This window comes from Festucalex cinctus, chromosome 17, assembly GCF_051991245.1.
Source record: "Festucalex cinctus isolate MCC-2025b chromosome 17, RoL_Fcin_1.0, whole genome shotgun sequence".
NCBI classification, from domain to species: domain Eukaryota; kingdom Metazoa; phylum Chordata; class Actinopteri; order Syngnathiformes; family Syngnathidae; genus Festucalex; species Festucalex cinctus.
The window spans coordinates 20,726,703-20,865,422 of record NC_135427.1 but is presented as its reverse complement, the minus strand read 5'-3'; the positions used below and the strand labels follow the sequence as shown (position 1 = coordinate 20,865,422).

The window sequence follows — 138,720 nt, the reverse complement described above, 5'->3', positions numbered from 1 at the left end:
AGGACAATAGGTGCAAGAAAACCAAGAGGATCATATATGGAACTGATGACAGAGAGGATACCTCTTCTTGTGAGTGGACGTTCTTTCAAGGTGATCTTGAATTTGAATGTGTCCGACTGCATGCACCACTGCACACCCAAAGCTCGCTCCACAGGTAAAACATCACTGTCCAAATCCAAGTCTTTCACTTCTTTGGCTCTTTCCTCCAAGGAAATTGCAGCAAGGACAGAACGGCTGTTACTGATCCACTTCATGAGTTTAAACCCACCTTTGGCACAAAATTCACTTAGTTCCTTGTAAAGGGATAAAGCTTCCTCTTCAGATGTAGTTGATACCAAACAGTCATCAACATAAAAGTGTTTTAAGAGAGTGTTAATTGCCATGGGAGTGAAATGATTCCGATTGTCCTCAGCACACTGACGAAGGGCAAAACAGGCACAGCTTGGAGACGATGTGGCACCAAACAGATGTGCCACCATCCTGTACTCAACCAGCTCCTGCTCACAATCTCCATCAGGCCACCATAAGAAACTCAGCAGGTCGCGGTCTTCAGCTGGTACTCGAACCTGATGAAACATAGCCTCTATGTCAGCCACAAGCACCACTGGTTCTTTGCGAAATCTTGTAAGAACACCAATCAGTTGGCTTGTAAGATCTGGGCCTTGGAGGAGTTGAGAGTTCAAAGACGTCCCCTGGAACGTAGCACCGCAGTCAAAAACCACGCGCAGCTTTCCTTTTCTAGGGTGATACACACCGTGATGGGGTATATACCATACTTTTCCATCACAACGCGTCAACTGTTCTGGTAGTACTCTTTCTGCATATCCATTGTTTAACATTTCAGACATAAATGTCACATATTCCCAGCGAAAAGACGGATCTTTATGAAAGCGTTTTTTGAGACTCAATGCACGCTGTTCTGCAACTGTCTTATTGTTTGGCATTTCAACGTAACCTTGTTTTACCGGCAAACCAATACTATAATGTCCATCAACAAGCTTAATTGAGTTCGTGACTGACTTTATGAATTGCTCATCCTCTTTTGACAATCCATCATTCTCGTCAAATGAGTTTTCAGGGAAATCAATCTTTAATTGTTTTTGCCAAAGCTCGTCCAATCTTGCCACTGAGATGTGATTTACTGTAATGTCAGGCTGTAAGCATTGATTCTTTATTTTGAAGTCTCCTCTGAGTGGTCCATTCACCGTCCAGCCAAGGATGGTCTTGATGGCATATGGGCCACCGTCTACTGCACGAACAACCTCCCAGGGCTCCAGTGCTTGAGGTGTGTTGGTGCCAATAAGGAGGTCCACTTCTGCGTCAACCTCTGGTATCTGTATATGCCTCAAATGTGGCCAACGTTGAAGATCTTCTGTTCTTGGAATGTTTCCTTGATGAACAGGCATGTCCCTTTGTGTGAAAATCTCCGGTAAATCAACAAAATTGTTGGAGTCCATACCAGCCACTTCCAAATCGGATAGCAGACAGCTGTTTACAACTTTCTCTTGTCCCATTGTTCTAAGAAGAATTCCAAGCTCTCGTCCTGTGAGATTAAGTCGATTCATGAGACGCTCAGTACAAAATGAAGCAGTGCTTCCCGGATCCAAAAATGCATGAGTTATCAAAGTTCGGTTCCCCTTTTTGGATTTCACCTGCACCGGTAATATTGACAAGGCACAATCCTGATTACCGGCCCCAGTCAAGCCACTGGACTGGATTGACACCACAGCACCTTCCTTGCCATCTTCTAATCCACCATTGACCTGTTGAACTTGTTCGCTTTGTTTTGTGAATATGCAACAATGTAGGGTGCTTTAGATTGCATAGTCTGCACGTCAAACGTTTTTTGCAATCTTTACTTCTGTGCCCAATTCCAAAACAACCAAAGCACATCCTGTTTTCCTTCAAAAAAGACATTTTTTCTTCTTGTGTCTTTTTGTCCAATAGAAGGCAATTATCCAAAGAATGTCCATCTCCACAAAACAAACACGGCTTTACAATAAAGTTCTCTTTTTTATTTACAGGGTCCAATTTACTTTGTACAGGTGCTATTGTAGTGGCAAAACTACTTCCTCGAGGTTTTGTAGTCGTCCGAAATGTTGCAGTTTTAAACTCTCTTCTTCCAGTTCCTGGTGAATCTTGTATGTCTCCAAAAAGTGGGTCACTTGCAATTCTAACTTGCTTCTCAATGAATTCCTCAATGTCATGAAAGGTCGCTCTGCGATGATGCGTTTCTTGCAAAGTGCAAACTGTACTTCTCCACTTATCTCTCAACTTATAGGGCAATTTTTTCACAATAGTTTGCATATTAGTAGGTACATTTAAATCACTCACAGAATCTCCCATTGAGTTACAGCATTCACGTAGCAATAAACTGTAAGCCTGCAATTCCTTGAGATTTTCCCCTTTTATCAAAGGCCATGACAGCACCTTTTCCATGTATGCAGAAGATACTTTAAATGGGTCTCCAAAATGTTCTTGTAGCAAAGCTTTTGCTTTAATGTATCCACGAGCAGGTGGTAGATGTTGGCAACTTCGAACCAAATCCTGAGACTGGCCTTTTGTATATTGCTCAAGGTAATACAAACAATCCTTGTGGCTGGGTGTCCTTTCCTCGATGTTGTGTTCAAATCCTCTAATAAAAGTTTGATATTGTAATGGATCTCCATCAAAAACTTGCAAATCTTCTTTAGGTAGAAGAAAAAGTGATTGCTGTTTGACTAGTAAAGATGTTATTTCATTCTGCTTCTCTAGTACTGTAATCAAACGTTGATCAGGAGTTTTCTCTGCTGTGGGTGCAACTATGTCACGCTGAATGGTGGAAATAGGCTCATGTTGTGGTGGTAATACTGACAAACTAGCCCCAGGTGTAACAGAGAGAAGCTTCGTTTGATGGCGTACTTTAGGTTTCACATCAGCACATTCAGTAGAAACAACATTCTTTGTCATCTTTATCCATGTTGGCTGAGTACTAGTAGTAACTTCAGGCAAAAAAGTTTCAGCATCCACATTTAGCTGCGCATTTCTATTACTTTTTAAATAAGAGTTCATTCCATCAGATTTATCCGAAAGCTGAGAACCTTCCGAAGCCTTTAACACATTCACTCTTGCCATAGACGCTGCCAATTCCATGTCCAAATCCAACGCCTCCATTTTTCTCCTTAAATTGTTGCTCTTGTTCTTGTATGACATGCTTTTGCCGCAGTAATTTTTGACGAGCGATAAGAGCAGCAGTCTCGGCTTCTGCTCTTAATCGGGCTGAAGATGTACTGGACACAACAGACTTGGTCAAAACTGTACTACGTTTTTTGTGTGTTTTATTAGATACATTACAGACACTGTCATTTGGTGCTATATCCACAGCAGAACTTTTCTGGTTCATCAGAGTTCTTAACATACATGTCATATCATCAGTCTTGTTTTTCATATGGATGGATGGATGTTGGTCCAACAGCGCCCTCTGATGGTATATCACAAAACTTCGGCAACTCCAAAAGCCATTTATTTGCCTCTTCCATAAAAGCAGATTTATGCTCTTCAACACTGCTAAACCACATATTTTGTTTTTCTTGTTCATCATGGGGAACCATAGGAATAATGTCATCATGAAGCCTACTTGCCTCATTAAACAAACTAGACATACTTTCAAGACATGATTGAACCTTTTCAGCATTCTCAACCTTTTTCATCAGTTCAGTCATTTGTCTTACTATGCTTTTAATCATCTTTACTTTGGCTTTTCTTTCATCTTGAAGTCTTTCCAGCTTATATTCATATGCTTTAACTGTAAGCTTAGGCTGTCTCTTCCCATCCACTTCATTAACATTTGAGCTGCCTTCATCCATTGTATTATCCACAAAATGTTCAAAGCTCACCAAAATGTCCACTTGTCTTCAACTTCTGACACAAAATCAGCCTTTTTTTTTTTTTTAACTTTTTTTTTCTTTTTCTTTTTTCAATAAGTCTTTTCACCATTCCCGACATAAACCAAACTTGACTCCAAGTCCCAAACAAGCTGACAGTGTTGACAAGTCCACACACAAGAGATCCAATTGGTGACCAAGATAACTTTCATTCGGACGAAACGTTGTAACCATACTCAGCGTTGCAGCAGATTCATGAATGAATGCGGACCAGCTTTCCAAATGCGTTCGCATCACTCCTCGTTTAGCGATCTCAAAACATCCTGGATTATCCGTAAATCAGCGCTTCAAACAAGAGAAGTTTTTTGTTGACAAATATTGCGGCGTCTGGTTGTTAATGACGCCACGGCAGGCTGAGACATGGGGAGTTTAAAACCTTGCTGACGCGCTATATCTTCTTATAGCTCAATACAATCACCAACATGCACTTATCTCGCCAAACAAGGTACCTTCAATTCGGGGCGTCTCCGCTTCACTGGCTCGAAGCAACGTCCTCCCAATTGTAACCCACGGTTCCAAGTTGACTCTTGAGCTTATTCCAATGTCGATTATTTGATGCGTTCTGATGCGGTCAACAAAAAGTTTCTTCCCCAGCTCACCCCACCAAGTGATCAATGACCGCCACCCACACCACAGGTGAGTCCACTTAATACCAAGACAGACCACTCCCACTGGTGAGTTGTGACACCGTCAATCATCGTGATAGTAAAACGTGTGGAACACAAACACACAAACACCCACACCCACACAGGAATAAATCACCAAAAGGTACTATATGGCTCCTACAAATGTAATGCGTTTTATTCTTCCACAAGAAATTGAAAACCATCTGGTCTATATCTTTAATAGTCTTATTATCTACATACACTGAAAGGGCAGCATAAGTAAGTCTGGAAATACCTTCTGCTTTGCTTAATAGGGTTCTACCTCTTAAAGACAAGTCTCCAAGAAGCCACATATTAAATCTTTTTTTAGTTTTTTTTCAATAACTGGTGTAAAATTCAGGGGACTTCTTTTTTGATGATACATATTCCCAAATATGTAACTGTGTCTTTGACAGGAATGTTCAAAATTGAGCCAACAACAGAATCTTTCACTGCCATAAGCTCACATTTATTTATATTCAGGTATAGTCCAGAAGCCCTAGAGAACACCTTTATGATATCTAGAGCAGACGCAATCTGGTCAGAATCCTCAAGAAAAAGAGTAGTATCATCGGCTAATTGACTAATAACTATTTCTCGTTCTGCAATTTTAATACCTCTCAAAGTGCTTGACTTAATATGGTTGGCTAAAAGTTGCGTAACAAGGAGGAAGAGGTAAGGAGAAATCGAACATCCTTGTCGAATTCCCCGTTTAATGTCAAAACGGGGAGTGGTACCAGTACTCAATTTAATAGAGCTATTATTATTAGCATACAGGGTGCGAATAGCTTTATGGAAAAAATAACCAAAACCAAATTTTTCTGAAGATTTAAATATAAACTCGTGTTCGACCGAATCAAATGTTTTATAAAAATCCAGAAACAAAATATAGCTAGCCTATTATCATTAATAAATTCAGAATAATCTAAAATGTCTAATACCAGCCTAATATTATTAGCATATATGCCTATTATCCATAAACCCGGACTGAGACTCATCTATAATATCATTCAAAACTAATTTAAGTCGTTTGGCAAGAGGAATCGCTAATATTTTATAATCGTTATTCAAAAGACAAATTGGACGTCAGTTATCAAGAAAAAGCACATCTTTTTTTGGCTTCGGAATAAGCGTAATCAGACCTTGGGTTAATGTAGGAGGGAGTGATCCATCATTTATACTTTCTGTGAACACTTTTAACAAAAAGGGGCTCAACTGTTCAGCAAATTTTTGATAAAATTCTGAAATTATTCCATCGACCCCAGGAGATTTATTTAGTTTAAGACTTTTGATGGAATCCGTAATTTCAAGAAGAGTCAAAGGAGCTTCACACATCTATCAGTAATATCAATTCTATTCACCTCAAGTCTAAAAAGTCAGACGCACTCCTCTTACAATACTGAGCGGTATACAACTTACTATAAAAATTAGAACAGTATGTAGCAATCCGTCTAGGATCATCACAAAGATCATTGTCAATTTGAAGTCGTCGGATAGTGTTATTTTGAGAGTGTAACTTTTCTAATTTAAAAAAGTATGTCGAATTCCTCTCCCCCTCTTCCATCCACCTTTGCCTCGATCTAATAAAAGCTCCTTTTGCTCTAAGCATATATAAGTTGTCAAGCTTGCTTTGGTTTTCTCTAAGTGTTTCTTTTTCAATAATAGACAGACATTCAGGTGACTTCTGAGTAAGCGATGTTATTATAGAAATAATCTCCTCTTCCTCTGCTCTTCTCCGTTTAATTAAGGCAGAGCTGTATTTTCTTACAAATTTAGCAACCTCAAATTTGATCGCATTCAGATTTTCGGTTGAGAGGGGCAGGGAGGAAAAAAAGCAACGCGGAAGTAGAGGGCGACGCCGCGCTCAGCTTCCCCGTTGCCATGGTGACTCGACGAATCAGGGTTCCATTGAGGCGGTCTTTTAAGACGGGTAGTCAGTCCAGCTGTAGCGACTCTGCGTTGATATAACACACTGGAAATGGCTGTGCTGGAACCCAAAACGCAGTTTGCTATCTGAGGGTATGTGAACTCGTTGTTCCGGATTAATCTCACAGTTTGTTGAACCTGCTTTGTGAAATACACCCCTGGTCAACAACTCACCGCAAGATTATCCAATCGGAAGGCCAAGTAGTCAGGTCAGGTGCTTGGTTGTCCTGCAGGTTGGAGAGGTTTCCCTCCGCCAACACAGCTGATTCTAATGTTATCAGACTTATGCCGAGTTTACTGATGATGAGCTGCTCATGTGAATCAGGTGTTGGAGAAGGGAAACCTGCAGGACTCCGACCCTCCAGGACCCAGTTTGCCCAACCCCTGGTTTATCAGGAAAGGGATACTTGACTTATTGAGCCATTATCAATCGTAAAAAGTTAACATTTTGTGTATAATTTATGTGATAATGTCATAATATTTTAATCATGTACAATTAATACCTTTAAAAAGTTTTTTTTCCACTTGCTGTCGACTGAAGATGACATCACCTGTGCTGAGGAAGTGGTAACGACCAATCATGGCTCAGTTTGATAACCAAAACCAGAACATAGGTGAGTCGCGACTGGTCGTTACCTACTTCCTCAGCACAGGTGATATCATCTTCAGCCGCCAAGTGGAAAAAAAATGTTTAAAAAATAAATAAATAAATAAATAAAAAAGGGGGGGGGGGGGCAGTAATTTTTTTTTTCTCTCAACATAAGCCATCGTCCGAGATATTAACGTTCTCGCCTGGGTGGGTGTGTAATTGTAAATCCCATTCAAAGATGGAAATATGGCAGAGAATTGCCAATAAGTGCAACCCAACAATATGTGCACGTTTTCGATCCTTTTCATATTACACAAGCGTTGTTTGTGCTGCATGTCATTCCCCAAATGAGTAAAGTGGCTCACTCACCTTTGTTGAGCATCCTGGAGGCGTCCGCCGTCCATCCGCAAGGGAATTAAGTCCATCGTGACAACACCAGCTTCGCTTACTCGTAGCCGCTTGTAACGTTTGTTGTCAGCGTTGACTATTTGCCAACTCCTCGTGTACTTAAAAAAACAAACTGTCAACGCTCTGAAAACAACTACAACTGTTATTTGGGTACTGGGCTCTAGGTGGAGGAGTGGAACCGTTACTTGCCTTCGGTGCCGGTTGGCGTGGGTTCGCTTCCCCACCTGGGAGACCATGTTTGTTTGTGTGCGTGTTTGTGTGAGTGAGTGAGTGAGTGAAAAAAAACAAAAACAAAAAAACTGTTATTTGGGTACTTTTGAGATCGACGTTGTAGACGTAGAGGCCATGACCTTCTTCTTCTTCTTCTTCTACTTCTAAATTGCAGCTTCGGGTTGGAGTCGCTGGTGTGCCATCCCGTGGTTAACATTTGCATTACAGCTTTCAATTGCTCAGCACCAGCAAACATTTTGATTTTCAAAAACACTAACCTTTATCAAGAATTGCTAATTGAGTAATGCTATCGACTTGATTAAGCTGTTGCTTAATGCAAGACTGTCAAGTTTTATTAGCATGGGGATGAGCAATACCAATGCTAAAATGTAACTGTTAATACTATTATCTACATTTATTAGCATGTGGGCTAGCAGAATTGATATTGCTGTCTGATTATTATTTTGCAGATTAGCACAGCAGCTACTAGAATGCTATCTGCTCACGTGTGATTTAGTGCAACCACTGCTATGGTAAGATGAATCTATTATATATGTTTAATAGTGGATTATTGACAATTCCGAGTTTACACAAATCAAATGAAAATGGCGGTCAACTTGGTGAAAGGAAGCTGTTGGCTCATTTTGATTTCAAAATGTGATGAGTCATCTGCCTGCTTTGTATGCTAGTCACAGGCAAAAGCAATACAATCCGCTATTTGTTTTCCCTGTGGAAAGGAAGCATTTGCACTGTGGAAAAATCAGACACCCAAATGTTCTCAATTGTCACTTGGGGTTGTTTACCATGTGGACTAGCATGGCTAATCTTAGCATGTGGATTGGCATATATAATGTTATCGCCTTCAAATTAGTCTGCGGATAAGGGTGGCCAACAATGTTTTTTTGTTAGCATTGCTTATGCTACATTAAAAAAAAATAAAAAAATCTGATCATGTGGTTTAGCATGTAAAATGTACGCAAGAAGAAACCTTACGAATGGCACATGCTAGCATGTGGCTAATGTGAAACTTGTATTTGTTGACAGTGAGGATAAACGGTTCAGTGAACAGATGAAAGATCTTCCAGGCTAGCCAGACTAACGTGAGCATGTGGACGAGCTACGCTAACGATGGAATGGGTGCGCTCTGTGTATGTTTACGAACTAAAAGAAAAAAGTGATGCCGTAAAGAGTTAACATTTTTCTTCACATGACAACATCAGTTAAAAACAAAATACATATAAAGACAATTAGTCCTTGAAAAAGGTTACCATGGAAACAACATTTTCACTTCCAGATGCGTTGGAAAGCAAACACTTGTGAAAAGTTGAGAGACGTTTTTGTAGTGTTAAAAGCAAGACGCCCACGTGCTAACAGTCCACGAGTGAGCGCAGGCAGAGCTTCAGTTCCGGGCGCCCCCTTGAGGTCAGTTAGCGTCGTTGACCACCACCACCACCATGTGCTCTTCGTCCAGACGCGTGGCCGCCCTCTTGGCCGCCTGCAGGTACTGCAGCGAGAAGTCACCCGGCGGGAAGGCGTACAGCATGGCGCCCGGGCCGCCCTCCTTGGCGCCGGGCAAGCTGACCACGCCCGCTGCCTCCTTGTTGCGCAGGTAGGCCACCAGGTGGCGCAGCAGCCGCACCTGCAGCCCCGGCTGTCCGCCGGCCCCCTGCCGCTCGGCAGGCCCCTGGAGGGCCAGCAGGACAGCGAAGGCGTCGGGGCGCCCCGCCTTGACGCGGCGCGCTACCTCGTCCAGGCGGCTCTGGTCCATGCGCAGGCGCTGCGCGATCTTGAGCGGCTCGCCGTTGCGCCGCATGATGGCGCCGAAGAAGGGGGCGGCGCCCTCCAGCAGGTACAGCTGCGCTGGGAAGCTGCTGTTCTTCAGCGCAAACACGCCGCGCCAACTCTTGGCCAGCGACGACGACGCAAACTCCGACAGCGAGCCAGCACCCGGCGGTGGCGGACCGGCGGCGGGCGGCGACGGCGCCGCCTGCTTGCGGTGGCGCGTGGCCGGAGACTCAGCTCCCTTGGCCTCGGGGGTGTGGTCGCGCGGCTCGGTGGTGGAGTCTGGGGCCCGGATGCGGGCGCGGTCAGGGCTGGCGTCGGGTGAAGCCCGGCCACGGCCTCCCCGCCCCTTCTCCCGCTCAGCCGGCGAGGGGCTGCGGCTCCGCCTCCGGCCCCGCCTCTCCTCGCGCTCCTTCTGCCAGCGCTCCCTGCTGCGGCTCCGAGCCCTGCTCCTGCCCAAGACGTCGGCCGCCGGGCCTGCCCTCCGTGGGGGCGGGCTGGTAGCAAAGTCGCGCGAGACCGGCGGCGACGCCCCCCGCCGCCGGCCATAGACGTCACCCGGCGCGTCGTAGTGGGGCAGCAGCTGCACGGGCGCGAAAGGGCGGGCGACGATGGCGGCAGCGGGCGTCTCCTCCACCTTGGCGAAGTCCACGCGCAGGCGGCGCTCGGCCCCGCCCAGGGGAAAGCCCCGCATCTGCGTGCACGCCGCCTGCGCGGCGTCCAAACTTTCGTACTGGACGTAGGCGAAGGTGTCGCCCTTGACGTAGTCAATGTTGCGGATGCTCCCGAAGCGGTCGAACTCGCGCGCCAGGGCGGCCAGCGAGTTGGCGGGCCCCAGGCCGCCCACCCACAGCCGCGTGGTGGGGTTGGCCTTGCCGTAGCCAATCTTGATGGGGTGGCCGCCCAGCAGGCGGCCCTGCATAGCCACCTTGGCGCGGTGCGCCATGTCTAAGTTGTGGAACTTGACGAAGGCGTAGGCGCCGCCCTGGCCCCGCGATGGTCGCTTGATCACCACGTCCTCGATGGCGCCGTACTTGTCGAAGCCACGCCGCAGCTCTGCCTCCGTCACGCCGCCGTCCAGGTTGCCGATGAACAGGTTGCTGGTGGCGCGCTGGTCGTCCTCGGGCTTCAGGTCGTCGGGCGGGGCCGGCAGCGGAAGCGGCTGCGGGGCGGGCGCCAGGCCGTACGGGCGCCCCCTGTCGGTGGAGATGGAACGATCATCACAATAACATGTTATCACAATATCAAGGTCAAGGTGCGATAATTATCACGATATTTTGGGGGGAGGTTGGCGATACAAAAAAATAAAAAATAAAATTAGCTCATAGTAGGGCTACTTGGTTCTGGAAAAGATCATTATTCGGGCAATAATTGAAATCACAATTATTCAAACGATTATTTTTTGATACAAAACAAGAACATGTTTAAATATATTAGGACCAGTGTTGCCGGTAACGCGTTACTTAGTAACGCGTTACTCAAAAAAGTTGCTTTCTAAAGTAACTAATAGTCTAACGCGTTACTTTATTCTACAAAGTAGTCTGATTAAAGTTACTGTCCAGAGAATCAATGCGTTACTCCACATTTTCATGAAAAAGGCAAACTATCTCACTGTTGTAACAGTCACAAACAACTACGAAGATGAGGCAGAAGTCATTGATCACCACACTGAATTCAGCCATGGTCTGGTCATGAATTGTTTGCACATTCAAAACAAAAGTGATGATACTTTTACTACTAGTTTTATTAACCAACAGGCACACAACACAACAAAAAAAGTGTGCATTATGGACCATAAAAGTGGTAAAAAAAAATAATTTATTTCCATCCTTAACTGGTCCGTGAAGCATTATGGGATGAGGTCGTCTCCGCCCTCTCGCCAGGGGGAGTGACGTCAGACAATTAAGTTACGTTTTCAGTAGGGGTGGAACAAAAAAACGATTCGACCGAACCATCGTTCGTCAAGGGGAGCTAAACGACCGTATCGGTTGCGAGTGAGGCTTTATGGTTTTCATAACAATAGCAAGAGTTCTGCGCCGTGCTCTACTTGTTTTGTTTACATTTCAGTAGCATCACCATTCAAGCTACTTCCGTGTTTCCGTGCTCGCGACACGGCGCGCGCGCGCGCGCAACGAGTGACAACATACAAATGGAGACAGTTAGCAGAAGCCGGTGCCGTACATCTCGGTATTTTCCCATGGCTATCGAGTCCTCTCGGTGCACTTGTGGTGTTGGTACTGCGCGTGAGCCAAAAAGAATAACTCCCGTGACGATCCAATGCATGGATTCAAACGACACAGGTATGTCCCACAGCCAACACACCAGCTAAGCTAAAAGCACACTGCAAGTATCTAATTTCTCAGTTTGTGGCTCCCTGTCAATGTCTACAACTAGCATGAGCAGCAGATAGGAGAACTGAGACGTGCCCGCGATTACGACAGCCCAAAAAACTAAATATAAACAGTAGTGATTCTGTGGTCATCATCGTGTCTCAGATTAAAAAAAACAAAAAAAGATGAACCAAAAATGAAAGTGATGACAAAAGAAAAAAAAATTGTTAAATACAAAAATTGTTGATTAAAAAGGGAAATGAACTTTTGGAAATATTTTTGCATATATTAAGTGGTTAAAATGTGTTTGATAGATTTATTGTTCCATAAGGTGGCTTCATATTTCTTTTGGCTGGACGGTAGGTTTATTTCATGTCTTAAATTTAGGTTTCTGAAATACTTCACAATGTGCAAATATTCTGTTTAATTGTGTTGGTGTCTGTCTAAAGGTTAAATATTTATATTTAACATTAAATTATCAACCTTTTGTTTTCCTGATCCTTATTTTGAAGAGAAAAAACAAACAAACCAAAAAACAATTATAACTGTCAATAACTACTAATAAATATTTAAACTGATACATGTGTACACACTGGAATAGCGGAACAAACAAACAATAGAGGAATTTAGGGAATTTTCATTTTCAACCTGGATAGATTTTTATTTTTTGTTTTATAAAAAGTATTTACGTTACAAGAAGTCAAGAGAGACTGCCTATTTTGTTTTTCATAAAAAAAACTTTATTTCCATGTTAAAAATGCACTTTCAATAAAGTATTTGGAACTCCGTTTCTACTGCATTATTTTTATGTTGAGATGGTGTTATCGGCAGCTGCTGAAAGTAACTAAAAAAGTAACTTTTAATCTAACTAAGTTACTTTTAAAATCAAGTAATCAGTAACGCAATTTAGTTACTTTTAAAACCAAGTAATCAGTAAAGTAACTAAGTTACTTTTTCAAGGTAACTGTGGCAACACTGATTAGGACCAATTAAAAAATAGAAACAAATAGAATTTAGCACAATATATATTTAATTTGTTTATGCTAGCAAAAACTTGAAGTTGGAGTGCAGCATGTGCACTGTGCAGTAGGACGATCTTTAATTTTTTTGGTTTAAAAAAAATAAAATAAAATAAAAAAATAAAATAAAAAAATAAAAAAAATGACAAAATTCTTTGAAACACTAATTATGCAAGTTCTTTTTGGATGGAACAAAACTTATTAAATTAGTTATTTAAAAAAAAAAAAAAAAAAAAGGTCAAAATTTATCAATTTAAACAACACATTAATTAGTATTAATACCGTATTTTTTTTTCATTACAATTATGCTAATTTTGTAATTGTGGAGTGGAATAATTGAATTTCGATTAATTGTACAGCCCTAGCTCATAGTAAAGAAAAAAAAACACAAAATATTGTGCTTTTGTACATTGCAACAATGAAAATATTATAAAAATTATTAATATTATATCTATCTATCCATCCATCCATCCATCCATCTTCTACCACTTATCCGAGGTTGGGTCGCAGGGGCAGCAGCTTTAGGAGGGAAACCCAGATTTCCCTTTCCCCAGCCACTTCAACCAGCTCCACCTGCGAGATCCCAAGGCGTTCCCAGGCCAGCCGAGAGACATAAGCTGTTTTTCCCCCGACAAGCCCGTAAACGGAGTTCTTGGTTGTAAAAGTTCAGCAGGGAATTTAGAATTGTGATTCCACAGCTTCACAGCAGTCTCGGTAATTAATTCAAATAAGTTTGATTGAGCCCAGATGACGTAAAAACAACGCCCCCCAATTTGACCAATCAGCCGTGGCCATTACAGCCCGCCCCCTCAAAGTTCCTGCCTGGCAAAGCAAGACCCTGCTGCTAAGACAGTACTTGGATGTCCCCTAGGGAATTTAATTACCCGGGTAATTGTTGTTGGTGGAAAAACGCGCAAACTGAATTTTATCTAGGTAAACTGAAAAGTTCTCCAAAAAGTTCCGGCTGTGGAAAAACGCCTTATAGTCTCTTCAGTGTGTCCTGGGTCGTCCCCGGGGCCTTCCACCGGAGGACATGCCCGGAACACCTCTCCATGGAGGCGTCCAGGAGGCATCCAAACCTGATGCCCGAGCCACCTCAGCTGGCTCCTCTCAAAGCGGAGGAGCAGCGGCTCGACTTTGAGTCTCTCCCGGCCAGGTGCAGGGCCAGCGGCGGGGGGGGGGGGGGGGGGGGGGGGGGGGGGGCGAGCTCCTCGCGGCGGCCGCCCTCTCAGTCCGGCTGCCGGAGGCGCTTGGCGGTCGCCCTGGAGGACGACGACGGAGGCGAAATCTCCCTGGCGGCCTGCCGCTTCATGTCGGCGGAAAGGACGATGACGACGACGAACGGGGCGGGAATCTGGGAAGGAGCTCCTCTGGCGACAATAATGGCGACAATAATCCTCGATAAGTTTCGGCTAAAGCGCCACTTCCGCCCCTTGAAGAAGAAGCCCAGAGCGGCTGGAAACGCAAAACATGTCCGCCAGTCAGCGACGGAAGAGCTGCGGCGACGACGACGACGCAATCTTGGACAATAGGAATGTTGTGCGCCTTTCTTGATCTTGGTCTTTCGGTTACGACCCACAGATCGTGATCATAGAGGGTGGGAACGTCGATCGACTGGTAAATCGAGAGCTTCGCCTTTTGGCTCAGCTCTTTCTTCACCACAACGGCAATGCTGAGACCACCAAACCAGACCCCCTCAACACCTCGGCTGCACCTAGAAATTCTGTCCATAAAAGTTATGAACAGAATCGGTGACAAAGGGCAGCCTTGGCGGAGTCCAACCCTCACTGGAAACGAATCCGACTTACAATGCGGACCAAACTCTGACACCGGTCGTACAGGGACCGAACAGCCCGCATCAGGGGGCTCGGTACCCCGTACTCCAGAAGCACCCCCCACAGAACTCCCGGAGGGACACGGTCGAACGTCTTCTCCAAATCCACAAAACACATGTGGACTGGTTGAGCGAACTCCTACGCACTCTCGAGGATCCTGTCGAGGGTGTGGAGCTGGTCCACTGTTCCATGGCCAGGACGAAAACCACACTGCTCCTCCTGAATCTGAGATTCAACTTCCCGACGGACCCTCCTTTCCAGCACCCCTGAATAGACCTTACCAGGGAGGCTGAGGAGTATGATCCCTCTGTAATTGGAACACACCCTCCGGTCTCCCTTCCCGGTCTGCCAATCCAGAGGCACTGTCCCCGATGTCCACACGATGTTGTAGAGGCGTGTCAACCATGACAGCCCCACAACATCCAGAGTCTTTAGGAACTCCGGGCGGATCTCATCCACTGCCACCGAGGAGTTAATATTATATATAAACTATATAAATATATATTGAGGCCCTTACTTGCTCATGCACGCAGACATTGAGTTCCTCCACATATTGATTCGGTTTACAAATGTATTACTTACTATTCATCTAACCATTATAGCGTGGGTTTTAAACATCGAAGGGTCAAAACATGCACTAAAAAACTAGCCACCAGAGGGTGCTTTAACTACACAAAAGAAAATCAACGTGATGTTCTGCTTTTAATATCGTGACATGACGACGACGATATATTGTGGCACTTTTAATATCACAATATCATGATATTGCCGTTATCGTTATATCCCTACCTGTCGTCCAGCATCCCGTAATAGTCCAGCAGCCGATCGCGGCTCAGGCTGGTCTCCAGGGCGTAGTGACGCGCGCGCAGCTCGCGCAGGCTGAGCGAGGGTCCGGGCGGCGACAGCGACCTCTGGCGGTAGGGCGGGTAGGAGGTGTGGGTGTGCGCGTGCACGGCGGCCAGGTAGGCCACATCTGGCGGCGTCACGCTCCTCCTGCGCACGTACACCGGCTCGATCTTGAGGGGCCGCTCGGCCAGCAGCAGCCGCGACGTTTTGGCGTGGCGCGCTTCTTTGGCGTCCTCCGCGTGCCGGAAGTTGACGTAGGCGATGCGGCCCAGTTCCGGCGTGTGCGACAATTTGACGCTGACGTCGCCGAACCGTTTAAATTCGTGGAAGAGAGCGTCCTCCAGGTCGTCATCGGGCACCTGCGGGCTCACGTTGCTGATGAGGAGCGTCTTGTAGTCCCGGGCAGGGGGCCGCAGCCCGGCCGCAGCCACCGCCATCGCCATCGCCTTGTCACGCTCCCGGCTGCGGCTCCTCCGGCGGTGTCCGCCTCCGCCGCCACGGCTGTCGGCCAGCAGCAGGGCCAGCGGCGGGGGGGCGAGCTCCTCGCGGCGGCCGCCCTCTCGGTCCCGCTCCCGGAGGCGCTTGGCGGTCGCCCTGGAGGACGACGACGGCGGAGGCGAAATCTCCCTGGCGGCCTGCCGCTTCATGTCGGCGGGAAGGACGACAACGACGACGACGACGAACGGGGCGGGAATCGGGGAAGGAGCTCCTCTAGCGACAATAATCCTCGATCGGTTTCGGCTAAAGTGCCACTTCCGCCCCTTGACGAAGAAGCCCAGAGCGGCTAGAAACGCAAAACATGTCCGCCAGTCAGCGACGGAAGAGCTGCGGCGACGACGACGACGAAGACGCCATCTTGGACAATAGGAATGTTGTGCGCCTTTCTTCGACGTTTGGGGCGGGGGAGGATGGCCGTCGTGGCGTGACGTCATCACGCAGGGACAGATTTATTTATTTTTTTATTTTTTTAATTGAGCAATTATACACATACAAGTAAAGGCACATTTTATAATCATCTGACAAGTTACTTGACAGACTGAGCATAAACATTCTTGAACATTGAAAATAAAGAAAAAAATAAAATAACATTCAACATAAATTGCATTTGTAAGAGGACTATAATAAATCAAATCTTTCCAATAGAGAAACTAAATGAGGGGCTTTACTAACTATAACCAATTTCAAAGATTTACAAAATATTAAAAAGTCATTTTTGCAGTGGAGAAGACATGGTTTTGTTTTAAAATATCTGCATTTGTGAATAAAGAATTTCCCTAAAAGCAACAAAACATTTAAAACAAATTCCAAATTCTTGTCTTCCTGAAATACACCAAACAAAATAGACTCTTCTGTCAGGGTGAAATCAATATTTTTTTATTGTAACCAACTCCTTAAATGAGTCCAGAAGGAATGAACGACATTGCAATGAAAGAAAACATGGTTCAAATTTTCTACATCCACATCACAGAACACACAATTATTGACATCAAAATCAAACCTCAGTCTTCGAAACTCATTTGTTGGGTAAATTTCGTTCAAAATGTTGAATTGGACCTCTTTTGCTTTGGGAGGTACCGGAAATTATATATAATTTTTTCTTATGTTTTTAGTCTTGTCAATCTCAAATGATTTCAAAATATATGACCTCCTAACTGGATTAGGATAATATTCATCTAACGGCACTTTCCTGATAACCTTATTATATTTATGACCACAAAAATCCACTCCCCCAATGCACAATTGCCTCAAACTTTGGAAAACTCCCGATTTTCGAACATCTTCTTTCACCATCATTCTTAAAGAGATCGGAATTGCATTTGTTATCTTTGTGTTTTCCCTTAAATTACATTGTATCTGATATTTTTTACAAAAATCTTCATGTAATAACAGCTTCCCATTTTTGTCTAAAAGATGCGCCACAGCCCATATTCCTTTTGAATTCCACTCTGCCCTAAAAATTTATTTCCTGTTAAGCAATATGTATCAATTGTTCCAGATTGGGGTGTTGTGTGGGGTAAAATTATGACAGTAAGTACAATAATTTCCAATAGAGAAGGACTTATTGATGAAAATCAGACAGTTTAACTGGCAGTGATCTACACTCAAACTCACATCGCAACAGAAATTCTATACCGCCCCCTTTTTTTAAAATTACATTAGAAACAATAAGCCAAAATCCTGATTCATAACAAAAGATTGAAGCCATTTTAACTTCAAGACTCCATTCATAAAATCAAAATCAATGGTGTTTATACCGCCTTCTTCATACCCTTTAACCATGTATTTTTTTCTTATGTATTGTCATCTGTTTCTCCATATGAATCTAAAATTGATAGTGTTTATCATCTTAATCATTTTAGGCGAAACTGGTAAAGAATATGCAGGGTAGATGACTCTTGACAGGCTCTCCATCTTTAATAAAACCCTTCCAAAAATGGAAACATCTCTTTGTAGCCATCTATTTAAAGCAGACTTACATTTGTCCACATTTTCACATATATTCATTTCTTCTGTCGTCATTTTGTCCTTAGAGATAACAATCCCCAACTATTTGACTTTCTTTTTTTACCTCTATATCACCCACAGATTGTAATTGGCAATCATGTAATAGCAAAATCTCACATTTTTTTTCAAGTTTAGTAAACTGGAATCCTTTGAGAAAACATCAATCCTTTGTAGAGCTAGTGGAACTTCCTCCTCATTCTCCAAAAATAAAGTTGCATCATCTGCTTAATTGATTTATCACAATTTTCTGCTCCATTATTTTCAGCCCTCTAATCTTACTGGTTTTTATTAAAATGGACAACATTTCAGCAACCATTATAAAAAGTAATGGTGAGCTCCCACAACGCTGTCGGATTCCTCTCTTAATGTCAAACCTGGGGGAAGTGATATGACCTAATGCTCCTGAACTATTGATCCTTTTTTAAAGCATTCCAATAATGTGTATAAATTTCTTCCCAAAACCAAAATAACCTAAGAAGTTTTGATAATAAAGGGGTGTTCTACTGAGTCAAAAGCTTTATAAAAATCTAAAAACAAAATAAATCCTCTTTCATGAACTATTTGACTATAATCAAGCAAATCCCATTCAAGTCTAATGTTATTGTGAATTGACCTATACCTTTAAAAAAAAAAAAAAAAAAACGTTTCAGTAATTATTTCCTACAAACCTATTTTAATTCGAGCTGCAAAAAAATTGATAATCTGTATTAGTCGTGTAATTGGTCTAAGATTATCTAAAATCCTTTTATCTTTACTAGGCTTGGGAATCAGGTTAATCAAACCTTGTTTCATAGTAGAGATCAATTCTTTTTTTTTTCTACACATTCCTGAATGGCTTCATAAGATTCTAACATCCTCCCAAAAATGTCACTAAAAATTTGTCGTAAGCCCATCTGGCCCTGGAGATTTGTTTATAGCCATCTTGAGAACAGCAGAATCTAATTCTTCAATTTTGAAATCAGACTCACGTGTTAGGATTTGGGTTTTTGGTATGGTTTTCCTTGTGTCTCTTGTTCTGTATGTCTTTTGTCCACTTGTGCTCGTTTTCCTGTTCCCTTGTGTTATCCAATCAGCTCCCCAAGCCACTTGTGTCCTGTCCAGGTGTCTCTTGTTCTCTCATTAGTATGTGGATTTAGTTACCTGCTTTTGTTCAGTCCTTGTTGAGTCTTTGTTGTTGTCCTGTCGCCGTCGCAGCTTGTTTCCCTGAGCCTCTGAGTCCTGCCTGATTACTTTACAAACTAGTAAGTTTAGCTCCCAGCCTTGGTTTGTGTTTTGTTGTACTTTGTTTATTAGTTAAATTAAAGAATGCTTCCGAGCACACCAGCCTCGCCTTGCCTCCCTCCACTTTGGTCCTCAAACCCCCACAAACCCTAACATCATGTCAGTCTTTGAAGCATTCTTCAATATGCAGGATAGAATCTTTAATCTTATAAAAAAAAAAACATATCAGTGTCCGTTGAAGAATAGTGTGAGGAATAAATCAGAATAAAAAGATTACAATCTTTGTTTTCAATTAATTCCATCAATAAACAGAATCGAAACAGAATTCCTTATTTGTCTACATTTTTCCAAATGACTAAATTAGGAAGAATTCTTTTCCCCTGCCTCGATTCATTTTCCCCGAGACCTGACACCATGAGAATTGAGCTCTATCAATATATAGATCATCCAATTTATTTTGCAACTCTATTATTTTTTTCTTTTCTTCAGGATTTAGGACTGCTTTATCACAAGACAGACTTATATCCCTAAGCAACTTACTCTCACAGTCCTTTTTCTTCTTAAGTTCTTTGCTGTATTGAATGGAGAATTGCCTAATTTTGAATTTAGAAAATTCCCATTTGCTGCCTATATTATTTTCAAGTGCACCATTACTGCTAATTTCCTTTATTAATTCTCTAACCTTAGTACAGTGCTCTTCATTTTGCAGCAATCTAGCATTAAATTTCCAGTATCCCTTATTTCTAATTTCCGTTCTTGTGGATTCTAATACTAAATCAATATAACTAATCAGATACGGGAGCTTTAGAGATCTTAGATTGTGAAGTATTGTTTAAAATATTATCACCCCCTAACCAATAGTCAATTCTGGACTTGCAATCTCCATTTGGTTTAACTTTGGGGCTTATCTCAAGGAGCTATAAACACTGTTTGTTGCTCAATCCGCCATATTGCCGGAAAGTGGGATAGAGAAAATTGGTGTCGTTTGAAGTCGATTTGCCATTTTTTTCAGCTTTCAAAATTGTCAAGCTTTGGTGAATACTCATTCACAAGTTTAGTCACAGAAAGTAATGACATTTTTTTCCAATTTCTTTCTAACAGCAATTTATGGTATTAGCTATGCTACTACCAAATATGTAATCGCTAAAGTGATTTGTTTTTAATTGTACAAAATGGAAACAATAAAATGAAGTGTAAAGACTGTCATGTTTTGGTTCTGTGGGGTGGGATTTTGTTTTCTTTTGGTGTTTTTGGGTGTTTGTCATGTGTTCCTTGTTTCTTCCCTTGTCTCGCTATGTCTAACCACGTCCACCTGAGCGTGACTTCCTTTCCCAGTGTGTTGACAATCAGCTCCCCAAGCCTCTTGTGTCTTGCCCAGGTGTCTGTTATCTCGTTACCATGTGTATTTAGTTACCCTGCTTTCTTTCACTTCTTAAGTCATTGTTGCTGTCGAGTCATCCCATGTTGTCGTCCATGCCATGTCTTGTTTCCCTTGTAGCGAGTAGTGACGGGATTCGGAGGCGGAGTGTTGAAGCCCGAAGCCAAAGACTGGCGTTTTATTGACATCAGCTTCTCAGTGTTTAACAGCAACCCTTCACTCTGCTCGAGGCTCACAGGCTAACTAATATTTTTTCCTTTCATCCTTTCATCCTTTCATCCTAACCAACTCCTCCCACCCGGAACTCCCCCTTCGTCCCAACGTTCCATGGGTGAATTATGTTCCCATCACTACACAGGCCCCCCCAGAATTCACTCATAATCAAACTCCGGATGACGGGGCGGCAAAACGGTCCGACCCCTGCGGGTAAGGTACCCAGGGAGCGCGGGCGGGAGGGGCACAGCAGAAACATCAGAACAGTCCCGCGCACCAACTGGCGGGGATGCAGGAACAACTGGAAGGGACCCCGCACGGTCCACCAGGCGCAGCCAAGGGCAGCGGCCGCGGTGGGGGGCGCGGGGCAAGTCCAAGGGTCCAGCCAGGTCAACATGAGCCGGCTTAAGCCTGTCAACAGAAACAGTTTCGGAACGGCCCCCAACATCCACGACCATAGTCTTGGCACCATGCTGCAGGACCCTAAATGGCCCGTCGTGGGGGGGGGCGCAAGGGACCACGGTGTGCATCGGGTCGGATGAAAACAAACTTGGCCGACTGCAGGTTGGAGGGTACCCGGGCCACAGGGGTGCCATGCTGCGATGTGCGAACGGGCTGGAACGCACCAGCAGCATCCACTGGCGGCCCAGGCCTGGGTGCGGGCCAAGGCGTCGAGGCGTCCGGAATGAAATCTCCTGGCACTCTTAACACCTGTCCATAGACCAACTCAGCCGAAAAACACTGCAGGTCCTCCTTAGGTGCAGTACGAAGGCCCAGCATGATCCAGGGTAGCTTGTCGACCCAATTACCGTCAAAAAGTCCAGAGCGCAAAGCGGCTTCATCGAACGATGGAACCGTTCGCACAGCCCGTTAGCCCGAGGGTGATAAGCGGAGGTGCGGTGTAGCTTGACCTGAGGCTTTCAGCAACAGAGTTCCAAACCTCTGACGTGAACTGCGCGCCCCTGTCAGACGAGAGGTCCGCCGGTGGTCCAAACCGAGCGACCCAGGTCCCGATAAACGCCCGGGCCAGGTCACTGGTCGATATGGAGGTGAGGGGAACGGCCTCCGGCCAGCGGATCATCCTGTCCACCATCGTCAGGTGGTAGGTGAAGCCCTGGGAAGGGGGAAGCGGACCTACGATGTCGACGTTGACATGGTCAAACTTCCTCGCAGGGACAATAGTCTCCAAAGGCGCCTTAGTGGGACGGTGGACTTTGGCTCGCTGACAAGCCACGCATGAATCGACCCAGGCCCGTACATCTTTCTTCAACCCAGACAAGACGAACTTCTGAGCCACTAACCTCACCGATGCCTTCCTGCCGGAATGTGAGAGACCGTGCATCATGTCGATGGCGGCCCTCTGCCAACCCGTGGGCACCAGCGGTCTAGGCCAGCCCATGGAGACGTTGCACCACAGCTCGACTCCGGAGTCGTCGACCGCCACCCTTTCAACTTGCAACCCGGTGTCAGAGCTTCGAAGCAACTGGGTGCCACGGTCGGAAGCCTGGTCGGCCGCCATCCGGGAAAAGTCGAGGCCCAGCTGTACCGTGTTGACGGCTGCCCTGGACAGACAATCCGCGACCACGTTGTCCTTACCACCAATATGTTGGATGTCCGTGGTGTATTCAGATATGAACGATAGCTGGCGCTGTTGCAGCGCGGACCACGGCTCGGACAACTTCGACATGGAGAAGGTCGAACGTGCTGTACTTGCGCTCCCGAGGGACTAACCGGCGGCTGAAAAAGGCGAGCGGCTGCCATGAACCTTCAACGTGCTACTCCAAAACGGCCCCGACGGCAAAATCGGATGCGTCAGTAGTGAGAGCCACACCCTTAAGTGCGTCGTAAAGCGGGTGCATCACATGGGCAGCGTGGCGGATGAACCTGTGGTAAAAAGTCACCATCCCGAGGAACTCGCGGAGACCCTGGGCCGTCTGGGGTCGAGGAAAAGCGGCAACAGCTTCCACTTTTGCCGGGAGCGGGGTGGTGCCGTCCTCGTTGATGAGGTGGCCAAGGAATTGGATGGAGGGCACACCAAAGACACATTTAGCTCGGTAAATAATCAGTCCAGACTGGCTGAGCTTGGAAAAAAAGCTGCCGGAGGTGTGAAAGGTGTTCTCTGATGGAGGAGCTGGCCACTAGGATGTCATCCAAGTAGACGAAGATGAACGGCATGTCCCGGAGAACAGAGTCCATGAGACGCTGAAAAGACTGGGCCGCGTTTTTAAGGCCGAATGGCATCCTGAGAAACTCGAACAGTCCGAAAGGTGTTATCACAGCAGTCTTAGGCACATCGGCGGGGTGTACCAGAACTTGGTGATAGCCCCTACCAAGTCCACCTTGGAAAACAGCTTCGCACCTGCCAGGTGGGCAGAGAAGTCTTGTATGTGCGGGACTGGATAGCGATCGTGCGTCGTGGCATCATTGAGGCGGCGATAGTCTCCACACGGTCGCCAGCCACCGTCCGACTTCAGAACCATGTGGAGAGGCGAGGCCCACGGGCTGTCCGAACGACGAATTATGCCAAGGCATTCCATGTTGGCGAATTCGGACTTAGCTGTGGCCAATCTATCAGGGTTGAGGCGTCAGGCCTTAGCGTGAACCGGCGGGCCCACGGTCTCGATGTGGTGCTCGACCCCATGCTTGGTAGAAGTGGCTGCAAATGTAGGCGTGGTCAGGCTGGGGAATTCTCCAAGAATCCGCATGAACACGTCATCTGAGAGCGGACAGGCGAGGCGCTCAAACGTCTCCACATCACATCCACAAGCAACAGTGGAAAACGTCAAAGCGTCCAACAGACGGCCATTTTTAACATCCACCAGTAGACTGTGGGCACACAAAAAGTCCGCGCCAAGAAGGGGAAAAGAAATGTCCGCAGTGACAAAGTCCCAAGTGAATCGGCGCTCCCCAAAACATACATCCACTGTCTTAGTGCCGTAGGTCCGGATAGGGGCATCATTGGCCGCTGACAGGTGCCCCCGGCAGCATCTTCAGCCGAGGCAGGCAACACGCTTCTGCGGGCGCCGGAGTCACAAAGGAATTTGAGTCTGGAGAGGGTGTCCATGATAAACAGCAGCCGGCACTTTGCGCCCACACTCAAAGCTGCAACTGAGTGGAGGCGTTGCCGTTTTCCGACGCAACAAAGGAGCAAGGGGCGCGGCACCTCTTCGCGTTGGTTCCAAAACGTGCGTGAAAATAGCATAAGCCAGGGGCTGATCGACCATCCACGGCAGCGCGTGCCTTATGAGGTGCAGTTGCGGCCGCCGGGACTGGGAAGGCGCGCGCAGAGGCCAAGACCTCGTGGTTGTAACGCTGGGTGGCCAGAAAAAAATGGTCAGCTTCCTCCGCCAGAGCACGTGGCTCGGAGATGGTAGTGTTCACTAGCGCTGTCTGGACATGAGGAGGCATGTGGCGCAGAAACAGTTCAATAAACAAAAAGTTTGGCTCCTCCGCGCCAAGCAGGTTCAGCATTTTTTCCATTAGTTCGGACTGCTTACTGTCCCCCAGGCCCTGAATGGTGAAAAGGCGGCGAGCCCGTTCCGGCCGTGACAGCTCAAAGGTCTTAAGGAGGTACGCTTTGAGCCCCGCGTACATATCCCGTGCCGGGGGAAAGGTGATAAAACTCACAGCTCTGGCCGCCGTGGAGCTCCCAAGCGCCGACACGACGTGGTGGTAGTGTGTGGAATCGTCCGTAATTCCCCGGATGGCAAACTGAGCTTCAGCTTGTACAAACCACGTCGCTGCGGCCGACTCCCAAAACTCCGGTAACTTGAGACCAGCGGAGTTCGCCATGTCGCTCAATTCGATCAAATTATCAGCCTCAGAAACATCGAGGCGGATGTTGGGGTCACCAATGTAGTGAGTAGTGACAGGAGTCAGAGGTGGAGTGTTGAAGCCCGAAGCCAAAGACTGGCGTTTTATTGACGTTAGCTTCTCAGTGTTTAACAGCAACCCTTCACTCTGCTTGAGGCTCACAGGCTAACTAATATTTTTTCCTTTCATCCGTTCATCCTAACCAACTCTTCCCACCCGGAACTCCTCTTTCGTCACAACGTTCCGTGGGCGAATTATGTTCCCATCACTACACCCTCCTGTTTTTGCTTTAGTTTTTTTTTTTTTTTTTTTTTTTTTTTTTTTAACTCTTAATTTCATTATTTTCACAGAGTACCTTGTTTGCCTTTTTAATTAAATCCCTTTTTTACCTGCATCCCTGCCTTGCATTGTTTTTGTTGCCCCCTGCATTTGGGTCCTGCCTCCGACAACCCCCAAACGTGACAAAAAGGGAGTATGTGAGTGAGCAAACGATTTCCTCCATTTTGCGTGACAAAAAAAAAAATCTCGTCACGCCACCAAACAAAAATAAAAGACAAATAAGGTGGGCCTCGTTCGTTGTACAGGTCTTTTTGTACTGCTTGCCGTTACACGTGACTGGCAATGACAGACGAACAAAGACACAGTTGGAGTTGTTCAAGTTCGCGTCTGTCATGGAATTCTGCAATGCTTGAGTTGAAGTTACTGTCCGCGTTTTAAGCTTGTTAAAAGGTGAAAAATGTTTTACAAGGCTCAAAAACAACTGACCAGGAACGCACACACCTTTTTGTATAGTATTTAAAACTTCACCAATTGATAGGCAGATGGAATTTTCAAATCCGAGCTGCTGAATTCTTGAGTGTTGGAACTACCTTTTTTTTGTATGTATTGAAGATGGAGTCCGGTTGGAAGAATTTGTCTTTATTTCACATATGAACAGACATTAGTGATGCAAGTTTCCCAGGGAGTTGATCATGTTCATGTGTGAAACAAACATCATCAAAATATTGAGAAATGTCAACAACTTCCACATCAAGTCATAGAAATTCAAATTTTACAGAAAAAAAAAAAAAGGTCAGAATGTTAACAAATCCGGATTTGTTTTTTTTCATTCCCAAGAAAAGAAGCGTTGCAACGGTATGATGATAGAAATATTTTTTTTCTCCTTTTAAGGTCAAAGGTCAAACATTTTCATGGAAATATATTCTCAAAAACAAACTCCAATAAATACATGCCGTAGAAAAGAAAGCGTTTGAGACGGTGACGTCAACCAACACACAGCGATCGATTAGGGAAGGGCAGACGTACGTTTTGACACGCGACAATCAAGTCAAGTTTTTAATTGACTCGACGCTGACAGAGGGACGAGTCGTCGCTTGCACCTGTGGGGGAAAAAAAAATAAAAATAAAATTTGCAGAGCCCCGTTTGAGAAGCAGCGCCCACCCTGCAGCGTTTGTGAAAGGTGCTATTATAATACAAACAGGAAGTGATGCGGCCCGGACAGTGGGCGGAGCCAAACATCCGCCTGCCGGCATCCTGAGTGAGTCGAATGAGAAGAAGAAAAAACGCCGCCCGATCGCGCCGCTCAGAGGTCAGTCCGTGCGCTGGCGGCGGCGGGGGCGTACTTGGGCATCAGCTCGGTGATCTTCCGGATGAAGTCCGACTTTTCGGCACAGCCTTTGCACGACTCGCCCCATTCCTCTAGAATCTTTTTCAGATCCTTCACCTTCAGCTTCTTCAGGTCCACCGAGCTCAAGTCCACTTGCTTGTCTAAACAATCACACACAAACATTCATTTCATTCATTCATTCATTCATTCCCGTCTTGCGGTAGTGGACGGCGGCCATCAAGGTTAAGCATAGTTTGGGAATTTTTCATTTTGATTTCGTTTTGAGTTTTGTTTTTTTAAATTTAGTTAGTTGTAATTAGTTTTCAGGGTGGTTCAGTTTTCATTAGTTTCAGTTATTTAATAAATGCTTACTTTGTTAGTTTCAGTTAAAAAAAAAAAAAAGTTTTACGTGTGCAATATTTACAACAACAAAAAACACCATGGGAGCAACTTTCATCTGAAGGTGTTTTTCTATTGGCTGTTGCTAGATGATGTCACTTCTGTGTGACACTTTCAAACGTCCTTTTTCAATAATCAATTTAATATTTATTCATTTGTCATTGTGCAAATAACATGGTTATAAACAAAGAGATATCGTTATGAGCAACACATTTACGGTTAATCTCAAAATAAATCAACTTAAAGTCAAGTCGAGTCACCTTTATTTATATAGCGCTTTCAAACAGCCTTAGCTGTCACAAAGCGCTTTACAGAAATCACATTTAAAAACATCCCCAAAGCCTCATGCATTAAATTAATTACCAAAGACAAAAACAAAAGGACATTTTTGCTGTTGTCATTGTTAGTTTTGTTTGTGTAACATTGCAAATGTAAATAAATAAATAAATTTAAATATTAAATAAATACTCATAAGAAAATGTGTGCTCCAAAAGTCGAAACCTAAAATATATTTAAAAATGTTAAAATTGAAGAAATAATCCACATTTTTCATAGAAACGTATGCATAAGTGAGTAAGTTGCTGGACAGATAAACAAGTAAGCTGATGAGTCTTCTTCACCTAAAGACTTTCGTCCAATTCCCCACCACTCTTATGAGGCGCTTCCCCCTAGTGGCCCGCCAAGTCATTGCTCAATAAGTCATGAACAATGGAGTAGTGCAGGGGTGTCCAAACTTTTTCATTTTGAGGGCCACATACAGAAAATCAGAAGGACGCAAGGGCCACTTTATGTTATGAAGACAAATTGTGTTTAGTCCTAAAAAATGTACAAATAATGTATTTGCGCTTTTTCATATTTGGAAAAATGCTACAGTATATAAACCAATTTATTTGTAATATGGCAGTATAGGATTATTATAGTTTTGGAATTTTTCATTTTAGTTCGTTTTTATTAGTTTTCAGGATGGTTCTGTTTTTCTTAGTTTTAGTTCTTTAATAAATGCTTAGTCTTAGTTAGTTTCAGTACTATTATTTTTATTTTTTAATGTGTATTACTTGTGGGCAATATTTAAAAAAAACACCATGGGAACGACGTCATCTGAAGGTGCTTTTCTATTGGCTGTTGCTAGATGACGTCATTTCTATGTGAGATACTTTCAAACATCATTGTTCCGGTTGATATCAAAATAAATCTACTAAAAATCACACCAAAGACAAACGGACATTTTTGCTATATTATAGTTTCAGTTAGTTTTATAAACATAAAATGTAATTTCAGTTATTTTTCGTTTTTTTAAAAAGTATTTGTTTTTATTTTATTTCGGTAACAATATTGTTTTTTTGAATTTTAGTTTTAGTTTTTTCATTAGTTTTAGTGAACTAAAATAACCTTTAATGGCACCTGTATTTTTCGACACCCTCCCTTCTTACTTTGACCATCTCCAAACATTTTTGTTTTGTTTATTTTATTTGAACTGAGTCAATTGCCATTTATAGTGTATGTCGTGGGCCACTAAAAAATGGACGGCGGGCCACAAATGGCCCCCGGGCCGTAGTTTGGACACCACCGGAGTAGCGGCTGTATATTAACTACAAATATCTTGCGTTGGCGTATCAATAATCTATCGGGAGACAAAGTATCCTGAGTTATTGCAATACTGATATCGTCACACTCCTAATCTGGATACCGCTGACTTCAACTCACGAAAGACAAAAAGTCGCAAACCCTTCTGGAAATCTCACTTCAAGTACGCAAATGTGAAACTTTGGATTTTGACAGCAAGTGAGGAAGGGAAAGTTCTCATGCGCGCAGAAATTGGACAGATTGCAGGCAAAATGGACGTGTGTGCTACCCACCGTATCGCAGTTCACAGATTTGGCTGTCTTTCTTCTTCAGCTTCTCGCAGATTTTGTCAACGGGGACGTGGAAGCTGAGTGGCTTGGACACCTCGTTGATCATCTTGGTGGCGGCGTCGCTGGTTGCACCGATATAGTAGCACTGCACGCGCACACACACACGCCACTCGGGTTATCAGGCGGCAGTGACGGCGGCGAGCTCGAGTTTGCGCGGAGACTCACAAAACGGTTTTCTTTGCCTTTGGCGGCGGCGCAGCTCTTGAGGAGCGCCTTCTCCACATCGGCGCTCTTCAACTCCACTTTGTGCTCCTGAAGCGAGCCGTAGAACTTGCCTAAAAAAGTCACACACACTGCAACACACACACACGCCAACTTTCAATCATCTCTTTATTAGAAGGATGTCGGCTGCGTTCAACACAACAATGTTTGTCTCGTAGCAGCAAAGGTATGTTCTATTTATCTTTTGATTGACCAGGGTTACAGATGTAAAACGTTATTCAAGAAATCATTTGTGTCCGGATAAACTCGTCTTGCTGTACGTCTGCGGCACCTCCCGGAAGGAAAACATCCCAAAACAAATGAATGTGGAGAGCTTGATTGTCTGCGAGCGTTTTCATTAAAAGGTGGGAAATATGTCAAGTGTCACAAAATACGTCCCTAGTAGGACACTACATTACTGCGAATCATTGAAACTAGTCGTTTGAAGCTGCGAGCTTAGTAAAAAATAAATAAATAAAAAATTGTTTTAAAAAAAATAGTTGCGTCGTAGTTTTACACTAGCCACCGTGCTAGTCTTTTACTCCTCAGTGTCTTTCGCAAGATTTAGAATCGCTCCCGGGAGCCGAAAGAACGCTCTCATCTCTCTTTGAACCATTAGAACATCCGTGGGCCACACACAAGTTTACCAATGCGTTGGTCGCTCATTTATCACCTGTTTGACCTATTTTCTAGCTCACTGATTGTTTTCTAATTCACTCGCATTGACGCGCTGACCCCCACCGCTTGGGGCGCACTTCAACGTGACGTCACACTGGAAGGGTCCATATGCTCTCCAGTAATATATACAGATCAGTGACGTTAACCCGCAACGAAGCGAGTGCCTGTGAGCGGCGAGCGCTTTTAAATAACTACAATAGGTCGCTTGCACATCGTAATGCATCATGGGAGTTTTTCCTTCGGGCGCCATATTGGGTGTCCGCCGGTTCACAAGGTACACTCGCGAGTTACACGGTAGAGCTTATCAACCTGATGTAATTTTCGCAGTATTTTCACGATTTACCGGAAGATCAAAAACAACGATACAGGCAGAAGGTGTCTCTGTGTGGCGGGATTGATCCTAATTACGTCCTGACCAAGGGTGATTTTTTTTTTGACGGAGAAAGCTTGCTGGCCAAATGTGACATCTTTCCCTACCTCGTGTTGACAACATGCTCCATAACACGCCAACAAATCCCTGGAGGCTTACAATTATTTTGTAAGCGGGTGGATACAGAGTGTAAACTTTAACATCGCATCAGAAGAAACGGTTGCTGTTGCACGTAAGTAAACCACATGGTGTTGGTAATTCTGCACACAAAAATGTTGATTTGTTCTCAGGCTTCCTGTTATCATTGTGTTTACATGCACAGCTAGGTTTACCTGATGTGGTTTTTCTAACAATTGTATAACAGGCAAATATGGCAGAGCGTATAAGAATAAAAAGTAACTATGCACAGCCTCCCCGTGGCTTAATTAAATTTAATGCTACCCTTTCACTAGTTACATGTTACTTAATCAACTTATTCTAAACGGTTAAGGTTAACCACTCTCAGAGGACGTATTTTTAGTTTCAGTTTCCAGTACAATAAAACGTGTTCATGGTAACTACTGAGCATACTGACAGCTTTTCTTATGATCTCACGGTTAAGGAGGCTGTCACAACACCCAATTTCTGTCTGGTGCCAGATGGCAACAATTCCCATCACTTGTCACGACAACACCAATAGTATTACCAGGTATGTATGGCTTTACTTTTTGTAGTTTCTTATTCAATTCTATGTTTCATATTTTCATTACAATGTTTGTAATATTTTCAGATTCAGGCACAGATGAATTTAACTGGACGGACTTCTGCGACTTTGTGGTGTGGACAAAGTGTGATTGAGCGAGTCCACCCAGATCGTTCGTTTTGGCCAGTTGGAAAAGCCAGAGTTTTTTTTCCCCAAAATCCCCTCCTTACCTGAACTGCTCGGGAGAGCATTTACTAGATCAGCAGTGGACTTCCAGTGTTCCTGCTCAGCCGCTGTCACCTACCACTTGCTCATGTACTTCAAAGATGCGGAATAAAGTAGTTTTTTGTGCTGCAGCAGATTGTAAAATCAAATGATATCACTTGAAGTGTGCCAATCTAGACTGCCAAAAGGACAGTGGTTTTGTGACAAGTGTGAAACAAGGATTATTGGGAAAACTGTAACACAGTACTGGTACTTGTCTTACATTAAACAAATTTAAAAGAGAGCAACTTTTTCCTCTGTACATAGCATAATGAAAGTCATTGCGTACCCCATCAACATTACATCATACCGTCATCTCAGGATGGTAGGCACCTGTGCTAAAATAAACTACATTAATTAACAGTTCAATTTTTAACCCTGAAATTACTACATCTAATCATTATTCACTTAATTTTTTGTGCTTTTAGAAATAATAGAGATTTATGCCATTACTTTAAGAGGGACCATATTGCACATTGAGTCAAATCCTGTCATTTGTATTATGTATAGCTTTGTAAACAAACCCAACAATAGAATTTGTATAAACGCTGCCTTTATTAGCGCCAAACAAACAGTCGCATGTTGTCCTCCTCCAATGCTTTGATGCTCGCCTTCGTTTCCATCATGTCATTGGCAATCAAGTCGGTGTGGCATGAGATTCCTAAAGAAAAAAATAAAGAAAAAATCACAAAAAAATACGGTACCAGTAATAGGTTTAATATAGTAAAGTAGTATAGTTTTTTTGTCAGTGTAAAAGAAATGTACACATTTTGTTGCATTTTTTAATGTATGAACATTGCTACAGGCAAATACTTATTTCTATAAACACTTCCAAATGTCTCTAAAATATAAGGTGCGTGTACACACACAAACAAACACATACATTCACTCATGCATACAATATATTATGTAATGAATTCTGAGTGGCATACCAGAGTCAATGATGTCAGCAGTACTTGAGGGTACAGGTTACTGGAGCCATCTGGCTGCATAACTGCAACAATCTCTGCCACTTCGAGTCGTCTTTTCTTTGCTTGTCTCTCCTGTGCACGTTCATATCTTGGCACCGACTGGGCTGAGACATAGATGTTGTAACTTGGGACCCAACTTTAATGTTGGAGCCCAGTCGGGATGATTGGACAGAAAAACGGGCGCAGGGCGACCTGTTAAAATAAACAAATATATAAACAAATAAAATATGGAAAGACTGGTTATTTTACCGCAGTAGGGTGGCCGTGAATAAGTTCTCTAGCATGATGTGTAGGCTACCGGGGGTCTGTTTTCTTGCATCACCCCCGGGGGTCTGTTTTCTTGCATCAGCCCCTTCTGTCTCTTTTTTTTTCCAAGTTTACATTTTGCCACCAAAAAACATGTTTTCGGCATTAAAAGCCCAAGACTAATCAATCCAATTTCAGCAGTAAACACTTTGCACTGGCACTACTTTGGGTGAAAATGTTCGATGTTAGCTTTCGGCTAACGTCCGCTAGCCAGCTTGTACTACCGAACTTGCTTGCTCATGAATCCAAAACATAAGCAACTTGCCCATATATGGGCGGTCGAAACGTTATTAATCCTCATGCATTAAATAAAGGTAAACAAGCTTACCGCTCACAAAGTGATCGCTGCACACACGAGCCCAAAGTAACGACTTCCCTCCGGAGTCCGCACTCCTGTCTCCAGGCCCTGGTTCCTAATTATTTTCGGAATTCGGAAAAAAGACCGACCATTTTCCCCCTTGGCTTTGTTCGAACAGCCAACGATGCAGCAACAATGTACCATTTTAAACGCAGAAAACAAACGTGATAGATACGTGTTAGACCGAATCGCTACGTAAATGGAGGCCACCCAGCATGGCGACTACGAGAAATCCGAGGCGGAAGTGACGACATGTGCAAGCGACCTATATGGGGTATATACCACGGAAGAGGCGGGACTTCCGAGATTATATACATGAGCTTTGATTCCGGTCCGGGATGCGAACTCGCAACCGAGGGACACAAAGTCGGAAGCACAAAAATTGGGATGCAGTCCACACGTCTCAAACCGAATTGGAACCAAAGCTAATGTGCATATCCGTGGCATATACCCCATTTGACTGTCTTGAATCATTGTATTTTGGTTATGACGGGTGTACGATAATTTCCATCAAAATACGATCATTTTGAGTCTATGGTACGATAATCCTATATTTCCCACCTGGCAACGCTGGGGAACGCCGCAACGAGTCCATTGTACGCCCCAAATAAACGAGAAAACGAGACGCTGGACTTTTAACACTTTCAATTGGCACGTCATGTCAGGAATGTAATCGTCCCAATATTTTTTGGAATGGTGGCATCGAGTCGAGATGTTGTCTTCTTTCAGCAAACGAGACGCTGCATCATTACTCTTTCCTGGCGTTCTTTGGACTTTTTGGCTGGGAGTTGCCTGTCCGGGCTAAACGTTAGCTGGCTTCAGGCAACTTACCTTCACATTCTCCGTCTCTGAGCGCCTCGCTCGTCGCCAGCACCGCCGCGAGCAGCAGCACCGCCGCCGACAACATTTGAGCCTCTCTGACGCGCAAATCCAAAAAGTCGATTTCAAGATCGCCGCCGAGTCCAAGCTAGCCTAGCTTTGCTTATTGTAGCTCGAGTCTCTCTACTACAAGCAGTCACTTGCCGGTAAGCAACACGCGAGTCAAATGGCCTACGTCAGGCAGCGCCTCGGCTTCTTATTGGCTGAAAGTGGCGACACTCGACGCTTCCCTCCCCGCGTTTTGCGCTGATTGGACGGAGGCAAGACGGTCCGGGGACAGCGTCCAGTTGGCGCCATGTGATTGGACCAGCGTACAGAAACTTGTCACATGCTGTATTCCCAAAAAAACGAAGACAAGGAAGTCTGCGTTTCTTCACGTCATCATATTTGATGATGGATGGATGGATGGATGGATGGATGGATGGTATACACTCGATTTAGTGCAAGTAGTACAATAATCCTAATATTAGCATGCGATGCGAGAAGATAATAAAAGAATAGAAAAGCCCAATGTGAGTGAAAACATGTGGTCGGACAGGCAGACTTTAACCATCCCGTGAAATAAATTAAATTGACATAGGAGCAATCTTGCCATCACGTATGTATATTTTCTTGCCGTATGGAGTATGCCATGGAGGAGGCGGGACTTCCCGCTTCCGGGTTTCCACACATCAGCTTTGTTTTCGTTTCCTGTTTGGCATGCGTCCCAGTTCTTGCGCTTCCGTTTTATTCCTAAATTTATATTTGAGCAGATTGGGGTCTATCTTTCCTGTTAGTTTGTAATTACAATATAAATAAGATACCATCGAAATTCATAAACAGGTTCTATTGGCTTGGAGTTTGATTTATAAAGACAATTTCTCACCACATTTATGGAATAATGGTAATATTTTATATAAGAAAGTCTTTTCATAAAGGATTGGTTTGACAAAGATATCTGTTTAGTGAGTCAGCTACTTACTCCTGAGGGTTATTTTATTAGTCATGAAGTATTTTGTCAAAAATTAAATTTTCCAGTGTCACATAGAGAATTTGTTCAAGTTAGGGATGCTATTCCTGCGGCTTCTGTTATACAGTGTAGAGGTGTTTCTATCCAAGGAGTCTGTGTTACAGTCTATTAGACGTGTAGACGTCTATTAGACATTACGCCTAGACCTCTCGTGTAATATATTAAATGTAGACGTTTGCTACATGTTCACTTTTATACCAAAGTTTAACTCCATTAGACATATATGTCTGTTAAACATATTATTCACAACGAACCAATATTAAAAGTAAAGCTGTCAAAAATGAATGTTAAGTTGTCTTTAAAAGAAAAACAAAAAAAAAGACCAAATTTAACCTGCGATCCTTACCTTGATGTAGTTCCAGGATGTTATGACGATTCACATCATGTGTTTTTGGACCTTTTAATTAGATTTCAGTAACACCAATGTGATGCTTATTGGATAACATTAACCAAACTTTCCTATTTAAATATAAATGCATATTTTTTTCAAACATCCAACCATCACAAACATTTGAATGTGAAACCAATATATATTTGATTTATTTACACATTATTAAACATATTACAATAAAACTATACAATATTACTGAAATGTTATACATATTTGTTTTCATAATGTGGAAATGTGGCTCAAAGTTTAATAAACAAAATTTCCAAAATAGTTTACAAATAAAAATAATGAGAATTTTTTTTTAGACCACCTGCCTGGGATCACTGATCTGTATACATACATTTTGAAGTCATGAGGTCACCATATTATTACATCCAAGAAACATTTCTCGGCATACTATCCTATACTAAAACAGCCTTTTACCAGCTGAAAAACATATCCAGACTGAAGGACTGCATGCTTCAAGCAGACCAAGAGAAGCTTATCCATGCTTTTATCTCCAGCAGACTAGATTACTGTAACGGTCTTCTGACTGGACTCTCTCAAAAGAACATGAGACAATTGCAGCTCATTCAGAACGCTGCAGCTCGAGTTCTGACCAAAACAAAGAGATCAGAACATATTACTCCAGTACTTAAGGATTTACACTGGCTCCCAGTCAGCTGTAGAATCGATTTTAAAGTTCTGCTACTCGTCTATAAATCACTAAATGGTTTGGGTCCTGAATATATCCAAGAAATGCTGATTGAGTACAAACCCAGCAGGGCTCTGAGATCTACAGACTTGGGCCAACTAGTGGAACCCAGAGTTCGAAGCAAACATGGTGAAGCTGCATTTAGCTATTATGCTGCACACAGATGGAATAGGCTACCAACAGAAGTGAAGTCAGCCCCGAGTGTAAATGCTTTTAAATCTAGGTTAAAAACTTTGCTTTTTTCAGATACCTTTGATTAGGGACTTTTAAACAGCTTTAATTGTTTTTTTTATTATTATTTTAAACTTCCTTATGTTAAATGTTTTAAAGTGTGTTGAATAATGTTTTAAGATTGTTATTGTATGTTCTTTTTAGTAAATTTTGTAACCTATTTTCATTTATTTTTCTTCCTCTGAATGTTAACTACTGTTTCTTGATGCTTATGTGTTGTCTTTCCTTGTGTAAAGCACATTGAGTTGCCTTGTGTATGAAATGTGCTATACAAATAAACTTGCCTTGCCTATACATTTACAGTATCAAAATTAGACATTTGAGACAGTACTTATTAGAAACGTGATTTGTTTTAAATTTGTTAAACATACGAAGACTTCAGACATTTAACAACTTGCCTTAAATACATGTATAAATTATATGCTTCATGATGTTTACAGGAGGAAAACTGTATTTTTTAATTAAAGCATTATAACTGTAATTCAACAAAAGAGGGTCTCTTTCAAATATAATATTGGGGGTCTAAGGAACTGAGCTATATATATATATATATATATAAAAAAAAGGCCATCCTGTGGCGGTTTGCATGGGGGTGTGTGGGCTATACAGTCATGTATACAGATCAGTGCCTGGGATGCATAAATTAAAACACAGAAGAAAAAAAATACACCAATTTCTAATTTCCCAGAACATCATGTTAAAAGTCTCCAGTGTTTTCATGGGCAACTGTTCACTCTCAGCTTTGATTTCTCCCCAAGACTTGGATGGATGGCAATCAGGGTATCCACATCTCTTGTCTGAAACTCTGAGACAAACAGACATAAAAATAACAGAATAACTTTAATTACTATGGATATGACCTTTATAAATAATAATAATAAATATATTTGTTTAATCCTTATGACCTTCTTTCTTTTCTCCATTCGTACACTCTCTTCCTAGCTGTTGAAGAATGAAATAAATGTTAGCTGAAAGTTTTAAACATTTTCCAATTACCAAAAAATCTTTGCCTTTTTACAAAAATGATGTGGCATTCTGTCTGTGCTTTTGGATATGTTGACTCCTTGCGATCACACAAGATCCACGGTTCACTATTGGGAGGGGAAGCATCTTAACAGCTGATGTACAATCCATAATCATTATGTGTATTTAAAACATTGTAGCAACTAGCCAACATAAAAGAAATAAAAAGCTAACTAACTCCCTAACACCTTGTGCCGGAAGCACTTATCTTCAAAATTATTTATAAATGAAACAACTAACACGATGTAGCACAAATTGGCAACTTAACTGTGAACAAACTAACACCATATATATAGCATAAACTGGCAAGCTAACGGCAAGCTAACAAGTTAGCTACTAAGCTAACTTGGTTGCATGCAATCGTTTTACTCACAATCGCACTGATAGATAAATTAAACATTGTAAAACAAAATATCACTTCAATAACGTATCGCTGAGCACTCATCCATAAGCAGCTCTTCGAGCTGTTTTCGAGAAGCAAATATTTGTTTGCAACCGACGTGGACAGTCGACTACAGTTGGCATTCTGTTTGTGTTGACCAGAAGTGTAAGCTTCTTTTAAGCGCGTTGCTGCCACCTAGTGGGGAGGAAGTGTTGACCATCTGCATGCTTGGGACTGCCGCTCACCATTCGTGCGAACCGGCATTTTATTTTAAACCGAAACTGTTGTGTGGTTATTTTTGGGACATTATAAGGTATTTAATTACATTGTCAAGACGTGGTATAAAGAGAGGTTGATATGAGATCTTGATTTAGACGTCGAAATCTGGTCTAAATATAAACCTCCGTAATCGTCCGGATTTGGTCTAAATAGTAAGGGTGTCACGATTTCGATTTTTTATCGAAATCGATCGAAATTACGTCACGATTTCGAGCATCGAAATAGAAGAGAGGACACACGATTCGATGCCCCACTGACAGAACGGAGGAGAAACAACAATAACCAATAGGGGTATAATACACGGATACACAATAGCGTCGCGCTGGCACAGTCGTCCAATCGGAGTGTCGCGCTGGCACAGTCGTCCAATCGGAGTGTCGCGCTGGCACAGTCCTCCAATCAGAGTGTCGCGCTGGCGCATTCAAACTGAAGTACCATTATACGGGCACCAGCCGACACAAACACACACATACATACTAGGGGAGCGGAGCCGGCGGCGGGCCCAAGCCGCCAGCCGTAACAACGGGAAACACGACAAACATGACGGGACATTTACGCAGGCATCACAAAGATTTAGATTTATCAAATTCAACTAGAAGTGGGAAAACAACGGTCCAACCAACTATTTCATCCTCATTTACAGTGAAACTTCCACACACTTCAGCTCGCGCGAAACGCCAGATCCATAGGTCTATTTATAGCAGCAGACCTGCAGCCTTGGAAAACGCTGGATTCAAACATTTAATTAGTGTACTTGAACCACGCTACAGTATGCCCAGCAACTGTAAATGTTGGGATATAGTTTGTTCAGGCTGTATTTGTTCCATGACTTTGGATACAATATATTTTTTGTTGTTGTTGCACATTGCACATTATTTTAAGAGGAATGCACAGCACACTGTTGTAACCAAAAACAGTCAATAGATGGCAGGCACCCACTGTGACTTTTTGTTTTTGTTTTTTTATTTTTTATTTTACACTTCAGTAAGAACAAGACGGTTAACTTTATATTGTAAATAAATTCTTTGAATTTGATCATTCCTGCCTAATGTCAATTATCATATATTACATAAATTTACACAAAAATAATATGGAAATTGCATCACCTATATGTAGCCGATCTTTTGAAATAAGATTTACTGTACAATGAATAGAACCAATGATCATAGACTAGCCTTAGCCTACAGAAGCATATGCCTCTGTGTTATAAAGTGGGGGAGCGGAAAAAAAAAAAAAAAAAAAAAATCGAAAAAAAAATCGAATCGTGACCCCAAAATCGAAATTTAAATCGAATCGTGGAGTTGGCGAATCGTGACACCCCTACTAAATAGATTTGAAATGAGAACCTCATTTAGACGTCTAAATCAAGTCTAAATATGAACTACACATTGATCAATTACTGTTTAAATTGCAGTAATTCAACATTTTCCATCATTTATACAACCTACAATTATTTTTTAAGTTTAATAGTTAATATTCACTTGATTAATTGTATCGTCTAGATTTGGGCTAAGACCAATTATAGCCGGGCTAATTTCGGTCTAAAACTTAGACTAGACGTCTAATAGACGCCCATGGCTCAGTGGGACCTTATGTGTGAAAATCTGTTTCTCGTTCCATCGCAAGAAGAACAACCGAGCCAGAAGAACAACCGAGCCAGAAGAACAACCGAGCCGAGCAGGGGCCGGAAACGATGCTGAGGTGTGAAACCTGGAAGTCGGAAATCCGTGGCATCTACCCCATACGAAAGGCCCACATTCATTCCTACGGCTACGTTCAGCTGATTTCAGAGGCGGAGCCGTAAATGTTCCTGTCACGACACCTCAGTCGTCTTTCTTTATCATACCATCCACAGTCAGGGTTCAATGAAACACAAGTTCACATATATCTATAGAACAATTTCCACCATCGTCACTAGGGATGCACGATATTTATTGGACCGATACAACATCGACCGATATGGGAAAATATGACGTCATTTTTGATTGGCCCGATAAGTATATTTTAGCCGATAAAAAGGTCCGATATATTTCTTAAAGTCTGTACACTGTTTGCAACTGAGCACAATAGACCAAGCAGACACGGCGCTCCGCATACGCTTACCACGCACTGCGCGTAGGGCATCAACTGCCTAAGGGGGCACCAAAAAACAAATCAAGCCCGTAAAAATAATCATATTAGTAATTATAATATCAGTGTCTAATATTTAAAATAAAAGCTTGTAAAGCATGTTAATAAATACAAAAAATAACGTAGCATTATTTACTCGACGAGCGGTATCGCTGGTCTACGTTGGTGCGCCCCCTCCCCTAGTAGTTTGTTCCTATTAGGGAAAGGGGGAGGGCTGCGTGGTGCACTTTTGCTCCAACGAAACAAACTACTAGGGAAAGGGGGAGGGGGGTGGGGTATACTTTATGCTTCAATCGCAAATTTGGCAGAAGTTTATTCTTGGATATCTGGACATGTCATCAAAAAGGCATCAAGAATTGGGGGCGGAAAAGAAAAAACAATGAGATGATGCTCGCGCGTCACTTGCAGGTATGACAATGAAAATTTGTTTATTTTGTAGCAGCTACGTTTACATGACCACAGTTAGCAAAAAAAACAAAAAACACTCCAAACCGCCGCAGTGGAATGGTTGTGACCAGCACGTTCATTATACGGTATGTTAAATGGAATGTGACGAGACAATATTGTTTCATATGGAACGGCCAAGAGCGGCATGTACTGGTAAAAGTGTAATTTGAAAATAATAATAATAATAATCATGTTAAGGCTAAGTAGATTTCCTCATTTCATATTCATAGTTTTAACATTATGTCCAGAATTTTTACATAGTGCCCTATCAGTCCTTCTCTAAAAAGGTAGATTATTAAAATGTTCATGTACCTGTGTTTTAAATATAGGCCTGCACAATACCATAATCCTAATCAATTTAGAAAATGTTTGTACCATGGTTGGTTCAAAACCATATTTCATTGTAGAATCCCTGAATATTGTCTTGTATTTCTGAATACAGGATCAATGCTTCAATATGTTCAAGGAGCATTTCATACCCTAACATAAATGCGGAAATTGCACAAAAGCTGTCATATGATGACCTGATAGCCGATTTTGCAGCCCAGAAATGTAGACATGTGCCTCTGTAGGGCCTCTACTAACTTGCTTGCACTTTGTTTATTTCCAGATGTTTATTTGTTAATAGTAGTGGCATTGAGTTTTATTTTAATTCATTTAGCTTTATTTATTTGAGTATTTGGTGTCATTGTTAGTTTTATAAAGACTTATTATTTATCACTTATTTTTGTGAACCTTTTTAAAAACTCAATATTGACACTTAGAAGTAGGGCTGGGTATCGATTCAGATTTCCAGAATCGATTTAATTCGATTCACAAGGGCCCGATTCAATTCATGATTCACAACGATTTTCGATTCAGTTGAGAAATTCATGCAGCACATATTTTAGACAGTCAAAAGTACCAATGCTGCAAAGAGTAGAAACTTCTTGCTCTAATTTAATGCATTATTAAGAATATGAATATTTACATTAGGAATTGAATCCATTGCAGTTACATTAATCTGTTTCAATTAACATGGCCTTATAAAAAGAATAAATAATAATTTAAATAAATTACAACCACAGCACAAAAATGGGGGGGGGGGGGGTCGATATATTGATACATGGTTTTATTGTTAGGTATCGACTGTGTCGATAAAAAAAAAGTGGATCCCAGAAGCGCAGACTCAGAGGAGGAAAATACAATTTCGATTTATTTACAATCCGAACCAACAACGCTTGCTCGCAGGCAAGAATATTTCAGTAACAAAAAACACTTGCAAAAGGCAAGGAGTACAAACGTAACAAAAAACACTTGCAAAAGGCAAGGACCCGGATAGAATACACAAAACGCTTGCAAAAGGCAAGGACTACACGAACTATAACACGGAATGAATCAGAACAAGGTTAAACAACAAAAAGCGCCGCGGCAACTCACGTGTAAGTGACAGAACCAAAACAAGGACGATAGCAGATCAGAATTTACCAAAAGGAGTACGCAGAGAACACTTGGACACGATGGTGAGCAAGTAATAATCCGACATCTGCCTGTTGCTCCTCGGAGTCCTTTTAAAGTCCTGATTACCGATGAGTGGCAGGTGCGGCGTTGGGGAACGCCCCCCTTGTCACTGGCACTGAAATAACAAAACACAACAGGGCTGAGATCTGAACCATGACAGTACCCCCCCCTTAATGGACGCCCCTTGGCGGACCACCTGGTTTAGTCGGATGTGCCGCATGAAAGGTGCGCAACAAGGACGGGTCCAGGATCCAGGAGCGGGGGACCCACTGACGCTCTTCAGGTACGTAGCCCTCCCAGTCGACCAGATACTGGAAGCCCCGGCCCCTGCGCCTCGAGTCCACAATTTCCTTGACCTTGTAGACAGGCTCCCCATCGACCAAACGGGGAGGAGGCGGAGCTGGTGCAGGAGGATTCAGAGGGCTGGGGGTCTCTGGCTTGAGGAGGGAGACGTGGAACACCGGATGCACCTTGACCGAGGGCGGCAGTCGGAGCTTTACCGTGACAGGATTGATGATTGATATAATCTCGAAAGGTCCGATATGACGCGGACCCAACTTCTTGGAGCACCCAGCAAGGTGCATGTCCCGGGAAGAGAGCCAGACCTTGTCCCCCGGTCGGTAGGTGGGTTCCGGTCGCCGCCGGTGATCTGCTATTTCCTTGTTGTGGGCCGCCGTGCGGGACAACGCCGCTCTGGTTTCCCGCCATACTTTGTGGGCCCGCCGTAGGTGCTGCTGAATTGTAGGCAGTTCAATGGGGCCCTCCTGTGACGGGAACAGGGGTGGTTGATAACCATATGCCGACATAAAAGGTGAGCGCCCAGTCGCCGATGACGGCAGGGTGTTGGTGGCGTACTCGACCCAAGGCAGGTGCGTAGACCAGGATGTGGGGTTGTGTAGGCAAACACATCGAAGGGCTGCTTCAAGGTCCTGGTTGGCCCTCTCAGTCTGGCCGTTAGTCTGTGGGTGATACCCTGACGACAGGCTGGCTGTGGCTCCCAGCAGTTTACAAAATTTCTTCCAGACCTGGGAGATGAACTGCGGCCCACGGTCTGACACCAAGTCCACCGGTAGTCCGTGAAGCCTGAACACGTGTCGTGTGAGGAGTTATGCTGTCTCCCAGGATGGCGGCAGTTTGGAGAGAGCTACAAAGTGTGTCAGTTTGGAGAAACGGTCTACCACGGTCATAATCACTGTGTTACCTCTCGACCTGGGGAGGCCGGTGATGAAGTCCAGGGAAATATGTGACCAAGGCCGCGATGGGATGGGTAGTGGCCGAAGCAGGCCCACAGGAGGCTGGTGGGATGATTTTCCGCACGCACAAGCGGTGCAAGCCTTGACGAAATCCGCAATGTCTTTCCTCATGTCTGGCCACCAGAATCGTTGGCTGATGAGGGCAAGGGTTCTGTTGATTCCCGGATGGCATGCGACTCTTGAGTCATGACCCCACTGTAGGACCTCTGCCCGCAACGGATCAGGGACGAACAATCTTTCGGCTGGGCATTCACTAGGAATTGTGATGCACTCCAGAGCCTCCGTGACCCTCCTTTCCACCTCCCATCGCAATGCGCCCACAAAACAACGTTCAGGCAGGACTGGTTCCGTCCCTGCCTCGGTGGTAGCCGCATCATGAATTCGGGACAACGCATCCGACTTCTGGTTCCGGGACCCCTGGCGGTAGGCCACGACGAAGTTGAACCGGGTGAAGAGCAAGGCCCAACGTGCCTGCCGTGAGTTCAGTCTCTTGGCTGCACGGAGATATGCCAGGTTCTTGTGATCGGTAAGCACTTCGAATGGCTCCTTGGCGCCCTCCAGCCAGTGTCTCCATTCTTGCAGTGCCAGGACGATCGCCAACAGCTCCCGATTCCCGACGTCATAGTTGGCCTCCGCGGGGCTCAGTTGCCTGGAGAAGAAGGCGCAGGGGTGGAGCTTCCTGTCTTCTGGTGACTGCTGGGACAGGACCGCCCCCACTCCTGAATCCGACGCGTCAACCTCGACCACAAAAGGAAACTCTGTATTAGAGTGGGTCAACACTGGCGGGCTAATAAACAACTGTTTTAGTTCAGTAAATGCACCTTCTGCGCCAGGTGTCCACCGAAATGGAATTTTACTAGATGTCAATTTAGTAAGTGGTGCTGCACGTAAACTATAGTTCCTAATGAAACGGCGATAAAAATTGGCGATGCCCAAAACCCGTTGCAGCTGTTTCCGAGTCTTGGGGTTTTAACCGGATCAGCTCGCAGTTGCCCCCCCCTCGATTATAAAGCCAAGGAACTGAACAGACTAGGAATGGAATTCACACTTTTCTGCCTTAACGTAGAGTCGGTTCTCTAAGAGGCGCTGGAGATCCAAACGGACATGTTGCCGGTGTTCATGCAGATCGCGCGAAAATATTAAAATATCGTCCAAATAGACAAAACAAAAGACGTTCAGCATGTCCCTGAGGACATCATTAATCAAACACTGAAATACCGCAGGGGCATTAGTCAGGCCGAAAGGCATCACACAGTATTCAAAGTGCCCGAGGGGAGTCTTGAAGGCGGTCTTCCATTCATCACCTTCCCGTATCCGAACCAGGTGGTAGGCACTTCGCAGGTCAAGCTTAGTAAAAATTCTGGCGGACTGCAACGGAGCGAATGCCGAATCCAACAAGGGGAGCGGGTATTTATTTTTCACCGTGATATCGTTTAGACCTCGATAATCTACACAAGGACGGAGGGTCTTATCCTTCTTGTCAATAAAAAAAAAAAAACCTGCCCCTACTGGTGACTTTGAAGGACGGATTTGACCGGTTGCTAGCGAATTAGAGATGTACTCCCGAAGGGCTTCCTGTTCAGGTTGGGACACCTGATAAAGGCGTGAATTCGGCAACGGTGCATTTGGGATCAGCTCAATAGTACAATCATATGGCCTATGGGGCGGCAACGCCTGTGCGCGATCTTTACTAAAAACTTAAATCATGGTATTCTTCTGGGACATGATCAAGACAAATAGACTCTGGAGTTGGGCTAACTAGTAAGGTGGTTGCCCCCTCTGCCGATTTCAAACAGTGAGCATGACAGAAGGGACTCCAGTTCTCTAGGGCAGGCTTATCCCAATCAATGTCGGGATTGTGAGTCTTTAACCAAGGGAGCCCCAACACTAGGGGAGCAGCACGGGAAGGCATAATGAAAAAACTCCTTCTCTCCACGTGATTCCCCGAAAGCCTCAAGACGAGTGGACCGGTAGTATGTCTTACCTCCGCCAGAAGGCGCCCATTGAGGTCGAAAACCTCTTTAGTTTTTTCTAAGGGTTCCACCGGGCTTCCTAATGCCTCTACTACACAAGGATCAACAAAGCAATCGTCAGCACCCGAATCAATAAGAGCTGTAATCTTATGGTTCTTTCCGAAACCTGACAACTCCCCCGACAATTCTAGCCGTTTGTTTTTTCGGTTAGACCTTATCGATGTGCATGGTTCGGGTCCCCCCGATTTGTGCTCACCCTGATTTGCGTCCGTTCCGGCCCCCTCGGTCTCGGTCGCTCGGCCTCCCAGTCGGGTTGTCGGTCGCGTCCGGCGTGGAGGTCTCGCTGGGCATGAAGCCACCCGATGCCCTGGTTGACCGCAGTAGAGGCAGGCTCCAACGAGCCACCGACGACGGCGCTCCTCGGGGTGCAGGCGTCCACCTCCGATCTGCATGGGCTCCCCCATGTCGGCTGGGGAGCCCGGAAAGGAGCGCGCTTCCGCGTCTTCGTGGAGAGAGAGTCCGTACGTGCGGTTGTTGGCGGCCGACACATGCTGCTCACAAGCACGCTCTCGGTGCCGTTCCCGTAAACGATTGTCCAAACGGATGGTGAGCGCAATAAGTTCCTCGAGAGTGTTCGTGTCGTCACGGACCGCCAGTTCATCCTTGGGTGAGGTATTCAGTCCTCGACGAAATATACTACGCAACGCACAGTCATCAAATCCGCTCTCCGCGGCCAAAATACGGAACATAATCGAATAATCTGCGACAGATTTTTCCCCTTGAACAAAGTCTAATAACCGACCTCCGGCCTCTCTCCCTTTAACTGGATGATCAAACACACTTTTAAATTCTAAAACAAAATTCGGGAAAGAGGACCGAAGGTCCGGTCGCGAGTTGTTCACCACCATCGCCCACGTAGCGGCTTGGCCAGACAGGAGACTCTTAATAAAAGCTACTTTGGACTGATCAAGAGCATATGTATAAGGTTGCTGGTCGAAAATAAGGGAACATTGGTGCAAAAACTGACCGCAACCTCCAGGCTGTCCATCGTAACGCGACGGGTGGGGCAAAACAGGTTCCCTCGGTGTAACCGGGAATGCGGACGCGGCTGTGTCCGTTCGCGGGAGTTCCGGGTTTGGCACCCCGCGGGAACCGAGCTGCTCGATCCTCGCAAACATCTCCTCACACCGGTGAGCAAGCCTGCCCACCACCTCTTGGAGTCCGGCCAATGTGCTTTCGGTTTGCCCGACCCGTTGCCCCTGGCTGGCCAATGCCCTTCTCACCTTCTCTGAGTCCGCAGGATCCATGGTCGGATTATTCTGTTAGGTATCGACTCTGTCGATAAAAAAAGTGGATCCCAGAAGCGCAGACTCAGAGGATGAAAATACAATTTCGATTTATTTACAATCCGAACCAACAACGCTTGCTCGCAGGCAAGAATATTTCAGTAACAAAAAACACTTGCAAAAGGCAAGGAGTACTAACGTAACGGAAAACACTTGCAAAAGGCAAGGAGCACAAATGTAACTAAAAACACTTGCAAAAGGCAAGGAGCACAAACGTAACGAAAAACACTTGCAAAAGGCAAGGACCCGGATAGAATACACAAAACGCTTGCAAAAGGCAAGGACTACACGAACTATAACACGGAATTAATCAGAACAAGGTTAAACAACAAAAAGCGCCGCGGCAACTCACGCGTAAGTGACAGAACCAAAACAAGGACGATAGCAGATCAGAATTTACCAAAAGGAGTACGCAGAGAACACTTGGACACGATGGTGAGCAAGTAATAATCCGACATCTGCCTGTTGCTCCTCGGAGTCCTTTTAAAGTCCTGATTACCGATGAGTTGCAGGTGCGGCGTTGGGGAACGCCCCCCTCGTCACTGGCACTGAAATAACAAAACACAACAGGGCTGAGATCTGAACCATGACATTTATGTATCGATATTGGGATATGAAAAGGTGTATCGATATGATAGCGATATATCGATATTTCAAACCCAGCCCTACTTACAAGTTATTTTGTTTAATAAAGCAAAACTAACAAATACTCAGATATTGTTCATTTCTACCAGGGGAGGGGTGATGGGGTGTGCGGACGGAGTGTTGGGGGGGCACCACAAAACATTTATGCTTAGGGCACCAAAATGGCTAGCGCCTGAGACCGAGTCACTCTGCTTACGTCATGTATAGACCACGTCACGCTGATTACATCATCTCACTGCGCAAAGACACGTTGAAAGGACGTCTTTTTAAGGTAATTCTTGTACGTCCAATCTCGGTCCGCTGAAGGTGCAGACTGTGATGCCAGATGACGTCGTTTTTCAACGTCTTCTGGACGTTCCGTATTTACGTCTTTTGGACGTTTCGTATTTACTTTTTCAGGACATCCAAATGAGGGCTAATGTAGTAAAATAAGTCCAAATTATCTATCACGCCTCTCGTCTCAAAAAAACAAAACAAAACAAAAAAACGCATAACTGAAGCTTGGCCCACCCCACACTAGCACGTAGCAATCAACATGTCCTCCTCACGTGTGGTAGTTTTTCTCCATGGCAGAAGATCAAAATATTTTCAATAAGGATTCTAAGAGAGGGAAAGAAGGCTTTTGCTCACCTTAAAATCCGTCATCATGTCATTCCGAACGTGAATGAGGCACAGCTGCAGCAGCTAATGTTGCTAGGCTATCGACGCTAAGCTAACAAGCAGCAACAACAAATCTAAAGCCATTAACGCCAAAGTTATGGCGTTCATAGCGCTAGACAAGCAGCCGTTTTTTGTAACTGACCCGTTTTTTTGCAAGTTAATAACACATTTGGAGCTACGTTGCATCCTCCGAAGTGGCCACAGCTTGATTGACAGGAATGGACTAACACTACACGTAAGTCTCACCGAAGTTTGGGGTGGCGGTTTTCAAGGATGCGTATCATGTTATTTTATTTTTAACTTTTAAAATTTCAGAGAAATCTCTCCTATGCCCAGTACAGTCAAAGCATTAATACTGTAGCATTTGTGAAATGATCAAGCCAAGCAGTGCAGTCTTCCCTCTGTAACGACTCAGCAGAGTCGATGAAAAACAGATCCCAGAAATGCAGGCTCAGAGGAGGAAAACAGTCTCGATTTATTTCTTTGGATAAACCGATAGCACAAAGCTTGCTCGCAGGCAAGACAGCGAAATTTACAGCGGTGCCCTTGCACACAGGCAAGGGACACGGAGGTAACAAAAAACACTTGCAAAAGGCAAGGACGAATTGGAAAACACAAAACACTTGCAAAAGGCAAGGAACGCGAATGTAACAAAAAACGCTTGCAACGGCAAGGAGAACTAACATAACCAAAAACGCTTGCAAACGGCAAGGAGAACTAACGTAACAAAAAACACTTGCAAAAGGCAAGGACTAGAAAAACACAAAACACTTGCAACCGGCAAGGACGACTCGAAATGCACACGGAATCAATCAACACGGGACTATCAACAAAAGGCGACGCAGAAACACACACGTGAATACAACTTAACTAAGGACGACGGCAGATTCAAAAAACTTTACCAACAGGAGAACGCGGAGAACACTTGGACACAATGGTGAGCAAATAATAATCCGACAGCTGGCTGTTGCTGGTCGGAGTCCTTTTAAAGTCTTGATTGCAAACATGTTGCAGGTGCGGCGCTGGGGAACGCCCCCCTCGTTACAGGCACTGAAAAAACAAAAGCACAACAGGGCTGAGAACCGAACCATGACAGTACCCCCCCCTTAACGGACGCCCCTTGGCGGACCACCTGGTTTATTTGGGTGTGCAGTATGGAAGGTCTCGAGCAATGACGGGTCCAGGATCCAGGAGCGGGGGATCCATTGGCGCTCCTCAGGTCCGTAGCCCTCCCAGTCCACCAGGTACTGGAAGCCCCGGCCCCTGCGCCTTGAGTCCAAGATTTCTTTGACCGTGTAGACAGGATCCCCGTCGACCAAGCGGGGAGGAGGCGGAGCTGGCGCAGGAGGATGCAGAGGGCTGGGGGTCTCTGGCTTGAGGAGGGAGACGTGGAACACCGGATGTACCTTGAGCGAGGGCGGTAGTCTGAGTTTCACTGTAACAGGATTAATGATTGAGAGAATCTCGAAAGGTCCAATGTAACGCGGACCCAACTTCTTGGAGCACCCAGCAAGGTGCATGTCCCGGGAAGAGAGCCAGACCTTGTCTCCTAGCTGGTAGGAGGGTTCCGGACGCCGCCGGCGATCCGCGATCTCTTTGTTGCGGGCCGCCGTGCGGGACAACGCCGCTCGGGTTTCCCGCCACACCTTGTGGGCCCGCCGAAGATGATGCTGAATCGTGGGCAGTTCAATGGGACCTTCCTGTGACGGGAACAGGGGTGGCTGATAGCCATAGGCCGCCATAAAAGGTGAGCGTCCAGTCGCCGATGACGGCAGGGTGTTGGTGGCGTACTCGATCCATGGTAGGTGCGTGGACCAGGATTCGGGGTTGTGTAGGCAAACACATCGGAGGGCCGCTTCAAGGTCCTGGTTGGCCCTCTCCGTCTGGCCGTTAGTCTGAGGGTGATACCCAGACGATAAGCTGGCTGTGGCTCCCAGCAGTTTACAAAACTTTTTCCAGACCTGGGAGATGAACTGCGGCCCACGGTCTGATACTAAGTCCATCGGTATTCCGTGAAGCCTGAACACGTGACGGGTGAGGAGTTGTGCTGTCTCCCATGACGACGGTAGTTTGGAGAGAGCTACGAAGTGAGTCAATTTGGAGAATCGGTCTACCACGGTCATAATCACAGTGTTACCTCTTGACCTAGGGAGGCCAGTGATGAAGTCCAGGGAGATGTGGGACCACGGCCGCGATGGAATGGGTAGTGGCCGAAGCAGGCCCACAGGAGGCTGGTGGGAGGATTTCCCGCACGCACAAGCGGTGCAAGCCTTGACGTAATCCGTAATGTCTTTTCTCATGTCGGGCCACCAGAATCGTTGGCTGATGAGGGCAAGGGTTCTGTTAATTCCTGGATGACAGGCGACTTTAGAGTTATGACCCCATTGTAGAACCTCTGCCCGCAACGGGTCAGGGACGAATAGTCTCTCGGCTGGACATTCACCAGGAATTGCTACTCCCTCCAGAGCCTCTGTGACCCTTCTTTCGACCTCCCAACGCAAGGCGCCCACAAAGCAATGTTCAGGCAGGACTGGTTCCGTCCCGGCCTCGGGAGTAGCCGCGTCATGCATCCGAGACAACGCGTCTGACTTTTGGTTCCGTGACCCCTGGCGGTAGGCCACAACGAAGTTGAACCGGGTGAAGAGCAAGGCCCAACGTGCTTGTCGTGAGTTCAGTCTCTTGGCGGTCCGGAGGTATGCCAGGTTCTTGTGGTCGGTGAGTACCTTAAAGGGTTCCTTGGCGCCCTCCAGCCAGTGTCTCCATTCCTGCAGTGCCATGACAATCGCCAGCAGTTCCCGATTTCCGACGTCATAGTTGGCCTCTGCGGAGCTCAGTCGTCTGGAGAAGAAGGCGCAGGGATGGAGCTTCCCGTCTTCTGGCGACCGCTGGGACAGGACCGCCCCCACTCCTGAATCCGACGCGTCAACCTCGACCACAAATGGAAACTCTGTGTTAGGGTGGGTCAATACCGGCGGGTTTACAAACAACTGTTTGAGTACATTGAACGCACCTTCTGCGCTAGGTGTCCACCTAAAAGGAATTTTACTCGAAGTCAATTTAGTAAGAGGTGCGGCCCGTAAACTATAATTCCTGATAAATCGGCGATAAAAATTGGCGAAGCCCAAAAACCGTTGCAGCTGTTTTCGAGTCTTGGGGCTCGGCCAATCAACCACGGCCTGAGTCTTAACCGGATCAGCTCTCAGTTGCCCCCCCTCGATTATAAAGCCCAGGAATTGAACAGACCTAGAATGGAACTCACACTTTTCAGCCTTAACGTAGAGTCGGTTCTCTAAGAGGCGCTGGAGAACCAAACGGACATGTTGCCGGTGCTCATGCAACTCGCGCGAAAATATTAAGATATCGTCCAAATAGACGAAACAAAAGACGTTCAGCATATCCCTGAGGACATCATTAATCAAACATTGGAATACTGCAGGGGCATTAGTTAGGCCGAATGGCATCACGCAGTATTCGAAATGCCCGAGGGGAGTCTTGAAGGCGGTCTTCCACTCATCCCCTTCCCGTATCCGAACCAGGTGGTAGGCACTTCGCAGGTCAAGTTTAGTAAACACTCGGGCGGACTGCAACGGAGCGAAAGCCGAATCTAATAGCGGAAGCGGGTATTTATTTTTCACCGTGATGTCGTTCAGCCCTCGATAATCTACACACGGTCGGAGGGTCTTATCCTTTTTCTCAATAAAAAAAACCCCCGCCCCTACAGGTGATTTTGATGGTCGGATCTGACCGGTTGCTAGCGAACTTGAGATATATTCCCGAAGGGCTTCCTGTTCAGGCTGGGACACCTGATAAAGGCGTGAACTCGGCAAGGGTGCATTTGGGATCAGCTCTATAGCACAGTCATACGGCCTATGGGGCGGCAACGCCTGTGCGCGGTCTTTACTGAAGACTTTACTTAAATCATGGTATTCTTCCGGGACATGATCGAGGCAAATAGATTCTGGAGCTGGGCTAACAAGTACGGTGGTAGCCCCCTCTGCCGACTTCAAACAATGAGCATGGCAGAAGGGACTCCAGTTCTCTAGGGCAGGTTTCTCCCAATCAATATCGGGATTATGAGTTTTTAACCATGGAAGGCCCAACACTAGGGGAGCCGAACGGGAAGGCATAATGAAAAAACTCCTTCTCTCAACGTGATTCCCTGAAAGTCTCAGGATGAGTGGACCGGTAGTATGCCGAACCTGCGCCAGAAGACGCCCATCGAGGTCAAAAACCTCCTTAACCTTCTCTAAGGGTTCCACCGGGCTTCCTAACGCCTCTACCACACACGGATCCACGAAGCTATCGTCAGCACCCGAATCAATAAGAGCGGTAATCCTAAGGTTCGCTCCGAAGCCTGACAACTCCCCCGCCAATTCTAGCCGTTTATTTTTGCTGTTCGACCTATTTGGTGGGCATGGTTCGGATCCCCCCGGTTTGTGCTCACCCTGCTTTGCGTCCATTCCGGTCCCCTCGGCCTCGGTCGCTTGGCCTCCCAGTCGGGTAGTCGGTCGCGTCCGGCGTGGAGGTCTCGCTGGGCATGAAGCCATCCGATGCCCTGGTTGACCGCAGTAGAGGCAGGCTCCCACGAGCCACCGACGACGGCGCTCCTCGGGGTGCAGGCGTCCCCCTCGGGTCGGCATGGACTCCCCCATGTCGGCTGGGGAGCTCGGAAGTGAGCGCGCTTCCGCGTCTTTGGGGATGAAGAGTCCAGACATGCGGCTGTCGGCGGCCCGCACATGCTGCTCACAAGCACGCTCTCGGTGTCGTTCCCGTAAACGGTTATCCAAACAAATGGTAAGAGCAATAAGTCCTTCGAGAGTACTCGTGTCGTCGCGGACCGCCAGTTCATCCTTGAGTGAGGTATTCAACCCACGACGAAATATACTATGCAACGCACAGTCCTCAAATCCGCTCTCCGCGGCCAAAATACGAAACATGATTGAGTAATCAGCGACAGACCTTTCCCCTTGAACTAAATCTAACAACCGACCTCCGGCCTCTCTCCCTTTGACAGGATGGTCAAACACACGTTGAAATTCAGAAACAAAATTCGGGAAAGAGGACCGAAGGTCCGGTCGAGAGTTGCTCACCACCATCGCCCACGTAGCGGCTTGACCAGACAGGAGACTCATAATAAAGGCTATTTTGGACTGATCATGAGCATAGGTATACGGTTGCTGGTCGAAAACAAGAGAACACTGATGCAGAAACTGACCGCAACCTCCAGGCTGTCCATCATAACGTGACGGGTGGGGCAAAACGGGTTCCCTAGGTGTAACCGGGAGTGCCGACGTGGCTGTGTCTGTTCGCGGAAGTTCCGGGTTTGGCACCTCGCGAGAACTGAACTGCAGGAGCCTAGCAAACAACTCCTCACACCGGTGAGCAAGCCTGCCCACCACCTCCTGAAGACCGGCTAATGCAGTTTCGGTTTGCCCGACCCGTTGCCCCTGGCTGGCCAACGCCTTTCTCACCTTCTCTGAGTCTGCAGGATCCATGGTCGGATTATTCTGTAACGACTCAGCAGAGTCGATGAAAAACAGATCCCAGAAATGCAGGCTCAGAGGAGGAAAACAGTCTCGATTTATTTCTTTGGATAAACCGATAGCACAAAGCTTGCTCGCAGGCAAGACAGCGAAATTTATAGCGGTGCCCTTGCACACAGGCAAGGGACACGGAGGTAACAAAAAACACTTGCAAAAGGCAAGGACGAATTGGAAAACACAAAACACTTGCAAAAGGCAAGGAACGCGAATGTAACAAAAAACGCTTGCAACGGCAAGGAGAACTAACATAACCAAAAACGCTTGCAAACGGCAAGGAGAACTAACGTAACAAAAAACACTTGCAAAAGGCAAGGACTAGAAAAACACAAAACACTTGCAACCGGCAAGGACGACTCGAAATGCACACGGAATCAATCAACACGGGAATATCAACAAAAGGCGACGCAGAAACACACACGTGAATACAACTTAACTAAGGACGACGGCAGATTCAAAAAACTTTACCAACAGGAGAACGCGGAGAACACTTGGACACAATGGTGAGCAAATAATAATCCGACAGCTGGCTGTTGCTGGTCGGAGTCCTTTTAAAGTCTTGATTGCAAACATGTTGCAGGTGCGGCGCTGGGGAACGCCCCCCTCGTTACAGGCACTGAAAAAACAAAAGCACAACAGGGCTGAGAACCGAACCATGACACCCTCGCTATAATGCGGTTCACTTTTCGCGGTCTCGCTGTATCGCGGATTTTTTTTTAAAGTGCAATTTTGCATATTTTTTTACAGTAATATATCCATTTTATAAAATTTATGAAGGTTTGAACATTGTCAATGTTTGAACAAGAGAGAAATGTGAGAACATGTAAATGCCTCAATGAGAAAAGTGTATAAATTGTGCGGTCGGGGATTTTAGAGCCTTAAAACATTTATAAGAGTTGTAAAACATAAAACTAACTACTTCGCGGATTTCATTTATTGCGGGTATTTTTTGGAACCTAACCCCAGCGGAAAACGAGGGAACACTGTATAACCATTTAATGCTAGTTACTGTCGGCTGTAACCAAGCCACAACACATCACGCTAATGTGAGCAGCTTATTTAGTTATTTATTATTATTATTGTCAAGTCTGTGTTGCCTTCATGGCCCATCCAGACCACGGGAAACAACATAACCACCCACGCACCCACATGGGTTGCTGCAATACCAGTTTTGTCTATTTACTTGATTTCATTTTTTTTTTTTTTTTTTAATTAAAGTTGACAAATGTCGTCATGTCAGAGCTATGATTGCAAACAAGAAAATGTTTTTGGAGAATGAACATAAACTGGATTCTATTGCCAAATTCACCTTGGAGGTTTGGTTTAAAACTGTTAAAAATTTAAAATGGAGAAAAAAATAAAGCTGTTAAGTTGGCTAGCTTTTGATACAAATTTTAAACCAGGCAGTATGAATATAAGATTTAAGGAATGTGCAAATAAAGGGTTAAACACTGAAAAAGTATTCATCAAAAAAGGAGAAATGGCAAGCTTTCAAAACTTGCAACAAAGTTTTGACTTGGAGAATCAAGAATTCTTTATGTATCTCCAAGTTAGAGATCATTACAACAAAGAGATAAAGCCAGGCCTTCCAGGTGAATTAAATGTAATTACAGAAATACTTGGAGATGTATATCTAAATTAGGGAAGGAAATTAATATCCAAATTGTATAAAGGGTTGGTTGTCAATAGGAAAACATCGACGTTATATGTCAGGGATAAATGGGTTAATGAACTCCAAGAAGAAATAAGTGATGATACATGGTTCAACATTTGTTCAACTCAAATTACTACGACGAATTTCAAGAATTGGAAAATGTTTTGTTGGAAAAACATTGTAAGTTATTTCATCACACCAAAGATTAAAAAAGCTTCCCAATCAGCTCACCAACGCTGTTGGAGAAAGCGTGGAGAGCAAAATGTAGGTCATTCACATATTTTTTGGCAATGTGACAAATTATTGAAGTATTGGGAAAATATCGGGGAAGAAACTGCAAAAATGTTGGGTAACAAATTGCCACAAACAGGTTTGGTGATCTAGTTGGGGCATATTAATGGGCAAGGTTTTCCTCATAAGGACCACTATTTGATAAAGGTTTTGCTTGCAGCTTCAAAAAAAACTATTACCAGAAAGTGGTATAAAGAAGATCCACCTACACTCAAGGACTGGAAGGACATTGGAGAAGAAATTCACATGATGGAGAGACTCACATTTATCATAAGGTTGCGACAAGCAGCGTATGAACATTACTGGGAAAAGTGGAAAAGTTATATACTAACAACTGACCATTTGTTCATTTTGTTTTTGTGTTGTTGAATTGTTGCTGTGTTGAAAATAATTAAAAAAAAAAGTCACAAAAAAAAAGTTGACAAATGTCAATGCATATAATTTTACCAACCATTCACCTACCTCATCCTCATGCACTATTGCACTTAGGGTTGAATAAATGTAATCCTATTGCATAATGCATACAAATTAACCAGTTGTAATTCTGTATTAATTTTAAAATTAACTTTTTATTTTGTGTAATTATATGTTAGCCATTTTATATAGAAAATAAATACACATTTGAAGGAGACACATTTGTTTGCTGTCATAATCAGAGCTACTAAAAAATCTGTTTTTCCATTCCTGGATGCACAAATTGCAGATTATATGAAGGCTATATTAAATGTAAAAAAATAAATAAATAAAATTATCGGTATCGACCATACAAAGCAGGAAATTATCGGTTATCAGTATCGGTTTAAATTTTTCATATCGTGCATCACTAATCGTCACACCCGTTGACATAATTTGACTGTAAGAATTCCAGATGGACGGGTGAGGCTTCATGAAGCAAATTTGTGGCAGACGCAGGAACACATTGGCTGGCATCGTTGGTGCATCGGTAAACGCAACATGAAGGACATCTTTGTGCAAGAGTAAAGTCGAAGCAGCCTGGATTCCTGTCCTGTCGTTCAGCAAGAAAAGTCAAAAGAAACATGATACCGATCGAGCAATAGTTGCAGAAGACAAAAATTGTTTTTTCTTTTTCATAAATATGTTGGACACGCAGCAGAGATGTATATACAAGTTTGTATTTAAAAAAAAATCTCCACAATCGAAGGTTTTAGGCACTTCGTGCTAGCTTTGGAAATTATGCGTCGTTCACAAGCCGCCACACGTTCAAATTTGCAAGCCACTTATCACAAACCATATTTGCTGGTATAAACAATCCAACACTTTTTCAACGTCGCTTTTCCGAACACATTACGAACACACAAAACAGCTCCACATTGTTGTTCAGTCGTTTGGTGGTTTGGTTCCTTTGCGCCAAAACACGCAAATGACAGCCAGCCAAGAGTTTGGAGCGGTCAATGTGGACGGCGTGTCAAGTAGGAAGCGTTGAAGGTCGGAGGTTACGCCCAGACGCCAACCCATACAGCATTCAAACACCGCGGCGCATCCCATTTCCGATCCTACCTCAAGTGGAGGAGGAACTCAAGCGAATGCAGTCTCTTGGCATCATAGAGGAAATAAAGGAAGCCACAGACTGGTGGTGCCAGTGATAAAAAAGAACAAGAAACCACGGATCTGTGTTGATTTAACTAAACTGAATAAAGCTGTGAAGAGAGAGATTTATTTTGCCCACACTTGAGGACATCACACCGAAACTGTCAGGCGCAACAGTTTTCTCCACAATGGACGCTACAAGTGGGGTTTTGCAGATCCCTTTGGAAACTGACAACCTTCATTATACCTGTAGGCCGCTTCTGTTTCTGTCGCCTTCCTTTTGGCATTACATCTGCTCGGGTGATATTTCAGCAGAAAATGAGCTCATTCTGAAAGACCACACAGGTACAGTCGTCGTCATGGATGACATTTTGGTCTATGGCAAGGACAAAGAAGACCGTGATCAGAACCTACAGGCTGTGATGAAAACAATCACAACTTCGGGACAGAAATTAAACAAAGAGAAGTAGACACATGCTCTGGAGTCGCGCATTAGCCAAATCTACTTCCGGATTAGATAGCAGTGCGCGTTCACGGCACAGCACGGACAAATTGTAACAATACACGGTATGCGGTTAACAGACCCACACAGTCACACAACAAATACTTTGGAGCAAAAAATTATTTATCACTAAAGCACAGTTGCAGTACAATGTAAGTTGAATTCCGTTTTTTTTTTTTTTTTTTTTTTTATTATTATTGCCAATTTTGTTAAGGTTGATGTCACTAAGTTGTAATAATAATAACAATAATAATAATAATAATAATAAAAACAGCACTTTACACATCCTTTTGATTGATATTTTGCTTAGTTTTTCACTGAACCCATATGTCGTTTCTGTATATTATCGACATATCTCAACTCAACCTTATTTATAAAGCACCTTAAAACATCCACTGCTGCATACAAAGTGCTGTCCGTGGAATAGAAATCAGTCTTGCAGTAGACAAAAGTGGAAGAAAATAACATAAAATAAAATTAATTATAGGAAATGTAAGTAGGTAAGTATACAAGCAAAAAACATTTATATTAATAAAATTATAACGAGATGTAGGGAAGTGAATAAGTAAATATAAGTATAAATAAAATAACACAAAATACAGAAGGCACCATAAAACACTGAAATGATGCGAAGTTTCATTCTGAGTCCATGTCGTATAGCCCTAAATCCAAAAAGCAAATGAAGGCAACTGCTAGCCAATCCCAGATAGAAGGGGCTGGCTCACATTCATTCGGACATAGTTGTTTATAGAAGTGACGAGTGCTTTTGTCGCAACTTGCAAAGGAACTTTTGAGTTGTATAAACGCAAAATGAACTATACAACTTTTTTCCGATTGTCTTTTAGATTTCAGAATGATGTCGCTTTTAAGTGACAGAAAATATTTCTGAGCACTTTTGCAGTTGTCACAATGTCACTGTTCAACCTGAACATTAGATTTAGGTTGATGAAGGTAATGCCTCCCCTGCACTTTCTTTCCATGTTGATCAGATGACATTTATACTAAGATTTGTGTCACCAGGTGGGTGCATTGAAGAGCGCCTTGTAAAATTTTTGCCAAATAGTAAGGCACACTGGTGAAAACCTGTTCCAGTCACTAACAAGTGTTTTATAAGAGATGGGCATTGATATTTCAAATATCAGGGGGCAGAGCTATGATATTGTCAGCAATATGTCTCGAGCCTACAAAGGGTTACAAGCACACTTGAGGGAAATCAACCCCCAAGCTGAGTGGGTGGCATGTGCACCCCACATACTGAATGTATACGGCGATTTGTTTGTCAATGGTGAAAAATAAGCAGAAGCATCTCGGTTAGGGTTTGGGAGCTGGCCAAGGGACTAGAGCAGCTGTCTGACAAAGTTGAGAGTTCAATTCTCATATTTTGACTTTTATTTTATTTTTTAAACTCTTTATTTTACACTCTTCCAAGTGTAGATATTACCCTAAAACTGTCTATTTGGTCCCACTCTAAATAGAGTCAAATTTATTCTACAGAATTTAATGTGTAGGTGCATTGCTTATGAACAGCCTCGATATTGTTTCTATTATATGGTATTGTAGTGATTAGAACATAATTCACCCACGGAACGTTGGGACGAAGGGGGAGTTTGTTGGGATGAAAGGATGAAAGGATAAAAGAACAAAATGTTGGTAGGTCTGTGAGCCTCGCGCAGAGTGAGTTGTTGTTGCTGTTAAACGATGAGAAGCTGATATCAATAAACCGCCGGTCTTTGGCTCCGGACTTCAACACTCCGCCTCCGACTCCCGTCACTACTCGCTACATTGGTGACCCCGACATCCGCCTCGTTGACGTTTCCGAGGCTGAGAATTTGATCGAATTGAGCGACATGGCGAACTCCGCTGGTCTCAAGTTACCGGAGTTTTGGGGAGTCGGCCGCGGCGACGTGGTTTGTACAAGCTGAAGCTCAGTTTGCCATCCGTGGAATTACGGACGATTCCACGCGCTACTACCACGTCGTGTCCGCGCTCGGGAGCTCCACGGCGGCCAGAGCTACGGCGCTAGCGAACACTACCATCTCCGAGCCACGTGCTCTGGCGGAGGAAGCTGACCGCTTTTTCCTGGCCACCCAGCGTCACAACCACGAGGTCTTGGCCTCTGCACGCGCCTTCCCGGTCCCGGCGGCCGCAACGGCACCTCATAAGGTACGCGCTGCCGTGGATGGCCGATCAGCCCCTGGCTTATGCTATTTTCACGCACGTTTTGGAACCAAGGCGAAGAGGTGCCGCGCCCCTTGCTCCTTTGTTGCGTCGGGAAACGGCGACGCCTCCACTCAGTTGCAGCTGTGAGTGGGGGCGCAGAGTGCCGGCTGCTGTTTATCATGGACACCCTCTCCAGACTCAAGTTCCTCTGTGACTCCGGCGCCCGCAGAAGCGTGTTGCCTGCCTCGGCTGAAGATGCTGCCGGGGGCACTCACGGCCCGCACCTGTCAGCGGCCAACGATGCACCGATCCGGACCTACGGCACTAAGACAGAATGGGTCTTTGGTGTGCCCTCCAGCCAATACCTCGGCCACCTCATCAACGAGGACGGCGCCACCCCGCTCCCGGCAAAAGTGGAAGCTGTTGCCGCTTTTCCTCGACCCCGGACGGCCCAGGGTCTTCGGGAGTTCCTCGGGATGGTGACTTTTTACCACAGGTTCATCCGCCTCTTCCGCTTCATCCTGGAGGGCCGTGAGTTCACGGTCTTCGTCGATCACATGCCGCTCGCCTTCTCCATGTCGAAGTTGTCCGAGCCGTGGTCCGCGCGGCAACAGCGACAGTTGTCGTTCATATCTGGATACACCACGGACATCCGACATATCGCTGGCGGGGACGACGTGGTCGCGGATTGTCTGTCCGGGGCAGCCGTCAACACGGTGCAGCTGGGCCTCGACTTTTCCCGGATGGCGGCCGACCAGGCTTCCGACCGTGGCGCCCAGTCGCTTCGGGGCTCCGACACCGGGTTGCAGGTTAGACCGGCTCATGTTGACCTGGCCGGACCCTTGGACGCGCCCCGCGCCCCCGCCGCGGCCGCGGCCGCCCCCCTGGGCTGCGCCTTGTGGACCGTGTGGGGTCCCTTACAGTTGTTCTGGTGTTTCTGCTGTGTCCCTCCCGCCCTCGCTCCCTGGGTTCTGTACCCGCAGGGGTCGGGCAGTTTTGCCGCCCCGTCATCCGGAGTTTGATTGTGGGTGAATTCTGGGGGGGCTTGTGTAGTGATTAGAACATAATTCACCCACGGAACGTTGGGACGAAGGGGGAGTTTGTTGGGATGAAAGGATGAAAGGATGAAAGGATAAAAGAACAAAATGTTGGTAGGTCTGTGAGTTGTTGTTGCTGTTAAACGATGAGAAGCTGATATCAATAAACCGCCGGTCTTTGGCTCCGGACTTCAACACTCCGCCTCCGACTCCCGTCACTACTCGCTACAGTATACGTATTTCCATAATCCTAAAATGGATAAAAATATTTGAGCCGAATGATCATAACCTTTCCTATTTTGTATCAAGTAATTGGGGCTTTATTAATTACTGCAGGCAGGTTGGATGGATGGAAGGTTTGTCAAACACCGAGTTCATCTTTCTCGCGTCAAGGCGCTGACACGTTCGAGGCCTCGTTTGCAATGGTCACGTGATTTTCGGCATCTCCGAAGCAGTTGTCTGAACACTCGCCTCCGCTTTATTTGCTCGAATCAGATTCGAGCAGGAAGGCTCGAGCTTAACAGCTCAAAATCAAGTATCTCTTGAACTTGTTACCATGCCAACCGTGGGCCATTTGTCATCGTTGGTGATTTGAAATTGCTCTTAATTATCTCTGCTACTCTTCGTCCAAGTGCAGAGTTTTTTTTCATTGGGCAGCGCCTCTGGCGGAATTCTCTCCACTTAATATGCCCGTTGTGCAACGAAGACAAATCAACATCCTGAAGCTGGAAGCTTGAATTGTGTCACGTGATCGCTCGCGACCTGTGACAGGCTGCAGCTTTCGGTTTGTTTGTGTGTGTGTGTGCGCGGTGTGACATCAGCGGCTCCGTTGTTGCATCCGAGCGCAGAACTTCTTCGACTTCTTGTTCTCTTCCTCACCTTCACTAGACGTGACGTGAGCGGACTGGACAGGCGCACGTTGACGAATTGTGTGTCGTCAAAGCGGACGCTCGGGTCGGCACGAAGCAGTCGTCGAGTCGCCGTTAGCCGAGTTAGCCGCTCGCCGCCGAGTGTGAGCGGCCGCCATCCTCGGCGGCCTCTATGCTCGCTCTGGGTCCGTCCGGCGCGGAGTGGACTTTGTGAACAAGCGTAAGTGTTAAATGTTTGCTTTCCTCCATGTCGTCGTCAAGCTTTCGGATTCGTTTGTTAGCCGATTAGCGGCTAACATTAGCCTCGGCCATTTTGCCGTCGCGCGCTCTCCAAAGACAACACAAGTTGCGTTTTTTTCCAAGTCTCACCTCACAAGCTTAAGTTGTTCCTTTCTCTCTTTACAACAATTAATTTGTTAGCTTGCTCGTAGTTTTTTGTAACTTATGTAGAAAATCGGAACCGCTTGCTTGTAGTTTTTGCGCCGTCACAGGAGCGATGACGTCACTCTGCGTTGACTTCTGAAGCAGGTGTGACCCCTTCAAGTGCTATGGGAAACGTTATCACTTGGAAACTCTGAATTACGACACAGTTCTCAGTTCTGTTCATGTGATTTTGTTGTTATAGCAAAATTGGGTATGCTATGTAATTGTGTAGATTCTAAAACGGCCTGCTGTGCAAGCGGATGTTAACACCCTTATAAGTGTAAATATTCTATGCAATTCACGAATCCTTCTGCACTCTCCATGTTGAAACTTGAGAAGTTCTTTCAACTTGGAAATTCGGGTATCAAAATCAATTCGAGTTGTCACAGTACAAAATACGGCATGAGGGGGCGCTCACGTGCAATTTTCTACTCTACAGTGGGATTTACCATAATCTGCATTGGTCCAAATCCATCTCAAATTGTGGCCATCAATGGAAAAAAAAGTTTGTTTGAGCTTGGGGGGGGGGGGGGGGGTCATTATCGTATTCACTCCCTCCGAAAGGATTTCCACACGTGTGTATTGTTTTCCATCAAGTCGCGTCCTTGGCTGGTCAAACTTGACAAATGCAGGATGGAGCATCTCGTTTTATGCGCCTCCAGTGGACAAAATGAGCAAGATCGACCAATTGCATTGAACAAAGCCTTGTTTGGACTTCTTGATGCTGTTGTCCATCCGAGTCCAAAGCCCACTTTTGGCCTTGTTGAATTGTTGCGTGTTTTGTTTGTCAGCGGGCTGGGGGTCCGGCGCCAGTCCGGTATGGCAGCAGGCGGTCCGGAGCGCGAGGACGAAACGTTGCAGGCGGCCTTCAAGAAGCTGCGCGTGGATGCCAACAGGTATTACCCGGCACTTTGGATGACGTGTTAGCGGGCGGACGCTGACGCTTGCCGTGTGTGCGTGCAGTACGTTGGCGGTGCCCGGCGTGCCCGAGTCTCCTCGAGCAGCGGCGCGGGACCTCGGCCCACCCAAGGTCAAGCACGGCGTGTCCAAGGACAACTGGCATGGGTGAGTGGATGCGCGTTCGGGGACCGAGCGACCACTTGGCGCCACTCGGGGCATTCGTTGTGGTCTCGTCACGACGGCTGTACGCTGGGGCCCTGCCCGTGCGGTCCCTTTGAGGCCGACGCCCATATTTGGCAGCCTTCAAACCAAAAAGACGGTTTTGCACAAAACATTTGATTTGTGCTTCTCGTGTCGACGAGTGATGTCAAGTCGTTGCAAGAGAATCAACATTTCATTGGTGTTCGACACGAGCCCGGTTTCCATTAGCCGACACGGGTGAATCGAATGGTCGGCTCAGCAGCAAGCTCTGGACGAGCCTGAGAAGGATCCTCACCCGTGTTGGCTGAGGGAGGCATGGAAAACAGGCTGGATGGGCTTGAGAATTAGCACCTCCTATTGGTGAAGGTTTGACAATGCAGCTAGTTGCTAACCAATCGGTTGGAAGCAGCAACTCGATAAAGCGAGTCATCATGTGCTGTGTGTCACATAACAGTGTCACAGACATGACAGATTAGCAGACAAGATTTTACAAAAATAATATATTTGTCTTGTTTCTGTTCATGAACTGAAATGTTGATAGGTTTGAGTCCAGTTTTTATTAAGTCACGGACATTTTTGTCTCATCTTCATTAGTCGAAAACGCAGACTGAGTTAGTCCCACTTATGGTTTATTAATGAGGGCTTTACTCTAGTTTGAGTCTGATGAAAAATGTGTGTTGACGAAATTATCTTTGTACACAAAATGAACACTAGTTTGGAATCGGGAGCCCAGAAAAAATTTAATTCTTGTGTCTTTCTTTTGGTCTCGTCAGCTGCGTGAGGAAAACTTCGCGAGGATGCAGTCGGACGCAGCGTCGGCGGCGCTCCAAGTCGCCCATCTTGCACCTACCGAGGTTCACCTACTCGGCCCCACCTCCTCCCCACACGGGAGGCCTCAAGCAGCGCGACGAGCTCGGCCCCGCCCCACCGGAACTTTTCGCCGCCGTTCCGTCTGATCTTCCCGGGAGGGACAAGGGGGGCCCGGGAAACATCCGGGAAGAGGGCGGCGCCGCCGACTCCGTCGACTTTGGCTTTTTGTCCAAGCGGCGCGGCAGCGGCCCGTGCGCGTGCTCCCCCGCAGCGTGTGGCTGCGCGTCCGCTTGGGGCGGCATGGGGGCGTACTCGTTCACGGGACTGCGCGACGTCATCTCGGAGTGTGAGCGTCACACCCCTGCACCCTTGCCGGCCTCCCCCCGCTCATGTTCCTCGCAGGCGCTGGTATCGGTGGATGACGTCACCATGGACGACCTGGCGGGCTACCTGGAGTTCTACCTCTACATCCCCAAGAAGATGTCGCACATGGCCGAGATGATGTACACGTGATCAAGCGTTTTCGCGCTTCAATAAAGGTCAACATTTGTAACATTTGTCTTGCTTTCACAACAGGATGACAAGGGAGCCACCAATAAGGATGTTTGTTTTAATGCTCAGGCATTTCAAGAAATAACTGAAAATAACATTATGCGTCATCATCTGCGCAAATGTGAATTTCTACATTAGCTACATTTGATATCCTAAAGTAAAAGGAAAAAAAAAACAAATGTTATTTTTGTGCATTTTATTTCCACAGACCAAAGAGAGCAATGACCTTGAACAGCCTCCTCGCTAGCAAATGCACGCTAGTCACGGGAGGTCAAAGGTGGAAAACTTAAAAAAGCCACCATTCATAGAAAATAACCATGACAGCATTTTACAAACTGTCGCGCAAACAAACAAAAGTCGTTTGGTTGAAATATTTGGTCGACATCACGCACATTCTGCTAATTCACACAAATCGACAAAATACTAGCTGACTAATAAACAGGAAAAACAAAAAGTACCTCATCACTTTGTCCAAGCGCAATAAAAACAGAGGAAAGGGGCAGGACTTGATGGTCAACTGGTTTTTGTTGCACTCAGCTAAGCAGCAGCTGCATACCATTTTCAGTCCTCACACATGGGGCTAAACGTTCACTTAGCAGCTTCGTTTTTGCAATGCTACGGCAACTAGCAGCTAACGTTCACTTAGCAGCTTCCAGTTTTTGCAATGCTACGCCAACTAGCAGCTAACTCAACTTCACCCTTGTCCAATGGCAGGCAGCAAGGGCCGGTTCTAAATGTTCACCATCTGACTTCACTCCCATTCTGTAGCTTCCTTTTTTTTTTTTTGCTACATTTTAGGCTAACTAGCAGCTGCACCTGCACGTGTTGCTCCTGATGCACCAGTTGACCAAGCAGCTAATTAACTACCTAGCCTTTAGTGTGAGCGTGCTAACTTGTAGCATTAGCGGAAGTGTGTTTGTTCCAAGTCAACCTGCTTTTCATTCACACACACAAATGTACTGTAGTGTGGATATAAAGTTAAAAATCCCTTTTTCTAAAAAAGGTGCCACATGTCAAACCAACTCCTTTACAGGAAGAAACAAAAAGCAACTGGAATATTTGAAAGAAAGCAACGATATCATGTCATCAAAGGCCACATCGGCAATACAAAAATAAACCTATATTTAGATGAGCGTCATGGCGCTAACGTTAGCTTAGCTTGTGTGTAGTGAATAAATAAGGGAGGTGTATGTGGTGGGCTAGGCGTAGATCTCAGCGGTGGGGGTCTTAGTGTAGATGGGCTTCTTGACCAGCTCGTAGCTTCCTTCGTCCTTCTTCTTCATGCGGTGAAGCAGCACCACCACCAGCACAACCGCCAAGATCAGGCACATGCCACCGCCGCAGATTAGTGCTGCACACGCAAAAAAAAAAAAAAAAAAAAAAAATCAATTTCAATCCTTTCGCAATCAATCATTCTGTCGACCGGCCCATAAAAGTTTATTTTATGGACTCAGTTAATTAGCATCGTACATATCAGACATTTACATGCAGTTCACATGGACAAACCAGACTGCAGCGCTTGGCACTCGCATCTATCGGTCATCCCAGCAGAAACTATTTGTCATCCAAAAAACAAAACAAAAACAAAAAACAGACTTTTGGCCCACATTGACAAGTTATAGGAAGCGCTGAGTCAGTAGGACCACACAACGAGAAAAAAAGAAAAGGACTGGTTGAGCTGATTTCATTGTCACTTCTACGATGTACAAAACATTGTGGGCGCGCGTTTTTTTTAATGATTTTTTTTCTTTTTTTTTTTATAAAAAAAAAAACGCACTGAGCAGTATTGCGAGCCGTTTTGTTTTTCATGGCCAACCCCGCCACAATATTGTCATAATATCGGATATTGCTATTTATGTTGATGTTTACATTTTGAGGATAACTTGTTTTAATTTTGCTCAAACTTTGAAGATACGCATATTGAACAAGTCCAAATGTGTCACATTGGTCAACTCAACTCAAGTTTATTTATATAGCGCCTTTAAACAGCCTGAGCTGTCAAAAGTGCTTTACAGGAAAAAACAAAAAAACAACCACAACATAACATAAAACATTAACACCAATACAATACCATCACAACATTCTTCCATTCCTACATACGCTTTGATGTTTAAAGCAGTTATAGATGAAAGAGGACAGATAGTCTCCTTTCAGCAGTTGATCAGAGACGCGATCGCAACATGTATGACTTCACGTTTGCTACAAGCTTAGCTAAGTTTGCTTATAAGATAGCTCATAAACAAGCAGCTGCTGCGTTCGTGACGAGCACCATACACATACACAACCTCAGACAGCTTTTATTGGACGACATTTTCTAAACTCTTCAATCGTAAGTGCATGTGTGTCCTCCCAAAAAAATGTGCGTTGTGGAAAATGAAGCTATTGCTGCTCCACTTGTTGTGCTTTGGCTTATTTGCTCACTTGGTGACCTGGAAAATTTCAGAAAATGAAGAAATGCCGAACAACTTTTGTGCTGCCGAAGATGGCGCAGGTGAACACCTCCATATTTGGCGGGACAAATTTTTTTTTTTGTTGCGGAACTGCGCACACACACTGACGTCACGTTTGACATGTCAAGCAGGATTTGTCCGACTCTCTCCCGTTGACGTGGAGAAGGGAAACGTCACTCGACGCTTTTTGTGAACGGCAGCGCGCGGAACCGCGACGGACGGACGCGGCGCGGCCTCACCTGCGAGGATGTCCGTCCTGGCCAAGATGCCGTCGTCGGCGTGAGACATTAGCACGTTGGACGGGAGCGGCTCGGCCGAGTGGGGGCCCTTCCGCAGAGGGATCTCGTTGTCGTTGGGCGGGGCTTCCGGCTCCTGGTCACGGACGACGGCGGGGCGAGACGGGCCGGCCCATTCTGGAATCCTGTTGTCTGCCTCGGGATGCTGACAAACAAACAAACAAACAAGACGAGCGGCGTGAGGACGGACAAAAGTCTTCAGCGGTCGCCAACATCAGCCGACACGAGACAAGCGTTGGCCGCCTTTTCCCAACAAATCACCGCTCAACCGTTTTTAAGTCTGGACTTTCTTCTTTTTGGGAACTAACGCTCAAGATGACAAACAAGTCCTGGTCCCAAGCCTCGACCAGTGACCTGCGCCGGCTCTCTGCATCGTCGTACCGAATGTGGCAAAGTCGAGCCATGTACGGCTTTGGCCATACAATTATACCTCCACTACAGTAGGTGGCAATGTCAAGAGAGTGCACAAGGAGTATGAGGTCCTCATACTTGCAATTTTATAGACACAAAACAAAATCATATTATTTCTAATTGTGATGTAGAGTTTGGGGAGGATGCACGAAAATCATTTCCTCTTCCTGGGGGGGCACAACAGAAAATAATTGCAAAGTTCTGTGTGACATCATCTGATGCAACTCGATGAGTATTTTTATCTGGTCATCAGCAAACCTCACAACGGACCCTTCAACCTCATGAAATGAAAGGAAGCATTATGTTGATTTTTATGACTTCAACGCTTGCTGTCACGACGGCGACATGATCATCATCTTACCTGAGTGGGCGGCGGCCAGTCACGTCCGGGAGACGAGCGGTCAGCCTCTGCGGACAAACAAAACAACGTTGAGATTGCGATTTGAAGTTGTTAGGACGGCCGGCAGCATGTGAACGAACCCGCCTCGTCGCCCGACCCCGACGTCTCGTCTCTGTCGTCTTCATCATACTCATCCTCATCGTCGTAGTACCAGTCATCGTAGTTGTAGTTGTCTTCTCGGTCCTCCTCATCTTCATCGTCGTCGTCGTCCGTGAAGCCGAAGTCTCCCGACGACTCCTGGCGCTCGTGCCGGTGGGTCGCCGCGACTCCCAGGGGCATCCACGTCTCCGTCTCCCTCACCTGCTGGCACACGCGCGCACGTCACCGTCACCAAAAGACAACAAAACTGCCCAATCGCAATCCAGAAGAGCGCCACCAGCAGGCCACCTTTTCAAGGTCGCTTTCACATTCGTTCAAATCAAACTTTCGTTTTGCCGTCTCGGACAAAACGGTCAACTGTTTTTGCTTCTTTTTCACTGGCTCACAAAAAAATAATTTCTGCAGCAATCACAAATTCATCCATCGTCGCAAAGAAGCTCACCATCATCATCATCATCATCGCAGGCATAAGAGCGCTGAGGGAGCAACATTTGCCTCCCTTGTGCGTCACATGCGAACGTGAGAAGAGGCACAAGATGACTAACGCCAACACGGAATTTCACATTGACGTCATTTTGGCGCCATTCGGGAACGAAAACTTGAGCAGTGACTCGAGGAGGGACTGGAAAGTCGGAGCCAAAAGGTGTCGTCGGTCAGCATCCCGGCTCTTTGTGCATGTGCGCGCGCGTGAGAACGGGTCGTCTCCATTGAGAGGGTCTGTACGGTCCATTGAGACTCTTTCAAGTGTGCAAAATCCCCCAGAGGACCGCTGAAGGTCAGCCGAGGTCACATTCCACAGGGAATGCAACAAGGCGAGAGGAGCGAGCACAAAAGGACGAAAGCACCAGGAAGGACGGACGGACCAGCAAGGAATGCGCAGCCGCTAAGCTAACTGGCTAACTGACGATTGGGGGGGCTTTTGAGTACGCTCACCCTTTGGCCCTCGGAGTAAGGCAAAATTTGTGTTTCCCACTTTCAACGATTTAACAAGTGGAACAAGTCCTCACAAACACGCGAACTTCCTGCTCCCTCCCACAAACGCGCTGATGTGAGTCGAAGCAAAGCCCGGGGCCCCTTTCACAATAACAACAAGACGAACACGCGCACCCCAACAAGTCTCAAGTCGCCCACATGCAAAGTGAAGTTGGTCGCTTGTTTTTCGTCCGATCGGCCCAGACGAGCTTCCGGGGTGGCTCGCCGTCAGTTAGTCGCAAGTTGGCTAGCACGTTAGCCGCTAACGAGACAAAAGTTTGTCGGCCTTTAGGCAAGTTGGCAGGCGAAAAGCGACGACGGGGAGATCGCACGAACGACTTTTTTTTTCCTTTGTGGTTTTTTTTTTCTTTCTTGTTTTCTTTCCTTACCGATTCCGATGCGACGCGCGAGCACCAAGTGGAGAAAATCAGCAGGAGGCCGAAAGCCAAAAGGTTTGCAGGGGACCCAAAAGGTGACATTTGGTCACTTTCAACAAGATCAGCTGCACGACGAGAACAAACTTGCTTGCTCGGCTCTGCGTCTCAGAGTTCAACTTCTTGTTGTTGCTGTTGCCCCCTGCCAACTTTTTTGTCCACTTTGTAGTCTTTCGCCTCTCGTATAACTTGTGCCCTCGCGGCTCCCCGCCAATGAGCGGCCGACAAGCTGCTGACGTCGGCGCCATTCTTTCCCGTAAATCTGTCAGGGCAACAGTTTGGCCACGCCCTCTCAACGGCCGATTACTCAATAAAACTTTCTTTTTGACACATTTTTTCATACCAAAATCGAGTTGGCTCGTTATTGCACAACTTTTAACAATTATATGCACAAAGTGTAACGCAGTAATAAAGACGTCATATGAATTTATGATCAGAATTGTGTCATGAAAGGAAATAAAACACAACCTGTAACACGCGTCATTCATTATCATATTGCTGACTACCTCGCTCCATGTTAGATTTAGCTTCCGACATCAACTTTACACACACGCATAACAAACATTCACATTCCTAAAGCACACACATAAACATTTACAAATCATTTACACGTACGAATACAAACATTAAACAGAACTATACAAGTACACTCACGAACAAACACACTTGTCCACACACGTATCGCGCACTCGTAGTTGCCTTTGGGGCATTCCAGGGAAAGTTGTGCAATTATTTTTCGCTTCATCATGACGAGTCAATGTGGTTTTATTTTGGCGGAATCGCTGCCAATTTCCTGCGGGACGGAAATTCCGAAAGTGACGTCACTTTCCATCCCAAACTTTTTCCCTTTTGTTCTCCAAACACGTTGACGTTGACGCATCCTCTTGTGTGCTTCACCTGACCAAAATTTCAGCCCAACCCAAAAAAACTGAAAGTGGGACATTAGTTTATTTTAAAAAGTCAACCACTTCTTCCTCTTTAACACTATATGTGTGTGTGTGTGTGTGTGTGTGTGTTCTTGTACATACTACATTGTGAGGACCAAAATAGTCTTTATCCAACAGAATGAGGACATTTTTGTGAAGTGAGGACATTTTGGCCGGTCCTCACTTCTCAAGACCTCTTTTTGAAGGTCAAGACTTGGTTTTAGAGTTTAGGTTTGAATTGGGTTATGGTTGGGTTTAGGGTAAGGGGTAGGGTTAGGCAATCATTTTTGATGGTTGGGGTTAGTGTAAGGGTTTAGGAAATGCATTATGTCAATGGATGTCCTCACAAAGATATATGTACAAGGATGGGTCTGCGTGTGCGTGTGCGTGTGTGTGTGTGTGTGTGTGTGTGTGTGTGTGTGTGTGTGTGTGTGTGTGTGTGTGTGTGTGTGTGTGTGTGTGTATGTGTATGTGTGTATTAGGGTGTGGAAAATAATCGATATTAATGGATGTATGATGCGCACCTGCACGACGCGAGTGCATCGGCTCATTCACTGGGTACCGATGTAATTGACGTGTGAAATCGAGATCCATCTTGATGCGTTGGCGGGTATCGGTAAAATCCGATGTAAGTGCCGTTTTATTGATGGTAAACTGCATTCCATTTGCTGTTCCCCAAAATCCCAGGGTGCATTGAATGCACCATACGGAAACCGTGAGGTACACACAGTACACTCAGAAGTAAAACATGGACGTTGGCGCGAGCAGCAGTGAGGCAGATTACATATGCAATGCACCCGCAACGTTTAAATCATATGTTTGGAAACACTACGGATTCGCAAAGAAAGACGGAAAGCTTGACAAAACGTTCGTCATTTGCAAAGAATGCCGCGTGAAGAAGCCGTACAACGGCAGCACGACAAACATGCAGACCCACTTAAAAAGGATACACCACATCGCGGACAGTACGAACAAGTGTACAGCCGCCTCCGCGTCTAGTTCCTCGTCGGACACCGGAGACGGACTAAGCAAATCAGGTCAGGAGGATAAGAAAAGTTTTGCTTCTTATTTTGTGGGTCCTCTCGCAGAAACTCTGACCGTGCAATGGCTATAACTAAGGCCATTGCTTACTTCATATGTAAAGACATGCAGCCTTATAGCGTGGTGGAAAATGAGGGCTTCAGACAGCTCGTGCACGTTTTGGAACCCAGGTCTAAAATACCAGACAGGTCTGTCTTCACTGACAAACATATTTCCGACCTGTACAACAAAGTGAGAAGTGAGATAGTTGTGTCGCTGAACAGTGCACAAAGAGTCGCACTTACAGTGGATGGGTGGACGTCTTACGCCACTGACTCCTATATAACAGTGACGGCACACCACATTGACATGGAGTGGGAAATGCAAAACTTCGTTCTCCAGACCAGAGCTTTCCGTGAGTCCCACACCGGAGCAAATCTTGCAGAGTTACTGCGCGACGTTAGCCGCGAGTGGAAGATTATGGAGAGAAATTTGTGTCTTTATTTTCAATCAAACAAAAAAGGAATTTGCAATCAAAAAAAATTTCAATGAAACAAAAAGGGGATTTGCAATCAAAAAAAAATGTCAATCAAACAAAAAGGGGATTTGCAACCTCAAATAAATTTTAATCAAACAAAAAAGGGTTTTCATATAAAATAAACATTTGCAAACAAAAAAAACATTTCAAACATGGATTTGTATTTTAATAAAATCTTTTGCAAACATTTTTTTCGTTTTGTTTGCGAATCTGTTTTTTGGTTGCGAATCTGTTTTTTGGTTGCGAATCTGTTTTTTGATTGAAACCTGTTTTTTGGTTGCGAATCTTTTTCTGTGTTGTGTGGGCGGGGTCCTCCGTTCAACCGATGATAGAAGCCTTGTCATTGGTCAGCTTGGAAGCCGCTGCGACAACTTTCATTGGTCAGATAGGAATGGGGGTGTGACAATGTTCGTCTGACTATTTCCTGGTTCATTTTGTCCAGTCTCCGCCAGCATCGAGGTAAATACACACACACACACACACACACACACACACACTTCTAGTTTTCCGTTTTGTTTATCTGACATTTATCTAAAAGCAACCCTTGATCTATCGTTTATCCGGTGATTTGTTCTAACCATTACAATTAACGTAATCACTCACTCAGCATTGCTTAGAAAGAAATAAAATATTAGCAGCAGTTAATTTTACTCTTATTATTTTCCATTTCACTTAAAGATTTTCTGTTGTAGTTATAGTAATGTTACTGTATATGTTTTTATTTATTTCACATGGAAAATAAATCACTTGTGCTAGTTCAACACTTGTCCAAGTTGGCTTTTATAGATGATGATGATGATGATGATGATGATGATGATGATGATGATGAGCTCTGCTCTGCTGATTGTCAGGCAAGGGCTGATGGTATGCTGGATGACGAGAGCCAGGCAGCTCAAGCAGAAGGAGATGGGAGAGGCCACAGGGAGGAGGAGGAGGACAATGACAATGAGGTGGAGGAGATGGAGGAAGATGAGAGAGGTTTGTTGTGGGACTTGGTTTTGTTATCTATAATAGTGCATTGATTTGAAAATAGTTGTGATGATGATATTGTAATGCAGTCATATAATTTAACTAATAACTAATTTAATATGCTGATATTATTGTAAACAAAAGCAAAGGTTCACGCAGCTGGCTGTGACTTTTTTGGAGCAGTACAGAGTTATGAGACTGTGCTATTGTTTGTGATTTCTGTTAATGTATCAGCACCAAGAGGGGGATGTGCATTATACTGTCTGTTTTTTGTTATGTTTGTGATATTATTGTAGACTTATTGCTGTGACTCGTGTCTCTTTTGTCCTGTCTTGCTTTGCCTTGTCTACCCTAGATGATGAGCTAGAGCCTCCCAAGAAAAGGTCAGCCATGGACCAGCTGCTTGGAGGTTTCCTGGCTCCAGGGAGAACACTACAGAAGACCATAAGGGAGAGAGCTAAGGAGGAAATAACAAAATACCGGGGGAGGGATGGGTTAGATGTCAATGGTGACATGTTGCAGTGGTGGAAAGAACAAGTGGATCTTCCACTGCTTTCAAAATTGGCCAGGAGCTATTTGTCCATCCCTGCAACAAGTGTCCCTTCTGAAAGAGTGTTCAGCACAGCAGGTGACATTATAACAGCAGAGCGCAGTCGGCTTCTTCCTGAACATGTAGACCAACTAATCTTCCTGAAAAAAAATCTGAAGCAGCACCATATGAAATGCATCACAAAGTGAGGTGTTGACAGTGAGTGGTATTTGCAGAAATATCTGTTTTCATGTTCTTTTCTTTCTTTTTTTTTTAAATGATAATTCTTATGGAAATTTCATAATGAGACACTCAATGAGAATAGTCTGTTTAGTGTTTATACTACAACAACACACAGCAGCTTTGAGCCTGTGACTGCCATGTTGTTTAAATTGCATTTTACTTTCTGTCTTAGGGAGATGGACATTTTATATGAGACACTCAGTGCGCGCGCGTTTCATGGGCTGGAGCCTATCTCAGCTGGCTCTGGGCAGTAGGCGGGGTACACCCTGGACTGGTTGCCAGCCAATCGCAGGGCACACAGAGACGAACAACCATCCACACTCACAAGCACACCTCGGGACAATTCGGAGCGCCCAATTGACCTTTCGCAAACTCCGCCCCCCAAACGAGCATTGACCAATCACACATTTAGCAATAGTTGCTATGTAAGTATAGTCCGTCACGTTTTACTCAGCTCTCGATGACGTCCAAAGTCTGAGTGATTTTATTTGATGGCTTACGAGACTGCTAACCACCATAAAACTTTACGGAAGAAGAGTGACAACCATTAACAAGCTCCGGACCGCCAAAATGATGAAGCGGTGTGCCTACGGCGTATGTAAATCGGACTGTGCTAAGGTAAGACTATGCTAACTCTATCGGGCTAACTAGCTAGCTGTAGTGTAGTTTGCTTTCGGGGCAATAACAAAACGATATCAAAGTTATTGTTACTATTAATGAATAATATATATTACTAGAATGTCATTGCCATCTAAGTTAAGCTTGTTCAGTCAGTGGTTAATGTTTAATGTCTTCTGTTAGCTTTTGCATTTGTCTAAATGTTGCGAGCTAACGTTAACACAAAGCTTCGTCAATTTTGGAAAACTTAGCGTCCTAATAAGTGCCCCGAGCTTATCTTGTTTTCATTTTTCATGCAGCATTTTGTGAACGGACACCCGTCTCCGGAGTATCCCAACCTTGTGCTTGCTGTACAAGTGTTGAACCAGACAAGGGAGCAGCTCGAAGGCTGTTAACCTCAACTAAATCCATGGCTAGGGTGACATAAATATTTTTTTTATGATGGACAAAGAATAACAATGACTGATCTGATGCTTTCAAAGACAAAACCCCCCCCAAAAAAACACTAATGTTTAGCTCGCTATAAACACCGAGGTTTAGCAAACTTGCTGACCTAACAGTAATCCTCATATTTTAACAATACTAGACTAATCTAAGTAAGAAAACTTACAGTACAAGAGCACGACTGGTCCATAATCCTGTGCTGGTTGCATCTGAAGTTATAGGTCATGGGGTTTTCTCAGATTTAGCGTGCGTCCTGTATGTTTCCCCTTCGCTGGCTAATTTAATATTATGACTATAAACCTCCACTGCATATTGTAAACCTTTTTGCCTCGATCTGGAGGATATTGCACTGGTATTGCTCCAAAAGAAATCACTAATACACACCGGTGTAAGTCTTCCCGTCACGGCTTGTGCTGTCTGAGTCACCAAGCTTGATGGACTAGCAACAGTAACTAAGGGGGGCGGAGCTTATGCGAAAGGTCAATTAATTTGCCTTGCATGTCTTTGGAATGTGGGAGGAGACCGGAGTTCCCGGAGAAGACCCACGCAGGCAGGGGAGAACATGCAAACTACACCCAGGAAGCCGAAGCCTGGACTCGAACCCGAGTCCTCAGAACAGACCTCAGCAACCAATAATAATAATAATAACAATAATAATAATAATAATAATGATGATGATGATGATGATGATGATACTACTACTACTACTAATAATAATAATAATAATTATTATTTATAATAATAAATAATTGGATAAAAATAACCTTAAAAAGGAAATAATAGAAATTACATTAAGAAAAGGGAAAAAGAAGCTGGAAAAAGACTGAAAGTCGAGAAAATTTATAAATAAAGGAAGCAATCAAAGAGTCGGCAGCCATTTTGAAAACAACTTATTTCTTTACTTTGAAATATTTTTAAAGTTTTCTGTTAATGTGTTGCAAGCTTGTCAATGTGTTCTTTTAGTCCTTTTTTAAGATCATTTTGTTGTCTCTGCATCACGTGAATGTCGTTCACTGTTGTGTGCTTGTAGGTGTTGCCTTTTTGTGTGAAGCATATTCAGTTGCCTTGTGTATGAAATGTGAGAAACTGCCTTGCCTAAAGTCTAAGTCAATCCATAAGTCAAGAAAGAAAGAAAGGACATAAATGGGAGCAAATAAATAATTAAAGAACAAACAAAAACAAAATAAGCTACTGAAAGTAAATACAGAAATAAAAGTAAAGCAAGAACGGATGAAAAAAAAAAAGGAAATAAATTAAAGGGGTAAAATCATGAGTGGAACCGCAAGAAAGAAGGTAAAGGTAGAAAGAAAAGAGATAGGACCATTGGTTGTCGTACCTTCAGTTCCCGCTCGGACGCAATTGCGTGCGGGACGCTCAATCGGCTTGAGTTGAGTTGACATTGGACAAGCGAGATAGCGACTATTTTAGCAGCAGTTAGCCTCCGAAGGCTCGACTCGGCGGTTCCGTGCGGATCATGTGGGCTCTGTGGCTCGCGTCCCGGCGGCCGCTGCAGTCTGCATTTCGAACCGTCGCGACTGTCGGAACCGAAACCGACCTGCTGTGCCACAAGGTTAGCCACGTTAGCCTCGCATAATTTAGCGCCCGACACGACGTTTCAATCGGCGCGATTCACTTTGTTTTTGTCAAATGTATCTAAAAGTCAAGGAGTTGTGATGTCGTTTGAGTCCTTCTTCTTCCTTTCATGACAAGTCGCGAGTGCAGAATAAATAAATAAGTGATCGGAGCGGATGGCATCGACCATGTAAGGATGTGCGTTAGCTTTCGAAGGGGAATCCAATTAAATGCGGTGAACGCGGTTTTTTCGGTGTTCTCACGAGCACTCTCCTCCATGACACGCTCGTGTGTGTGCGCGTGTGGTCTTGTTTTTGTCACATGTGGTGGGGCCAATTTTTCGGGATTTCAGAGAGTTGTGGGGCCAATTTTTCGGGATTTCAGAGAGTTGCGGGGCGATTTTGCTGTGCCCAAAAAGTTTAGACCTCTTTTTGAGGGTCAAGACTTGGTTTTACAGTTTAGGTTTCAATGGGTTATGGTTGAGGTTAGGGTAAAGAATGGGGGTAGGGTAGGCATCATTTTTGATGGTAAGGGGAAGGGGCTAGGAAATGCCTTATGTCAATGAGATGACCCCACAAAGATAGTAAAACAAACGTGTGTGTGTGTCCGCAGGTTTGCCAGCGGGGGTCGTCCACCAGCAGGCTTCGTGCGGTCCCCTTGACGACGACATGCCGGCGTACGCTTCACCTGAGCAAACAGGTGTCTTCATCGTGTGCGTGTTGAACAGCAGCGGGCGGGACGGTCGTTGCAGATGCTGAAGTTGTTGGCTGAAGAGTCGAAACTGATAAACAAGTTTGATCACGTGATTGGATGTGAAGATGAAAATGATCAATTGCTTTAGTGGGTGATGCTGTGGCACTCGACTGGCTCACATGCTTGAAGTTGTTGTGAATGGGGTGCGAGTGCTTGTTTGTCAGTTTTGGGGGTGAGGGGGTGAAATGCATTTTTTGGGTTGCCACGGTAACAAACCACACAGGAGCATCTGCATGCACGCACGAACGCCGGTGAAGTCAACAAGGATGGCTGTGCAAACGCTGAGTGACGTTGCGCTTTTTTTATGCGTCAGATGTGCAGCTTGAAGGAGACGGCGGCGCCCAGCGAGGAGGAAGTTGGCGGCTTCACCAAGCTGATTGAGGCCATGGGCTTCACCGGGCCCCTCAAGTACCACAAATGGGTGAGTGGGGCCGTCGGGGCAGGGGCACGCACGCACGCACGCACGCCTATCCGTCAACTCCTGGTTTGCGTGCAGAAGATAAAGATTGCGGCGCTGCGCATGTACACATGCTGCGTGGAGAGGATCAACTATGACGACTTCTTCCAACGTGCGTACTTCTGTCCACGTGTCACACAAACAGGAAGTGGATTTGATTTGAGCATGATGACGCTAATGACTTTTTTTTTTTGTCTCAGGGTGCTCGCTGCCCGACACGCTCAACTCCTGGTTCCTGGTGGCGCAGCTGCACGTGTGGTGAGACACCCCCCCCCACACACACACACAGACACACACACACACACACATACATCACACGCACGCACGCATCAAACGGCAAGTTGGGATGTTGTTTTCCCGTTTGAAGTCCATCCTCGTGCTGGTAACGACAAGCTGCTCTCATCTCGGCTCCGTCCAGCCGACGTCACAAATGCTCTGATGTTACGCGTCCATCGCGCGTGTGCACTCGCCACCTGGAAGAAGCTTATTATAGTTAGGGAATTTTCATTTCAGTTAGTTTTGATTTCTTTTTTTTTCTTATTATTATTATTATCATTATTTATTATTATTATTTTTTTAATATTGTTTATTTTACTTAGATTTCAGGGTGGTTCTGTTGGTTTTTAGTAGTGTTGTTCCGATACCGGTACTGGTATCGGCAGAGGTGCCGATACTGCATTAAAACAGTGGTATCGGTGAGTACTCACAAGTAGCATGCCGATACCATTAATTCCAACGCTAATACATGATTTTGAATGCAGCATCTTGTGTCTTGATCGTGTATGACATTCACTGATATGTGACATGTTCACTGCATGCCGATCTAAGATTGGCCCTTGAATGCTCTTAACCAATAGCAGGACAGCTTTTTCATGTTGAGGGGAAAAAAAAACCTTAAGTATTGGTATGGTATTGGTATCGGCCGATACTGCAAAGCTGGGTATTGGGGGCCAAAAAAACGGTATCGGAACTACACTAGTTTTTAGTAGTTGTAGTTACTGGTATTTAAAAAAGGCTTAGTTTTAGTTAGTTTCAGTATTAGTTTTCTTTTCTTTATTATTATTATTATTATTGGTATTATTTTCTATATTTTTATATATTTTTGTATTTATTTATTTATCTTTTATTAGTTGTCTTATTGGGGCGGCACGGTAGTCGAGTGGTTAGCACGTCCGCTTCCCAGTTCTGAGGTCTCCGGTTCGAGTCCAGGCTCGGACCTTCCTGGGTGGAGTTTGCATGTTCTCCCCGTGCCCGCGTGGGTCCTCTCCGGGTACTCCGGTCTCCTCCCACATTCCAAAGACATGCATGGCAGGTTAATTGGGCGCTCCGAATTGTCCCTAGGTGTGCGTGTGAGTGTGGATGGTTGTTCGTCTCTGTGTGCCCTGCGACCAGTCCAGGGTGTCCCCCGCCTACTGCCCAGAGCCAGCTGAGATAGGCGCCAGCACCCCCCGCGACCCTTGTGAGGAATAAGCGGTCAAGAAAATGGATGGATAGTTGTCTTATTTTTGTGTGCAATATTAGTGACTGGCTTTGGCAAAAGGATCCACATGTGCCAAAAAATATGTTGATATTGATATATTCAAATTCTGCACTCAATTCCCTTGAAAATGATATATAATACATGGATGTAGCTCAAAAACTGACAACGGTACAGCAGTATTAATGTTGGAAGGTTGAAATTGCTAGTTTTGAGAAAAAGGGCTTTAAAGTTTTGGTACTTGCATCTTTCAATTGTCCATAGCAACCACTACCTTAGTAAAAAGATATGAACCTGAAATTTTCAGGAACTGTTGAAATATCAATTCCACTAGCAGGCAAGGCTATCATCCGAGATTTGAACCCTTTCAATGTTTTGGAAGTTTGACCTCTCAAGAGACTAAATCAGCCTCAACTTTGAAGATCACATTCAGCTTACAATTCATCTTCTGAGGCATCAGCCAAAGTTTGCTTATTTTATAGTTGCTCCTTGTGGTATTTTGTTGCGTAAATTAGGTCATATTACCACAGTGGGAAATTTGATTTGAAATCTCCACTTATTCGGTTGTAGCAACCGACGACAAAAGTTTTTCAACTGTATAGTGTTGCATGGAAGGCAAATTTCATATTTTTGCTTGCATTGGAGCCTCCCGTGTTTGGAGCCTGTCATGGCGTTGGCATCCATCTGCAAGTGCGCGCGTTAGTTGACCAGGTGTTTGTGGAAGCCGTTCAACGCTTGCCCATGTCGTCCGTCCGCCAGGATGTGTCTGGTGCGCATGCGGCAGGAGGGCCGAGCGGGCAAGTACATGTGTCGCTACGTGGTCCATTCCATGTGGGAGGACGTCGAGCAGCGCAGCAAGATCATGGGGGTGAGTCACACTTACTGTTTAGCGCCGCTGTCGTCGGCCTCGGTACGCAAACCGGCCATCACGCCTGTGCCCGCTTGCCAAATTGAGCTCTGTCAGCTTGTAAAGGAAATGTGTGGCCTTGCACGTTTCGCAGTGTGTCACGTAGCCTAACATGTTTCACATCACGTCACATAGCCGAGCATGTTTCGCAGCGCGTCACGTAGCCTGGCATGTTTCGCAGCATGTCACGTAGCCTGGCATGTTTCGCAGCATGTCACGTAGCCTAGCATGTTTCCCAGCGCGTCACGTAGCCAAGCATATTTCCCAGCGCGTCACGTAGCCTAGCATGTTTTGCAGCGCGTCACGTAGCCTAGCATGTTTTGCCGAACGTCGTGTCGCCTAGCATGTTTAACAGCGCGTAACGTAGCCTATCGTGTTTTGCAGCGCGTCACATAGCCTAGCATGTTTCACATCACATCAAATCACATCACATAGTTCAATTACTATTTACTTACTCTTTTTTTTTTTTCTTTTTTCTTTTCTTTTTTTTTAATGATACTTTATTAGATAAGAATAGTTTATTACCACACTCGTAAGAAACAATGAAGAAAATATACTCCAAAACGCTGATAACTGGTGAGGTTCTCTGAAGAAAAACAAATGGCAATCGCCACTACCGGGAAGGGCGGTGCCCTCAGAGATTTTCCCGGAAACACGTCACGGCTATTTGTGCATAGAGTCCATAGAGCTTCCTTGATAAATTGCCATTTGAAATGGTGAACAATTTTCTGGAGATGATGAAAAAGTGGTGTCATGAAAATCAGGCATGGTGGAAACAGGAAAAGCCAAATCAATCCAAGGGCTGACAGGCTGCTCCAGTCGACCTTTGGCCCCACCTGCTGGTTGCTTTCACATTTTGCGTGTAAGAGCAACCCCTGTGGAGAAGTACACTCATTGTCCTTTTTACTTCTTTCTGTCCCTTTTCATTTGTCTTTTTTTTTCTTTCTTTTTTTTTTTTTTTAAGAAATGGAATTGAATTGAAGCGATGTCGATGTTTGTTTGCGTGTGTGCAGATCGACGCCATCCATCGAAAGGAAGCCCTCAAAGCTATGACGGAGACTTTCTACGCCGCCTTGTTTGGATACGATGAGGTCGGCCGAGCGCTCGTTCGCTCTGAATGTGCGCGCGTTGCATCCCATACTTATGCGTGCGTGTGCGCAGGGCATCCTGTCGGATGACCGCATCCTGGCGGCCGCTCTGTGGAGAAACTTGTTCAACTGTCAGTGTGACGACTCGGCCCAGCTGGAGCTCATGGTGGAGTACGTTCGCAAGCAGGTGCCAGCGAGGAATCCTTCTAGTGTCAACTTCCATTTGTGATGATGCAAATTGACAAATAAAATTGTCAATGTGCGTGCGTGTCGCCTTTTCAGATGCAGTTCATCGACTCGCTGAACGGAGAAGACTTGCTCCTGACTGGAGAAGTCAAGTGGCGCCCCCTACTGGAGGAGAATGCGCAGAGCATCCTGAAAGTGGCCACGCCCACTTATAATGACGCCGGACTGTGACTTCTTCTCAGCTGCATCACTTCCTGTCTGCACGGGAGCAAAAATTTGTTTTCACGTGCTGTCGACGAGTTTGCGCGTTTAGCAAGTTTGCACGTTTACGTGGCTGCTTCGTCCTTCCTGCACCGCACGTGGCGCCCTCGCACTCATAAGTCGAGTATGTCAAACTTGTCAAGCAGAGGATTTTCTCCACATTTATTTTCTATCCCAATGTGTGTATTGAGTCAAATAAAAAGTGTTGTGCTTGTGCTACTTCCACGTTTGGCAAAACGTGTCTCAGCATTTCCTCCTCCCGTGTGTGAACCGCGAAGGGGCTGTTGGCAAAACACTGGAAACGACAAGAAACGAGGCTTCGAATGCAAATTGGGAACTTGTGTCAAATTGGCTGTCAATCTCTGCTCGTCGAAAGTTGGATGATTGATTTCCAACCAATTGATTTCCATGTCGTCGATCTGCCTGCTTTGCATGCAAAAGCAAAAAATGTTTGCAATGGGGTATATGCCACGGAAGAGGCGGGACATGATTTTGCATATCAGTTTATTTCCGGTCTGGGTTGCAAACGCGCAACTCAGGTATTTTTGACGCAGCCCACACGTCGCAAACCAAACCGGAAATAAACTGTTGTGCAAAAAACAGTCCCACCTCTTCCGTGGCATATACCCCATAGGTAGAAATGAATGATTTGATTTTCATGTATTTAAAAGGAACCCTGACTGGAATGACAAGTTTGCTCTATGATTTATTTGCTTGTTGCTAACATAATTAGTCATTTTTCAAAAATCATTTCCAGTGGAATACATTTTGTAGTAGTGATGTTATGCTTGAAGCAGACGCTCGAGGCAAGTCGAGCGCTCGCGCTTTTGTTCCGATGCCGTGCTTTATTCGGTGGAAAATCACGTGACCGCGGAAGCGAAGCATTTTAGCAATTATTACGTTAAATCGTGAAACTTAATATGTAAAAACTTGAAAATTATGAGTTAAAATTATGAATCCTATGTAAAAAAGAAAAAAAGAAACATAATGTACAAATCTTAAAATTATCTCCTAAAAGAAACGTGAATCGATTTTATTTTTTGGAATGCGTGACGTCATTTCCCGTCTTCACAGTTGAGGCGTCTCCACAGGAGAGCTTGCACCGGAAGCGTCCTCCCAGTGGAGGTCTGCATCCAGGTACTCTTGAAGCGTTGTTACGTACACGTGTGTTGGCCGTGACTTTCGCCGTGTCACTCCAGATAGGTAGGGAGGTTTTTTTTGTTTGTTTGTTTGTTTTTTTAATATATAAACTGGTAAATTGTACCCTAAACCCTCCTTGTAGAATTTACAATATACTTTCTTTTTTTCCAAGTAAATATCACTCACTCACAGAAGCTTACGTGTGTGAATGAGTGAGTGAAGAAAAAAAAAATCCGTGAGTGCTTTCAAATTGCCGCGGGAGTGACGTCACGCAGCTGACACGTTCGCCCGGCCCCGTTTGCGACACGCCACCCCCGGCTCTGCGATTGGCTGGAGGGTTGTAAACACTGTCTTTCCACTGAAACGTCCCGCTGTTTACAAAACAAACACAAAATGGCAAAATACAGGCTGGGGAGGTGGGGGTTTAGGACGAAATTACCACAAAAGATTAACAAAAACACAGACGTGTAGACTGAGAGAAAGTTCAAGCGTGTACATCCTGTATTTAAAAAGTGCATTTTCCTGAGTGAATCCGGCAGACAGCCCCTTTAATGAAACACCCAAATCCCCGTCCCAGTGTCACAAGCATTTTATTCAAATACCAATCATCAGTTTTCTGTTGCACAATTATTTCGCTTTTTCATTTAAAACTGACACAACAGTGTCATACTTTTAATGACGTTTTGCCCTTTTGCTGAATGTAAATAAAATATATTTTGCCCAGTAGATGTCACCACACTGAATTATGTCAAATGCCTCGAAGCACATGGTTGTTTATTTTTATAGTCTTTGGTGTTTCCCAGCCGGGGGATTGAACCCACGACCTCCCAGTCTGAGGGTGGACACGCTACCACTAGACCACGGAGCTAGCACTGAACCATTTCAACACAATTGCTTTAGTGGTACAAAAAGCAGATGAAATAGCTCAAGTGCAAATGTCTTCATCTAGACGCAAAGGTTAACATGAAAGATAAAGAGAAGCTTTGTAAGAATAATTGTAAAGAATATGTCATCATATATTTGCTACAATGAAGAAACATGAAGTGCACGACTGCTTGCACCCTCATCCGACGTGAAGACTCGCTTCTCGACAGTGTCACGTCACGTGACGTGACCACGTCAATTTAGTGCAGTGTTTGAGCCTCAAACCGTAAAATTGCGCCAAGGTTTTTGACATTCTGATTCTGACTTGTGCCAAAGCGTTTTCCCGCAGTCTACCGGTCATTTTAATACATGCAAAGAAAAACTTTACTGTAGCCATGTTTAATTTCAAGTTAAAAAAAAAAAAGTTTTCCCCAAGATACGCCCTCATTGTTACATGCGAAGGTGTGCGTAATGACATGCGGTGACGTCATTGCGGTGTTATATTACATTATATACCGTACATAACGAGTACAGTGAAGGACACGAACCGTGTCTTATTTCTGGCCACTAGTGGGAGGCGCGGTGTCGCCGAAGACGCCCGAAGAAGGGGGGGAAAAAAGACGAAGAAGAAGCGCAAGCCGGAAGTTAGTGCTTCGTTTTTAAAATTTCTTGAATTGTCTCGTCGATCTAGTTGACTCTTTCCAGCTTTAAATGGTAAGAAATGATGATAACAATGATGATGACTATGCCACCGTATTTGCAAGTTGATGTTTGTAATGTTGCCTGCCTTCAGTGACGTTTGGTTTGTTTGTTGCTCTTCGGGCGTTGTCATGTTAGCACATTATTAGCAGCACTTTATTTATGTATTTATTTATTTATTTAAGCACGAGATCGTCTTTCTTTTTCTTTCCCAAATAGTAGCTCAGTGGACTATCGTCCGTCCTGAGACTGCGAGGTTGTGGGTTCAACCCCCGGCCGGGTCATACCAACAAATAGGACCCATTTGCCTCCCTGCTTGACGAGATCACCAAACGGTGCTCACCGCTTCCTCGGGTTTTTTTTGGATTAACTGCGAGGAACAAATTGGCCGTGTCCTTGCGCTATTTTGCCGCGAACGCCTCAGAATGGTCGGACCGGGTCATACACTGTCAGTGGGCGTGGTTCCTGCCTCGCTTTACCCCCTTCTTGTGTCTTTTCACCAAGCTTTCATTTGTATTTTTCTACCGAAAATAGGCTGCAATTGACATCAGCAGCCGAACCCTAACCGGAAACTTCAGAGCATGTAGTCTGTTTCGAACCCGAGACCCTGATTCCATGAGCATTCACTGGCGCAGAATTTGAACTTGTAGCGATTCATTGATGGCAAAATAGCTCTAGTTGCCGGTCACGGCAAAATATGATCGGCTTATTGCAGAATGCAGGCAGATCCCAATCACACATTCTGAAGTGGCACAAGCAGACTCAGGATGCTTGTGGCGATGGTTTGACCTCACTTGTCCACGTGATGTCAACTCCTGACTTCGCCCAGCCCGTTTCATCATTTGAGATATTCCATGAGTTTGTGTTTTTTTTTTGTGAAAAACAAGAAAAATGGAAAAAAATCGAGATGTTCCGTCTGCCTTTATTTCAGAGCGATGCCAGCACGAGTGTTCACTCATGAGTATCCCCCCGAGGAGTGATAGCGCAAAAACATTACAAAAATCCCATTTGAATGACGACTGTGGCCGCTTATTATCAAGTTAATGTCAACAAAGGCCTTTCTGTGTTTCTGACTGCTTTGGTCTCAACAGCGGTCAACAAACACTTCATTCAAGACACAACTTGTTTTGGGACATGTGAGGGAAAAAAAAAAAAAAGTAGTCCGCTCACTGCCAGGTCTGCCGGCAAATCAGCTAGCTCCAGTCTGTTGCCTGCCTGTCCTGCATCCAAGTGGGAAAATCGAGCTTATGAATGCACTAACTGAATAATAGCCAAAAAAACACGTTTTTGCTGAAAGCCTAGAGCACGTGCACTTCCGACCCATCCGTTTTGATCTCTGTAATGTGCCGTTTTGGCTCCGGTGGGTCTGACACCACTCAGACGCTTTGTTGCTATCCATATTTGAAAGTCAACGTGATGATGATCTCAAAATCAAAAAGTTGCTTCTTAATTTCATCATTTGATTCTTTTCTCTTTTATGTATTATCTTTTTTCTTTTTTTAAGCCAATATTTCGATCGAAGTTTGAGTATGACAAGCGCAAAATATTTGCTAACTGCAGCCCCTTTTTATTTCCTGGTTGTAAATGATGTGTGTGCCTGCCAAATGGGAAGGAAATGTCGTCTGACTTGAACGTTGCCATGTTTTTTTTTTTGTTTTTTGTTTTTTTGTTTTTTGGTGTTGCCTAGGCTGAAGTGGAGGAGACCCTCAAGAGAATTCTGGGCCAGAAAGGAGTGCAGGGCCTCATCATTGTCAACTCGGACGGTGAGACCAATTCTCCATCGCGAGCGAGGGATTTGAGTGCAGTTTGGGCACATGTTTTAAAAAAAAATAAAAAAATCTCCTGCCAGTCCCATTCGAACAATATGTGCTCCTCCCTTGTCAACTAGCAAGTGATTGCGTCTTACTGCCTATGGACACCATCAAGTATTGCCTTGAGATACGAGTTGAGCTCCTAACCCAAAGCACTTGTTTTGCAAATCCTCCTTTTGGCCAATCATGTGCTTCATCTCTTCCGGCAGACAAACAGATTTCCATGATGATTGGCTGCTGCATCTAGTCCCGCCCTGCCCTGCCACGCACTGATGCAGCAGCCAATCATTTTGGGCAGGTGTGTCTTACCTGCAAGTCGAGCACGACTCATAAAATTATGTCTCTATTTGTGCGCATTTTTTAAAAATTGACATTGTCGCTGTTCACCTTCTGCGAGGCGGCCCCTTGCCTATCTGGCTTGTTTGCCATGCCTCTCTCCTCCAACACACCTGACTCAAATTATATCATCCCCAGGTGAGGGAGACATGACCTTGAAGGGTGGTAGCTTGTTAGCATGACGCTAGTCCCTTCCTCGGGAGCATTGACGTTTCTTTCTGTGGACTTTAGGAATCAAGTTGAGGCGTGAAAGTTTTGTTTTCGCTTATGTGAAGGCGAAGCCACGTCCCAATCACGTTTGTTTGTTTGTGCATTGAGGAATTCCCATCCGCTCGACGCTGGACAACAGCAGCACGGTGCACTACGCCGGCCTGATCCACCAACTGGTGATGAAGGCGCGCAGCACCATCCGCGACATCGACCCGCTCAACGACCTCACCTTCCTGCGGCTACGCTCAAAGAAGAACGAGATAATGATCGCGCCAGGTCGCTCTCTGCCGCCACCACCACTGCTTATGGAGGACCAAAACTGACAAAATTCAGAATAAATATGTCACTACATAAATAAATGATTTAAGTGAAAAATGGATATAAAAAAATATAATTAAAAAATTAGGCACTTAAGGCACTGAATCGATAACATCTGGACTGTTTTATGACAGCCTGGTTTCATATATCAGCAACATAAAACCGATTTATGACGTCTTGACCGGGTCATCGACAGACTCAAGCTGTTTTTAAATGGCACTTGGCGCTTCATTTATATGGCGCTTTTCCACCTTACGAGGCCCTCAAAGCGCTTTACATTTTGACTACCCATTCACCGACTGATGACGCAGCATCAGGAGCAATTGGGGGTTCAGTATCTTGCTCAAGGATGCTTCGACGTGGTAACAATGGCATGAGATCGAACCCACAACCCCTGGGTTGGGAGACGAACACCATACCACTGAGCCACGCCGCCCACAGACCGCCTTTTCGACCGATTTATTTTTAATTTTGTCAGTTTTGGTCCTCCGTAGCAGGTGTCCTCGCTACTGACACGCCGCCTGCTTTCTTTGTTGTGTGCAGATAAGGACTATTTCATGATCGTCATCCAGAATCCGTCAGACTGAAGAGCAACGAGCCGCCTTCCTCTTTCTTTTTGGCATTCCCCCAAAACAACTCTATTGCTCATTCCTCCTGTCGCCATCTTGTAAGTTGTGTTTTCAATAAATGTTGCGAAGACTCGTCAGCTTCGTCTTCCTGTCCACTCTACTGAACCATTCTGACCCTGTGCACGTTTTGTTGGCACGTGATTGGCACGCAATCCCGGGACCGGTCGCATTGACAAATGGACCAGTCGTAGACAACCGGCGGACTGGTCTCTAAACAAGGGACGGGCAAACAAAGGCGCTTGCCCGCCCGATGGCGCCGACTCGGATTGAATCCGGACCCTGCGACTGTGAGGCGGGCGTGCCAAGCACCGCGCATTCACACTCGGATGCCAGCAAATGTGATCATGTTGCCATGGCACCACACAAAAATGCGCCAAGACTAAGTGTGCCGTGTAGCCTGCTGGGACAAGGGTCCTGACAAAATTGTTCCCTGCTGCGAGGCAGAGGCGGTGGCCGCGCGCTCCACAGTTGCTGCCCTTTCACAACATTGAAAGCAAATTTTCTCAAATATGTGATGCAGCCGTTTTTTTGTTGTTGTTTTGTTTTAGTCTTACTAGAGTCAAGTGTAATTGGACATCCACTACAGTAGGTGGCAGTGGTGCTCTCGTATTCACTTCTCAGCAGCTTTTCCATTGACAGCCAAGTTTAAAATGTGCTGCAGTCAGCTACTTTTTTGTTTTTGTGTTTTGTTTTTCATTGAAGCACCACTTGGACGCTTGCTTCAAATCAAGTCACATGACCCAAACAAAGCCCCTCAACGGGATGATGATGCGGTTCGTTGCTCCATTTGGTTGTAGGTGTTGGGGTGGATGCATTTGAGGCGCGCTCAGACGTACGCCACACTTTTTTTTTTTTTTTGTGACAGACATGCATTCCTCGCTCGGCTTGCAAATGTCAAAATATTTTCAAGCACGACAGCATCATTTGTTCCGTGTGGAGGATTATTGTCCTTGTTGGAAAAATCTCAATTTGGAAACTGTTTAAAAAGGTGCCTTATTTGAGTCTTCCTCACCCCACAAAATGGCCACAGGCACTTCCAACTTATGACACATTCATTGCTATTTATAAAACCAAAGCAAAATGTATTTTGTATTGACGTCAAGATGATTTCAAGACGATGCCGTCGTGCTTTTGGCCAGGAGAGGGGGCTATAACTGAAGCTTCAAGACCGGAATCATTTTTTGTGAAGCAATTGGAGTCTTCACAAAAGCTTCATTTTTGCCATCGTGACAGTTTCGCTGTAAACATTGAGAATCGAAAATTAAACCAATCATGATCACCCGAATAAAAGTGATTTTGTGTTCATTTACTGACATTTCATTTACTTATTAAACGGCCAACTTATATTTTATTTTGTCTATATGTGCTAGTGTTCCCTTGCTATAACACGGTTTACCTTTCACAGCCTTCCTGTGGCGTGGATTTTTTAAGTGCAATTTTGCACTTTTTTGTGTAATAGTTGACCTATATTTTTCAAATCTATGACGGTTTGAACATTGCGAGAGAAATGAAAACACGTCTATAGAAAAAGGGTATCAAATGGGTGATGAGGCCTTTTACCACCTTAAAAGATAATTGTCAGCCCAGCAATAAACAATTGACAGCAATGCTGTATTTTATTTGGTCACGTTTATTTGTTCATTTTTCCATTCTGACATCATTGTGACAATTTGAGCATTTCATCATATAATTACAGCATATAAAATACCCGACAAGAAAAAAGGGCTGACGGGAAGAAGCCAAAGTTTATTAAAAAGCCCCGTTTTTAGAATGTAGTAAAAATTGTTTATTTTGATTCCGAAGCCCCGCCCACATCGGTGGTGTTGCAACTAAAATGGCGTCGTGGTTTACATGGCAACACTGACGTCACTGTTGGCAGCCACTTTGTAGTTCGCGGCGTTAGCTTGTTTGCATCAGTTTTTCCTCCGTCTTCGGTGGAACAAGTGATTACAAAGTGCTCCCAAGCCGCAGCAAAAGTCCTCTTCTTCTTCGACACGCCCGCGATGCCGTCGGACAGAAGCTTTAAGCAAAGGAGGACGTTCGGTGAGTGGCAAGGAAAAAAACAAACACAACGAGCCGAATTTGCTAGCCGCCCTGTTTGCCACAACATTGCTCAGCTTTTTTTCGGTTACCATTTCAGGCGAAAAGCCATTTCCACAATTTAAGTGGCTCGGTTAGCCTAGTCTAGCCTTTGCAGGCAAGCACCAAGTGTTTATTTGAAGAAAGGAAAAAGAAAAAGAAGCACAAACGTTAACCTAGCGGTGAAGGACTCTCACGTCACCGCAGCTGCTGAATGCTGCAACGATATGTACTGTATTATGTGTGAGTGTGTGAATGAGTGATTGCAAAAAAAAGATATGTACTATATTATGATCCCAATTGTTGTGCTAATCATGTGTTCTGTCTCAAATGACGTCAACAGCTGAACGATGCCAAGAAGTCCAACAGATCCGAAAGCAACATCCCAACAAGATCCCTGTACGTATACGCGCACACAAACACGAGCTGTGCCCGTGACCATTTTGCAGGTGACTGTGTGTGCGTGTCACAGGTGATCATGGAGCGTTACAAGGGCGAGAAACAACTCCCTGTTCTGGATAAGACCAAGTTCCTGGTCCCAGACCACGTCAACATGAGCGAGCTGGTCAAGATCATCAGGTATGACGTCAACTTGTATTGTCACGTGGTTTTCTTGCGACTGGGCTGTTGAGGGTACGAAATGTACAATTTGCCTCGTTAAACCAATCGAATATTCGACCCATTAATTGAATAATTTCTTTTCTTTCTTTTTTTTCTTTCCCTGATGTCTATTGATTTGCTTCATGACGATTTTGAATTGATGCTTCTGTTTCTGGTTGATTTGTCACATCCGTTAGAAAATGTTCAAAAATGCGAAAAAAAAAAAAAAATCAAAGCATAAAGACCCAAAGAAGCTTCCAGGGACGCCTCGCAAAAAGCGCAAGAGGCTGAAATTGGAGCAATTGGAAGTTAAGTTTGGCTCAAGACGATTTATTCATGATGAAAATGGGTCTTGTTTCTTTGATGAATAGTTTTTTTTTTTTTTTTTTTTTTTAATGTTTGTGTTGTGTCATGTTTGTGTGAGCGTTCCCATGGCGAGGTTGCTAACTGGCGTCTGGTGCAGGCGTCGTCTGCAGCTGAACCCCACGCAAGCCTTCTTCCTGCTGGTCAATCAGCACAGCTTGGTTTCTGTGGCGGCGGCCATCTCGGAGATCTACGAGCAGGAGCGCGACGACGACGGCTTCCTGTACATGGTGTACGCCTCGCAGGAGACCTTCGGCCACGTAGTCTGCTAATCTCTTATTTTGAAGGGCGGCAGGAAGCAGCCGTTAGCTGGCACTTCCTTAGCGGCTGCCTCCTTTTGTGGAAATGACAAAAAGTTGTGCAGATAGGCCTCACTTGATCTCACCAAATCTTGAGCACGTCGCCTGTGTTGTCTCGTATCAGCGGCATCGATGGACCTTCGGCCGGCTGGAGAACGAGCAACACCATCAGGCATTTTTTTTGAGGGGGTAAACCAATTTTTGTAGTTCGAAATCATTGCACACAACTTGATGCTAACACACACGTTACATGACTTATCTTTTCTTTGGTATGAAGGCCAAATGTAATCTCGAGCACAAGATGCTGTCAATCTTCACTTTACAAAGCCAACAGGAAGTGGCCATCTGCCTTACTTCCTGTTCAACAAGCAATCTTAAAGGTGTACTTGACTTACTGACCAATTTTCAGCAGTGAAAAGTTAATATTTTGTGCAGAATTAATTTGATAATTATTTTTCATGTACATTTAATACTTTTGAAAAGTAATTTTTCTACTTGGTGTTGACTGATGACATCACATGTGCTGAGGAAGTAGGTAATGACCAATCATGGCTCACCTGTTTTCTGGGTTTGGTCAGTAATCTGAGCCATGATTTGTTGTTACCTACTTCCTCAGCACAGGTGATGTCAGTCGACAGCAAGTAGAAAAGTTACTTTTTAAAAGGTATTCATTGTACATGAAAAATTAAGTTACTATATTAATTATAGACAAAATATGAACTTTTTACTGCTGAAAATGGCTCAATGAGTCAAGTATCACTTGGAGTCAGTTTCGTCCTCGCTAATAGAACAACTGACCTCGTGTGGCCATTTTTATCCCCAAGGGTTGAGAAAATGTTGTAAATATTGACTTGAAAGCAATGATAAAGTTGAAACGTGCACTTGTAGTTGTGGTTTTTATTGCCATCCAGCCATGGGGGAAATCTGCACTGTCATTTGGTAAAACAATTTGTTGACCCGACTCATGATCACGTGACGTCAAGGACGCGATGACGTCTCCGCACGTTGACACGTGACCGCAAACGTGCAGCAGCCAACCGTGACGTCACTTCCTGCTGCACCACCCCCTCATGGCGGCCATCTTGTTTGCATGTGCGTGCCCCTAAACTCCCCCCAAAAGTCCATCTGTTGATGCGGTCCTCTCCTTACGCCATGCTGAACACACAAACACAAAAACGCATCAGTACACACGTGGCCGTGTCCGAGCGTGGACAAATGTGTATGTGGGCGTGCGCGACCTGTCGATGAGCGAGTCCCTCATGGAGGCGGTGATGGCGGAGGGCCGCGCATCGTCACCCAGCCCGAAGACGCTCTCGATGACCGACATCTCAGTGCTGGTGGTGTCCAACCCGCAGAAGGCCGACCAATCGTTGACCACCAAGCCCGCGGAGATCACGTCGCTGCCTCGGTTCACTGTGCCCGTCTGCCGCAAAACGCCAGCGTGAGAGGCAGGCGGGTTGGCGGTCTGACAGCGGCCAACCGACCGACGGCCACTCACCACCAGCGGGACCTGCAGGAGCGATGACAGCTCATCCTGGTCCTCGATGGACGTCTTGGGGTGCACCAGGCCGCCCCGGTTGCTGAAGGCGCTGTACGAGCCCACCAGAACCTGATCGGCCACCGTGTGGCGGAACACCTCCACCTTCAGCGTGTCGCACAGAACCTCCTCCGTCTCCTGTTAAAGTCAAACACAGTCAGTCCATGCAGTCAATCAGTCCCTCGCTCAGCTGGTCTAACCCTATCCAGGTCTGGGTGGACCAGCGCCACGTAGTCGTTGCAGGCGATGACGTTGCCGAGCGCCGACAGACGCTCCTCCACTCTCTGGATGCCAACGGTGTCGGGAAGGCAGTTGCGGATGTGCTGCAGTTCCTGGTCCGTCGTGCTGTTGGGAACCAGCAGGCCATGGCGGTTCCCTGCGAAGGCACGCACGCCGTCACGTCACGTCGCCGGAAGCGACCCGATACGAGGCGACTCACCCACCCACGCACATGCGTCCGATGATGCGACATCCCGCGATGGTCGCGTGCACCACCGGGATGCTCTCGGACAGCTCGCCTTCGAACACGCTGGCGGGTGAGGAAGGACACACAAGACGGAGGTGAAGCCGCGAGGTTTGCGCGAGGTGACGTCACGGACTCCCGGCGCTCACCTGTAGAAGTTTTCCGCGCCGCCGATGGCCACCAGGCAGTAAGTGTTGGTGAGTTTGGCGAAGCAGCCGATCTCGTTGCTCTTCTCGAAGCAGGCGCGCACGGCCATGGCGTCGCAAACGGCCTCGCCTAAACTCAACTCAGCTCACCTGACGGACACACAACAGGCGCAAAAGCCAAATCTCGGCGTTAGCGCGCGAACTAACTCGCGAGCGGGCGCAGGCCTCACGACGCATGAACCTCAGCGGCCGGCCACGTCAAGTGATGTGGAGCGCGAAGAACAAAAGCACCTTTAGAAGAAAGTTGCCCCCTCAGATGATCTTTTTTTTCTTTTCGTCTTATTTTATTTCTTTTCCCTCCGACGTGCGCGTGTCTTCAGCGGCCTCACGTGCTCACTTCCGCTCCGTTAGTGCGTGATGACGTTGTTACGTTGACGCCTGTACGTCGTACATCCGCGGTCTTTACCACTGATCTGAATAAGTGACTGGATTATTAATTTATTGACCACATACGATACAGCAAGGGTGGCCAAGGTCTATGTACTGTCTGAAATGTTCTCCAATTTGGATACTGTATCCAAATTGGAGAACATTTGAGACAGTACATAGTAGTAACAGTATGATTTATGATGTTTTAAATTTGTTGAACATAAACAAGAGGACTTCAGAAATGTTACAACTTGCCTTAAATACATGTATGAATTATATATTATGTTATTGATGTTTACAGGACGAAACTTGTATATTTTTATTTCAGAATTATACCTGTAATTTAGCAAACGATGTGTCTGCCAAATCTTAATGTTGGTGTCTAAGGAATTGAGCAATAAAAGCCACCCGAAAGATGGGAGGAGTAAAATGGCCGCCCTGTCGCTCGTGTGGGCTATCCAGTAATCTATGCAGATCAACGCTGTGTATCGGAAGGGCAGCGGCCAAAACATTTTCATAATAAAATTATTTTTTGTAGCTAATTTTTGGCTTTAGTCACAAATATAACGCGAGAGTGATGATTGTATACATTTGTAAAATGTTATTAAATCAAATGTATGAATTTTATAAAGTTTTTTCTGAGTGCCCTCTAATGCGGAAGTTGTAGTTCGCCGGGCGGATGTCGTGTAACGCGCTCGCGCTGCAGAAGTCCAGCCATCCATCCTCCATCTCACTTTCATAAATACATTCAACAAGTGAGCAAGGGCGCACACGGTGAATATATTTTATGTGCTTGAAAGAGTGTTATAGAGAACTGTCGTGTAGTGAAACGTCAATTTGTTCGCAAAAGTTGCCGTTTTGCGTAGAACTCGTTAGCTTGAACACGTTAGTAACTAGAATATAGGTCGCTTGCACATCGTAATGCATCATGGGAGTTTTTTCTTCGGGCGCCATCTTGGGTGTCCGCCGGTTCACAAGGTACACTCGTGAGTTACACGGTAGAGCTCATCAACCTGATGTAATTTTCGCAGTATTTTCACGATTTACCGGAAGATCAAAAACAACGATACAGGCAGAAGGTGTCTCTGTGTGGTGGGATTGATCCTAATTACGTCCTGACCAAGGGTTAATTTTTTTTGACGGAGAAAGCTTGCTGGCCAAATGTGACATCTCTGGACATCTTTCACTACCTCGTGTTGACAACATGCTCCATAACACGCCAACAAATCCCTGGAGGCTTACAATTATTTTGTAAGCGGGTGGATACAGAGTGTAAACTTTAACATCGCATCAGAAGAAACTGTTGCTGTTGCACGTAAGTAAACCACATGGTGTTGGTAATTCTGCACACAAAAATGTTGATTTGTTCTCAGGCTTCCTGTTATCATTGTGTTTACATGCACAGCTGGGTTTACCTGATGTGGTTTTTCTAATAATTTTATAACAGGCAAATATGGCAGAGCGTATAAGAATAAAAAGTAACTATGCACAGCCTCCCCGTGGCTTAATTAAATTTAATGCTACCCTTTCACTGGTTACATGTTACTTAATCAACTTATGCTAAATGGTTAAGGTTAACCACTCTCAGAGGACGTATTTTTAGTTTCAGTTTCCAGTACAATAAAACGTGTTCATGGTAACTACTGAGCATACTGACAGCTTTTCTTATGATCTCACGGTTAAGGAGGCTGTCACAACACCCAATTTCTGTCTGGTGCCGGATGGCAACAATTCCCATCACTTGTCACGACAACACCAATATTATTACCAGGTATGTATGGCTTTACTTTTTGTAGTTTATTATTTAATTCTATGTTTCATATTTTCATTACAATGTTTGTAATATTTTCAGATTCAGGCACAGATGAGTTTAACTGGACGGACTTCTGCGACTTTGTGGTGTGGACAAAGTGTGATTGAGCGAGTCCACCCAGATCGCTCGTTTTGGCCAGCTGGAAAAGCCAGAGTTTTTTTTCCCCAAAATCCCCTCCTTACCTGAACTGCTCGGGAGAGCAGTTACTAGATCAGCAGTGGACTTCCAGTGTTCCTGCTCAGCCGCTGTCACCTACCACTTGCTCATGTACTTCAAAGATGCGGAGTAAAGTAGTTTTTTTGTGCTGCAGCACATTGTAAAATCAAATGATATCACTTGAAGTGTGCCAATCTAGACTGCGTTTTGGAAGTCTAGATTGGCACAGTGGACAGTGGTTTTGTGACAAGTGTGAAACAAGGATTATTGGGAAAACTGTAACAGTACTGGTACTTGTCTTACATTAAACAAATTTAAAAGAGAGCAACTTTTTCCTCTGTACATAGCATAATGAAAGTCATTGCATACCCCATCAACATTACATCATACCGTCATACTCTTAAAATAATGGCCTAATATTTTGACACAAATTATCAACCCTCGTGAGGATAAGCAGTAAGGAATTTTAATGTAAATATCTCAGGATGGTAGGCACCTGTGCTAAAATAAACTGCATTAATTAACAGTTCAATTTTATCCCTGAAATTACTACATCTAATCATTATTCACTTCATTTTTTGTGCTTTTAGAAATAATAGAGATTTATGCCATTACTTTAAGAGGGACCATATTGCCATATTGAGTCAAATCCTGTCATTTGTATTATGTATAGCTTTGTAAACAAACCCAACAATAGAATTTGTATATTCGCTGCCTTTATTAGCGCCAAACAAACAGTCGCATGTTGTCCTCCTCCAATGCTTTGATGCTCGCCTTCGTTTCCATCATGTCATTGGCAATCAAGTCGGTGTGGCATGAGATCCCTAAAGAAATAATAAATAATAATAAAAAAAAAGATCACAAAAAAATACATACCAGTAATAGGTTTAATATAGTACAGTAGTATAGTTTTTTTGTCAGTGTAAAAGAAATGTACACATTTTGTTGCATTTTTTAATGTATGAACATTGCTACAGGCAAATACTTATTTCTATAAACACTTCCAAATGTCTCTAAAATATAAGGTGCGTGTACACACACAAACATAAACACATACATTCACTCATGCATACAATATATCATGTAATGAATTCTGAGTGGCATACCAGAGTCAATGATGTCAGCAGTACTTGAGGGTACAGGTTACTGGAGCCATCTGGCTGCATAACTGCAACAAACTCTCTGCCACTTCCGAGTCGTCTTTTCTTTGCTTGTCTCTCCTGTGCACGTTCATATCTTGGCACCGACTGGGCTGAGACATAGATGTTGTAACTTGGGACCCAACTTTAATGTTGGAGCCCAGTCGGGATGATTGGACAGAAAAACGGGCGCAGGGCGACCTGTTAAAATAAACAAATATATAAACAAATAAAATATGGAAAGACTGGTTATTTTACCGCAGTAGGGTGGCCGTGAATAAGTTCTTTAGCATGATGTGTAGGCTACCGAATAAGTTCTTTAGCATGATGTGTAGGCTACCGGGGTCTGTTTACTTGCATCACCCCCGGGGGTCTGTTTTCTTGCATCACCCCCTTCTGTCTCTTTTTTCCAAGTTTACATTTTGCCACCAAAAAACATGTTATCGGCATTAAGAGCCCAAGACTAATCAATCCAATTTCAGCAGTAAACACTTTGCACTGGCACTACTTGGGTGAAAATGTTCGATGTTAGCTTTCGGCTAACGTCCGCTAGCCAGCTTGTACTACCGAACTTGCTTGCTCATGAATCCAAAACATAAGCAACTTGCCCATATATGGGCGGTCGAAACGTTATTAATCCTTATGCATTAAATTAAATAAAGGTAAACAAGCTTACCGCTCACAAAGTGATCGCTGCACACACGAGCCCAAAGTAACGACTTCCCTCCGGAGTCCGCACTCCTCTGTCTCCAGGCCCTGGTTCCTAATTATTTTCGGAATTCGGAAAAAAGACCGACCATTTTCCCCCTTGGCTTTGTTCGAACAGCCAACGATGCAGCAACAATGTACCATTTTAAACGCAGAAAACAAACGTGATAGATACGTGTTAGACCGAATCGCTACGTAAATGGAGGCCACCCAGCATGGCGACTACGAGAAATCCGAGGCGGAAGTGACGACATGTGCAAGCGACCTATAAACGCTCGCTTTGCACGAGAAAAGGTTTCGTGACGTCTTTGTTTTTTAGAAAGATTTTTTTAATTTCTACGTTTGCATAAAATTAACAGTGGTTGCTATCATTGTGTCAACAACAGGAACGTGTACTTTGAAATGGTTGCAACACCAATTGGAATTGTCGCAATAATTATACTAGATTACATTTGGGACGAATTAAGAAGTCGTCAACAATAATAAACAATTATATGTGACTAACATTTTGTATACAGTGTCTTTTATGATAAATAGTGAAGTAAAACAGTATACAAAACGCGCAAGAACAGCACGGCGATTCAATGTCACCTTGAGCTATTTACATTCATTTACAATTCAAATTCAAAAGTTGCATCAATCATTTGAGACATAGAGTCTGATGGTGCACATTCAAGTTCTTTTCTTCAGTTTTGTCCTTCATATTCGCTTGTTTTGTCTTTTTGGCCAAACATTCCATTTAAGTCTGGACAGGAAGAGCCTGGAGGTGTGTGTCGGTACAATCGGAAAGCGGCAAGAATTCATATTTTTTGTAGATGATGATGATGGCTGGGAAAAGTTGGCAGATAACATTCGGAAGCAACCATTTGTATGCTCATCAAACGGGCTGATTTCGAATTCAGACTTGCATGTCCTCCAAATCCTGACCATTTGAAAGCAAACATTTTTCATTTTGGTCCTTAACAAATGCTGACAAAGCGAGTTTCTGTCTGTTCATTTCTCGTCTCTGAGCCAAATGAAACAAGCATGGCGCTAATTAAGCCCCGCCCTTGCTTTTGATTGATTTTGTTTTGTTTTGTTAGCCAACAAAATATCGGACTGACGACGAGTGAGCCCTCGCCACAATCCGTCAAATCTTTGGAGGGAAGCGTACCAAGCGCGCCGTCAAGGGACCTAAGTGCGTCAGACGCAGGTTGGACATACAAGTCATGTGACATGATGATGACGATGATGATGATGTCATCATGGTCAGGAGAAAAGCAGGATGGGAGGACAGCAAAGTCAACCGGACCGACGGCAACACGACACGCCACCGCCCTCTGACGTGCCGCAATCGCAAGGTGACACGCATGCGCGTGCTTGCATGTGTGTGTGTGCGTGAGTCAAGCTTGGAAGCCGGTCAAGCGTTGTTGCGCTTTCAGGAGAGCTGCCGCAGTGCATGATGGGAACGCGGAAGGTGGACGACATGCGCTTCCTGATCACGTGCACCAACTGGTACTGACGAGCATGTGCGCGTGCGCGGCGGACTACAGCTGACGGCGGTGTCAAAGGTCAAGCGTGATCATGCACGTCTGGTCACTCGCCGCCGGTCCCCTCGGTACGGCACATTTGGAGAAGCAAGATATTCCCTGGCCACAGACACAGGGTGGCTGCCTCCATTTTTTATTTTGGAGCCTTTTCCTAAAAGGAACCCCGGCTGTCATGACAAGTTTGCTCTATATTATTTATTTGGTTGTTACTAACATAACTATGAGATTCATTTTTCAAAAATCATTTCCAGTTTAATACATTTTGTAGAAACTTTAGACCAGGGGTGTTCAAACTTTTTCATTTGAGGGCCACATTCAGAAGGACGCAAGGGCCACATAATGTTATGAAGAGAAATTGTGTTGAGTCCTAAAAATTGTACAAATAATTTATTTGTGCTTTTGCATGTTCAGAAAAATGCTACAGTATATAAACAAATGTATTTGTAATATGGCAATAGGGTTATTATAGTTTTGGAATTTTAGATTTTAGTTAGTTTTTATTAGTTTTCAGGGTGGTTCTGTTAGTTTTTATTAGTTTAGTTCTTTAAAAAAAATGCTTAGTTTTAGTTTAGTTTGTTAGTTTCAGTATTATTTTTTTTAAATGTGTATTACTTGTGCGCCATATTTAAAAAAACAGCATGAACAATGTCATCTGAAGGTGCTTTTCTATTGGCTCCTACTAGATGACGTCACTTCTCTGTGACATACTTTCAAACGTCATTATTCCGGTTTATATCAAAATAAATCTACTAAAAATCACATTTAAAATCATCCCCAAAGGCTCATGCATTAAATTGATTACCAAAGACTAAAACGAAGGACATGTTTGCTATAATTATAGTTAGTTTTAGTTAGTTTTGGAAACATAAAATGTAGTTTCAGTTAGTTTTCGTTTTTTAAAAAGCATTTCCATTTTATTTCAGTAACAATATTGTTTTTTTTTATTTTAGTTTTAGTTTTTTCATTAGTTTTAAAATAAAATAACCTTTAATGGCACCTTTTTTCGATACCCTCCCTTCTTTCTTTGACCATCTCCAAACATTTGTGTTTTGTTTATTTTATTTGAACTGAGTCAAATGCCATTTTTTAGCATATGTCGCAGGCCACTGAAAAATGGAAGGCGGGCCGCAAATGGCCCCCGAGTTGTAGTTTGGACACCACTGTCCTATATTATTTATTTGGTTGTTACTAACATAACTATGAGATTCATTTTTCAAAAATGATTTCCAGTTGAATACATTTTATAGAAACGTTATTTACGCTGCCATTATTTACGTCGCAACACATTCCGTACATAGTGACGGAGAATGGCGGTGTTTCTCTGCCGAGCAATGTGAAACGCCAATCAAGAAAGCAAGGCAAGCCTCCGTTTTGTTCCTAAAGGGACGATCAAAACTCTTGATTGCGTCTGTTGAATGACGAGAGCACGGCAGGGGGGAGCGTGACTCTCCCGATCGCACGTTGTTTCTTTTGGAACGTTACAAGGTTTAGCTTGCTTGCCGGGGTTCCTTAAAAATAAAAAATAAAAAAGAAAGAAAAAATGGGAAAAGCCACTGAAAGAATGCACAAAATCCTGCACGACTACTGATCGGATCCGTGGGCGGGGCGAGCCCGAAACCACCCCGCCCCACCCCCCCCACCACCACCCCAACCCTCCCCCCACTCTGCCCCCGCATGTCGTTTGCACAATATGTTGTGTGTTTTTGTCGTCAACATCCTTATGAGAGTTGACTCAATATTGACTAAAGAGGAGGAGCGGCCACTGACATCTTCATCATCCTCACACTTTTCCTAAGCAAACGAAGAGCCACAAGCACAATCTTGTGATGACGTCGAGTTTGTATATTTGTACAATCAATTATTGGATGAGGTCATCCTCATTTGCATTTGAGTGTGTTGCTGACGATAATAAACGATTGTTTGCGCGATGAAAAGCAACCATTTTTTGAAATGGCTTTTCCAAAGTTTGCTTGGGATTCAACACAAGCGATGCTGATAATCTCAGTCATTTGGCTAGTTTGATGAAGTTGAAGCATGGCTCAGGGTCAGAGGTCAGCAACCTTTTGGAAAGGGATTATTGACACCTGCCAGTTAAGTATCAAATTGATTTGCGGTGAATCATTTCATCATCTCTAGCTTTTCCCCTCATTCACTAAAATGCTGACCTTTGACCTGTACTAAATTTTGTTTGTTTTGTGATCCTGAAATTGAGATGAATGCAAGTGTGTGTATAAATAAAAATAAAACCAGATTTGATGTTGTTTATTGGTAGGTGGAGCTCATTTAATTGATTAGTTTTGACATCGAAAAACGTTGAGTTATTAGAAAGGGCCCGCGGGCTTCTCCAGGGGCCACTGGGTAGGTCGCACCTGCGCAAAAGCATGAGCGGATGATTAAAGTCGTCCATGAATTTGATGACTTGTGGATGAATCATTGACCTTTGACAACCGGGCAACCTCACGCACGTCACCGACCACCTACCCGAACCCATTTGAAGCTACGCTAACACTAGCCAACTTGCTGTCGGCAACAAAGAACCACACCAGGCAGGAATGTGCCTCCAGCGGACGTTTTCTCAGAATGAATTCAAAATGGCTGTGCGCAATATTGGACTTTGATATGTGAGCATTATTTTCATTTCAAATGTCGTTTGACAGCTACAACAATCTGCCTGATTTGTATGCTAGCTACAGCCTAACGCCGACCGTGTTAAGGAAGCGTTTGCATTGCGTTGCAATAGCAAAATATGAAAAATGCCAGGATGTCGAGAACTGTCAATTCAGACCATGGTTATTTTAGTGAACTAGAACTAAAAAAAACAAAAAACAAAAAAACTAAAATTAAAAAAAACAAAACGATTTCGTTAATGAAACAAAAACAAATATGCTTTAAAAAAAAAAAAAAAAAAAAAAACGAAATTGAACTGAAACTGCATTTTATGCTTCCAAAACTAACTAAAACTAACGACAATTCTAGCTAAAATGTCCTTGATTTTAGTCTGTAAATAATGCATGAGCCTTTGGGGATGATTTTAAATGTGATTTTAAGTCTATTTATTTTGATATTAACTGGAATAAGGACGTTTGAATATTATTATTATTATTATTATTGTATAATTTTAAACAAGTTATACAAAGAACTTGAGAACACTTCACACACACGTTATTAATACAAAAAACAAAACAAAAAAAACAAATACGCCAGGGGGATACTTAAATAAAAACATTAAAAAAAAAAAAAACATAAAGCCACAGTTCTCATTGCTTTCTTGTTTGTAGAGCTCAATATTGTGTTAATGTATTGTTTGGTTTCCAATTCAAAAACTAAAAACAAAGGTCTTGAATGACAACTTTGGATTTGTGTATATGAAATTTAGCCAAAATAATTATCAAGTTAATCATAAAAATTTTTTTGTTTCGTTCACTATCATCATTACAGAAACAAAACAGTACATTTTTCCAGAAAAGACAGAAATTAGAGTCAATATAAGGACGTTTGAAAGTGCGTCACGCAGAAGTGACATCGAGCAGCAGCCAATAGAAAAGCACCCTCAGATGACGTTGCTCCCATGCTGTTTTTTTAAATATTGCGCACAAGTAATACACATTAAAAAGCAAAACTAACACTAAAATGAAGCCTTTATTAAATATCTAAAACTAATTTAAAAAAAAGTAACAAACTGCACAGAAACGAATTAAAACTAACCATTTAAAAAAACGTGAAAAATTCCAAAACTATAATAACCCTGATTCGGACAGAAGTGCAGAAAAATCGCTCGTTAATTAAAGGACGTCATGCGTCAGTGTAAACAAGCGATACAAAACAACTACAAGACTCGTTTGGATTGAAGTGTCGCTTTTATTGCGAAAGTCCCCAACAAAACAGACGCGTTTGCCGCCAGCGGAAGTGAAGGAGGGCAGCAGGAGGGAAGGGGCGGGGCTCGGGAGGCTGAATGACAGTCAAGGTATCAACACGACAGGTGATCCGGAAACCTTGCGACTGGGAAGTCACTTGTCCGTCGTCGCGTCTCGCTTTTTCGCTCTTTCGTCGTCTTTCGTTCTTTCTTTCGTCGGCCCCCCAACTTGGGGAGAAGTCGGATGAAAGTTTGCACGGCGGGCGTCCCGCCATGACTTCGTCGGAGACCCTCCGTCCGGCCGCGGGCGGCCGCAAACCGCTCGGCAAGCTGGCGGCCCGCCTGGAGGAGCTGAAGAGTCCGTGGCGGCAGGTGTCCTCGCTGGAGCTCAGCCACAGCGAGGCCGCCCGTCTGGCCACCGACGCGCTGCTCGAGCACGGCGAGCAGGAGTACCGCCGCGTCCTCACAGAGGAGCGCGAGCTCAGCTTCCTGTCCCAAGCCGAGATCCGATACATCACAAGGCACCGGGACCCGGAGCCGGACGGGAGCGCCACTGGGACCGGCCTGGCGGCGGCGACGCAACACGAGGGGCAGCGGCAGCCCGACGCCGGCGGCCAAAACGACGCCGGCGGCGATGACGACTTCGCCTCGGAGGTTACCTCCGGGACTTACTTCCCGACCATGACCGACGACGAGCCGCCGGTCCTGGAGCTCGGCTGGCCGGACTCCCCGCTCAGGTACGGGCCCTCGGAAACGCAGATCTACTTCCAGAGGGACAAGAGCGTCAACGTCAAAGACCGAATACGCTCGCTCATCAACAAGGCCAAGAAGGTACGCGCGCACGCGCACGCACAAGCACCAGACTGGCTTGGCGTGTTCTCGCTTGACACGTTTTGGCTCCATGTTACAGTACTTTGCATGCAGGCAACCCTGCTTGTTTTCAAGTCACAAAGAAAGAAAGTTGAGTTGAGGCAGCCTGGTGGGAGGAGCAACAAGTTGACAAAAGAAGCCTTTGAAAACAGTTTATTTTAACCAAAAAAAAGGGGGCGGGTATTCAATGTTAAAATTGCCACAAGACTGCTGCTGAACTGCAAACCAACATTAAGTGCAAGAACTAATTTTGTGCATTTTCTCACAAAAATCATCTTTTGTGAAAAAAATTGATGTTTGTCTTGCATCTCATCCCAAATCTGCAATTGGGCCTCCTCACATACAAGACGCAACTAAGTTGGGATGGACAACTGGCTGCCCGCTGGCCATGGATGGCCCCTAGATTAATTAATTAAAAAAAAAAAAAAAAAGGTTTATTATTATTATTATTATTTTTACATATCTGAATGCCCTTATACGTCCATAATATGTGATTCTGTATGGGAAGTTTGAGCTGGAGATGAAAAGCATATAAAAACTTGTCAGTTTTCCACTGAGTTTGGCATCGCCATCCGTTGCGATTGACGGCTGATTGGACGCCATGTGAATTTTCTAGCGGACGTCTTATCAGAAGGCAAAAAACAAACAAACAAACAAAAAAAACACTTGATCCCATTCATTTGGGATGTCACAATAAGTACAATATCGTGATATCGTGATATTGAAACTGCCACAATATCGTCGTTGTCAAGTTCACAATATTTAAAAGGAAACACATCAGTTAAAAAAGTCAGGTTGATTTCAATTTGTACAGTTCTAGCAACCTCTCAACCTCTAGTGACTAGTTTATTAGTGCAATTTAATTTCCATTTGTGATGTTTTGGCCTTCTATGTTAAAAATCTATGCTAATTGTCAGATGAAGGGGAACCTAATTTGCTTGTGAAGCGATCGTGTGCTTGCATTAGCAAATAAGTGCCTCCATATTGTTATTAGATATCGTAGGTGGTTTATATGCATCTGTTATGCATCTGTTATCTGTTATGCACAAAAGCACAATATTGTTTTTTTATGTTTTTTTTTTATATGAGCTCTTTTTTTTTTCTTTTTTTTTACAATATTATGATCTTATTTAAATATTGCCAACCCCCCCACAATATCGTGATAATTATCGTATCATGACCTTGATATCGTGATATCGCATCGTGATATTTGGATATCGTTACATCCCTACCATTCATACACTAGTGCATTGAACACGATGACACGTTTCAAAAACGACGACGCGTTTCAAATTGTCACCACGCCATCGTTAAGTCGACTGAGCAGGGTTTTTTCTGTGTACAAAATTGAGAGGCTGATATCGCTCAACACAGCGTTCGGCTCCAGCTGTGTGGATTGAGCTCGGCAGCAACGTATTTTAACTGCAGTTGCAGTTCCATCATGGAGGCGCTATATCAACAGCAGTGCAACGGAAAGACTTAAAGCAACAACCAAAGAAGAAACAACTTCTTTTTTTTTTTGAAAAACTTGAATGTACTGAAGAAGAAACAGATGATGGAGCAAGCGTTGCGCACACCCATTTCCTGGTTGTGAGGCAACGGTGGCGCGCGCCAGCCTTCGCCAAAGTCATAAAAACACAATATATACAATAAACATAATTGTGTTTTACAACAACGCTGAACTATATTTACAATTTCATATGTACTAGTGGCTGAATTTTTAATGGTTGTAGTTAAAAAAAAATGGCCAAAAATGAACTGTTTTATACTGCCACACGTTATTAAAAAACAACCCCCAATGCCAGCGAATTTCGAGCATTTTAACTCGTTTTTCGAAACAAACAGAATATTATGTTCTTTTGCTACATATACAACATGGGTACCACATGAGATATCACATTCTATTCTTTCATTAGAAAAAAAGTGTTTCTACCTTATTCCGTTCTTTAGTAATCACCATTTGAAAATGGGTCATTTGAGTGACATTGAGCGAAAATTGAAAAGAAAAGATACATTTTCTCCACAACAGTGACTTTGATACTAATATTTTTTGGTTAGTGACGTTCCGTCAAATTAGGTTTAATGTTACAAAGGCTTTGATCATTCACATCAGCCTTGAAAATATACTGTTTCATCAGATTGCATCATGTTTCATTGTAATTCGCAGCTCTAGTTAGGGCCCGAGCAGATACCGCTGCGAGGTTCAATAAACTTCAGTTGAGTAATTCCATACAGCAGCAGCCCATTGAAAAGAGCTGCAATGCTGCCATCTGCTGGCCATAGTTAGTGGGTGTTTTTGATTTCACAACTCATTCACCCGGCTGCGCTGCACTTGGACCTTGCACTGACCACTGATAATAAAAAATAAAAAATAAAAAAAGTAGTTGACGTCACTTAACGTTTATGGCAGCATACATCGTGATTTTACCAAACGTTATTAAACGTTTTTGGCGGTCAGAGTTAATGGCAACTTTTGTATTCATATAATTTCTCATTTTATAATTTCTCATTTTCAAAATGGCTGCAGGAGGGTGGCCCATAATGGTATAGGTTACCGCCGCGTGTACCGATACCTTAAAATAAGACTGGTATTAATACCAATACCTGGTATCAGTAGTCACCCATCAGAGTCAGGGTGATACCACCTCTGCCTCAATTTGAGCAAGGAGAACCCTGCTTTGCATTTGTTGACTGGGGTGGCGTCAGACTTTTGATTGGCGCGTGCGTGCGTGTGCGCGTTGCAGGTGATCGCGCTGGTGATGGACGAGTTCAGCGACGTGGATCTGCTGTGCGACCTGATGGAAGCGTCGGGCAAGCGCAAAGTTCCCGTCTACATCCTGCTGGACCACAAGAACCTTCAAGTCTTCACCGACATGTGCTCGGCACTGGACGTGCACGGCGTCAACATGAGCGTAAGTGGGCGGGACCACTCGCCGCTCCTTATCTTCCCGTCCCTCCCTCATCTTCTCGCTGTTGTCGGCAGAACATGCGCATCCGCAGCGTGTGCGGCGACACGTACTGTACGAAGAGTGGCCGGAAGTTCAGCGGACAAGTCCTGGAAAAGTTTATGATAATCGACTGCGAGGAGGTCATCGCCGGATCATACAGGTCACTTTCGAATCTTGTCGAGGATCGTATGCAAATGATTTGTTCCTCTGGCCAATCGGCATCTCTTGAATAATTGATGGACATCGGACTCTTTGCTCATGTGCAGTTGTCACCTGCAGGTGGCGCAAAACCTCAGCAACATGCGTTGCACATACCTCGGGTCAAAACATGTTGACAAATGACAACTTTTGACACGCTTGTTGCCCAAATTCTATCCATGCCGACGAGTGTTCTTTCCTCAACGAAAACTAAACAAAAATAATTTTGTCAACTCACATTTTTCACCGGACTAAAACTAGATTAGACTAGACTAAAATCCACCATTAAAGGGATACTACACTTATTTAGCCCATTATAGCAATAAATAGTTAATATTTTGTCTATAATTAATTTGATACTTTTATTATTTTTTACATACAAGTAGTACCTTTAAAAACACATTTTGCAACTTGCTGTCGACTGAAAATGACATCACAAGGGCTCAGGTAACCAATCACAGTAGGGGTGTGAATTGCCTAGTACCTGACGATTCGATTCGTATCACGATTCACAGGTCACGATTCGATTCGATACCGATTAATCCCGATACGAATTTATAAGTCGATTGTTGTGATTTTTTTTCATTCAAATTTAGAAAATACTAATCAGTAAGCTTGTAGAGTGTAAGATTTATATGAAAATTTATTATTTATTTATCTGAAATTTCAGTCTTGTAGAGGTTGTAATCTGTTTCATGTTTGAACAGCATTAAAATAAAATATTAAGGCTTAATGTTCCGTTCATATAACATTCTTCCATGCTCAAGGTGTGAATCCTAACCCGAAGTCAGACGTTTTGTTGAATATTTTTTCATTAAAAATGGAAGTTTAAAAATCACAAAAAAAAAAAAAAAAAAAAAGGCAATGATGATAAGACGTTGAATCGGTAAGACTACCGAATGAACAATTCTGAGCTCTTAAAAAAAAAAAAAAAAAAAAAAAAAAAAAACGATTTTTTTTTTATTGAATCGATTCGAGAATCGCGCGATGTAGTATCGCGATATATCGCCGAATCGATTTTTTTTTAACACCCCTAAATCACAGCATGTGACATTCACAACCTGAGCTCTGATTGGTTACCTGGGCCCTTGTGATGTCATTTTCAGTCGACAGCAAGTTGCTAAATGTGTTTTTAAAGGTACTAATTGTACATGAAAAATAATTTAATAATATATAATTAATAATATATATATTTAATAATTTATTATAGGCAAAATATTCATGTTTGACTGCCAAAAATGGCGAAATAAGTAAATAAATATTGTTTAATAAACAATAAGTGGGACTAAATCAGTCTTGCGTTTTCGTGAACTAATGAAGACGAGTTGAATATGTATTTCACATACTAAAAACTGGACTAAAATTTATGGACATTTTAGTCCATGAACAAAAAGGAGATGAAAATATGATTTTGTAAAAATCTTTTCTCTGCTAATCTGTCATGTGACCCACCCAATTTCAAATCTGCAGCAAGCAAGTGCAACATTCACAAACACATGGGACAGACAGAAGACGGCGTCACAATGTAAAGTTAAAAAAAAGAAGTAAATTATAGTTCTAACGTAACATTAATCCAACAGCTACAACATTCCAACAATAATGTTAATCCAACCGCTAACTAATGCCGGCTAATTTACTAGCTGATAGCATGGAGCCATAGTAGCCACTTGTTGATAGACTGTAATTGTGTGTGTGAAATTGTTTATCATCAAAAATATGAGAGAAAAATTCATGTGAAATAGTTTTAGATCTGAAATATTTAACATTATCTGCTGACAATGACATTAAAAAAAATGGAATAAATAAAAACAGGATGAGGTTGACTAACTATAATAAAAATTAACAAGCGGGATTGAAACTGGACTAAAACTGAGACTAAATTTCAAAATGGTGGCTAAAATGAACACGTATCCATTCATCGCGTGAGAGAAATCACTTCCAATTATTCGAAATTCAATTACAATTTCAATGATGACACTCCACAATTACAAAATCAGCATAATTTCAAACAAATAGAAAACAACATTAATACTAATTTTGAGTTTAAAAAAAAAAAAAAAAAAAAAAGTAATTGAATCCATTTTGTTTTATCCAAAAGGAACTTGCTTCATTATCGTGTTCCAAAGAATCTTATTTGTCTGGATAATTTTGACGTTTAAACGTTTTCTTGTTTTGCACCAAAAAAAAAGAAAATAAATGATCGTCCTAATGGTGATTTCAGTTATCAGCCAAAATTAATGGTGATGAATATTTTCTTCAAAATGGAGCAGCCGTTTTTCAAGTCGCTGCTTGTAATTGTTCAGTTGCGCCACCAAAGTAATCAATAAGTTGATAATGACTCAAGATGATATTTGATGAATCAACATTTTGCTAATCTGCGTCCTAATGTATTATGGGGGACAAGAATTAATAAATTTTGGCTTCATTCCGTCAGTCCTTTTTCTTTTCGGGTGTTCACAATGATTGTCCCAAAGGAAAAATGAACAAATACAAACAAACAAACAAACAAACAAAAAGCATAGTCTGTTTTGGAAAATGATTGGCTGTGGGCAGCCATCTTGTTAGTGGAAGCCGTGTATGTCGGCACCAACGAGTCGGAAAAATGGAATTTGTGCTGCCAAATGTTTTTGAATGAACACCTGGCTCAATAAGAAAGAAGCGTGAGATGCGTTTGTTGCCCACTTCCTGTTGACTTGTCCACTTTGTCAGGTGCGACTGCGCTCGCGCCCGCTGGAATGAAGGCGAGGCTCCGCCTCCCCGAGGAATTTCGAGCTTGCCAGCTTGGGTGTGTCTGCCAATTGCACGCCTTGCCGGACTTTTCACCGCATAAGTGATCGGCGCTGAATAGATTGGTCACCGAAGGATGCGATTGGTCGGCGGTGACGCAATACTGAGCGCTTGAAAGTGCGCTTTTGTTTAATTAAAATGTTGCTCGGCAGTTGTTGTCAGCGACAACAGTCCGTATTCACGTCCTTCAAGATTGACAAGGAAGCAAAATGTAACAGCAGTTCAACTTGAAACAAAACAATGGATGGCTTTCAATTTTCACATTTGTCAAGATGGCATTTAGCCATAATTATTATTATTATATTGTCAGTTCTCCTTCCCTCAATAGGTACATGAGTCCAACCATAAAGAATTTGGTCCAAATTTAGGACGTCTTCTCCTTTTGTGTTTCCTGTTACTGAAACCTTTGACCAATTGAGATTGTTTCCGCCTTTGTTTGCTTGGCATAATACCACTGACCTGTATATATGAGTGGATAGCCGATATTCCATGAACGCCAGTGCAAGCTGTTGAAATCACATGGCAGCCATCTGGGGTGTCCAAACTTTTTCATCTGAGGGCCACATACCGAAGCTCAGAAGAACGCAAGGGCCACATCATGTCATGAAGATAAATTGTGTTTAGTCCTAAAAATTGCACAAATAATTTATTTGTGCTTTTATATATTTAGAAAAATGCTACAGTATATAAACCATTTTATTTGTAATATGGCAGTAAGGTTATTATAGTTTTGGAATTTTTAGTTTTTATTAGTTTTCAGGGTGGCTCTGTTAGTTTTTATTAGTTTTAGTTCTTTAATAAATGCTTAGTTTTAGTTTAGTTTTAGTTAGTTTCGGTATTATTATTATTATTATTATTATTTATTTATTTATTTTAATCTTGATTACTTGTGTGCAATATTTAAAAAACACCATGGGAGCGATGTCATCTGAAGGTGGTTTTCGATTGGCTGCTGCTAGGTGACGTCACTTCTGTGTGACATACTTTCAAACGTCATTATTGCGGTTGATATCAAAATAAATTACTAAAAATCATACCAAAGACTAAAACGAAGGACGTTTTTGCTATAATTAAAGTTTTAGTTTTGTAAACATAAAATGTAATTTCAGTTAGTTTTCGTTTTTTAAAAAGCATTTTCGTTTTTATTTTATTTCGTTAACGAAATTGTTTTTTTGGAATTTTAGTTTATTTCGTTTTAGTTAACTAAAATAAAAATTCATACAATTGGTGATTGATAAAGGCTACGTTGCACAGTAAGTTTTTAATTGCGACGAGACAGGCCTTTTTTGGAAAAAGATGCCTCGCCGTCGTACCTGAAGTTTCCATCAAGTTTGGAAATTTGTTGGAAAGAATCAGTCGGGCGATCGCTCACTATGATGATGTTTGCCTTGGACATTTTCGAAGGATTGTTATAAAAAAAAAAGAAAAGAAAGCAAACGTCATTGGATCAGTTCTTTACAAAACACCAGGCAAAAAACACTTCTGAGAGAGAACATGAACCAATTAGGGCAAAAAACGATGAGGACAGCAGTTAAAAGGTCAATAACCGTCATTTTTATTCTTTTCTCCATTCTTTTTTTTTTACATTATGCACAACTCTCATTTATTGTGCAATAATCTAATTGTAACATGTATTTGTTACATGTTTTGATGCATTTATGCTTTATAAAACACTTATGTCTGAATTTTGGGAGGCTTGGAACGGATTAGGGCATTTACATTGAAAATGCGTCTCTACTTACAAAATTTTCTACTTAAGATCTTTCTTCCAGAACCAATTAATTCCGTAAGTAGAGGTACCACTGTATATAGGTCAGTGCGTAATATGGACTCGCTCCGCAAGTCTCCGTGGCGCTAAAGCAGCAGCTGAGCCCCAAGTGGAAATTCTGGATTGACCAGCCGAGTCGCGTTCCTGCTCTCACTTACACTCTCAAGGAAATGCAATCAGTTTCCTGCGCATTTGCTCATCCAGGAGGGATTGGCTGAGAGTACTCCTCCTCCTCGAGGTGGCTCGGGCATCTGGTTAGGACGCCTCACACCCACTTCTGGGCACGAGGCCGGCTGGGGACACGCCGGAAATGCGCGTGTCTCCCGGCTGGACCAAGTGACTTGCAAGTTGAGTTCCCAAAACGCGCGACAGGAAGGTTCCATGCTAGCGTGCTAGCATTTGCTCTGCTAGCGTCGGCTGGTGCCGTTTGAGCTCCCCAAAATTAGGTGTTGAGGCTAACACGGGTCCTGTGCTCACTCAAAAATCCTTCATTGAGCCCTGGCGGCAAAATTGGATCAAGTGGAGTCCGAGTTGAGTTGATGGACGCCATTTTGTTTGTGTTGGCTGGCCACCAACAAATCAAGTCACAAGAAAATGGAGCGCCAGAAAAAAAAAAAAAAAAAAAAAAGTGCTCATTCCGGTTGCTCGACATTTGGAAACGATGCTGGCAAATCATGGCGAACACTCCACACTCGCAAATAGGGACGTAACGATAAGCGCGGTATCGTGATATTAAAACTGCCACAATATCGTCGTCGTCATGTTCACGATATTTAAATGCAACACATCTGTTAAATAAGTCAGGTTAATTTCCATTTATGCAGTTCTATCACCCTCTGGTGGTTAGATTTTTAGTGCAATTTAATTTTCATGAGGGATGTTTTGGCCCATCTGTGTTGAAAATCAACACTAATTGTCAGATGAAGGGGAACGTAATATGCCTTAAATGTCTGTGAAGCAAGTCAGTATGTGGAAGAACTCAATGTGTGCGTGCATTAACAACTTAACTTAATAACATAATAAAAAAAAAAAACAATAATAATAACATAACATTGCTGTTATGTACAAAAGCACAATATTGTGCTTTTTTTTTTTTTTTTTTTAAGTATGAGTTCTTTTTTTTTTTTTTTTAACAATATTGTGACCTTTCTTAAATATCGCCAACCTCCCCACAATGTCGTGATAATTGTCGTACCGTGAGCTTCATATCGTATTGTGACGTTTGGATATCGTTACATCCCTACTCGCAAATCACGGCAAACACAATAACTATACATGGGGAACACTCGTTAGTGGATGTGTACAGTGCAAACATCCACCCAACACAAGTTGGTGCCAGCTAGTTAGACCCAAGGACAACATGAGTTGCCCACTCCTCTGTTGTCAAAATGAAATGGTTTGAAAATTCTCAAATGTTTGATTTGATCTAAGAAAAAAAAATGTTTAGAATGCAGCCAAACATTTGAAAAAAGAATTTCCCAGCTGTAAATAGAATATCAAGTTTGTTTTTTGTGCCGTTGTTATCACGGCGTCAGAATTGACGCTGAAGTAAAGCCATATTTGACTGACAATGACGTGTGCTCCGATGACAACATCGTCGCACTGTTGATAGAAATTTTTGCCCTTGGAATTTGTCTCTGTGAGAAGTCAAAATGTGGTGTGTTGTGTTGTTTCCCTGCTTAGCTTCACGTGGCTGTCGGCGCAGGTGCACAGCAATCTGGTGATGCATTTCTCGGGTCGCATCACCGAGAGTTTCGACCGCGAGTTCCGCTGCTTGTACGCCGACTCGCAGATCATCGAGCACTTCTCCAACGAGGACGACGAGGCGCCGCCGTACTTCCCGCCGTACCAGACCACGCCGCTCATGCTGACGGCCTTTGCGCCGCTCTTCAAGGCCGATCTGCTCGCCGAAAGGTACGAGCGTGCACTCGCGCCGGACGCATTCAAGGGGACGTACGTGTGTGTGTGTGTGTCCTTCTGCCGGCCCGTTGTGGTCCAATTTATTATGCCTATACTAACTATAACTATAATTATACTAACTATATATACATTTGAGACAGTACTTAGTAGAAACAGCATGATTGATGCTGTTTTACATTTATTAAACATAAACAAGAGGGCTTCAGACATTTTACAACTTGCCTTAAATACATGTAGAAATTTTATGCTTCATGATTAGTAAAACTTGTATGTAACTCACTGACTGGCAGCCATTTTGACTGAAGCAATCCCCTTCACTCCCCTCTATTTTACTGGATTTTTTTCTGATTTTGCAAGGTCCATATAATATTGTGTTCTATTGCTATAAAAAACATGGTACCTACCAAAAGAAAGATTAGTCTCTTCTTTCATCAGAAAAAGAAGTATACTTGTATCTGTTTCCATTTTGCAGCAATTAGCATTAGAATATAGCTAAGTTTCATCATCATTCACAAATCTGTTAAACAGTGTGGAAAAGAGCTTGTTGCACCATGGCTCTGGTTGATCTTTCATACTCTCCTGCCAATTGCTGGCCATTTTTTGTAATAACTACCATTGCTTTAAGTGACCTCTTCAGGTCAGAACCTGCAATAAAGCCTTCAGAATGCTCTAGAATAAAACAAAAAAAAACCCAAATGTATAAATACGTTTTTGGGCCCATGTCAATATTTAAAATAGGGCATGTTTCTACGTTTTTGGGAGCAAATTTGTTAAAATGAATCTGATTAGTCAATTAATGGATTGAATAATCGATTGTAAAAATATTGGATCGTGACAGCACTGATGGCCACCGGGATATTTCTTTCTAAGTATGCGGGCAGGAGGTGGCCGGAAAGTGATCGTTTACTAAAACGATCCCGTATGACTGTGGCACCAAAAAGGGATGCCGGCGGCAGTGATCACGTTTATTTGTCTGGCACTCGTGAGGTTCCGATCACGATGACGACATTGTGTGAATGAACGGCTGGCGAACGGTCAGCCGGATGTGAAAGCGTCCCCTTGAACGTGTCCTTCTGCGTGCGTTTGTGTTTGCGGTGCTAACGACCCGTTGTGGTCCTGCCCGACAGGCAGCGGTCCACTTCCGACAACTCCAGCAGCCAATCGGACAGCAGCTTGTCCAGCGTGAAGGCGGCGCCCGGCCTGATCTCAAATCCCGTTTACAAGGTGACCCAAGGTCAGGACAAAATGGAGCCGCTGGCCTCTCAGCTCAGCCTGGAGCGGCGCGGCGCCGAACGCCGGCTCCATAATCTGGCACCGCAGCGCCCGTCCTCCAACGGGGCCTCCAACCACAGCCCGCTGCTGGAGCGACGCATGCCGCCTTACGGTCTGGAGCGCACCAAAGGCACCCCGGCCGACATCATGCGGGCCCACCGAGCGGGCGCCGCCTCCAAGTTCCAGGCGCTGGGACTGTACGAGCACAAAGTCAACCGATTCCACGCGGCGCCGCCGCTGCACCGCAGCCACACGCCGCCGCTGCTGCTGCCGCCCGAAGGCAAACTGGGTCCTAAGCAGCGCAGCTCGTCGAATCAGCTCCTCCACAAATTGTCGGACTTGTTCCTGCCGGCGGTGGCGAACAAGGACCACTTGGCCAGGTCGGCCTCTCCGCACGGCACGGTGGCCTGGGGGGGGCCCGACCTCTCGCAGAGTGAGCCCGAGAGCCTGCAGGCGCCCCCGCCACCGCCGCCCTTGCTGCAGGTCGCCAGGCAGGACCAGAATGCCGCCACCCCTGCTGCCGCCGCCGCCGCGCAAGAGCAAAATGTCCGAGCGGAGGCCGGCGGCCAGCCAGAGCGGATCATCCGGCAGGACCAGAAGCGCATGACGCTGGGACACAGCAAGCTGGATCTGGTTAACCAGTACAACAAGATGAAGACCAAACAGGTTTACAGTCGCTTTGAGCTCAAGAACTCGCAGTGACGTCAGCAGTGACATCATGACGCACCGCAATGTATATTGGTTTCTTTTCACAAGCGTTCCCTCGCCTCTCCGATGGCGTCCGTCACCAAGCGGGACCGGGACGGGCCCATCAGTTAGGGACCGAGCGGCAGGCGGGACCAGAAGCAGGTGACCTCCATAGCCTGGAGAGCCGCAGTCCCGCATGCTTTCCGTGTCTCCCTCTTCCAACACAGTTGATGCAAATGATCAGAGCACGCCCTGAGAACGATCCTCACCTGTGTCAGAGGAGGGAGACATCCGGGACCAGGGTTGTCATCGGTAGAGGTGGCAAATCCAGGTCCAGAACGTAAAAACCCTGCCACCGTTTGGTTTTTGCCCCGGGTGTGAGCTAGCTAGCTAGCTCCCATGGTGCTCGTTTACTTGCTAAAGAGCTAGCTATCTACCTAGCTAGCTAGCTAGCACAAGGGGCTAAAGGAGGCAGGGTATTTGCTTTCTGGACCTGGATTTGCCACCTCTGCTAATAGCAAGACATGCTACAATAATAATAGCTAGAGGTGGCAAATCCAGGTCCAGAAAGTTAAAAACCCTGCCACCGTTTGGCTTTAGCCGCAGGTGTTAGCTAGCTCCCTAGATGGCTCCCGTGGTGCTCGTTTACCTGCTAAAGGGCTGCCTAGCTAACTAGCACAAGGGGTAAAAGCAATCAGGGTACTTTCTGGACCTGGATTTGCCACCTGTAGCTATTATTATTGCAGCATTTCTTGCTATTAGCAGAGGTGGCAATACCAGGTACAGAAAGTAAAAACTCTGCCCCCGTTTGGCTTTAGCCTCAGGTATTAGTTAGCTAGCTAGCTCCCTAGATAGCTTCCATGGTGCTCGTTTATCTGCTAAAGAGCTAGCTAGCACAAGGGGCTAAAGCCAAATTGTGGCAGGGTATTTACTTTCTGGACCTGGATTTGCCACCTCTAGTCATCGGGCCTGATTTGCCAAAGGTTTGATGTGCAAAAATGGTCACAACCCATGGAATGCTAATGCTAATTAGCATCATCTTGCGTAGTCATATTTCTCCAAATAACAAATATTTACACACAAACGCTGTGCAAGCACATACACGCAACTATAACATAACACCACTTAAAGGTACCGTTTTTTCCCCCCTCCCAGTCTGTGAAAAACGAGTTTTATTAATCAAGCTGAAATTATGTTTACTTCATGCACACACAGCACCACACTGCCCCCAAGAGGCCAACACGCACACAAACAATCGCTCTGTATTTTTTTTTTTGCTTTGTAATAACAATTCTTTTTAGCATCTTATTTTTACTTCCTTGCCAATTTAATTTCTATAATTTTCCTTTTAAGTTGTATTTTAGTTTGACTTTTCCTTTCCTTGAAAGTCAAGGATACAAATATCCAAGACTTTTTGGGCAAATGAAAATGCAAAAGGCTTGAATTTTACATTGTTTTACACTTGACAAAACGAACGCAGTGTTGAGTATGCAGGGATGATGAAACTTGCCAGTAGTTTAATAAATACAAAGCTTTGAAATCAATCGTTTACTCGATTTCAATATGTCACACTCGGGTTGAAGTGGACGCACATTTGGGGCAAATGTCACGTCACGTTGCTGCTTCCTGTCGGTCCAACATTCGACTGACTGACTGAAATGCCCAAAAGATGGCCGCATGTTCCCATGGCAACCAATCAACCGACATGTCGAGCGCGCGCAGCTAACTTGACTTTTTTTTTGGCGCTGGGAAAAAAAGCCTATTTGAACAAAGTCAGGAGTACAAAGTCCAATTGTCTTTGGAAAGGTCAACTAAATGGACTTCAGGAGTGGACTTTTGTATTTTGTACTACTCGTTTCCTGCAGGGCCGGATGAGACGCGCAACGGGCCGGGCCCGTCACGCGGCGCCGGCTGCTTTCCTGTTCCTGCCGCACAATAGCCAACCGCTTTTCCCCTCAAACAGGAAGTGGACATCCTGCTTCCTGCCAAGAAAGCGCCAGGCTCGAAGCTGCCGTCGTGCGCTTTTCTGAACCGGGTTCGGATCCTGGCCCAACACGTTGCTCACAAGATGATCCAAGTCAAGCGCGATGAAATTGTGCCCGTTGAGTGGTGCGAATTTCAATCTCTTGGAAAAGGTTTTGTGGAAGTGGGCAAGCAGGAGGTGAGCAGTGTTGCCACAGTTACCTTGAAAAAGTAACTTAGTTACTTTACTGATTACTTGGTTTTAAAAGTAACTAAATTGCGTTACTGATTACTTGATTTTAAAAGTAACTAAGTTAGATTAAAAGTTACTTTTTTAGTTACTTTCAGCAGCTGCCGATAACACCATCTCAACATAAAAATAATGCAGTAGAAACGGAGTTCCAAATACTTTATTGAAAGTGCATTTTTAACATGAAAATAAAGGTTTTTTTTATGAAAAACAAAATAGGCAGTCTCTCTTGACTTCTTGTAACGTAAATACTTTTTATAAAACAAAAAATAAAAATCTATCCAGGTTGAAAATGAAAATTCCCTAAATTCCTCTATTGTTTGTTTGTTCCGCTATTCCAGTGTGTACACATGTATCAGTTTAAATATTTATTAGTAGTTATTGACAGTTATAATTGTTTTTTGGTTTGTTTGTTTTTTCTCTTCAAAATAAGGATCAGGAAAACAAAAGGTTGATAATTTAATGTTAAATATAAATATTTAACCTTTAGACAGACACCAACACAATTAAACAGAATATGTGCACATTGTGAAGTATTTCAGAAACATAAATTTAAGACATGAAATAAACCTACCGTCCAGCCAAAAGAAATATGAAGCCACCTTATGGAACAATAAATCTATCAAACACATTTTAACCACTTAATATATGCAAAAATATTTCCAAAAGTTCATTTCCCTTTTTAATCAACAATTTTTGTATTTAACAATTGTTTTTTCTTTTGTCATCACTTTCATTTTTGGTTAATGTATGACATCTTTTTTTGTTTTTTTAATCTGAGACACGATGATGACCACAGAATCACTACTGTTTATATTTTGTTTTTTGGGCTGTCGTAATCGCGGCACGTCTCAGTTCTCCTATCTGCTGCTCATGCTAGTTGTAGACATTGACAGGGAGCCACAAACTGAGAAATGAGATACTTGCAGTGTGCTTTTAGCTTAGCTGGTGTGTTGGCTGTGGGACATACCTGTGTCGTTTGAATCCATGCATTGGATCGTCACGGGAGTTATTCTTTTTGGCTCGCGCGCAGTACCAACGCCGGCCCGGGACATACAAGTGCACCGAGAGGACTCGATAGCCATGGGAAATACCGAGATGTACGGCACCGGCTTCTGCTAACTGTCTCCATTTGTATGTTGTCACTCGTTGGGCGCGCGCGCGCCGTGTCGCGAGCACGGAAACACGGAAGTAGCTTGAATGGTGAAATGTAAACAAAACAAGTAGAGCACGGCGCAGAACTCTTGCTATTGTTATGAAAACCATAAAGCCTCACTCGCAACCGATACGGTCGTTTAGCTCCCCTTGACGAACGATGGTTCGGTCGAATCATTTTTTTGTTCCACCCCTACTGAAAACGTAACTTGTCTGACGTCACTCCCCCTGGCGAGAGGGCGGAGACGACCTCATCCCATAATGCTTCACGGACCAGTTAAGGATGGAAATAAATTATTTTTTTTTTACCACTTTTATGGTCCATAATGCACACTTTTTTTGTTGTGTTGTGTGCCTGTTGGTTAATAAAACTAGTAGTAAAAGTATCATCACTTTTGTTTTGAATGTGCAAACCATTCATGACCAGACCATGGCTGAATTCAGTGTGGTGATCAATGACTTCTGCCTCATCTTCGTAGTTAGCAGTAGTTGTTTGTGACTGTTACAACAGTGAGATAGCGTGCCTTCTTCATGAAAATGTGAAGTAACGCATTGATTCTCTGGACAGTAACTTTAATCAGACTACTTTGTAGAATAAAGTAACGCGTTAGACTATTAGTTACTTTAGAAAGCAACTTTTTTGAGTAACGCGTTACTACGTTACCGGCAACACTGGAGGTGAGGGATGATTGGGAATCACGACGAGTCCCGTCCCGACTCCCGACCCGACTCCCGACGACGGAATCAGTCCCCACAGCCCACGTCCCAGATTTGTAGCTGCACGTAGCTGCACGTCCCAGATTTGTAGCTGTAGCGGACGTTGGAGGAAGGTGAATTCGTGCAGGTGGTGGTGCACTGTACTCCCGAGTCCAAACGCTTCGTTTGTCACCTCCCCCGACACGCCCACCCGAACGGAAGCTCCCCCGACACGCCCACCCGCTTCGTTTGTCACCTCCCCCGACACGCCCACCCGAACGGAAGCGAGGCAAACGCTGTCCGGGGATGCCCGAGGCCGTCACTTCATTTGGCCACACGAGCGCCACAAGTCTAGCAGCGCCACGTGACATCACGCGCTCGGGGACAGTCCAGCCACACGCTTCTCCTCTCCTGGCTGTGACGTCAGGACGCGGTGAGTCGACTCGTAAGCGATAAAAATTGGCGCCGTGACGTCACGTGTTTGCTGTTGTGAGGTCACAAGTGAAGTTCGACTTAAAAAGAAATGAAAAGCTCGACTTAATTGCTTGTAAGCATCTCACTCAGGAGGCGGCATCATGCAGGCTCAGTAGAAGGTCCGAGTGGTCCGACGACCCCTTCCAGCTGCCGCATGACTCGAGCAGCACTTTTTAATTTTGCTTGCCACATCGCCTCCCAACGCGCCTGCCTTCAAACATTAATGTGGACAACTCGATCGCTGTTTACGCTGCGTGCGTACATCTTTCCTCCCGTGTGTGCGCCTTTCCTGCAGTATTGTTGTATGCTGAGGTGGCTGTTCATCAAGTCAAGTCAAACGTGGCTATTGTTCGGACTTATCATCAGCAGATGATGGTGTTATGCAGGGAATTTGATTTGTCACAAATAACTCACTTCAAATATTTATCTTCATAATCATAACGATAAACACTCACAAAAATCACACAAATACTTTAAAAAAAGCATTCCTTTGATGTGATTGTGCTGTATAGAAAGGCTGCTGAGACATTAAGAGGGCGGGGCTTACAAGACTTGTTGCGGTCTAAAAGGAAATGTCGGATTTTCAACATTTGCAGTCCGGGATTGTTGAAAGAGGATGTCCTCAGTGTCAGTTGATGTGTTGCGCCTGTGAGGCGCGCAAACACTTTGCTCTTTTATCTTCCTTTTTTCTTTGATCTCCTTTTACTTTTGTGCCTGACTGCTGTTGAGAGCAGACGTGCTTTGCTGTGCTCCACAATAAATACGCTATAGGCCTACTTGGCTAAAGAAACCTCATCTTGCCGTCATCGATTCATCCGAATGCATCGTTAAGCTGCCAAAACTTAACAGGGATGACACATGTGTCCCGTGAAGATTTTGAAAACCGGACAAAAACAAAACAAAAGAACGTTTGCGTTTTGGTGGTGATTGCGATGGAGGCCGGGTTGGCACACGTGATGTCACGTGACTCAACTGTGCCAAACCCGAGCTTACGAGAAGACACAAGTGTGTCCAACGTCCTTCTCTCAATCACGATGATGGCCCCTCCCTTCTGAAGCCAGAGGGTAGCCATCTTATTACGTCGGCGGTTTGTGGTGACTGGTCTGGGCTGCAAACAAAACGTCTTTTTTTTTTTTTTTTTTTTTTTTTTCAACCCTTTATGTGTCATTTTCAATGATCATATGAAACAATCAAAGGTCATGTGTTATCCCCGTGTGATCGAAGGTTTCGCTCACAACCGACTTGACTTGTTTGCGACCGCCATTCTGACAATGTCATGCGGTGACTTCCACAAGTTCGGTTTACATTTGGCAGCCAACTTTTGTCCTGATGGATTTTGCCATTGTTTGCAAGTTGGGTTACTTTGGACTATTGAAAGACACAAGTCCTTCTCAGTTTCATGTTGGAAACCTTCGACATACAAATGGGATCCGTTTTTTTGTGTCTGTTCTTTTGACAACTAAACAATTTTGAAATTGAGAATGGTAAAGATTTGGAAGTGGTCTGACACCAGCGACCGGTCCAAAATGTACAAATGTGAATTTGAGCAGTAACCGAAGGCCATTTTCCAGTGACAGGGTCTCTCGGCCAACTTTGCGTCCGAATGGCGCCGCAATCTCTTCACGCTGCCATGCTGTGGCTCCTCCCGCTAGCCATGCTGACGGCAACAGGCGTTAACACGAGCAGCCAACAGGAAGCCAGACTGAAGGTGTCGCATCAAGGTAGGAAACGGCGCCTTCCGTCTCTAGTCTTAAGCTGGTGTCCGGATGTGGGACTCACGCTGGTTGGGATTTGCTTTGTAGAACTGAAGAACGGCTCGGCGGTCTACTGGGGGGGCAGGGCTGCTGGCGGTTTCCAGGTGCTCCTCTTGGACGAGGAAGGTGGGCGCCTGTTGGTCGGAGGGAAGGATCACGTGCACATGCTGAGCTCAGACAGCGTGGATCTTCCTTGGAACACGGTCGGTCGTCACCTCCACACCAGCTTGGCCACGTCTCGTGTTGCACACGCTATAGTTAGTTCGCTAACATTTGCATGATGAGTCACTCAACCTTAACTTGGCGCACCGCTTGGCTGGCTGGCGACTCAGTGGAGACCTTGGAGAGGTCCTGATCGATGGATGTGGAGAATCCGGGACGGGTCCAGAAAGTCCAAAGAAGGCCACAGTTATGGCAGCTGTGGGTTTGACTTTCTGGACCTGGATTTGCCACCTCCGGTCCTGAGTTTGTACTGACATTCGTGACTGCTGAAGTACCGACCGACATGAAGCCAACCAAATTCCTGAATGCCGCACGTTGAAAACAAGGAAGGCAAAAGTCCTATTTGAAAATATTGTGCTGATTTTAGATCAGGTGGTCGTATTTGGCCGTGTTGCCTTTTGTATGTTGAAGACGTGAGAGTCATTTTGAATTTAAAAAGTCAGCTTGTTGCCTGCATTGCGGCATCCGCAGGTTTCCTGGCCCGCTAGCGACAGCGCCGTGCAGCACTGCCTGATCATCGGGAAAAGTTTGCACGTAAGTCAACATCTTCGAAGAGGACAAAGACAAAAATGGGCTGATCTCTTTTTTTCTTTATCTTTTTTTTTCTTTTAGGATGAGTGCGCCAACTTTGTGCGTCTGCTGCAAGCCATCAACGACACGCACGTTTATGTGTGCGGCACGGGCGCCTTCAGGCCGCAGTGCACCCTCCTCCAAGTCGGACTCCAGGTGAGCATGCGCAGTGGCGTTCGTAAACAACTTGGCTACCTAGTCAGGATTTCTGGTAGTGCCCCCCCCCCCCCGTAAACAGTTTGTCGATCACTACTTTCGTGGAGTAAATTGTCATTCATGAAATCGTTTGGTACTGATGATGCAGACCAATCTGAGTATCACTCAGTACCTTATGAGAGAACATTTATATTCACATTCTTACTGATGAAATCTGCATTTAGAGCATCTCCCACACTTATTTTATACTTATTGGTAAAACCGCACGTCACACAGTGGTATTTTCGCTGTAGAAGAAGAAAATAACGTGGAAAGTTTGCTGCGGAAAAGTCAACTTACTATAAGTGTGGCAACGCAAGATGGCCGCCGCTAGCATGAGCAGCCCAGTTTATTTATTACGTCCGTGCTGTATCAGCCTGCGCATCCACCTGAGAGTCTGTCTGTGATTTATTTATTTTTTTTAAGCTTTTGAAAAGTGAAGAGCTAAAGAACTATCGTCGTACACGCAAGTGGGTCGGCTAGCATCGGGCTAGGTAGCATCATGTTTACAGCCGGCGTCTTGAATGAAGTATGTGTGCTTCTCTCGCAAAGCACTGATTTATATGAATCCTAGATTATGTGTGGGCGTGGTGATGTGATTGAGCGCAGGGCTTCCATACTATATGAAAATCCATTAATGAGCAGAACTAAAGCGAGCGCCCGACTCGAGGCGAACTTTCTTCCAAAAAGTTTGGCTCCTCCTGCCGCTAAATTGTCTTGACTTGTCGGTGCATGTGTGTGTCCTGCAGGAGGCCTTCTCGCTGCTGCCTCACACCGTCACGACCGGACTTGGAAAATGCCCATACAGTCCCAAGGAACCTTTCACCGCTTACGTCAGCGGTACGGCCCAGCACGCATACACGCACGCACTGGTTTGTTTCTTGTGGTTGCTGTGAGAATGTTAATGAAGAGATGAGATGACAACCAATCAGGTGAGTGGAAGGAAGCTGCTGTTGTGTAGGGCTGGGTATTGCCGCCAAAATCACGATACGATACGTATCAGGATACATATGTATCCCAATAGTTGATCTTCAAGGCGATATGTATCCCGATATTTTACATTAATTTACTTGCATTTTATAATAACAGTCATATGTATACCTATGTTTATTATGCTGGATGACAAGAGCGTTTTTGTTAGTAGCTCTTCTGGTTTACCACCAAGCGGCATGCCTGGTCGACATGTGTACGCACTGCAGAGCAAGAAGCATTTTTCGCCGGGAAAATGTATTAATAGGCATGAGCCGATATGAGCAAAAATATCAAAGTATTAAAATTACAGCTCTAAAATGTGCTTATTTTAAATATTTGGGGAAATAAAAAATATCTTTTTTTTTTCATTTCATTCTATTTCGTTTTTTAAAAAAAATATATGAAAATTGGTACATTAAAACTCTTTGACTGCCAGGCGTTATAAAAACAAAACAAAAAAATCCACAGTGCCAGCCGCTTTTGAGCATTTTAACTCATCTTTCAAGGCAAAAAGAATATTGTTTGCCTTTACTACATATACAATGTGGCTACAAAATTAAAGATCGCATTCCATTCATTGGAATTTTACTAATCATCATGAAATGTCTTTGGCAGTCAAAGAGTTAAGACACATGTGCCATGTTAAGTTTATAAGTAAATACATGTTGATATTCTTTCATTTTTCTTAGCAAGACACAGTGTCCAGTCACTGGTGAGCTATTTTTGAGCTATTAATTGAAGGCAATTAACTTCAAAGACGCTGCTGGTTTTTATTTTTTAGGTACAATGCAAGCTGCAAAGGCAAACGTTAACTGCCTATTTAAAGTTAATGAGCAGTATCGATTTTGACGCCTGCGTATCGATACGTGTATTGTAATGAGGCCCGTAACGATATATTGTCGTATCGATTTTTTGAGCACACCCCTACTGTTGTGCATGTAGGACAGGTCATCATTTCTCAAGGTGAGTATTGACCTCCACAGTCCAGTGCCGCTTGCTTTTCATCAAGTCACAAAGCATCAAAATGGCCACGGCTGGAGTCCGCCCACATCCAAGAGGCAACGAGAGGAAGCAAGAAAAAGTTTGTTGAGCGCCAAACAAATACAAAAGCAAACGGGACCCCTCAGGATGCTTGTAAACATTGTAAGCTCTCGCAAGCTGAATCCTGGCAGTATTTGCGAGTTCACGAACTCCGGAGAAATACATCTTGTACCTTCAATACATCTTGATTTCCACTTATCTGAACCACTGGTGGCTCGGACTGATCACAGAACGACATCGTGTTTGGGACGGGACATGCAACTGTGACGAAACCAGCAAGCCAGCACCGACGCCGGGGCAAACAAACCAACCACTAACATGGACGAGTCGACCCTGCAATTAATTCTGCTCTTGCAGAATTGATCACCATTTCCTTGTTAAATGTTGAACAGCGACAGGCGCTTCGTGCATTTCTAGCTGGTAAGATGTTCGTGCCGGCACGGTTGGCTGACTGGTTAGCACGTCCGCCTCCCAGTGCAGAGGACGTGAGATTGAATCCGGGCTACGGCCTTCCTGGGTAGAGTTTGCATGTTCTCCCCGTGCCTGTGTGGATCTTCACCGGGTACTTAGGTCTCCTCCCACATTTCAAAGACATGTTTTGCTGATTGATTGAACACTCAGTTGTCCCTAGGTGTGATTGTGAGTGTGAATGCTTGTTGGTCTGTGTGTGCCCTGGATTGGGTGGCAACCAGTTCAGGGTGTACCCCGCCCACTGCCCGAAGCCAGCTGGAATAGGCTCCAGCACCCCTGCTACCCTCGTGAGGAGTAGCCAGTTAAGAAAATGGATGGATGGAAGGTGTTTGTTCTTTTTTTGCCCCCTTCGACGAGAACAAAGACATTTTCATCCTGGCCGTGATTGGTTAAAACAAACGTGTACTATGCCGCATCGTCCAATCAGTTGGAACTATTGTACAGAATGTCCTGCCTTTCCTGAGCAAATCACTGTGAAGCAGTACCAGATGAATATTTTGAAGAACTGCCTTGAGTGAATCACAATATCAATCTGGCGATTGCCAGGTTAACAAATTAGACCTTCCACATTCCACCAGAAAGCTTCTTCATCGTTCTCATGAGTTAAAGTGACAAAGTGCAGACTTGTGCTGCTGCCTGTCGAGCATTCAAGATCAAAGGACCGGACGGCTGGCGATGGTCTCAATGATGAAAAGCGTCTCTGTCCAGACGGCGAAGTGTATGCCGGCACGTCGGTGGACTTGACGGGAACCAATGCCGGCATCTTCCGGACGTCCGTCATGGCCGGCGGCCACTACCTGCGCACGGAAGCATACGACCACAACTGGCTGAACGGTGACGCCCGCCCGCCGGCCGGCGCTCGACACGCTCGCTTAAGCGTGGAGATGGCACGCATGTCCTCTGACTTGTTTGTCCGTCCTGTCAGTTCCGCACTTCGTGGCTTCCTTCGCTGTCGCCGAAACGCACAACGCCGCCGACGACAAGGTCTACTTCTTCTTCAGGGAGGCGGCGCTGGAGGCGGAGCTGTGGGAAAAGAAGATCTACAGCCGCGTGGCTCAAGTCTGTAAGGTACGAGCGGCCTTTGCTACCACTTGTGTGTCAACAAAAAGGCGAGCTGTTGGCACGCGGCGGCCGGCAAATTCTGCCTCCTGACATGGCGGCGCCAACGATGGCCAATCAGCAACGATGCTGATCAGGACCTGATGGCTGCCACTCCTTCAGCATGGGCACAGTTGGCTGCGGGGTGGGGTGGGGGCGGGGCGAGGAGCAACTTGACTGACTTTTGCCGCTTCCTGCCCGCTGTCTGAAGAACGACATAGGAGGGAGGCGGAGCCTGACCAAGCGCTGGACGACCTTCCTGAAGGCTCGCCTGGTGTGTTCCATCCCCGGGCCGTCTGGCGTCCACACGCACTTCGACCAGCTGGGTAAGTGTGCGCGCTCGCGTCCATCGTCGGTCAGATTTGCCAACGTGAACACTTTTTGCTTTTCTTGCTCCAGAGGACGTTTTTGTCCTGGAGACCAAAGATCCTCGGAACTCGGTCATCTACGGCCTGTTCCGGACCTCCAGGTGAGCCTCACCTGACTTCTGAGAAAGCGCTCGGCAGTGACGTCTGGCGCCGTCAGCTCTCTGTTGTCAGGCTCGGCCGTGTGCGCCTTCAGCATGGCCGGCATTCGCGCGGCCTTCAACGGGCCCTTCGCCCACTGGGACGGCCCCAACCGGCGCTGGATGGAGTTCAAAGGTCATGTGCCCTACCCTAGACCCGGCGCCGTAAGTTCCTTTACACACTTTTACTTGAGTGACACTAATGTTTTAGGTTAAAAAATATATATTTGTATTATTTATTATTATTTTGTGTGTGTGTTTCTGCAATGTCACTCCTGCTTTTCTCATTGACAACCTCAACAAGACAAAAGTTAAAAAAGTCAGGTTTGTCTGTTTGACATTTATCAAACACAACAAAAACGAGAGAAGACACTCAGTTCAAAGCTCACGAGGAGAGGAACTGACTGATACAATTCGCTACTGCACTCTCTGAACAAATCCCCTCCTCACCCTCTCTTTTTATTTGGTTTCCACGCCCCTAGTTACATAAGTGTTCCAACCCTAATAATGCAAATGCAAAACATAGTTGGAAGACAGTGTACTTATATTTACAATTATTCCGACAGTTATGATGACATTTTTGGTTGATATATTTCAATTTACATTTTGTTTTGTGTGGTTTAGCAGGTTTTTTTTTTTTGCTACCAAGTAGCTCTGCATGGAGTAAATAAAGGAACAATAGAAACTTTTATAAAATGACTTGACAGCATTTTTTTTTTATTGATTTAGCTTTGTTTCTAGACAAGAAAATAAAGTTTAGCTTTATGTGCATGAAGAAATAATCCAAATAGTTGATTGTATGAAGAAAATGAACTTGAAATATTTGAAATTGGCGTCCTGTGACCAAGCGCTCATTTTAGTGTCCCAGCGCGACGTCCGACCATGCGCACGAGTCCAGCGATGATTTCCCGGACGAGGTCGTGACCTTCATGCGGCGCCATCAGTTCATGTGGGAATCCGTCCTGCCGGCTGCCGGCCGAGCCGTCTTTACGCACGTGGACATGCCCTACCTGCTGACCAGTCTGCTGGTAGAGCGAGTGGACGGCGAGGGCCGGAGTGCCGACGTCTTGTTCCTGGGAACGGGTCAGCACCGCCTTTTGCCGTTTGCATCCTTCCGCCAGCGAGACGATTAGAGGCTCCACTCGCATATTTTCACTTGACACAATCCGCCGTCTAGCCCCGTCGACACGAGCTGGAGAGGTCCGTCCGTCCGTTGGCCATTCCAGGACATCGTGAAACACTTGACACAAACAGTTGGCAGCATTTTGGGTCAGTTGTAGCTCAAAACGAATTTCGAATGACAGCAAAAGACAAACAAAACTTTTGAAACTTTTGATGGCAGCAACAGACGAGTTTTGTGGATTTTGTTTTTTTCACTTGTGCATGTTGATGAAGCAACTTTCTTTTCGGCTGTGTGCCTTTAAGGGGCGTGGCCTAGCCAGTGACGTCAGAAGGCCACCGTTGTCATTTTGTTTGTCCCACGGATCCAAGCGTGAGTGTGGCTCTCCTTGCCCATGTGCCGGGGCATCGCACCGCTGGCCGCTAGTCACGGTTTTTGATTGTTTTTCTGGAGTGAGCCAACAGTGGCCGAAAATTGGACAAAACGATGCGTTGACTCGCTCCTCAATCAGTTGCACTGGAGCGCATACCAAATATCTACATGCTAACAAGTGGCGCCGCCCCCCCACATTTTTTTTATGCAATTGCTGCAGGTGTCGTTTTGCTTTTGGTGGGATTGCTGCATGTGAACATCCGCGTCATCCGGCTGACGCAACTTTTTGTTTTTCCTTCTTCTTCATTTGTTTGTTTGCAGATGATGGCAAGGTTCTGAAGGTGGTGACCTCGGAGGAGCAGGATTCCGTTCTAGAAGAACTCCACGTCTTCCAGGTCACTTTGCACACGTCAAGTAAAAGGTCCGATTTGTTTGATTTTGAGCTTTTGTTGTGGGCTGCACGTCGGAACCCATGTTCAGCATGTCTGCCTGAAGGTTGAGAGGTTCTGGCGCAAAATAATCATCCCTGGCATTTTGATTGAAGCCCTCCAGCCTGGGCCAGCCTGACTCCCGACCTGACTACCCTGCCCGCCTAAAACATAGATCTGCCACTGATTTTGACTGATGTCACTTGAGTTTGCTGTCTATATTCAAAATGGATTTATGTACGAGTCCCTCTAAGTTAGACTTAGACTTGAGTTTATTGATCCCTTCGGGATGGCTCCCTCTGGGAAATTTACATTTCCAGCAGCAATAAGAACAGATAATAAAATAAAACATAATTCAATCAATCAATAAATAAGGTTATTACACCAGAGATTGAATTAATAATAATTAAAATAAAATAAAATGGAGGAAAATCATTCGGCCCGTTGGGCATCTGCCCTGTTTGTCAGATGGCCAGTCCAGCCCTGGTGTGGCGCTCAACTGGATTTTACTCCGCCCACATTCCCGCAACATCAACAGCACATCTTCACTTGTTTGGAGAATCCTTATAAATGCTCATTTCACGTGACGAGTGAGCGGGGCGGGGCGTGAGATGTCAGCTGCCGGCCACTCCAGCTCACATGGCGAGCGTCGGAGAACAAGAACGGCCTTTTGTTGTCGTGTGCGTTTTTCTCATCATGCCCACCAGAAGTCTGATGGCAACTCGAGTTGTCCTTCCTGCTTTGGCATCGCCGCGCGATCACGTTGCTCCCCGGAAGTCAGTCGGTCGCTTGGCGAAAGTTCCCGCCCGTCCGGGTGCGACGTTCCCAACAAAGCAGCAGCACCAAGCAGGAAACAGGAAACAGACGGCGCTTGCAATCAGGAAACAGGAAGTGGAAGGACGTGACCTGTCTCTATCTCAGCACAACCTAAATGGAGCACAAAATGTTGTGTGCATTTATCACAGCTTTCCATTTGGAAATATTAAAGCATGACACTTTTGGACCAATCAACGAGTTTGGGGGAACAAAACAAAACACGCTCACTGATTGGGAGTCATTTGTCAATTGAAACAAGTTGGATATTGTCAAGTCAAGCGCAGCCATTTGCTGGTTCAAAACAAAAAGCCACCAATATTGACGCCAAATGGATGAACCCAAAAAATTCTTCCAAAATACATTGAATATAACATCTTCTTTGGCATATGGAGGAAAACACCACTTTGGTCACGTGTGACGGTGAGGAATTATCATTTTAACACAGCTAAAAGCTCCAAAATTGATTTCTTACATTAAAAAAAGTGACAAACGGACATTTGGCTTCTACTTTTGGAGAAAATGGTGTATTCCGCCTTTGTGAACAAACATGTTTGCTTCTGCAGAGCGGAGTCGCCGTCCGCCAGATGAAAATCTCCAGCAAGAAAGTAAGCCGGATTCTTGCATTTGCACGCATGTTGAATGATGTCATCAATTGTAAATAACACAATTTCAAGTTTTAGAGTCAAATCAACGCTTCATGTTTTTTTTTTGGTTTCCAATGTGGTTAATCATTACTTAACTGATTATGAAGGACAACTAGAAAAAAATAAACACTTGGCACACGTTATTTCTCATACATAATGGGTGGGAAAAAATTTAACAGTATTGCAATACAAATGAGAGAATTGTTTTATTGTTCAAATGAACTATTACTACAAACAAGCAGCATTTTTTGTGACCTCTTTGACCTTTTTTGATGGATGACGTCCAAATGAAGGCGCGCTTTCCAAAATGGAATATGGCCTAAAAGTTTTTTTTTGTGTGGTGTGTGTGTGTGTGTGTGTGTGTGGGGGGGGGGGGGTATGTGGAAGACCGGCTGAGTTGCTGACGTCTGATTTGTGGGAGGTGTGCCAGTAATGAGGACGCTTTTGTCTGTTGCCGCAGCAACAGCTGTACGTGTCCAGCGAAGGGGGCGTGGCCCAGCTGTCCCTCCACAGGTGCCACCTTTACACCGACTGCAGCCAGTGCCGTTTGTCAGGAGATCCGTACTGCGCCTGGGACGGACAGACATGCTCGCCGCGCTTTGGCTCCGGCCGCAGGTACGTGCCTGTCGGGCCTAGGGGGCGCTGTTCTCCGCGCCCCATTCCGTAGTCAGACCGTGGCTGTGTCCGAATTCCTCCTCGCCGTCCCGAAGCCCACAGTGACTACATAACGGGACGGTGTCGTGGCGGTATCGTATTTACAAAAAGTATGTGGCATTCTGTCGGTGCTTTAGGATATGTTGTAGTTTTATTTAGTTGTACATATCAAGTAAAAAAAAAGAAAAAAAGTAACTACATTAAATTAAAGTAGTACTGCCTACAAATAAAATGTTTGTCCTACAAGTCATTCTCAAACTGATCAAAATGTTCATGGTGACACGACGAGGTAAGGTAGGACTCAGACGCAGGCGTAAGGTAAGCCACCAAGGCAGCAGGTTTATTTCCGGCCAACAAGCGTCTCCTCTCAAGCTGAGAGGAGAACAGGGAAGCAAAAAAGTGGAGAACAAAAACCGCTCCACTAGGGAGGAAAAAACAGGCAAAAGGTACTGGGGACAACGAAAAGCGCTCCGCTAGGGAGGAAAAAGGGCACAAGGCTCCACTGGGGAGGAAAAGGCACAAAAACAAGGCAAAAACACTTGGCAACATGAACGAGGACATAAGGACTGTGGGACGCTTCCATGCACTGACTGTGACACTTTGGCACTGAGGGGAGAATGCAGATGGCTTTTATTGTGAGTCTTGATTGGTGGCAGGTGTTGGTAATCATGGGCGGGGACCGGTAATTATGGAGCGGCAGGAAGGGCAAGTGACCTGGGGCGAGATGAGAGTTAGGGTTTTCAAAGTAAAACAGGAAACATGGATAACAAAAACAAAAGCATGGGCCGTCACGCCGGTGGCGGCGTGACAGTACCCCCCCCTCAACGGCCGACTCTTGACGGCCCAGGAATGTCAGGGTGTTCAGAGTAAAAATCATCAATTAACGAGGGGTCAACAATGAACCGGGAGGGGACCCATTGTCTTTCCTCCGGGCCGTACCCCTCCCAGTCGACTAGGTATTGTCTTCCGCGGCCCCTATTACGCACATCTAAGAGTTTACTGACCTTGTAAACGGGGCCGCCTTCAATCATCTCTGGGGGGGGGTGGGTCGGGTTCGGATGGCACAAGTGGGCTTTCGTGGACCGGCTTGACTTGACTGACGTGGAATGTTGGATGAACTCTGAGGGATCTTGGCAGGCGGAGTCGAACGGCGGCGGGACCTATGGACTTGGTTACTGGGAAAGGCCCCACAAATCGCGGGGCCAGCTTTGGACATGGTACCTTGAGTCTGAGGTGTTTGGCTGATAGCCAAACTCGTTGGCCTGGACCTCTTCACCCGGTCTCCCTGGCGTTGTAGCGCCGCCCGGGCCGCCGACCAGACATTGTGACACCGACGGATCATGGCCTGGACCGAGGGAACCGTTGCCTCCTCCTCCAGTTCAGCGAAGAATGGTGGATCGTAGCCGTGGACGCATTTAAACGGGGTGAGACCTGTGGCAGATGTGGGCAAAGAGTTGTGTGCGAGCTCGACCCATACCAGATATTTGCTCCAGGTAGTCGGGTTCTGGGAAACAAGGCATCGGAGACCGGTTTCGAGCTGCTGGTTCAGCCTTTCTGCCTGCCCATTGGCCTCAGGGTGGTACCCAGACGTCAGGTTGGCTTTGGCACCTAGGGCTTTACAAAATTGTGACCAGAATCGGGAGAGGAACTGTGGTCCACGGTCTGGGACGATGTGTAATGGAAAGCCGTAGAACCGGAAAATGTGGTGGATCATGATATCTGCTGTGGTCTTGGCGGACGGGAGCTTGGTTAGTGGGATGAAGCGAACCATTTTAGAGAATCTGTCGACGACTGTGAGGATTGTGGTTTTACCATGGGATGGTGGTAGTCCGGTTACAAAGTCCAATGATAATTCTGCCCATGGTCTGGATGGGATTGGTAGCGGTTGGAGAAGTCCCATCCGGGACTGATTTGAAGTCTTGTTGCGGGCACAAGTTGGACAAGCAGCGACGTACTCTTTTATCGTGGTTCCCATTGCCGGCCACCAGAATCTCCGGGCAACAGCATACATGGTCCTGCGGACTCCAGGATGACAAAAAAGCTGTGATGTGTGAGCCCAGTGTATCACCTGAGACCTTAGCTCCTCAGGCACGAACAGTCGACGTGGTGGACAAGACGTGGGGGGAGTGACGTTGCGCAGTGCCTCCTTGACATCGTCCTCAATTTGCCATCTCATGGCTCCAACTATGCAGTCCCGGGGCAGGATGGTCTCAGGCTCGGCTTCCAATGGCTCGGATTCGTGGACTCTTGACAACGCATCCGCCTTGACATTTTTGCTGCCTGGTCTGTAAGTCAGGGAGAACACGAAGCGGTTAAAAACCAAGGACCATCTGGCCTGTCGAGGATTGAGTCTTTTTGCCTGGCGTAAGTACTCCAAATTTCGGTGATCGGTCCAGATCACAAAAGGAAGTTCAGCGCCTTCCAGCCAGTGTCTCCATTCTTCTAGGGCCACTTTTACCACGAGAAGCTCCCGATCTCCGACTGAGTAATTGCGTTCAGCCTTGGATAATTTACGTGAGAGGAATGCGTCTTGCCGTCCTCTTGAGAACGCTGGGACAGTACCGCCCCAATTCCAATACTGGAGGCGTCTACCTCCACCACGAACTGGCGTTTGGGGTCAGGGACTCTGAGGATTGGGGCATTGGTGAAGCGTGCTTTTAGGTCTTTGAAGGCCTTTTCGGCTTCCAGGTTCCATAAAAAACGAACTTGTGGGGAGGTCAAAGCGTGTAGGGGAGCGGCAATGGTACTGAAGTTTCTTATGAATCTACGGTAGAAGTTGGCGAATCCGAGGAACTGTTGAACTTTCTTCCGAGAGTCCGGCGTGGGCCACTCTCGTACGGCGCTGACCTTGTCCGAGTCCATTTCCACCTTCCCTGGTGAAACGATAAATCCCAGGAAGGAGATGGTGTTTACGTGAAACAAACTCTTCTCAGCTTTCACGTACAGATGATGATCCAGAAGACGTTGCAGTACTCGGTTTACGTGGTCTCGATGGCTCATTAGGTCAGGAGAGTAAATCAAAATGTCGTCCAAGTAAACGTACACAAAGTGATCTATGAAGTCCTTGAGTACCTCATTTATCATGGCCTGGAAGACGGCTGGAGTATTCGTGAGGCCAAATGGCATGACCAGGTACTCATAATGTCCCCGAGGAGTGTTGAAGCCCGTCTTCCATTCGTCTCCCTCGCGGATCCGAATGAGGTGATAGGCGTTCCGGAGATCGAGCTTAGTGAAGATCTTAGCCTGTTGCAGCTGATCGAACACCGAGGACATCAAGGGCAAGGGGTACCGGTTCTTAACAGTGATGTCATTTAAGGGACTGTAATCAATGCATGGGCGTAGGGATCCATCCTTCTTGCTCACAAAGAAAAAACCTGCGCCAGCAGGTGAGGAAGACGGTCGGATGAGACCGGCCTTCAAGGAGTCGTCAATGTAGTTGTTCATGGCTTGGCGTTCGGGTCCTGAGACCGAATACAGTCTCCCCTTGGGAATGGTTGAACCGGGAATCAAATCGATCGGGCAGTCATATGGTCGGTGTGGAGGGAGAGTCATGGCCTTGGTTTTGCTGAAGACCTCCCGCAAGTGGTGGTAGCAGGAGGGAACAGTGTGCAGGTTCGGGTACTCTTCTTGAGCCGGTGGGACGAGAGTCACCTGCTGAACCTGGGCTGTGGAGTTTCGGGGTGCGGGTTGTTCCAACCCGTGAGAGATGCAGTCCGTTCCCCACTCCAGAACGACTCCAGTGTTCCAGTCGATTCTGGGATTATGTAGACGCAACCAAGGATGGACCAGAACCAAAGTGGGGGATGATGCATGAAAAACGTGGAAGCGGAAAGTCTCGAAGTGAGGTCCGATTCGGACTTCCAGAGGTTCAGTGATGTGAGTGATTTTGAAGAGCTCCTTGCCATTCAGCGCTCTAGCCTGGATGGTCGAGGAAAGGGGTTCGGTGGAGGCTCGTATTTGCCTTACGAGCTCCCAGTCCATGAGACTTTCGTCGGATCCGGAGTCGATGAGGGCTGACAGGTCGGTGGTGACATTGTGGTGGGTTATCTGAATTTGCGTGAGTCTGTGGTTTTTTGGCGGGTCGGGGTGACGGAGAACTCACCGGTGAGCTGCCCTTCGTGGTGCAGGATCCCACCAAGTGTCCAAGACCACCACAATAATAGCAACGGCCCTCTCGGCGGCGGCGCTGTCTCTCCTCAGGCGTAAGCCGAGCCCTTCCCAGTTGCATGGGTTCCTCTCTGGCGGGGCCCACCTCTCCTGGTTCAGGTCGGGAAGGAAGGATGGGTTGCGGCCTTCCGGCCTCCGGTGGCCGTGACCAGGGGGTGGGTTCCTCCCTCCTTCGAGGTCCGCCGATCTTAGCCAGCTCCTGGCGACGATGATCTGTGCGGATGGCGAGGGAAATCAAAGCGTCCAAGTCCGTGGGGAGTTCTACGGGGATCAGAAGTTCTTGAATGGCAGGTGAGAGTCCTTTCAAGAAATGGTCATGAAGAGCTATGGCGTTCCAGCCACTGTTCGTTGCCAGTGTTCGAAAACGGACAGCGTAATCGCTGACAGACTCTTTGCCTTGTTGAAGCCGGCTCAATGCTCGTGCCTTCTCTCGGTCATTGTTCTCTGGATCAAAGACTTGGCGCAAAGCGATTTGAAAGTCCTGTACGCTTTGGCAGACCGAGGAACCCCTGGCCCATTCCGCGGTCGCCCAGGTTTTGGCCCGTCCCGTCAGGTGAGACACCATGAAGGCCACTCGGGACCGGGCTGTGGGAAATGCCTGTAGTAATTGTTCGAAATGAATGTCGCATTCCGTGAGGAAAGTCTGACAGCGCCCGGGTTCACCGGAGTATCGTTCTGGGGAGGCCAGTCTTAATCCTACCCCGGTGAATGGCGTGGTCGGTACGGAGAACTCAGGATTAGGAATTTGTCCGGTGGGAGCTGGCGCTCGACGCCGTGAGAGGCTCACCAGCTCGTGGACCTGGCTGGTCAATTCCCCAATCTGGGACAGCATGGTTTGCTGGATCCGGTCCTGGTTGTCGAGCCGGGCCTCCTGGCTCTGCAGTGCAGCCTCGACCTTGCCTGCTGGGTCCATGCTGGCCGAAGTGTACTGACACGACGAGGTAAGGTCGGACTCAGACGCAGGCGTAAGGTAAGCCACCAAGGCAGCAGGTTTATTTCCGGCCAACAAGCGTCTCCTCTCAAGCTGAGAGGAGAACAGGGAAGCAAAAAAGTGGAGAACAAAAAGCGCTCCACTAGGGAGGAAAAAACAGGCAAAAGGTACTGGGGACAACGAAAAGCGCTCCGCTAGGGAGGAAAAAGGGCACAAGGCAAAAGGGGTAACAAAAGGCGCTCCACTGGGGAGGAAAAGGCACAAAAACAAGGCAAAAACACTTGGCAACATGAACGAGGACATAAGGACTGTGGGCCGCTTCCATGCACTGACTGTGAAACTTCGGCACTGAGGGGAGAATGCAGATGGCTTTTATTGTGAGTCTTGATTGGTGGCAGGTGTTGGTAATCATGGGCGGGGACCGGTAATTATGGAGCGGCAGGAAGGGCAAGTGACCTGGGGTGAGATGAGAGTTAGGGTTTTCAAAGTAAAACAGGAAACATGGATAACAAAAACAAAAGCATGGGCCGTCACGCCGGTGGCGGCGTGACACATGGTCTACTTGGGTTTTTTGCCCTTTGATTAGGCAATGACATGGCATAAATGCAACATCACTTTAAGATCGCAATTACCAAGTAGGCATTTAACATATGCTTTTAATTGACAGGGGATTAACATAAGTGCATTCAAACAACCAATAAAATATCAATATGCAAAGGTAACACAAAGTGGTTGTGATTAGTTCGATAATCAAGATGACTGTAATTCAATCTGTACCTTTTACAATCCGGACAGTTCTTGAGACAGATGTTCTTTTACTCTGAAGGTTATGTAGTCTCTGTTGGGTGAGGGGGAAAGAAATCGGTACATTACTTGACAACTCACCCGTTGCTACTGTTAAACAAAATTACACAACACAACATACTTTTAACTTGCAAAGTATTTTGCTTTCGAAGTTGATTCCTTGTTGATCATAAATCAAAAGTGAATTGCATTTTTTACATTACATCATCAGACCATCGTTGCAGCAAATAAAAACCTACTTTTAAGAGGCCCACTCTTTGTGATCACACTGGATCGAGCCAGGGTTCAATATTGGATTTAAAAAAAAATTTAAAAAAAATCTTAAACAGCTGATGTGCAAGCCATACTCATTACATACATTAAAAAAAAATCTAGCAAGCATAAGTTTGTGTGAGAAGCAGTTCTCGCAAATTGTTTAAAAAAGAAAACAGCACCATGATTGCTGCAAGCTAAGGGGATAAGTACGGAGCCCCTCTGGCGTCAGGGTCTGAATTTTTTATTTTTTTTGCTAATCTGTACCCACAGTTTAGTATGGAGCCCCTCTGGTGTCGGGGTCTGAATATATATATATATTTTTTGCTAATCTGTACCCACAGTTTAGTATGGAGCCCCTCTGGTGTCAGGGTATGAATATTTTTTATTTTTTTGCTAATCTGTACCCACAGTTTAGTAAATTGTACCCACAGTTTAACAATCTGTACCCACAGTTTACTAATCTGTACCCACGGTTTACTAAACCGTACCCACGGTTTACTAAACCATACCCAAGGTTTAGCACTTCTGTGGCGTTACGTAATACGCATGCGCACGCAACGTTCGAGCGGTTGCGTGACAGCAGTACCAGCGAATGGCTGCTTCTTTTTTATTATTATTATTATCTTAAACTGTAGACTAGTTTTGGCATCTTAACGATGCATTCGGATGAATGGATGACGGAAAGATGAAGTTTCTTTAGCCAAGTATGGCGTATTAATTGCGGAGCACAACAAAACAGGTCTGCATTTCAACGGCCTTCAGGCTTAACACGGAAGTAAAAGAAAGAGAAGAAAAGTGTTCGAGCACCTCACAGTGGCACAAGCGCAACATTACACATCAACTAAATACATACAGTAAGTCTACAGTTTAAGATGAAAATAAGCAGCCGTTCGAACATGCGTGCGCATGCATATTACATAACGCCACAGAAGAGCTAAACTGTGGGTACAGATTAGTAAACTGTGGGTACAGATTGGTAAACTGTGGGTACAGATTGTTAAACTGTGGGTACACTTTACAAAACTGTGGGTACGGATTGTTAAACTGTGGGTACAGTTTACTAAACTGTGGGTACAGATTGCTAAACTGTGGGTACAGATTGTTAAACTGTGGGTACAGTTTACAAAACTGTGGGTACGGATTGTTAAACTGTGGGTACAGTTTACTAAACTGTGGGTACAGATTGCTAAACTGTGGGTACAGATTAGCAAAAAAAATAAATAAATAAATAAATTCAGACCCTGACACCAGAGGGGCTCCGTACATTGCTTCTAAATAGATGAATGAAAAAACTTTACAGTACTAGTTATTTATGGTATGTGACTACGTCATTTAACTACAAGTTACTACTTAATAATTACTAGTAATACTACTACTGTTTCTACTACTACTAGTAATTAATAGTTAATTACTTTGTAATTTTCACAGTTTGTCTTTCTAGTTCCTTCATTAGCATTCAGCTATTAGCATTCAGCTAATTTTAAACAAATAAATTTTGTGCAATTTCTCCATAAATTGCACTTAGTATGGTTTATACAACAGTTATTTTTTTTAATTTAATAGTTAATATTTACTCGATTCATTGTAACCTCAGGGTTAAATCATAGACCAATTATAGACAGGCTAATTTTGGTCTAAACTTAGACGAGACGTCTAATAGATGTCTATGGCTCAGTGGGATGTATCGCTCTGATTCTTGCGCTTGCGCTGTCGCTCGAGCCATATTTTTTTCATACTCGCAGTAGATTGTGGTCAATATGATATCAATATAAGTTTGGTCTGCACCCAAAATTCGTTTATGTGTATTCAGACCTGCACAAAGGGTCCAGATCAGCGTGGGAAATCACAACTCTGGTCCGTTTCAAGCGGTCCAAACAGTGCAAGTCTGAATACACCCTAAGAAAAGCATTTTTAAAGAATATAATCAGAAAAGTCATTGTTAGCCAAATGATAGTAAAGAAAGTTTGTGTGTTAGGGATGAAGGATCGGATCTCCTCGGCGGTGGAGTCAATGGCGCGACGCTCAGCTCCTACTGGGTGGAGACCAATGCGACCGATCCTGACAGTGTGGGGTCAAAGGTCAGCCAGGAGGAGACCGCCCGACAGAAGGGGACGTTTGAGAGCCCGCTTTCCAGTTTGCCTTAGATGGTAAAACGTTGGACGCCATTCGCTGAAATCACACGCGGTGATGACGATGATGATGATGACCCACACATTTTGTAGGCGGGATTCTCCTCACTAACGTGTGAAACACAAATGACAAATAAACCCTAAAAACATTGTAAGTTTTTTTTCCACTTTATTTTTATTTTTGAACTTTTTGATGTATGTTTGCATGCGGTGAGCTTGTTGTATGTTGTTTTTTATTCCCAATAAAAAAATGTTTTGTATTTCCAGGAGTTCTTCAATTCAAGCTTCTTAATTCCCTTCATGGTTGTCAAATCACAGTCAACATTTGACCGGTAGAAGATTGGTCATTATTATTATTATGATTCAGATTATTAGTATTATTTTTTTATATTGTGGTAATGCTGCAGTATGACGTGCTGGTTTTGAATCTGACTGACGTGTTGGTGTTTGATTTTTCGGTGGGGACGTAAAGGTGACGTACGGCGTGGAGGGAAACACGTCCTTCCTTTTCTTTTTTTTGGTTACCACTCACTCACCCCGGGTTTTCACTGACTGCGGTTGCGGTGCGGTTGCGGTGCGGTGCGGCGCCGCAAGCAATTAGATTCCATTCATTCGAATGGTGCAGTCTACACCGCTTGCGGGTGCGTTGCGTGTTGACTGCGGAAGGCCTGCGGCGTGCCGCAAGCCTTCCGCA

General features: G+C 44.8%; 11 protein-coding genes, 4 long non-coding RNA genes and 1 other non-coding gene across 26 annotated transcripts in view; 8 read left to right on the top strand and 8 right to left on the bottom strand.

Annotated features, from left to right (window-relative positions):
* The window catches only part of LOC144004473 (uncharacterized), a 36,159-nt gene extending 28,151 nt beyond the window's left edge, over positions 1–8,008 (bottom strand). Inside the window, exon 1 of the long non-coding RNA XR_013279385.1 lies at positions 7,452–8,008. This is a non-coding gene — a long non-coding RNA (uncharacterized LOC144004473). The remainder of the gene's footprint in view (positions 1–7,451) is intronic.
* Positions 8,009–8,885: 877 nt separating this feature from the next.
* Positions 8,886–16,421, bottom strand: rbm15b (RNA binding motif protein 15B). The gene is made up of 2 exons (XM_077501637.1): positions 15,456–16,421; positions 8,886–10,678 (listed from the first exon to the last, which is right to left on the bottom strand). The coding sequence occupies exons 1-2, from the start codon at positions 16,157–16,159 to the stop codon at positions 9,124–9,126; spliced, it is 2,259 nt and encodes a 752-aa protein (XP_077357763.1). The 5' UTR covers positions 16,160–16,421; the 3' UTR covers positions 8,886–9,123.
* A 9,123-nt stretch (positions 16,422–25,544) lies between these two features.
* On the bottom strand, positions 25,545–33,447 carry manf (mesencephalic astrocyte-derived neurotrophic factor). The gene is made up of 4 exons (XM_077503163.1): positions 33,223–33,447; positions 28,727–28,854; positions 28,505–28,646; positions 25,545–26,410 (listed from the first exon to the last, which is right to left on the bottom strand). Exons 1-4 carry the CDS (start codon positions 33,296–33,298, stop codon positions 26,226–26,228), a joined length of 531 nt encoding a protein of 176 aa, XP_077359289.1. The 5' UTR covers positions 33,299–33,447; the 3' UTR covers positions 25,545–26,225.
* On the bottom strand, positions 29,635–33,213 carry LOC144005173 (uncharacterized). Its single transcript, XR_013279519.1, has 3 exons — positions 32,362–33,213; positions 31,689–31,919; positions 29,635–31,417 (listed from the first exon to the last, which is right to left on the bottom strand). It is a non-coding gene; the product is annotated as an uncharacterized LOC144005173 (long non-coding RNA).
* Positions 33,448–41,462: 8,015 nt separating the features above from the next.
* On the bottom strand, positions 41,463–52,780 carry LOC144005381 (uncharacterized). Its single transcript, XM_077503506.1, has 8 exons — positions 49,957–52,780; positions 48,366–49,839; positions 46,428–46,476; positions 44,839–45,278; positions 44,594–44,673; positions 42,535–43,302; positions 41,572–42,393; positions 41,463–41,471 (listed from the first exon to the last, which is right to left on the bottom strand). Exons 1-8 carry the CDS (start codon positions 52,726–52,728, stop codon positions 41,463–41,465), a joined length of 6,414 nt encoding a protein of 2,137 aa, XP_077359632.1. The 5' UTR covers positions 52,729–52,780.
* A 7,966-nt stretch (positions 52,781–60,746) lies between these two features.
* Positions 60,747–63,721, top strand: oser1 (oxidative stress responsive serine-rich 1). Its single transcript, XM_077501704.1, has 4 exons — positions 60,747–61,054; positions 62,049–62,153; positions 62,221–62,322; positions 63,132–63,721. The coding sequence occupies exons 2-4, from the start codon at positions 62,077–62,079 to the stop codon at positions 63,679–63,681; spliced, it is 729 nt and encodes a 242-aa protein (XP_077357830.1). The 5' UTR covers positions 60,747–61,054; positions 62,049–62,076; the 3' UTR covers positions 63,682–63,721.
* A 180-nt stretch (positions 63,722–63,901) lies between these two features.
* Positions 63,902–69,147, bottom strand: sdc4 (syndecan 4). 2 transcript variants are annotated; one of them, XM_077501706.1, is made up of 5 exons: positions 68,738–69,147; positions 67,358–67,580; positions 67,239–67,285; positions 66,410–66,611; positions 63,902–65,071 (listed from the first exon to the last, which is right to left on the bottom strand). In XM_077501706.1, exons 1-5 carry the CDS (start codon positions 68,825–68,827, stop codon positions 64,920–64,922), a joined length of 714 nt encoding a protein of 237 aa, XP_077357832.1. In that variant the 5' UTR covers positions 68,828–69,147; the 3' UTR covers positions 63,902–64,919. The 2 variants fall into 2 exon arrangements, with proteins under 2 accessions (XP_077357832.1, XP_077357833.1); XM_077501707.1 differs by having other exon boundaries at positions 67,358–67,577; positions 68,738–69,146.
* Positions 69,148–70,438: 1,291 nt separating this feature from the next.
* On the top strand, positions 70,439–80,989 carry uqcc1 (ubiquinol-cytochrome c reductase complex assembly factor 1). Of its 4 annotated transcripts, none has more exons than XM_077501702.1 (12): positions 70,439–70,745; positions 71,618–71,725; positions 72,118–72,244; positions 72,591–74,043; positions 76,254–76,340; positions 76,708–76,815; positions 76,891–76,963; positions 77,052–77,109; positions 79,088–79,196; positions 80,249–80,326; positions 80,397–80,510; positions 80,606–80,989. In XM_077501702.1, exons 4-12 carry the CDS (start codon positions 74,035–74,037, stop codon positions 80,738–80,740), a joined length of 771 nt encoding a protein of 256 aa, XP_077357828.1. In that variant the 5' UTR covers positions 70,439–70,745; positions 71,618–71,725; positions 72,118–72,244; positions 72,591–74,034; the 3' UTR covers positions 80,741–80,989. The 4 variants fall into 4 exon arrangements, with proteins under 4 accessions (XP_077357828.1, XP_077357827.1, XP_077357829.1 ...); XM_077501701.1 differs by having other exon boundaries at positions 71,599–71,725; XM_077501703.1 differs by lacking the exon at positions 71,618–71,725.
* A 2,307-nt stretch (positions 80,990–83,296) lies between these two features.
* On the top strand, positions 83,297–86,854 carry dynlrb1 (dynein, light chain, roadblock-type 1). The gene is made up of 4 exons (XM_077503526.1): positions 83,297–83,488; positions 85,161–85,236; positions 85,939–86,106; positions 86,692–86,854. Exons 1-4 carry the CDS (start codon positions 83,486–83,488, stop codon positions 86,733–86,735), a joined length of 291 nt encoding a protein of 96 aa, XP_077359652.1. The 5' UTR covers positions 83,297–83,485; the 3' UTR covers positions 86,736–86,854.
* A 1,767-nt stretch (positions 86,855–88,621) lies between these two features.
* Positions 88,622–90,999, top strand: map1lc3a (microtubule-associated protein 1 light chain 3 alpha). 4 transcript variants are annotated; one of them, XM_077503971.1, is made up of 4 exons: positions 88,622–88,820; positions 89,200–89,255; positions 89,329–89,435; positions 89,881–90,999. In XM_077503971.1, exons 1-4 carry the CDS (start codon positions 88,781–88,783, stop codon positions 90,089–90,091), a joined length of 414 nt encoding a protein of 137 aa, XP_077360097.1. In that variant the 5' UTR covers positions 88,622–88,780; the 3' UTR covers positions 90,092–90,999. The 4 variants fall into 4 exon arrangements, with proteins under 4 accessions (XP_077360097.1, XP_077360100.1, XP_077360098.1 ...); XM_077503974.1 differs by having other exon boundaries at positions 88,626–88,820; positions 89,920–90,999; XM_077503972.1 differs by having other exon boundaries at positions 88,641–88,820; positions 89,306–89,435.
* Position 91,000: 1 nt separating this feature from the next.
* On the bottom strand, positions 91,001–92,720 carry eif6 (eukaryotic translation initiation factor 6). Of its 3 annotated transcripts, none has more exons than XM_077503968.1 (7): positions 92,556–92,720; positions 92,268–92,414; positions 92,099–92,184; positions 91,856–92,031; positions 91,617–91,793; positions 91,357–91,541; positions 91,001–91,273 (listed from the first exon to the last, which is right to left on the bottom strand). In XM_077503968.1, exons 2-7 carry the CDS (start codon positions 92,372–92,374, stop codon positions 91,264–91,266), a joined length of 741 nt encoding a protein of 246 aa, XP_077360094.1. In that variant the 5' UTR covers positions 92,375–92,414; positions 92,556–92,720; the 3' UTR covers positions 91,001–91,263. The 3 variants fall into 3 exon arrangements, with proteins under 3 accessions (XP_077360094.1, XP_077360096.1, XP_077360095.1); XM_077503970.1 differs by having other exon boundaries at positions 92,506–92,712; XM_077503969.1 differs by lacking the exon at positions 92,556–92,720 and having other exon boundaries at positions 92,268–92,499.
* A 163-nt stretch (positions 92,721–92,883) lies between these two features.
* LOC144005623 (uncharacterized) lies at positions 92,884–97,013 on the top strand. Its single transcript, XR_013279629.1, has 3 exons — positions 92,884–94,008; positions 94,378–94,464; positions 94,546–97,013. It is a non-coding gene; the product is annotated as an uncharacterized LOC144005623 (long non-coding RNA).
* On the bottom strand, positions 94,885–96,775 carry LOC144005622 (uncharacterized). Its single transcript, XR_013279628.1, has 3 exons — positions 96,478–96,775; positions 95,769–96,002; positions 94,885–95,486 (listed from the first exon to the last, which is right to left on the bottom strand). It is a non-coding gene; the product is annotated as an uncharacterized LOC144005622 (long non-coding RNA).
* Positions 97,014–101,582: 4,569 nt separating the features above from the next.
* On the top strand, positions 101,583–115,885 carry fam83c (family with sequence similarity 83 member C). Its single transcript, XM_077503967.1, has 5 exons — positions 101,583–102,722; positions 105,506–105,673; positions 105,745–105,869; positions 112,146–112,376; positions 113,510–115,885. Exons 1-5 carry the CDS (start codon positions 101,991–101,993, stop codon positions 114,354–114,356), a joined length of 2,103 nt encoding a protein of 700 aa, XP_077360093.1. The 5' UTR covers positions 101,583–101,990; the 3' UTR covers positions 114,357–115,885.
* Positions 111,893–112,024, top strand: LOC144005634 (small nucleolar RNA snR34). The gene has a single exon (XR_013279634.1). It is a non-coding gene; the product is annotated as a small nucleolar RNA snR34 (small nucleolar RNA).
* Positions 115,886–118,668: 2,783 nt separating the features above from the next.
* Positions 118,669–138,260, top strand: LOC144005261 (semaphorin-3D-like). 2 transcript variants are annotated; one of them, XM_077503315.1, is made up of 16 exons: positions 118,669–118,837; positions 120,450–120,599; positions 120,681–120,835; positions 121,326–121,388; positions 121,467–121,580; positions 122,369–122,459; positions 124,812–124,937; positions 125,029–125,171; positions 125,413–125,527; positions 125,601–125,670; positions 125,727–125,871; positions 126,567–126,789; positions 127,520–127,593; positions 129,006–129,047; positions 129,547–129,701; positions 137,873–138,260. In XM_077503315.1, exons 1-16 carry the CDS (start codon positions 118,711–118,713, stop codon positions 138,039–138,041), a joined length of 1,962 nt encoding a protein of 653 aa, XP_077359441.1. In that variant the 5' UTR covers positions 118,669–118,710; the 3' UTR covers positions 138,042–138,260. The 2 variants fall into 2 exon arrangements, with proteins under 2 accessions (XP_077359441.1, XP_077359443.1); XM_077503317.1 differs by lacking the exon at positions 137,873–138,260 and having other exon boundaries at positions 127,520–127,619; positions 129,547–129,682.
* Positions 138,261–138,720: the final 460 nt, after the last annotated feature.

What these genes read in the sequence shown, in the direction of transcription:
- rbm15b (XM_077501637.1), bottom strand. Translation starts at nt 16,159, where the DNA reads ATGAAGCGGCAGGCCGCCAGGGAGATTTCGCCTCCGCCGTCGTCGTCC. An exon ending in TACGGGATGCTGGACGACAG is followed by an intron (nt 10,679 to 15,455) that starts GTAGGGATATAA and finishes CTCCACCGACAG; the next exon opens with GGGGCGCCCGTACGGCCTGG.
- manf (XM_077503163.1), bottom strand. Translation starts at nt 33,298, where the DNA reads ATGTTGTCGGCGGCGGTGCTGCTGCTCGCGGCGGTGCTGGCGACGAGC. An exon ending in CAGAGACGGAGAATGTGAAG is followed by an intron (nt 28,855 to 33,222) that starts GTAAGTTGCCTG and finishes TGTGTGTTGCAG; the next exon opens with TGTGTGTGACTTTTTTAGGC. An exon ending in AATCTGTGAACTGCGATACG is followed by an intron (nt 26,411 to 28,504) that starts GTGGGTAGCACA and finishes GTGATTGTTTAG; the next exon opens with ACAAGCAAGTGGACTTGAGC.
- LOC144005381 (XM_077503506.1), bottom strand. Translation starts at nt 52,728, where the DNA reads ATGGATCCTGCAGACTCAGAGAAGGTGAGAAAGGCGTTGGCCAGCCAG. An exon ending in GCCGCACCTGCAACTCATCG is followed by an intron (nt 45,279 to 46,427) that starts GTAATCAGGACT and finishes TGCGTTGCGTAG; the next exon opens with TATATTTCGTCGAGGACTGA. An exon ending in ACACAGTGATTATGACCGTG is followed by an intron (nt 42,394 to 42,534) that starts GTAGACCGTTTC and finishes CGTGGGCCGCAG; the next exon opens with TTCATCTCCCAGGTCTGGAA.
- oser1 (XM_077501704.1), top strand. Translation starts at nt 62,077, where the DNA reads ATGGCAGCAGGCGGTCCGGAGCGCGAGGACGAAACGTTGCAGGCGGCC. An exon ending in CTGCGCGTGGATGCCAACAG is followed by an intron (nt 62,154 to 62,220) that starts GTATTACCCGGC and finishes GTGTGCGTGCAG; the next exon opens with TACGTTGGCGGTGCCCGGCG. An exon ending in TCCAAGGACAACTGGCATGG is followed by an intron (nt 62,323 to 63,131) that starts GTGAGTGGATGC and finishes TGGTCTCGTCAG; the next exon opens with CTGCGTGAGGAAAACTTCGC.
- sdc4 (XM_077501706.1), bottom strand. Translation starts at nt 68,827, where the DNA reads ATGTCACCTTTTGGGTCCCCTGCAAACCTTTTGGCTTTCGGCCTCCTG. An exon ending in GGGGTCGGGCGACGAGGCGG is followed by an intron (nt 67,286 to 67,357) that starts GTTCGTTCACAT and finishes GTTTGTCCGCAG; the next exon opens with AGGCTGACCGCTCGTCTCCC. An exon ending in CAGGACGGACATCCTCGCAG is followed by an intron (nt 65,072 to 66,409) that starts GTGAGGCCGCGC and finishes TTGCGTGTGCAG; the next exon opens with CACTAATCTGCGGCGGTGGC.
- uqcc1 (XM_077501700.1), top strand. Translation starts at nt 75,544, where the DNA reads ATGTGGGCTCTGTGGCTCGCGTCCCGGCGGCCGCTGCAGTCTGCATTT. An exon ending in CCCTCAAGTACCACAAATGG is followed by an intron (nt 76,816 to 76,890) that starts GTGAGTGGGGCC and finishes GTTTGCGTGCAG; the next exon opens with AAGATAAAGATTGCGGCGCT. An exon ending in GTGGCGCAGCTGCACGTGTG is followed by an intron (nt 77,110 to 79,087) that starts GTGAGACACCCC and finishes TCCGTCCGCCAG; the next exon opens with GATGTGTCTGGTGCGCATGC.
- dynlrb1 (XM_077503526.1), top strand. An exon ending in CATCATTGTCAACTCGGACG is followed by an intron (nt 85,237 to 85,938) that starts GTGAGACCAATT and finishes TTGTGCATTGAG; the next exon opens with GAATTCCCATCCGCTCGACG. An exon ending in CGAGATAATGATCGCGCCAG is followed by an intron (nt 86,107 to 86,691) that starts GTCGCTCTCTGC and finishes TGTTGTGTGCAG; the next exon opens with ATAAGGACTATTTCATGATC.
- map1lc3a (XM_077503971.1), top strand. Translation starts at nt 88,781, where the DNA reads ATGCCGTCGGACAGAAGCTTTAAGCAAAGGAGGACGTTCG. An exon ending in AACATCCCAACAAGATCCCT is followed by an intron (nt 89,256 to 89,328) that starts GTACGTATACGC and finishes TGCGTGTCACAG; the next exon opens with GTGATCATGGAGCGTTACAA. An exon ending in GAGCTGGTCAAGATCATCAG is followed by an intron (nt 89,436 to 89,880) that starts GTATGACGTCAA and finishes TGTTTGTGTGAG; the next exon opens with CGTTCCCATGGCGAGGTTGC.
- eif6 (XM_077503968.1), bottom strand. Translation starts at nt 92,374, where the DNA reads ATGGCCGTGCGCGCCTGCTTCGAGAAGAGCAACGAGATCGGCTGCTTC. An exon ending in CATCGGACGCATGTGCGTGG is followed by an intron (nt 92,032 to 92,098) that starts GTGGGTGAGTCG and finishes GTGCCTTCGCAG; the next exon opens with GGAACCGCCATGGCCTGCTG. An exon ending in TCCACCCAGACCTGGATAGG is followed by an intron (nt 91,794 to 91,855) that starts GTTAGACCAGCT and finishes TGACTTTAACAG; the next exon opens with GAGACGGAGGAGGTTCTGTG.
- fam83c (XM_077503967.1), top strand. Translation starts at nt 101,991, where the DNA reads ATGACAGTCAAGGTATCAACACGACAGGTGATCCGGAAACCTTGCGAC. An exon ending in TCATCAACAAGGCCAAGAAG is followed by an intron (nt 102,723 to 105,505) that starts GTACGCGCGCAC and finishes TGCGCGTTGCAG; the next exon opens with GTGATCGCGCTGGTGATGGA. An exon ending in GCCGATCTGCTCGCCGAAAG is followed by an intron (nt 112,377 to 113,509) that starts GTACGAGCGTGC and finishes CCTGCCCGACAG; the next exon opens with GCAGCGGTCCACTTCCGACA.
- LOC144005261 (XM_077503315.1), top strand. Translation starts at nt 118,711, where the DNA reads ATGCCCGAGGCCGTCACTTCATTTGGCCACACGAGCGCCACAAGTCTA. An exon ending in CGACCACAACTGGCTGAACG is followed by an intron (nt 124,938 to 125,028) that starts GTGACGCCCGCC and finishes CCGTCCTGTCAG; the next exon opens with TTCCGCACTTCGTGGCTTCC. An exon ending in CGCTTTGGCTCCGGCCGCAG is followed by an intron (nt 129,702 to 137,872) that starts GTACGTGCCTGT and finishes TTTGTGTGTTAG; the next exon opens with GGATGAAGGATCGGATCTCC.